Source organism: Somniosus microcephalus, chromosome 19 (genome assembly GCF_052327205.1).
Source record: "Somniosus microcephalus isolate GS21.2 chromosome 19, FLI_Smic_1.0, whole genome shotgun sequence".
Lineage (NCBI taxonomy): Eukaryota > Metazoa > Chordata > Chondrichthyes > Squaliformes > Somniosidae > Somniosus > Somniosus microcephalus.
The window spans coordinates 17944309-18088487 of NC_141005.1; the positions used below are offsets into that span (position 1 = coordinate 17944309).

Consider the following 144179-nt stretch of genomic DNA (forward strand, 5'->3'; position numbering starts at 1 on the left):
ACAGGCAAGCAGAAAAAGATAGCATAAATGCCAGCAAGGTCGAATATCAAGCATCAAAAGACAAATAGAAATGATAAGGGAATGGTAAAATGCAAGGAAACAGGGAGGATAGCACCTGCTAGATAACAAGGAGCCACAAAACCCCAGAGGAAGGTTGGTGGAGTTGGCTATTGGGAGGATCTTGGAGTTCATATCTGACGCATGGACTTATAATTGTTATTATAGTTGTAGTATTATTTTGTGTCATGATGACGGTTTTGAATGCATGTTGTAGGGCAGCTGTGTCCCGAATAGTACCGGTTGCTACAGTTGATATAATCGAGATTGAGCCAGAAACCGAACAGTTAATGCGGGATAATGAACTGATAGAAGTAGGTACATACATGTAAAGCTCTTCAATCATTTGCAGACTACCACGCCCAGCACAACAAGATAGACAGAGGGGAAAGATGAACTTAGGTACTAAGTTTAAGCCATCAGTATAGGAGTAATCCCGGGGATGGTAAAAGTGGAAAAGAAGTTGGTATCCCTAGCCAAAGTCTAAATTTGGTACGGGACCAACAGGAGGGACTGAAGGGGTTAAAATCGACCCTCTCAGAATTCAGACAGCCGAGGTGACCACTACTTAAGTGATGCCAGCAAAATTAAAATCAGAACAAAGGAGTGGGGTCATGTGAAAGTGAACAAGAACTAAAAGAAACCAGGTTGAGATAAGAAATATCACAATAAAAATTGACTTACGTAAAAAGGCAAAACTAAACAAAGAACAGTGTGAGAAGCTTCGCAAAACCAAGATAAGACGCAGTTGTGGGACAAGACAGAATATGTGTGTTTTGCGTAAGCGATAAGGAATATGCTGCTTTAGCTAAAAATTGTAGACACAGCAGAATATAGGGGTCATGGGAATTTGACCTGTGACCAAAGGCATAGTAAGATGTAACTAACCTTTACTAATACTGAAAAGAATAAATAAGCCATATGTGATCAGGTGATTATTGTAATACAATGTGATTGGATGAAAATAGAATAAAAAGCTGTACCAACCAAGAGAGAACGAGAAGGGTGTCACTAGACTGCGGGGTCTATGACCTTCTCCCAGAACGTTCTGTTATTAAACTGTGTACTTTTATTTTAAGACAGACTCGAGTGAATTTATTTTTCACCAACAGTGTGGTGAGCAGAGTTTAGTGGAACTGACTATGAAATAAAGAAATAAAAATGGCAAATACCGTTGCCATATTATTAAAGAGCATTCTAAAAGACCAGCAATTCAATGGAGTTAAGCCTGAAACTTGGCAAAAAGCATACTTTTACATACGTTGACTCATGAAAAAGGCCACATCAAATCAGGCAATCACTTAACTAAGTTCCCTTCTACAATCTTAAGGGTAGATTTTGATTTTGTGCGATGTTGTAAAACAAGGGATCACGAATCGTCAGCCCATTTTACATCTCTCCTGATTTTGATTTTGATTTCCATATTGTATGACTGGTGGTGAAGAATCATTCCAACTGGGTAATGAAGTGTCTTTTCGATTTTCAATCGGAGGGAGAAGGCAGTGTGCCGTGAAGATGGGTGTATTGGGCAGCCAGCGGCGGGGGCGTGGGGGGGGGGGGGGAGGAGTAGCTGGAGGCGGGAGGTCATGGGATGAAATCTCCAGGAATACATCCAACCAGAGTTGACAACCCGAACGCAAGACCTTCTGCCTTACTTGCAAGAAAAATCCAGACATGCAACTCCTACACAGCAAGTTTGTGTCACCCGGTCATGAGGATTTTATAGATTGGACAGTGAATCAAGCTGGACGTGGTGACTTCCAAAACCTTTCGTTCAGGTATCCATTAGTGCATCATCCAAAGGGAGTCAAAGCAGGGAAGGGAAATAACATTTAAACTGGAGAGAACAAGGCAACTGTTTTAATTACATTTTGAATTGAAGTTGACAAACTTTAGATTGAACACATGGTTGTATTGGAAGGAAGGCTTGTTTCTTTTTGTCATTATTCGGTTTGCAAACAGCTAGAAGGTGGCAGCAAACGAGTTATATTAGGAGGCCTCTGGAAGCCAGTATACTGGTATCCTGTGCGCAGGAGATAAAGAGGACAGGAAGAACTTCCATGCATGTAGTGCCTGGTCGCAATGCCCCAAAAGTGCTCACCGCCAATGAATTACATTTGGAAGTGTTCAAAATGATTCTGCTCCTTTCAAAGCAGTTTGTTCAATGGGAAGAAACATTAACCAAGCTTGAAGCTGCACAGCAAATAAAGCCACTCTCTGACTGGCATCGCATAGCATGGGCGGATCAAAATGTTGCCTGGGAGTGCAGCAAACCATTCTTTTTGCTATCGATATAGTATTGTATATGTAGTTAGTGATATCGGAAAATAATAGTTTGAAAATGTATTCCTACAATGATATATTTTAGAGTTCTCCTGCAGTAACAGAACTAACATTTTACGTGGCAGTAATCAGAGTGGCAGGATGAATGTCCTCGTGATTCTGAGTGTGTCTCATGTGTAGGTTTACATTATATTTAAAACTTAAACTGACTGTTATAAATCTCATCATCAAGAAACGACTCATGAAATAACGCTGGACAGCCAGCTGGTGGCGCCGTCCAAGGAGTATAAATACTCGGGCGTGGGCCCCAGCTTGCCAGGGACATTTGTAAGACAAGGAACTAGTGAAGTACAACTAGACCTCCATGTTCTGAAACAAGTTGATTAAAGCCTTGCTTTATACTCAAACCAAGTGCGTAGTGAGTTTTATTACATCACTGACCATAATGTAATTTTATTCATATTTGAAAAAGAACGGATTCCTCACATTTGCCAATTATTGCCTTCCATTTGCAGTGTTTGAAGACCGGGTGATTGGTGCAGATACGATGCAAGGTTTCTTTGTGTAACCGATGTAACGTTTATAATTTTTTGCAGTTCACTATGTTATTGGATTAATTTGTCAAGAGGGTTGTACATACATAGAGTAAATCCTTATCTGTTGTGTGCATTATTGTGGTGATTGATGTGTATTAAGCAGCACTTCTGCCAGACTCAGGTTCTCTCTCACGCTCATCGGTGGACAGCACGATTATTGCGACCAGCTGGATCCATCATTAATCGGAGTCTGGTAAACTTGCACTGTTTCTTACAAGTGAATGTAGTCTTGTTGGAACTGCTGTAAGTGCACATCAGGTCAGCCAGTATCTAAAAGGGGGTTCCTGTTCTGGTTGTAATCCCTCATCAGCATGTGCATGGGCAGACTGGTGAAGCCGCTTGGTTGAACTAGAGATTTATGCAGATAAATGAGGAAAGACGGGAGGAGGCTCGAGTGAAGCATAGACGCCGGCATGGACTGGGTGGGCTGACTGGCCTGTTTCCGTGTCGTGTATCCTATGTGTAGTCACTGTTGTTGTGTAGGCAGACACAGCAAACACATAGCGAACAACAAAAGAAGATGAACAGCCAGCGAATGGTGTTGGTTGAGGGAGGACTGTCAGCCAGGACAGCGAGACCTGGAATTTCTGCAAGGGTTCTCCTCATCTCCCACCGTAACTTGAGTGTAAGAACGGCGGAAACCCCCCCCCCCGCCACCGGAGAAAAGGCATAAATGGCTAAAAACACAGGGGGGCTGACATGAATCAGTCATTCATGAAAGAAAGACTTATGAAATAATACTGAGTGGCCTACGGGTGGTGCTGTCCAGGGAGAGTATAAATACTCGGGCACGGGCCCAGCTTGCGCAGGACATTCTTAACAGGAACTAGTGAAGGACACAACTAGACCTCCATGTTGTAAAACAGTTGATTAAAGCTTTGTTTAAAGCTTAGACCAAGTGCCTAGTAGTTTTCTTACATCAGCGGTCATTTTCAATTTGGTGGCAATCTGGTGGAGCGGATCGCCCGCTCCATGTAGAAACCGCCCAGCTTCTAACTTATCAAAAGCAACCAGACGGGTTCCACAATGGGTGTGCGATCCTCTTCACCAAGTTACCTTTCAGGCGGCCAAGTTGAAAAATGAACCGCTCCCCACCCAACCACCATTTCTCCAGGGCTTCTGACGGGCGATCAGGAGAACCCTGCAGAAATCCAATCTTCCCCACCAGCCCTTTTATGTTCAGATGAATCAGGTGGTCATGGCATTGGTTTAACATCTCATCCAACACCTCCAACGTTGCAGCACCGACTGTAGGAGTACGTCTATGAACAGGACTCAAACACACACCTTCCCGGCCTAGAGGCAACAGTCCTACTAACTGACTGAGCCAGCTCAGGTGTATACCTGAGGCACCTCGCATGACTTCAGCCTGAGCTGTTTGAGAAGGGAGCAGCAAAGCGCCTCGGTTTTGTCTCTTAAAGCAAAATGGTTACCCACAGCTTGGTTGGCATGAATGGGCAAGCGGACCACAGTGCGCCCCCACAACTAGGGATTGGCACAGGATGTGTGAACATTTACAGAAGAATCAACAAAAAGCTTGGAAGGGAAAGAAGTTTTTTTTTTTTTTTTTAAGTGCAGTACATACGCTTGAAGGAGATGTGAATGAAGCAGTACTTTTGAGCAATGTGTAAAGATGACATAGTATTTTTAATTCATTCACAGGATGTGGGCATCGCTGGCAAGGCCAGCATTTATTGCCCATCCCTAATTGCCCTCGAGGAGGTGGTGGTGAGCTTGCTCGGCCATTTCAGAGGGCAGTTAAGAGTCAACCACGTTGCTGTGGGCCTGGAGTCACAAATAGGCCAGACCAGGTAAGGGCGGCAGATTTCCTTCCCTAAAGGACATGGGCTTTTACAACAATCCAGTCGTTTCACAATCACTATTACTGATAGTAGCTTTTTATTCCAGATTTATTTAATTAACTGAATGTAATTGCCAAAAAAAGCCAGGTGGGGGAGGAGATGAGGAGATATTTATTTTACACAGCAAGTAGTTATGATCTGGAATGTATTGCCTGTGGTGGGATTATGAATTCATGTCTCCGGATCAGTAGTCCAGGCCTCTGGATTACTAGTCCTGTATCATAACCACTGTGCTACCGTACCCCTGATAAAAGGGGTTCATGTGAAGCAGCTCAGTGTGGAACACATCCACTTCTGGGAGTGAAGGGCGATTAAAAGGAGGGCCGACGCCCGTCATGTGATTTAGTTCATTCCTCGGGCATTGTTATAATCTGCTCCGAGTACGATTAGTTTATTTTAAAAGGGGTCAGTTGCACTAAGTTGCATGCAGGGAAATATATCCATCTGTTATTGAAAATACGTAAGACAAGAGAGGGTTTTAAGAGTGCACACTCGGGTAAAATATGACTTGCACCTGGTACTGAACGACTCCTGATCGTGTCTGCAGCAGGCTGGATAAAGTGCGTGGCTGATGTAACAGGAGCCAGCCAGCGAGGGCAGGGCAAGCGCTGTTGGCGATGGAGATTGATTCCGTCTCCGATAAGTGTAGCAGCGGTGACTGTAGAGCAGGTATTTTCAGCCCAGCGCAGAATCCAGAGGACCAGCTCAGGGTGACTGAAGCACTCATTAATTTGCTAACCTTCAGGCCTTGTGCAACATTGTGAGATCAGCTGCTTGAGCATGTGACCGGCACGGCTTGGGCCTGGAATAGGTAGCTGGTTTGCTGCGGCCTGGGGGGCGGAATACTCGGCATTCAAATGTCGTTTCAATGGCCAAACCGTGAAACAAGGCAGAAAATGAGGAGTTTTAATAGAGTAGATAGGGGGAAACCGTTTCCCATTGACAGGGGGGTCTGTAACCAGAGGACACAGATTGAAGGTAATAGGCAATAAAACCCGGGGGGGGGGGGGGGGGGGGGGGGGGGGGAAGATGAGGAGACATTTATTTACGCAGCGAGTTGTTGTGATCTGGAACGCGCTGCCTGAAGGGGCGGTGGAAGCAGATTCAACAGTAACTTTCAAAAGGGAATTGGATAAATACTTAAAAAGGAAAAATTTGCTGGGCTATGAGGAAAGAGCAGGGGAGTGGGACTAATTGGAGAGCTCATTCAAAGAGCCGGCACTGGCACGATGGGCGGAATGGCCTCCTTCTGTGCTGTATCATTCTATGTAATAGGACACCACGTTTTGAAGATACACCTCCAGGGACTGCTGGACCAAGTGCAGCAAAGAAGGGTCGTCCTTTTTTGGGTCTGAAGGGCTTATATACGAGTACGACTTAAGAGAATTTTAACTTGAGCAATAAAATCACAAATGTGACTTTTACATGAGATTTCTTGATTCCTTGTAGTGTCAGGATCCTGCCCTTTTCAAAAAAAAATTACCTACTTTCCTTGGTCCTTTCACCATAGAATTATTATTACCTTCTCACACAGTTAATGTGCTACTCGTTCAGATTTAAGGGTAAGTGACGTACAGCCTACCACCCTCCTCCCACCCCCTCTCCACCCCCTGTCCCCCACCCCCTCTCCCCCCGTCCCCCCACCCTCCCCCCACCCCCTCTCCACCCCCTGTCCCCCACCCCCTCTCCCCCCCTCCCCCTCCTCCCACCCCCTCCTCCCCCCCCTCCTCCCACCCCCTCTCCCCCCCCGTCCCCCCACCCTCCCCCCACCCCCTCTCCCCCCCGTCCCCCCACCCCCTCTCCCCCCCCATCCCCCCACCCTCCCCCCCCGTCCCCCCACCCCCTCTCCCCCCACCACCTCTCCCCCCCACCCCCTCTCCCCCCCCGGTCCCCCCACCCTCTCTCCCCCCCCCGTCCCCCCACCCTCCCCCCACCCCCTCTCCCCCCCCGTCCCCCTACCCTCCCCCCACTCCCTCTCCCCCCCCCGTCCCCCTACCCTCCCCCCACCCCCTCTCCCCCCCCCGTCCCCCCACCCCCCCACCCCCTCTCCCCCCCCCGTCTCCCCACCCCCTCTCCAAGAGCAAAGGCAGGCACCTTTCCTCAGTGTGGAGGGGAGAAGGCTGGAAAACTCTTCTGGGGGACGCTGGCAGCAAAAATAATGAAAGGGAACTACATTTAATGCCAACCTTGCAAGTGTGGATGGGTCATTAATGGAAGGTGAGTTTGCCAAGGGCCGTAGTGAAGAGCAGTCACGACAAAAAATGGTTCTTGGGCCATAGTATGAGTGAAGGATTTAAAACCCCTGAACTTACATAGGATCATGTGCCGAGTACTTGATGATTATTATACAATATATACTGACTCATCGAATTGGCGCGTTACTAAATATTTCTCGCAGAAGCCTGGAGTAGTGACATCACAAGCTTTGATATGTGGCTAGTGGGGACAGGGATGTTCCTACCAAGCTTTTTTTTTTGCTTTCTCAATCTTTTCCCCTCATCTACCGGATAACAAGGCAAGGGAAAGAGGGAGAAGTTGGATCAATTGAATCAAACATAGGAAATAATAATTCCGTGCTGCATGGAAGCTTTGGGCCCTGAAATGACTCCTTTGGGATACTGGTATATGAGCGTTTAATGAATTCCATCTGAACCTGAAACCTAAAAGATTCTGAGGGGTTTGACAGGGTAGATGCTGAGAGGTTGTTTCCCCTGGCTGGAGAGTCTAGATCTAGCTGGCATAGTCTCAGGATAAGGGGTTGGCCATTCAGGACTGAGATTGAGGAGGAATTTCTTCACTCAGAGGGTTGTGAATCTTTGGTGCCCTCTACCCCAGAGGGCTGTGAATGCTGAATCATTGTGGGAGAAAGGGCAGCACGGTGGCATAGTGGTTAGCACTGTTGCCTCACAGCGCCAGGGACCCGGGTTCGAATCCGGCCTCGGGTGATTGTCTGTGTGGAGTTTGCACATTCTCCCCGTGTTTGCGTGGGTTTACTCCGGGTGCTCCGGTTTCCTCCCACAGTCCAAAGATGTGCGGGTTAGGTTGATTGGCTATGATAAATTGACCCTTAGTGTTAGGGGGATTAAATACGTGGGGTTACGGGGATAGGTTGGGATATGTGTTGGTGTAGGGGTTACGGGGATCGGGTGGGATATGTGTCGGTGCAGGCTCGATGGGCCGAAATGGCCTCTATCTGCACTGTGGGGTTTCTGTGATTCTGTGATTCTGTGAAAACATATTAAACATTAAGGCATGCTGGGATACTTGACCACTTTACTAATTGAACAAAGGACACTAAACTAGTTAAAACTAAAAGAACTGCTGACTGCCATAATAAAGTCAAGCTGACCTTTTGGCTTAGGACATCTGGTGATAAAATGTGAACATGTTAAATCTGTTTCTTGAGAACAATGGAACCTATGAAACCATATGTTGAAATGTAATGTAAGCTAATCACATGAAGTTGTTTACCTTGCTGTATAACTATGAGCGCTGTACAATAGTGATTTAGAGTGCTGGTGGGCAGTAGGGACTGCTGCAGACTCTCCGTGATATCACGTAATAAATTCCTAAAGCGAACCTCGAAGTCTCCGTCTGATAGTTAATTTTCTCGACAATCATTGAGTATATTCAAGGCTGAGACAGATAGATTTTTGGACTCTAGGGGAATCAAGGGATATGGAGATCGGGCGGGAAAGTGGAGTTGAGGTTGAAGATCAGCCATGATCTCATTGCAAGGAAGAGCAGGCTTGAGGGGCTGTATGGCCGACTCCTGCTCCAATTTCTTATGCTCTTATGTTCTTAAATTGCTCTCTCTGCTATTTTAGTGGAGATGCTAACCCATTTACTTTAAATGGGTTAACGCCTCATTTCCTTTAAATTTGGTAGTGAAACTAACATCAGCAGACATTGTAAAAGCTCATGGGTGAAACAAACAAAGATGGAACACATGTTCGCAACCTGTGTGCCAGCAACCCGGTGAAGATGGTGTGGTGAAGCTCTAACCGACTGCTCCTGGATGAACATCAACGCTTGGAAGAGGGGAGTCCTCCATCGAAGAGTGACTGGCCGAGCTCGCTACTACCTACTCACTTCTTCCCCGGTCCCTTCCGCCATGCCCATGGTGTCTTGCGAGTCTGGCTGTACGGTCTGGACCGTTTCCACCAAGCTGCCACTGGGAAGGACGACATACCGGGCGGTGACATTCCGGGGTTTCGGCTCCTTCAGGTTCTCCTTGCTGTGCCAGATCCCATAGCCGAAATAGACGAGAAAACCTTTTCAACGGACGAGAGGGTATTAGAAGCTTCCACATTCACAGCATTTACCAGCACTGGTGGCTCAGAGCTACAACATCTTGCATTTATATAGCACCTTTAACGTTATAAAACGTCCCACAGGAGCGTTATCGGACAAAATTTGACCCAAGCCACATAAGGAGATATTAGGACAGCACCTAAGATTTGTCCTGTGTTGCCAGATCCTCTTATAGCAGTAACATGTGGTATCGATTGTATAGTAGCAATCTGATCTGTAATTTATTGACTTATGCCTAAATCTCCATAAGCTTACACTTGACAGGCTTGGCTGAATATTTGTGATAGCTTCTCCATAATGTAATGCACCTTTTTCCAACCCCAATTCCTCCCATCCTCTCCAGGAGGTGGTGACTCTGGGTATGATACACAGTCCCACAAATACAAGCAGCCCGAGGGGTGTGAGCCTATCCAGTTGACTGCTGTCAGGCTACTGGACAGGCTGTAAGAGCATCCAGGCCAAGCCTGATCCTGTCCTTTCCCACCTTTTCCAAGTGTGCTAGGGGATAATGATCAAAAGTGAGAGCGCAGAATGGTCGCCCCCCCACCCCCCTTCCCTGGACCAATGGCACTGAGGCAAATTGTGTCTCCCTAGCTGCCATCTTAGCTGAGATCTGCTAACTCAGAATATAGGAACATAGGAACAGGAGGAGGCCATTTAGCCCCTCAAGCCTGTTGCGCCATTCAACGAGATCAGGGCTGATCTGCGACCTAACTCCATATACCCGCCTTTGCCCCATATCCCTTAATACCTTTGGTTAACAAAAGCCTATCAATCTCAGATTTAAAATTAACAATTGATCCAGCATCAATTGCTGTTTGCGGAAGAGAGTTCCAAACTTCCAGCACCCTTTGTGGGTAGAAGTGTTTCCTAATTTCACTCCTGAAAGGTCTGGCTCTAATTTTTAGACTATGCCCCCTAGTCCTAGAATCCCCAACCAGCGGAAATAGTTTCTCTCTATCGACTATCAGTTCCCCTTAATATCTTGAAAACTTTGATCAAATTACCCCTTATCCTTCTAAATTATAGGGAATATACAACCCTGATTTGTGCAATCTCTCCTCGTAATTTAACCCTTGGAGCCTGGGTATCATTCTGGTAAACCTACGCTGCACTAGACTACAGAACAAGACTAGCTAAGCATTCACCAACTGAGCTATCATGGGGAGCTGCTCTCAGGCATTTAGTATTCTTAGTTACTATGGTTCCGCATTTTGGTTTAAAAAAAAAACTTTCCTTCTCTGCTTTTTTTTGCAAAACAGACATGGTGACTACAGAGAAAGTCGAGACTGATCCCTGTTCTCACAGGACGAAGTGAAGAGTAGAAATGAGAGAAAATTGGACTTTTATATCTTAAGAACACAAAATATTCCAGAGCAAGAAAAGTCCATTCGGCCCATCAAACTGTCTCGAAACTGGACTCCATGTATGATTCTTCTATCGTGTTTCCAGTGACAGAAGGGTCGGTAACCAGAGGACACAGATTTAAGGTGATTGGCAAAAGAACCAGAGGCGACATCAGAAAATATTTTTTTTTAACGCAGTGAGTTGTTGTGATCTGGAACGCGCTGCCTGAAAGGGCGGTGGAAGCAGAATCAATAGCAGCTTTCAAAAGGGAGTTGGATAAGTACTTGAAGGGAATAAAATTGCAGGGCTCGGGGGAAAGAGCAGGGGGAGTGGGACTAATTGGATGGATGCGACTGCTGCCAACGAACCGGAAGCGGCCTGCGCATGCCCGCTGCCGGTTCGTCACGGGGGCGGGTCCGTTAAAAACTTTTTAGAAAGCCGGGGAGGGGAGCGGGCTGGTGAAAAAGCCGGGAAGGGAGCGAGCTCGTTAGCGGGATCTGTTTTTTTTAAAAAGCAGAAACATTATGCTTCCGGTTGTTGGGAGTTAAGCAGTACGCTTCTGCGCGGTCTCCGGGTCGTTGGCCGTAGTCACTCTGTAATTGGATAGCACTACCAAACAGCTGGCATAGGCACGATGGGCCGAACGGCCGTGCTGAATCATTCTATGATTCTGTGACTTCCCTCCCACACCACTGGAGCTGCATATCGTGAAATTGGCCTATGATTTCCCATCCATTAATTTTAATTTAATTCTGTCCCCTACTTTCCTTGAAAGGAGGACATTGAGATGGGTTCTCATAGGACTATACAAGATAGTCAATAGTACAGAACAACAACAACTTGCATTTATACAGCATTTTGAACGTAGTAAAATGCCTCAAAGCGCTTCACAGGAGCGATTATCAAGCTAAATTTCACACTGAGCCACATAAGGAGATATTAGGACAGGTTGGTCAAAGAGGTAGGTTTTAGGGAGCGTCTTAAAGGAGAAGGAAGAACCTGCTGGTGCAGTGGGTTTGACACTGACATTTCAGTTCCTCGGTTCAAATATAGCCCAGCCTGAACAGATGAACATCTCCTCGGTCAGCTACTGCTAAGGATCCTCCTATGTGAAATGGGTATTCAGTTCCTAGTGGCTTTGGGCTCACAGCAAAAAAAAAACTGCACTAATTTGGCAAAGTCACCCAGTAAAGTTGAGGCACATGGGATTGGGGCAAGGTACTAACGTGGATAGAGAACTTGTTGGCAGACAGGAAGCAAAGAGTTGGAATAAACGGGTCTTTTTCCGAATGGCAAGTGTAATGATCAATAACATGTCATTCTATAGTGGACACAAGGTGGAGCCGTAGAGCTGTGTAGAGCTGTATATAGCTGTATGTATATTAAGACTACACTACCCAGCTGTATGTATATTAAGACTACATTACCCATGAGGCACTAGGCTACCCACAAGGCAGCAGTCAAGATGGAAACCTCTAGAATGATGCTGTAGAAGTCCTCATGTATTGAAGTCCTCATATACTAAATAAAAGTGTCTAGCAAAAGCTAGCTGTGTTCATAATAAGAATGTCTATTTCTTAATGAACATAAGATGGTACCAGGATACCAAGAGTTGTAAATATCTGCTAAAAAATTGTGAAAAGTGACATGGAGAATTTGAAGCCACCAGAGCGTTTGAATCTCGAGGGAAATGTCGACTACAATTGGCGGATTTTTAAACAACAATTCGAACTCTACATTGCTGCCATCGGATTCGGTATGAAGCCAGACGCAAGAAAAATAGCGTTGCTGCTTACGGTTGCAGGCCCACAGGTGATAGAGGTATTTAATACATTTGTATTTAATCCAGAGGAGAACAGAGAAAAATTAGAAGATGTGCTAAAAAAATTTGATGCACATTGCTCTCCCAAAAAGAATGAGACCTATGAAAGATACATCTTCCGTTCTCAGACACAGCAGCAAAATGAGACTTTTGATAGCTTTATAACTGATCTGAAACTGAAAGCACAGACATGTAATTTCTCTGAGCTCAAAGCATCCATGATTCGTGACCAGATTGTGTTTGGTATTCATGATAAAAAAGTCAGTTGCGAGAAACCGAACTAAATTTGGAAAATGCGGTGAAAATATGCCAAGCCAGCGAGCTAGCTCGAAAGCACGCGAAGACTTTCAGTGAAATCAATAATGATGCGATTGTAATGAGTGATAATGCTGCTGTCGGTGCTGTGTCCTACAAGGGGAAGAAACGTAGGCAGAACAGAAATGAAAAGCAATCGGAGGATGACATTTTTAATTGTAAACGCTGTGGTTACAAACACCAGTTAAGACAATGCCCAGCATTTGGAAAAATGTGCACAAAGTGTAATGGAAAGAATCACTTTGCCAAACAATGCTTTTCAAAAGTAAAAACTAAGAAAGGGCAACGAGTTAATGTAATTGAGGACACTGATTTAAGTGAGACATTTTTTGTAGGAATGGTGTCATGTGACAATATCAAAAAGGATACAGAAAATGTGCAGCCCTCAGAAATGGACAATGCTGAACATAAAGTTAATGCAGTAAAAGAGGACAAATGGATGATCCCACTGCAGGTAAATGGAGCATTAGTTACCTTGAAATTAGACACTGGAGCAAAAGCAAACTTAATCAGTATGAGTGACATTAACAATATGAAAGAAAAGCCCAAAATACAGAAAAAGTCAGTACTACTGAAGGACTATAATGGACAGAAAATAGATAGCTTAGGTGTATGCAGACTTAAAGTGACAGTCAAAGACAAAGTGCATCATCTCATGTTTTCTGTTGTGGCTGAAAGACTTGATTCACTATTAGGTGACAAAGCTTGTGAAGACTTAGAACTGGTCAAGAGAGTCCACCGTATAAACTATGCCATAAGCAGACCAGATGACTCAGTGGATTCTGTAGTGAGTAATTTCCAGGGTGTGTTCAAAGGATTTGGAGTTCTACCATTCACATACAAGATCCAGCTAAAGGAGGATGCTCAGCCAGTGGTACATGCTCCACGAAGAGTTCCAGCACCCCTGCGTGACCGGCTCAAGAATGAACTGGACAGAATGACCACACTAGGAGTCATCAGGAAAGTCGAAGAGCCAACAGACTGGGTTAACTCCATGGTATGTGTAAAGAAAAAGAACAATGATCTAAGAATATGCATGGATCCAAAGGACTTAAATGCAAACATAAAACGTGAACACTACCAGATTCCCAAGCGAGAAGAAATCACCAGTGAAATGTCAGGTGCCAAATACTTTACAAAGCTCGATGCCTCACAAGGATTTTGGCAACTAAAACTGGATGAAGAGAGCACCAAATACTGTACCTTCAACACACCATTTGGCAGGTATTGTTTCCTCAGAATGCCTTTCGGGATAATATCTGCATCTGAAATCTTTCATAGAGCGATGGAACACATAATTGAAGGTCTGGAAGGAGTTTGGGTCTATGTTGATGACATCATCATCTGGGGCTCCACACTGAAAGAACACAATGAGAGACTGACTAAAGTGGTACAGAGCATACGCCGGAATGGACTGAAGCTCAACAAAGCCAAGTGTCAGTTTGGCGTCCAGGAAGTCACTTTCCTAGGAGATAATCTATCTGGTAAAGGAATAGAGCCAGATATGGAAAAAGTAAACGCCATACTGAAAATGCCCCGACCCACTGACAAAAAAGGAGTGCTACGCATCATGGGGATGATAAACTTCATTGGAAAGTTCATTCCTAACTTGTCAGCCAAGACAGCCTGTCTGCGAGACCTGCTACATAAAACAAATGAGTTCGCATGGACAGAAAGACATGAACAAGAGTGGATAAACCTCGATCTATACAAGAGCAGATTGATGACAATGCCGCAACTGCATCTTGTCATTCACCGCCAGAACAATCTCATGAAGACACATCAGACTTACCCGTGTTGAGAAGATCCACACGTGAAGTAAAAAAGCCTGATAGACTTAATCTTTGAGTACAATGTAAAGCTTTGAAAATGTGTTGACTGTTTTGAAAATGTTTATGTTTATAGAGCACTAACAAAAGTGTTACTGATATTATCTTTATTGTTTTCTTGAAAGTTGATTGATATTGATTTTGTTAAACCTCAAAGAAAGGGGGATGTAATGATCAATAACATGTCATTCTATAGTGGACACTAGGTGGAGCCGTAGAGCTGTATATAGCTGTATGTATATTAAGACTACACTACCCAGCTGTATGTATATTAAGACTACATTACCCATGAGGCACTAGGCTACCCACAAGGCAGCAGTCAAGATGGAAACCTCTAGAATGATGCTGTAGAAGTCCTCATGTATTGAAGTCCTCATATACTAAATAAAAGTGTCTAGCAAAAGCTAGCTGTGTTCATAATAAGAATGTCTATTTATTAATGAACATAAGATGCAAGCAGTGACTAGTGGGGTACCGCAGGGATCAGTCCTAGGACCCCAGCTATTCACAATATATATTAATGATCTAGACGAGGGAACTAGATGTAATATCTCCAAGTTTGCAGACGACACAAAGCTGGGTGGGCGTGTGTGCTGTGAGGAGGATGCTGAGAAACTCCACTATGATTTGGACAGGTTGGGTGATTGGGCAGATGCATGGCAGATGCAGTATAATGTGGATAAATGTGAGGTTATCCACTTTGGTGGCAAAAACAGGAAGGCAGATTATCATCTGAGCGGCAATAGATTGGGAGAAGGGGAATTGCAACGAGATCTGGGTGTCCTTGTGCACCAGTCGCTGAAGGTAAGCATGCAGGTGCAGCAGGCGGTTAAGAAGGCAAATGGTATGTTGGCCTTCGTAGCGAGGGGGTTCGAGTACAGGAACAAGGATGTCTTGCTGCAGTTGTACAGGGCCTTCGTGAGGCCGCACCTTGAGTATTGTGTGCAGTTTTGGTCACCTTCCCTGAGGAAGGACGTTCTTGCCATGGAGGGAGTGCAGCGAAGATTCACCAGGCTGATACCTGGGATGGCAGGAATGATGTATGAGGAGAGATTGTGTCGATTGGGCTTATACTCGCTGGAGTTTAGAAGAATGAGAGGGGATCTCATTGAAACTTATAAAATTCTGACAGGACTAGACAGACTAGGTGCAGGAAGGATGTTCCCGATGGCGGGGGAGTCCAGAACCAGGGGTCACAGTCTAAGGATAAGGGGTAAGCCATTTAGGACAGAGATGAGGAGGAATTTCTTCACCCAGAGAGTGGTGAACCTGTGGAATTCTCTACCACAGAAGGCAGTTGAGGCCAATTCATTAAATATATTCAAGAAGGAGTTAGATATATTTCTTAAGGCTAAAGGGATCAAGGGATATGGAGAGAAAGCAGGGACAGGGTACTGAGTTTGGATGATCAGCCATGATTTCATTGAATGGCGGAGCAGGCTCGAGGGGCTGAATGGCCTACTCCTGCTCCTATCTTCTATGTTTCTATGAAATGGACATTGAAAAAACTGCCGTGCTGCTGCTATTAGGGTGTGCTCTTCTGGGGTTGGGGCACATGGCTGGGGCAGAGTAGAGGGGGCTTTACTTTGCATCTAGCTGTGCTTGACTGCTTGATACCGAGAGTGGGGACCTCGAATGGAAAGTGTGCCATTCCCCAGCTTGATGATCACCAGAAGCAGGTCAATCTGGAACACTACTCCAAACTAACGCATGACAGGAGGACAAGATGCACAGGTGCGAACTAGTAAAAGGAAATGTTAGGACCGATGCCAGGAAATTCCTCACACAAATTATGAACAACACCTGAGATGGAATTCTGGGTAGAATAGAGGGAGCATAAACCCTGGAACCATTTAAGAAACAGCCGGACACTCTAATGGATGGAACGGTAGGGCCTTTCTGCACGGATGAGCTAGATTTCTGTACCTATCATGTGAGTAATAAAGTTAAAAATCCAGGTGAGGGGAGGATACCTGGAGGTACATAGAATCATACAGCGCAAGAGACCATTCGGCCCATCGTGGCCTGTGCCGGTTCTCTGAAAGAGCTACCAATTAGTCCCACTCCCTTTCTCTTTCTGCATTGCCCTGCAATTTTTTTCCTTTTTAAGTATTTATCCAATTCCCTTTTGAAAGTTACTATTGAATCTGCTTCCACCGCCCTTTCAGGCAGCGCACTCCAGATCACAACAATTGGCAGCTTAAAAACATTTCATGGCAGCAGCTGGCTGCTCATATATTACAACTAGTTTTGTTTTTAATTTCTCACAATGGATTACCAGTAACTTTGTGACGATCCATTGCTGGCACGCAGAGTTGGGTAGGAGAAAGGGCTATGAAAACTATAGCCCGGATTGCCCGACCCATGATCTCCACTTAACAGGGCAACATGCCATCAGTGGAGCCTCGCAAAGTGATTCCTCAAACGCGAGCTTGACATACAGAAATAAGTTTGAAAATGAAGTTGTCGTACCTATGGCTAGCCAAACGGAAAATCTCACCCAGGTCATTAAACTCAGCTTTAACATCAGGAACACATTCAGTAAAATACTCACAGCGGGAACCAAGGGCACCAGCGGAACCTGCAGAAAGAAAAGCCATAAGGGTCTGATCAGTGATACAACTCATTTTAAGTTTTTATTAAAAAAATTGCAGTATCATTCCCCTGATGAACTGATGGGTAAAAAGCACCAGCCATATAAACCAGTTTGTTGGAGTCCGTAATCCTAGTCTGTGCTGTTATCCGATCTCAGTTTTGGAGGTGGTAGGTTCATTGAGGTGTCAGCCGTGGCTCAGGGGGTAAATGCTCTCACCTCTGAGTCAGAAATTTGTGGGTTCAAGTCCCCACTCCGGAGACTGGAGCACAAAAATCTGAACTGCACTGTCGGAGGTGCCGTCTTTTGGATGAGACGTTAAACCGAGGCCCCCGTCTGCTCTCTCAGGTGGACATAAAAGATCCCATGGCCACTTTTCGAAGAAGAGCAGGGGAGTTCTCCCCGGTGTCCTGGGCCGATATTTATTCCTTAACCAACATCAATAAAACAGGTTATCTGGTCATTATCACATTGCTGTATGTGGGAGCTTGCTGTGCGCAAATTGGCTGCTACATTACAACAGTGACTACACGTCAATAAGTACTTCATTGGCTGCAAAGTGCTTTGGGATGTCCTGAGGTTGTGAAAGGTGCTATATAAATGCAACTTCTTTCTTTTCTTTCTGGGCTAGGAAGGGGGGGGGGGAATGGCCAAGCCCTCCTGCTCGCTATCCAGTGCTGGTGTGTGAACCTCGGGTGAGAGCAGCTTTCTGCTTGGCTGTGTGTATAGATCTCGTATGGTCAAATAACCTGCCAACAATGTTCCCTTTAAGCTGTGTGGCTGCGCAGCGCTCTGAAGGTCCCGCGCAGCCGGTGATGCGGTTTTTAAATAGAAAAAACCGCACACACGCAGAATTTTTTTGGCCCCGCGCAGCCCGTTAAAGGGTTAAAAGAATGAGGGGGAACATTGCCTGCCAACAGTCATTGTGCTGGCTGCAGCACAAAGAATGGCCACTCGGGTGAGGTGGCAGCGTGGGACTGTCACGCATGTAACCTTACCCCAGCATTCAGGGAAGGAAAGGAGATAACTGAAATAACAACAGAAAACGCTGGAAAAGCTCAGCAGCCCAGGGCAAGCGTCCGTGGAGAGAGAAACAGAGTTAACGTTTCAGGTCGATGACCCTTCGTCAGAACTGGAAAAAAGCAGGAAAAGAGATAACTGGTAAGGGAGCAAAGAAGTTCATCTTAATCCTAAATGATCGTTTGAATTTTTGCAAAAGGTGATGAGCCACCTCTTGGCAAAGGATTTAAAAGGGTTTAACACTTGTGAAACAGGTGCATTCAACATGACTGTGAGACTGGGTCATGGCAATTAGGGAGAACGGAGATTAATGTGGACTGCATTAACCCGAAGCAATGTGGCATCGGGTGACAAACAGGTTTGTCTACTGCAAGATCTTTTTTTAGTTCAAGAAGCCAAACTTAATGAACATCACAAATTGAAACAAGAGAAAAGGGAAACATTCAACAATCAACAGCTAAGGTATCAATAACAAAAACATTTTTTTTAAACAATATAAAAATTGTAAACTTTTTGTCACAATGATATATTACTTGGTAGATATTCTCAATACAACATTCCGTGTAGGGCACATTAAAGCATTCTTGAACTGTGGTTTAACATGCTTCAGGATTGGGAGGGAATGATCCCATGTTTTCTCGGGCTATTTGGGGCTAGGTCACACTTCCTGTACAGTTGGGGTCCAATGACGTTGCACTTTCATTGCACACGGCAAGAGCGCCGAACATCTCGAGTCTTTTCGTCGGGAGCAAGCGGAAGCCAAGCGCAGGCAGCGCAAGGAGCGCATGTCAACCCAAGCACCCCACCCACCTGCCCCTTCAACCACCGTCTGCCCCACCTGTGACAGAGACTGTAGGTCCCGCATTGGACTCATCAGTCACCTGCAAACTCATTTTTAATGTGGAAGCAAGTCATCCTCGGTTCCGAGGGACTGCCTAAGAAGAAGAAGACTTTCATTGTTGGTCTGGCGTCCATCAATTCCTCCCTCGTCAGCGGTGTGTTAAGGATCTTGTGAGAGGTGACATCTGTGGGCCTTCAGAAAGAGCCCGAGACTGTGGTACTTTCCCAGTTCTAAGAAGAGACTGTATATCATGAAATGTGACGGGCACCTGTCCCACAGGTGCTTAATCCACATGTATGTAGGGGTGTTATCATAGTGGGGGATGCATCTGCTTGCTGCTAGCAGTGAGAGCTGTGATGGTCTTTGCATCTCAAGCAGACCTCACACATCTGGGGATAGGTATCTTCACAAGATTTTTGATGTAGCAACTTTACTGAGTAAATATGGTTTCTACTTATCTGTAATATTCTAAAAATGTTACATCCATGTGCACTTCTTGTCTGCAAAACTAGACTTCCTGTTTTCACATTTTTGTCGCACTTTTGTGTCAACTTCCCATTATAAATTCCTCTGTCCGTATTTCTAATGGGAACTGCCTATGTAAACTTGTTATGTTGTAGTTACATCCTTCCACCATTGGCGGCACTGTAGCACATCACCTTTGCATCTCCCAGCTCCTCAGTCCTATGCTCCAATCAACTCCTCTGCTTCCCAAATTGCCATAGGTTTTACAATTTAACTACAAATAATATGTATCATCTGCTGCTGAAACCCTCATCTTTGCCTTTTTTATCTCTGTACATGACTATTCCAATGCACTCCTGGCTGGCCACCCACGTTCAATCCTACGTAAACTTGAGGTCACCCAAAACTCCGCTGCCTGTGTCCTAACTCACACCAGTCCCTTTCACCCATTACCCCTATGCTCGCTGACCTACATTGGTTCTCGGTTAAGCAACGCCTCGATTTTAAAATTCTCATTCTTTCAAATCCCTCCCTGGCCCTCACCCCTCCCTATCTCTGTAATCTCCTCCAGCCCCACAACCCCATTGAGATATCTGCGCTCCTCTAATTCTGGCCTCTTGAGCAACTCTGATTATAATCGCTCAACCATTGGTGGCCGTGCCTTCGGCTGCCGAGGCCCTAAGCTCTGGAATTCCCTCCCTTATCCTCTCCGCCTCTCTACCTCTCTTTCCTCCTTTAAGACATTCCTTAAAACCTACCTCTGTGACCAAGCTTTTGGTCACATGCCTTAATTTCTCCTTACGTGGCTCGGTGTCAAATGTTCTTTTATAACACTCCTGTGAATTGCCTTGGGGCGTTTTAGTGCATTAAACGCGGTATATAAATACAAGCTGTTGCTGTTATTAAAAAAATAGCACTGTATAAAAATATGCACAGAACGCATGACTTTAACATGGGGACTGTCCACTTATGCCTGCCCTCTATCACCTCATTAGCTAAGGATGGCAATTGGTCTTGATTCCGTGTGCAGCACCACAGGTCAGACTGCCGTAATATAACATATTACCGGAATACATTCCTTTTGCTAGTCAAAGAATACTGTAGACTAGGAAAAGATTGGAGGCTCCTGGTGCAGTGCCTCATTCGGCCATTTTGGCAAGAAAAAAGAATCAAATGTGATGGTTGAGAAAGTTTTTCTGCGGGTCAGCCGAATTGTTTTGGTGAACCTGTAAATAGCTGCTGAGATCTCAGCCTGCCCACCGCCAGAATAAAGGTGGCAGCCCCACCACTGGCAACTTTGCCAGCTCCCTTATGCCACAGGGGTGCCTCGGGTGGCACTCTTGATGTTGGAATCACTGTGAAGTTACTGAATATATTTAAGGAGACAGATAGATTTCTAGGCGCAAAAGGCATCAAGGGGTATGGGGAGAGAGTGGGAATATGGTATTGAGATAGAGGATCAGCCATGATCATATTGAATGGCGGAGCAGGCTCGAAGGGCCGAATGGCCTACTCCTGCGTCTATTTTTCTATATTTCTATTTTTCTATGGAGGAATTAGATGGCAAGTAGGTGACCAGCTTCTAGCCCTCTTGTCACTGTCTAACCAGGCTTCTAATGTTGTGAAGATATTACAGAGCTGCTCCGAGTAAAAAGAAAGATCTTCTCGGCATCATAGGATGCTGCAGCACAGGAGGAGGAGGCCATTCGGCCCATCGTGCCTGTGCCGGCTCTTTGAAAGAGCTCTCCAGTTAGTCTCACACCCACTGCTCTTTCCCCGTAGCCCTGCAAATGTTTCCTTTTCAAGTATTTATCCAATTCCCTTTTGAAAGTTACTATTGAATCTGCTTCCACCACCCTTTCAGGCAGCGCGTTCCAGATCGTAATAACTCACTGCATTAAAAAAAATTCTCATCTCCCCTCTGCTTCTTTTGTCAATTACCTTAAATCTGTGTCCTCTGGTTACCGACCCGCCTGCCAGTGGAAACAGTTTCTCCCCATGTACTCTCTCAAAACCCCTCATAATTTTGAGCACTTCTATTAAATCTCCCCTTAACCTCCTCTGCTCGAAGGAGATCATCATGCATTCATCATGCCATCGAAGGTTCTATGTTCAAAGTGCAGCGGCTGTTGTTATGCAGGTGCACAGAAACAGTTCTCTCACACCTGGTGTTCTGGATCTGCTGCATTCACATTGGCCCGTATTTTCCGATGCTTACGGGTGTGTACGAGCTGTGTACACACCTGTAGAGACCTCGCAAGTGCCAGTTTCAGGCATGCGAAGCGCACGCGCTGAAAACCGGCACTTCCGATCTGTCAAGAATCCTTTTGACAGATCGGACGCCTGCCCTGGAGAAGGGCCTCTGTTGGGGGGGGGGGGGGGGGGGCGGGGAGGAGTTCCGCTTTCTGCAGAACCTCCGCCCGCTGAAAACCCTTAGAAATCTTACGCCTGGTAAAAACCTGCGTAAGGCCTGCTTTTACCAGCATAAGAATTTAAAAAAGTTAAAAAAAAAAAATTTCCACTCATTTATCATTTTAAAATATTTTTTAAAAAGGTAAGTTTATTTTTAGCCCCATAAAAAAATTTAATTTTTGTTTAAAATTTAATTTAATGTCATTTTAACTAATTTTTAAAAACGTGATTTAAAAAAAAATGTATTTAATGTTTTGACGTGTTTTTGGAGTGATCTCCGTTCGTACTTTTGATGGATCTAAGCTGAGTGACCGGTCCGAAGTATGAAGGGGGTGACATAAGAAAACCACGAGGCACTTGGTCTAAGCGTTAAACAAAGCTTTAATCAACTGTTTTACAACATGGAGGTCTAGTTGTGTCCTTCACTAGTTCCTGTTAAGAATGTCCTGCGCAAGCTGGGCCCATGCCCAAGTATTTATACTCTCCCTGGACAGCGCCACCCGCAGGCTGCTCAGTATTACTTCATAAGTCTTTCTTTCATGAATGACTGATTCATGTCAGGGGGATTCCCTTCTTTCATTGGTTCCCCTACGCCCCTGGGATAGCTGGGTCCTGCGCATTTCGTAGTGGAGCGGCCCAGGAGCGGAAATGTCCAGACCTCCGGAGCCCTCAGGTAAGGGCGTAGATTTTTTCCAAATTGGAGGCCTCTGCACGCAGGAAGCCTCCGGTCGGAAAACACTGGCCAATGTGTGGTGCTTTCAGCGCTAATTGGCAGACAACTGTGCAAGCACAATTCTTGAAAATCATAACTCAGGTCTTTTACTTTATGCCACGCTGTGCTATATCTGACCGGGGCGTGCTCATTGGTGACCCGGCATGCCTGAAATGAGAAATAATTTCATTCCCGAGTGATAACATGCAACCTCCTCAAGGACTCACCTGAAAGGTTTTCAGTTTCTGGTGCTGTTCATGAATCCAGATAAGGATCAAGCTGAGGAGAAAACCAATCCCAAAGAGTACGATGAATAAAATATAAGCCCACAGAGGAAGCTGGAGATGAGTGCTTCCAAATACCAATATGCAGCACAGGCACATGGAACAGGCCATCATAGCGACAACTGCCACAGTGACTAGCTCTCCGGGTGCAAAATCACTAAGGAAATGTAAATAAGGCTCGAAGGAGGACCTCAGTTGGCCTGGCTCCCTTCGTTCTTTGGCTGCTTTTTGCCTCTCCACCAACTGGAGTTTATCGGAAAATGACTCGTATTCTTTCACCCCGCCACTGTCCTGGGCTTGAGGGCTTTGATTGTGCGGTGATGGCTCCGTGGGCTTGGCTTTATCTGTCTGGTAGCGTAGCACGATGATACTGGCAGCCACGAAGGTATAGGCCAAGAGCGTTCCGATGGACAGGAACTGCACCAAGGATTCCAGATCAAACACCAGCGCCAAGGTGGCCGTCAGGATTCCAAACACCACGATGCCAATCACGGGGACCTTAGTGACGGGGTTGACCTGTGCAAATATCTTGAAGAAGAGGCCATCTTCAGACATGGCGTATGCAATCCGAGGGAGGGAAAACAGGTTGCTGAGGAGAACTGTGTTCATTGCTTGAATAGAGGTAGAAAAAAGATAATAATAATCAAGAGACAGATCAAGACTGCTAACATCTGTTGGATGTTACACCATTTAATATTATAATCAACACCTAACCATTTCCTTACTCTTCTCGCCCCATTTCATTCTTATGCTGTCTTGAAGGTGATGACTCACAGACACCATTCAACCCTCTGATACCTCACTCAAGATCTTCACGAGATTAAATATGAGTTTTGACAGGATATACAACTCTAGGCAGCATTACTGCAAGCTGTCTTCACCCTACATCCAATCAAAAGCACTTTCCAGCAGGCAGTCACTGGGTAGTAATCAGGAATGGGAGCCCAGGCTGAGTATTGTGTGCAGTTTTGGTCGCCTTATCTGAGGAAGGATGTTCTTGCCATGGAGGGAGTGCAGCGAAGATTCACCAGACTGATACCTGGGATGGCAGGAATGACGTATGAAGAGAGATTGGGTCGATTATGCTTATATTCGCTAGAGTTTAGAAAAATGAGAGGGGATCTCATTGAAACTTATAAAATTCTAACAGGACTAGACAGACCAGATGCAGGAAGGCTGTTCCCGATGGCGGAGGAGTCCAGAACCAGGGGTCACAGTCTAAGGATAAGGGGTAAGCCATTTAGGACTGAGATGAGGAGGAATTTCTTCACCCAGAGAGTGGTGAACCTGTGGAATTCTCTACCACAGAAGGCAGTTGAGGCCAATTCATTAAATATATTCAAGAAGGAGTTGGATATATTTCTTAAGGCTAAGGGGATCAAGGGATATGGGGAGAAAGCAGGGACAGGGTACTGAATTTGGATGATCAGCCATGATCGCATTGAATGGCGGAGCAGGCTCGAGGGGCTGAATGGCCTACTCCTGCTCCTATCTTCTATGTTTCTGTGTTTCTGTTTCCCCTCTCCCTAACTTGATGCCATTTTTGCCTGCTCCCTAGCTTTGCGGAGCTAGCTGATCTCAGCCCACAGAGCAGTTAGCAGTTACATCTTAGCTGTCACATTGGCTATAATCAGCTAGCTCAGCAAAGACCAGGGTTCAAAGCTGAGGCACTCTGGTCAGTATGGCTCAGTACCACACTGGACAGTGCATAAAAACGTAAGAAATAGGCGCAGGAGTCAGCCATACGGCCCTTCGAGGCTGCTCCGCCATTCAATAAGATCATGGCTGATCTTCAACCTCATCTCCACTTTCCCACCCTATCCCCATATCCCTTGATTCCCCATCAGTCCAAAAATCTATCGATCTCAGCCTTGAATATACTCAACGACTGAGCCTCCACAGCCCTCTGGGGCAGAGAATTCCCAAGATTCACCACCCTCTGAGTGAAGAAATTCCTCCTCATCTCAGTTTTAAATGGCCGACCCCTTATCCTGAGACTATGCCCCCTTGTTCTAGACTCTCCAGCCAGGGGGAAACAACCTCTCAGCATCTACCCTCAGTCAATCACCCCTCAGAATCTTGTATGTTTCAATGAGATGTACCAACTGGGGCCATTGAGGGAGCTCAAATATTTCATTCGCCAAAAAGTCAGCCCCAAATATTAGTAAAACTTCCTTGTTACACAATTTAATTGCTTCACGTCGTAATTACAGTAAAACCCACCGTGTATGGCCTGAAAATTGGGGTCAGTCTATAAGACACTTTTGCCAGCGGGTCAATGCAAAAGTGACAACTAATTCTGCAGGTGTCACAGTACTTTTCATTTGCTGCATTTTTAAAACACTATAGAAAAAAGTTTTAATTGTGCAGTTTGCACAGATGGGGCTATCAACAGGGTAAATAGCAGAAAACTCAGCCACTCATTGAAGGACACTCAGCACTAGCATTATCAATTAAAGAGGAGTGAATTCAATGGTGCAAATAAAAACCACTTCTGGATCTCCAACTTCCATTCACTTAACAGAAATATTCATTTATCTTATCTTTTTTCCGCCCACTTTTCCTCTCCTGAAAGCCTGTAGGTATGAATCTACAGGTACAACTGGTTGCCTTTCTACCCTCTGTAAACTTGAGGTCATGCTAAACTCAGCTGCCAGTGTCCTAACTCGCATCAAGTCCCATTCCCCCATCACCCTGTGCTCGCTGACCTACATTGGCTCCCGGTTAAGCAATGCCACGATTAAAAAATTCTCATGCTTGTTTTCAAATCCCTCCATGGCCTCGCCCCTTCCTATCTCTGTAACCTCCTCCAGCCCTACAAACAGTATCAGCCGTGGCTCAGTGGGTAGCACCCTCACCTCTGAATCAGAGAGGTCGTGGGTTCAAGTCCCACTCCAAAGACTTGAACACAAAAATCTAGGCGACGCTGCACTGTCGGAGATGCTGTCTTTAGGATGAGACATTAATCCGAGGCCCTGTCTGCCCTCTCACATGGATGTAAAAGATCCCATGGCACTATTTTGAAGAAGAGCAGGGGAGTTATCCCCGGTGTCCTGGCCAATATTTATCCCTCAATCAACATCACTAAAAAACAGATTATCTGGTCGTTATCACATTGCTGTTTGTGGGAGCTTGCTGTGCGCAAATTGGCTGCCGTGTTACCTACATTACAACAATGACTGCACTTCAAAAAGTACTTCATTGGCTGTAAAGTGCTTTGGGACGTCCGGTGGACATGAAAGGCGGTATATAAATGCAAATCTTTCTTTCTACAAACCTCCGAGATCTCTGCGCTCCTCCAATTCTGGTCTCTTGAGCATCCCCGATTTTAATCGTTCTACCATTGGCGGCCGTGCCTTCAGCTGCCTGGGCCCTAAGCTCTGGGATTCCCTCCCTAAACCTCTCCGCCTCACTACCTCTCTAACCTCCTTTAAGACGTTTCTTAAAACCTACCTCTTTGACCAAGTTTTTGGTCACCTGCCCTAATATCCCCTTGTGTGGCTCGGTGTCAAATTGTGTTTGATAATCGCTCCTGTGAAGCGCCTTGGGATGTTTTACTACATTAAAGGTGCTATATAAATACAAGTTACTGTTACTGTTATTCATTGTACATAAGTCTGGACTGTTATTGTTGGCAGCCTACTTAATGATTAAGAGTTTCAGAGGCAAACTCTCACTTGTCCTTCCCTGAGGTCCAGACACAGGCAATTTTTTTTATCAGGAGCGATGACAGAGATCCGCTGATTTTCTCTGTCCCTGGCCCAGATACACTGAGGCCTTGGAGAGGATGCAGAGGAGCTCTCCCGGCCAGCCTCCCATATTCCACCTGTCGTGTCCGTGTATAATAAGACACAGACTGCGGAGAACGGTACAACAGGTGTTTACTCAACGTGGCTCACACTGCAACTGATCTGTACAGATTACTACTCAGTGCTATATACAGGTGTGGTCACTGCCGATACTGCAGTATACATGAGCTGTAAAACATAGTTCCCCCCTTAAAGGTATATACATTACACCACACTCCATAAACTTGAGATCATCCAAAACTCTACTGCCCCGTGTCCTAACTCGCAGCAAGTCCCGTTCACCCATCACCCCGTGCTCACTGACCGACATTGGCTCCCGGTCCGGCAACGCCTCAATTTTAAAATTCTCATCTTTGATTTCAAATCCCTCCGTGGCCTCGCCCCTCCCTATCTCTGTAACCTCCTCCAGCCCTAACAAATTAACTATGCAGCAGGAAGGGCTATAATTGGTTCCTCGGATAACATTGGCTCCCGGTTAAGCAATGCCTCGATTTTAAAATTCACATCCTGGTTTTCAAATCCCTCATGGCCTCGCCCCCTCCCTATCTCTGTAACCTCCTCCAGCCCTACAACCCTCCGAGATCTCTGCGCTCCTCCAATTCTGGCCTTTTGCACATCCCCCGATTTTAATCACTCCACCATTGGGGGCTGTGCCTTCCGCTGCCTCGACCATAAACTGTGGAATTCCCTCCCTAAACCTCTCTAATTCTCTCCCCTCCTTTAAGACGCTCCTTAGAAGAAAGAAAATAAACCACCTACCTCTTTAACCAAACTTTTGATCATCTGTCTTAATATCTCCTGGCTCAGTGACAAATTTTCACTCCTGTGAAGCCCTTTGGGATGTTTTACTACATTAAATGTGCTATATAAATGCAAGTTGTTGTTGTCGTCGAGATTTACCAGACTGGTACCAGGGATGAGGGACTTCAGTTAAGATTAACTAGAGGTGTTCAAAATTATGAGGGGTTTCGATAGAGTAGATAGGGAGAAACTGTTTCCAGTGGCAGGAGGGTTGGTAACCAGAGGACACAGATTCAAGATTATTGGTAAAAAGAAACAGCGGGGAGATGAGGAGAAATTCTTTATGCAGCGAGTTTTTATGATCTGGAATGTGCGGTCTCAAAGGGTGGGGGGAACAAATTCAATCATAACTTTCGAACAGGAATTGGATATATACTTGATAAGGAAAAATGTGCAGGGCTATGGGACAAGAGCAGGGGAGTGGAACTAATTGGAGAGCTCTTTGAAAGAGCAGCCACAGGCACGATGGGCTGAATGGCCTCCTTCTGTGCTGGATCGTTCTATGACAAGCCTTGGGCTTTCGTCGTGGTTTTTCCACTAAAAACGAAGCACAGATCTCTAATCTTCCTGAGAGTAAAACTGAGGCACATTACAAGATATTTTACCCATGCAGAGCTCCAGGTGGGCATTCACACTGCAAATCTCCATCACAATAGATGGGGAGGGAGGGAAGGAATGAAAAATCTTGATTATTATTCTATGACTTGGACTACAAGCATATGGATGGAAAATGAGCGAGGAGCACAAGTGGCCGTCAGCCGTGTTTCTATCCCCCCCAGCTGTGAATCAAATGTTTGGACATTGCTCCGCTAAGCAAAGCACCGAGCTTAGGAAAATAATGCTCCATTCAGGCTTCCAAAACCTTACCGCAAAGAGATCCGATAGCCACAATGAAGCCAGCCCAGGCGTAGCCTCTCCTGTAAAAGGCATCCGAGAGGGCCGAGTCTGGGTTCAAGGTGTGCCAGGGAACCATCAGGGTGAGTACGGCAGAAACCAGCGTGTACGCCAAAGTAGCCAGCCCCAAGGAAACTGCTGTTGCTATAGGGATGGCCTTCTGAGGGTTCCGAGCCTCCTCGCTGGATGCGGCAATGACATCGAACCCTACAAAGGCGTAAAAACAGGTTGCCGTGCCAGACATGATGCCCGAAATTCCAAAGGGGGCGAAACCACCCTCTCGGGCACTGAAGTTCTTTGGATCAGCCAGGATGAACCCAAATATCAGAATGAAGATGATCACTCCCATACTGATGGCTGCAAACACGTGATTCAGCCAGGAGGACACCTTGGCCCCACAAGTGATGAATGCCGTGGCAATGAGTAATATCCCTGCGGCTAGCATATCGGGGTTGTGGGCAAGGAAGGGCACGTTCCATGTGCCAACGTGCGTTTCGGTGAAATTTCGAATCCTGTGGTTGAAAATAGAATCCAGATAGCCACTCCAAGCTCTAGCCACAGCCGCTCCACCAATCATGTATTCCAGAATGACGTTCCACCCAATCATAAAGGCCCAGATTTCACCGACTGAGATATAGGTGAACATGTAGGCGGAGCCGGTCTTTGGCACGCGGGAACCAAACTCGGCGTAGCAAAAGGCGGCCAGCAGAGAGGCAAAACCCGCGATGATGAAAGAAACGATGACAGCGGGACCGGCGACATCCTTGGCAACCGTGCCGGTCAGGACGTAAAGGCCGGAGCCAACCATGCCGCCAATGCCAAGCAAGGTCAGGTCCACAGTAGACAGGCACCTATTCAGGGCGGTCGCCATCATATCCGCCTCGAGGGTCTTCACTCTGTTCAGCTTCTGGCAGAATCGAGCCAGGGAGTTACAGCTGGGCAACCTGCTCACCATTTTTGCTGCCTTACTGTGTCCAAAAATGTTCTTTGTTAAAGGTTAGGGCTTGTTAGCAGAGGCGCTGGAGGCTCGGTTTATCTGTATTTCATTCTATTCTCCTATGCAGCAGAGAAGATCTACTTTCTGAAAGAGGGCAGGTTGACGATGATCACAGATCTGTAAATCAAAGAAGAAAACAAAAAAATGTTAACGATTGGTAAATACCTCTGGCAGCCTGGTATAAGCTTTGAAACAGTCTTATTCACTGAGGTTTTGTGAAGGGCGGCCGAGCTTAAGGTCTACTCTCAAGAATGCTGCAGCATACTTGGGTGGCAGCGTGCGGAGATCGGAGTATGTGCCATATGATGCTTTGCACCGTGACCTCCTGATTTGAAATCTACCACCCTGAGCAGTTGCCAAGTGGAGGGGATGCCTCTCCACTCAGGCACAGCTTGTTACTCTCATCAACACCCCTTTAAAAAAAGTGAATGGATACAATAAATTATGATGCACAAACTCTTTGAAAGTGTTATGTTCTGTTGATCTAAAGAAGATAATTAGATGGAATAGTACTTTCAATGCAAAGTACTTGAACATTCGGTATACCACAGTTAATACACTCCTCCTGGATAGTTTCCAACCTACATTTAAATAATTCTTCTAAAGCCATCGTCTTTGGCCCCCTCCGCGGACTCTGTGCTCTTGCCCATCAACTCCAGCCCCCTCCCTGGACGCTATCTCAGATGGCTCGCCACCTTGATGTCCTGTTCGACCCCAGAGCTGAGCTTTCAACCGCATATCCTGTCCAGCACAACAATCGTAAGCTCGAGGAACAGCACCTCATCTTTCGATTTGGCACTTTACAGCCTTCTGGACTCAACATCGAGTTCAACAATTTCAGATCATAACCTCGGCCCCAATCTGTTTTTTTCCATTTTTTTTCTCTCTCTCACATGGCAGCTGTCTTTCATTCTGCCTATGCCATTTACACCTCATCTAGAGCCATCTTTTCTTTCTTAACTTGTCCCATTGCCATCTCCTTTTTCCTTGCACCGTCATCCCTTTTGTCTCTTAATCTCTCCTGCCTTCCATCCTATCACAGACCGTCCCTTTTGTTCTTTCCTCCCCTCCCTCTTTCCTGCCCCTGCACTTGCTTAAAAACCTGTTCCAAGGATCGTCTGCTTCCACTTCCATACATTGCCCACCCCCCTGGCCCACCTCACCCATCATCCACTGAAAGCCTCGCGCACGCCCTCCACACCCGGCACTCTGCGGATGTTGGCGCCTGCAAGATGCACAGTTCCACGGCATCCATTGATGAGAGTAACAAGCTATGCCCGAGGCAACCGCTTCCCAAGTGGCCGTTCTTCATGCTTGAGCGCGTTGAAGGGGGCGAAATTTCACATTGTGCCAGGGTAGCTAAAGTGAATGTTGGTCCCTTAGAGGAAGAGACCGGGAAATTAGTAGTGGGGAACATGGAGATGGCAAATACGCTGAACAAATATTTTGTATCAGTCTTTACAGTAGAGGACACTAAAAATATCCCAACACTGGACAAACATGGGGCTATAGGGGAGGAGGAGCTAAACATGATTAAAATCACTAAGGAGATGGTACTCGGTAAGATAATGGGACTTAAGGCGGATAAATCCCCTGGACCTGATGGCTTACATCCTAGGGTCTTAAGAGAAGTAGCGGTAGGGATTGCGGATGCATTGGTGGTAATTTTCCAAAACTCCCTGGATTCAGGAAAGTTCGCAGCAGATTGGAAAACTGCTAATGTAATGCCCTTAGTTAAAAAGGGAGGTAAACAAAAGGCTGGAAACTATAGACCAGTTAGCCTAACATCTGTGGTTGGTAAAATGTTGGAGTCCATTATTAAGGAAGCAGTAACAGGACATTTGGATAAGCATAATTTAATCGGACAGAGTCAGCATGGTTTTATGAAGGGGAAGTCATGTTTGACAAATTTGCTCGAATTCTTTGAGGATGTAACAAACAGGGTGGATAAAGGGGAACCAGTGGATGTGGTGTATTTGGACTTCAAAAGGCATTTGACAAGGTGCCACACAAAAGATTACTGCACAAGATAAAAAATCACGGGATTGGGGGTAATATACTGGCATGGGTGGAAGATTGGCTATCTAACAGAAAACAGAGAGTGGGGATAAATGGTTCATTCTCGGGTTGGCAATCAGTAACTAGTGGTGTTCCGCAGGGGTCAGTGCTGGGACCTCAACTCTTTACAATCTATATTAATGATTTGGAGGAGGGGACCAAGTGCAACGTATCCAAGTTTGCCGATGATACAAAGATGGGAGGGAAAGCAGTGAGTGAGGAGGACATAAAAAACCTGCAAAAGAACATAGACAGGCTAAGTGAGTGGGCAGAAATTTGGCAGATGGAATATAATGTTGGAAAGTGTGAAGTTATGCACTTTGGCAGAAAAAATCAAGGAGCAAGTTATTATCTAAATGGAAAGAAACTGCAAAGTGCTACAGGACAAAGGGATCTTGGGGTCCTGGTACATGAAACACAGAAGGTTAGTATGCAGGTACAGCAGGTGATCAGGAAGGCCAATGGAATCTTGGCTTTTATTGCAAGGGGGATGGAGTATAAAAGCAGGGAAGTCTTGCTTCAGTTATACAGGGTGCTGGTGAGGCCACACCTGGAATACTGCGTACAGTTTTGGTTTCCATATTTAAGAAAGGATATACTTGCTCTCGAGGTAGTTCAGAGAAGGTTCACTCGATTGATTCCGGAGATGAGGGGGCTGACTTATGAGGAAAGGTTGAGTAGGTTGGGCCTCTACTCATTGGAATTCAGAAGAATGAGAGGCGATCTTATCGAAACATATAAGATTGTGAGGGGGCTTGATCAGGTGGATGCGGGGAGGATGTTTCCACTGATGGGTGAGACTAGAACTAGGGGGCATAATCTTAGAATAAGGGGCTGCCGTTTCAAAACTGAGATGAGGAGAAACTTCTTCACTCAGAGGGTAGTAAATCTATGGAATTTGCTACCTCAAAGAGCTGTGGAAGCTGCGACATTAAATAAATTTAAAACAGAGATAGACAGTTTCCTAGCTGATAAGGGAATTAGGGGTTACGGGGAGAGGGCAGGGAAGTGGTCGTGAGTCTAGGTTCGGATCAGCCATGATCCTATTGAATGGCGGAGCAGGCCCGAGGGGCTGTATGGCCAACACCTGCTCCTACTTCTTATATTCTTATGTTATGTAACACGGGCGGTATCGCACCTGCCGCCCACAATACGTCCCGCCCGCTATTCAATTCCATTGACTTTTGTATTCGTTTGGAGAAGGAGTGGAGCCATGCATTGTTTTCATGGCAATAAGGTGCAAGCAACACTGCTGCCTCTCAGCACAGCTTACATTACCATAAGTTTATAAGTAAAAAGAGATCTGTGATGTTCCCAAGAAGACAATGCCCCTTTAAAAAGGGTATTTTCTCATTGAGGCACCTTTAAAAAACAGCTAAAACAAATTAACTTTAACGCGCTTTTTATTCCATCCTCTGTGCCTGTTTTAACATTATACATAGGGTAGATCATGGGACTAATTTATAAACTGATTCACATTCAAATCTGCTTCAGAAGTGTTGTAGAGATAAATCACCATTTTCACCCTCTAGGGCTCAATACCTCCTCCAAGCTGTGATGATTTCACCCTTATCAAAAAAAACCCACAAAAATCACGGCAACCGTGTCAAACTTAGCTGCTTAAAGTCATCCTATTGGCTCCGAGGTAATGTCTCAGTCTCTGAGCCGTACAGACCCAAAGGACGCCAGGTTTAATCTACAGACTGTTTGGAGTTATCCGATCTCAGATGGGGTCGGGGCATTGGTCGTGGTGCAAGATTTACCAAACTTCATCCATATTTACAGGATTTTCCAATGCACTTCAGATTTCAGTCTGGCTACCTTCCTAATGTAACATAGAAACATATTGATATACCTATCAATTCAGTTCATGAAAAGCGACGAGTTAAGTTAGTAACTATAGGTTTTTATTGGCTAAATAACAGAGCCCACCCTCGTGGGTGATCGGATCCAACAAGGAGGAATGCCAGCCAGTCGACCACCTTTATACCTGGGCAAGCAGGCGGAGCCATGGGCGGAGTCAGCTGTGGTCAGCCCAGGTATAACAGCGTGGCAAGAGGTGACCTTGTGTAGTGATACAACAGTGTAAACAGTGATAACCATAGTGTAACGATATAAACAGTGATAACCATAGTGTAACGATAGTGAACGATAAAAGCGGTTTACCACATTCACCCCTTGTTTAAATTTGAGTCCGGCGGGGTGAAGTGTACTACCAGTTCAGGTATGTCAGTCTGTCCGGAGGCCTCGTAAGCCTTTCTGATCGGCGCAGCAGCGGCGGCGGTGGTGGTGCAGTGTCCGATGTTAATGCTGGTGTCTGCGTGGTCGGCGAAGGCTCGTAGGGTTCCGGCATGCCGTCTACCTAGGCTGGATTTGGGGGGGTGGTGGGGGGTAACGGTGGTGTCTCAGGGGTGCCCGAGGGTGCGAGGTCTCGTAAGGAGACTGTGTCCTCCCGCCCGTCTGGGTATGCCACATAGGCGTACTGGGGGTTGGCGTGCAGGAGGTCCACCCTCTCGACCAGGGGGTCCGTTTTATGGGCCCTCACGTGCTTTCGCAGCAAGACGGGCCCCGGAGAAGTCAGCCATGTTGGTAGCGAGGTTCCCGTAGTCGACTTCCTGGGGAAAACAAACATTCGTTCGTGGGGGGTGGCGTTAATGGCCGTGCAAAGCAGTGACCGGATGGAATGCAGCGCTGCCGGGAGGACTTCCTGCCAGCGAGAGGTTGGGAGGCCCTTAGACTTTAAGGCTAAGAGAACGGCCTTCCAGACAGTCGCATTCTCTCTTTCCACCTGGCCGTTCCCTCGGGGGTTGTAGCTGGTGGTCCTGCTTGCAGCAATACCTCTCGCTAGTAGGAACTGGCGAAGTTCCTCGCTCGTGAAGGATGAGCCCCGGTCGCTATGTATATAGTTCGGGAACCCGAACAAGGCGAAGAGGTCGTTCAGGCATTTGATGACCATGGTACTGGTCATGTCTGGGCAGGGGAAGGCAAAGGGGAAACGGGAGTACTCATCAATAATGTTGAGGAAGTACACATTACGGTCAGAGGACGGGAGGGGCCCCTTAAAATCGATGCTCAAGCGCTCGAAGGGGCGGGTGGCCTTGATCAGGCTTGCTCTGTCCGGCCTAAAGAAATGTGGTTTGCATTCGGCACAGGTTTGGCAGTTCCTGGTCCTGACCTCCTCGATGGAGTAGGGCAGGTTGCGGGCCTTAATGAAGTGGTAAAGTCTGGTGACCCCAGGGTGGCAGAGGTCGTTGTGGAGGGTCTGCAGTCTATCAATTTGCGCGTTGGCGCATGTACTTCGTGATAGAGCATCTGGGGGTTCGTTCAGTTTACCAGGCCGGTACAAGATATCATAATCGTAGGTGGAGAGCTCGATTCTCCACCTCAAGATCTTGTCGTTCTTGATTTTGCCCCTCAGCTTGTTATTAAACATAAAAGCGACCGAGCGCTGGTCGGTGAGGAGGGTAAATCGTTTGCCTGCCAGGTAATGCCTCCAGCGTCGTACTGCCTCCACGATCGCCTGGGCCTCCTTCTCGACCGAAAAGTGTCGGATCTCAGGGCCCTGGAGAGTCCTTGAGAAGAAGGCCACAGGTCTCCCCGCCTGGTTAAGGGTTGCAGCTAGGGCGAAGTCGGATGCATCGCTCTCCACTTGGAAAGGGATAGACTTATCCACCGCGTGCATTGTGGCCTTAGCAATATCTCCCTTTATGAGGGAGAAGGCTGCGCATGCTTCTGCCGTCAGGGGGAAGGAGGTGGACTTCATGAGGGGTCTGGCTTTGTCCGCATAATTGGGCACCCATTGGGCATAGTAGGCGAAGAGCCCCAGGGTTCTCTTCAGCGCCTTTGGACAGTGGGGGAGGGGAAGCTCCATGAGGGGGTGCATTCTTTCGGGGTCAGGGCCAATGACTCCATTCTCTACTACGCAGCCGAGGATGGCAAGGCGCGAGGTGTTAAACACACATTTCTCCTTATTGTAGGTGAGGTTCAGCCGTTGGGCCGTACGGAGGAATCTCTCCAGATTAACATCATGGTCCTGCCGGTCGCGGCCGCAGATGGTGACGTTATCTAGATAAGGGAACGTGGCATGCAGCCCGTTCTGGTCAACCATCCGGTCCATCTCCCTTTGGAAGACCGAAACCCCGTTGGTGACGCCGAAGGGAACCCTAAGGAAGTGGTAGCGGCGGCCATTCGCCTCGAAGGCGGTATACTGGCGGTCCTCAGGGCGGATAGGGAGTTGGTGATAGGCCGATTAAGGTCGATGATAGAGAATACCCGGTACTGTGCAATCTGATTGACCATATCAGATATGCGGGGAAGGGGGTATGCGTCCAGCTGGGTGTACCGGTTTATGGTTTGGCTGTAGTCGATGACCAGGCGGTGTTTATCGCCGGTCTTAACGACTACGACCTGGGCACGCCAGGGGCTGTTGCTTCTCTCGATGATGCCCTCCTTCAGGAGTCGCTGCACCTCGGAGCTAATAAAAGCTCTGTCCCCGGCGCTGTACCGCCTGCTCTTGGTAGCGACGGGTTTACAGTCGCGGGTGAGGTTAGCGAACAGGGAGGGGGGCGGGACCTTGAGGGTGGATAGGCCACAGGTGGTACGCGGTGGGCGGTTTAAAAGCTGCTGGTTGTAGACTGTGAGTGGGGGGAGGGGTCCACCGTATGCCAGAGTGACACTTTGAAGGTGGGATTGGAAATCCAGCCCTAGTAGGACGGCAGCACAGAGCTGGGGCAGGACGAGAAGTTTAAAATTTTTATACTCCGTGCCCCTAACCGACAGGGTCACAACACAGTAGCCGCTGATGTCTGTAGAATGGGACCTCGACGCCATCGAGATCCGGTTGCGCGTTGGCCGGACAGTGAGGGAGTAGTGGCTCACCGTGTCTGGATGGATGAAACTCTCCGTGCTTCCGCTGTCGAACAGGCAGGTCGTGGCGTGGCCGTTTACTTTGATGTCCATCATGGACTTGGACAGGTGATGCGGGCGAGCTTGGTCAAGTGTGACGGAGGCTAGTGTATGGCTGAGCGAGCTGCTGTAGTCTGCGGGTGAGGCGGTGGTCAGGTCTGGAGACAAGGTGGCGGTCAGGTCTGGAGACAAGGTGGCGGTCGAGTGTGGTGAACAAAATGGCGGCGCCCATGACGTTGAATAAAATGGCGGAGAAGATGGCCGCCCCCACAACTCACATGAGGCACTGCCGGCGTCGGTGGCCTTGATCAAAGATGGCCGCCCCCACGACTCACACGAGGGGATACTGGCATCTGTGGCCTTGATGAAAGATGGCCGCCCCCACAACTCGCATGAGGCACTGCTGGCATCTGTGGCTTTCCCCCTGCAGGCCTTCGCGAAGTGGCCTTTCTTGTGGCAGTCGGAGCAGGTCGCGTTTCTTGCAGGGCAGCGCGCCCTCGGGTGTTTCGCTTGGCCACAGAAGAAGCAGCTGGCGGCCCGATCGCGGGGCTCCGATGTCGCAGCCGGTACCGGGGGTGGCGGTCCCGATCGGTTCCGGGACACCGACGCTGTGGTAGGTCCCAGAGGCGGCGGTGCGAGGGGTATTGCGGCCGGGGTCGGGCCCGAGTCCCAGGGTCGCGCAGCACAGTACCTGGAGTACGCCTCGAGGTCCCGATGGGCCACTTCGAAGGAGCGAGCGAGGATAGCAGCTGTTTTCAGGTCGAGGTCCTTTGATTCCAGCAGTCTTTGCGGTGAGTAGTCTGACCGAATGCCTTTCACGAAGGTGTGGTAAACCACTGTTTGTATTCCACTGTGTACATGCCTGGACATGCCTCGGCTGACTCCTCCCACAAGTCCTAGTATAAAGGTGACTGCTCCCCAGCCCCTTTGTATTCTGGACCGGTCGACCACTCGAGGCAGACCTTCATTCTTTTGTTAATAAAAGCCTTTAGTTACTCTCTTAACTCTCAGTCTTTTATGAGTAATTGATAGCGCATCAGAAGGCATCTCGGATGTTTCCATCTGTATGTTCTGCAGCTGTTACGGCTTTAAAGTCACAGGCCTAGAAATTCCCTATCGCCGCGCCTGGTGTTTAGCGCCCGAAAGTTTGCGCTGCGCCCGGATTCCCGTAGCGCCCGCCTGAAATTCAGTTGCAGCGCCCCAAGACGGAGGCGGGCGCTATTGCAGAGTTTGGCTGCCTCCGCTTGGGGCGCTGAAAGTCAATTTCAGGCGTCCAGCTGCCGCAGCGCCACCCGATGCGGTGCGGCAGGCTGGGGTACTGCAGGCCTCCTCCTTCTCTTAAGGAGGAGCTGCCTGCAGCCGTGAGATTGCCGCTGGATTCCCCCGGCAAATGAGCCCGGCACCACGGAGAAGTGCCGGGCTCGCGGGGGTCAGAGACCAATGCCGCGGGGGGGGGTGGTGTGGGAGTCCGGGGAGGAAGGTGCGGCCAGGCGGCCGCCGGGAAAGCGGCCGGCCGCACCTCCACCTTTACGCCCCGGCCTCTCGGAGCTGCAAGGCCCCGTTTTACAAACGCTCTTTGCGGCCGCTACGGGAGAGGTGGCCGCAACTGAATTTGGGCGTCGGGCCGGCATCGCGTTGGAACCGGGGCGCTGCGCACACCGATGACATCATCGGTGCCGACGCAGCGCTACCGGCTAACGCCGAATTTCGCCCAGAACTGAATTTCAGGCGCAACAACACTTCCGGCGCAAAACACCTCCTCAGGCGCTAAGTGGGCGCAAACGCCACTGAATTTCTAGGCCACAGTCCCTGCCGAGTATTTGCAGCGCCCGTAAGAAATCATCAACCGACTCTCCTGGCTGTTGCGAGCGGGATCTTAGAAGATGCCTGGCGTACATTGAGTTTACAGGGCTCCGATACTGTTCTTTTAGCAGGTTGAGGGCGTCCTCGTATGTGGCAATGTCCCGGATGAGTGCAAATACTTTAGGGCTCACCTGAGCGGTCAGAACTCTTAGTTTGGATGCCGGAGGCACGCCGGATTCTCCCAGGTAGGCTTCGAAGCAGCTCAGCCAGTGTTCGAAGTCGAGGGCTGAATTCGCAGCCTGTGGGTTTAGATCCAGGTACGGCGGCCGGAGGGCTCGTAGCCAGGCCGGCTGCTGGGGCTATTGTAAATGGCCGTTTGGCTGAGGCTGTACGTCTGACTGGTCGTTTGGCTGCTCCGTTGTAGACATTTCAAAATTTAGCCAATAAAATTGATATACCTATCAATTCAGTTCATGAAAAGCGACGAGTTAAGTTAGTAACTATAGGTTTTTATTAGCTAAATAACAGAGCCCACCCTCGTGGGTGATCGGATCCAACAAGGAGGAATACCAGCCAGTCGACCACCTTTATACCTGGGCAAGCAGGCGGAGCCATGGGCGGAGTCAGCTGTGGTCAGCCCAGGTATAACAGCGTGGCAAGAGGTGACCTTGTGTAGTGATACAACAGTGTAAACAGTGATAACCATAGTGTAACGATATAAACAGTGATAACCATAGTGTAACGATAGTGAACGATAAAAGTGGTTTACCACACATAGAAGATAGGAGCAGGAGTAGGCCATTTGGCCCCTCGAGCCTGCTCCGCCATTCAATGAGATCATGGCTGATCATTCAAATTCAGTACCCTGTCCCTGCTTTCTCCCCATACCCCTTAATCCCTTTAGCCTTAAGAAATATATCTAACTCCTTCTTGAATATATTTAATGAATTGGCCTCAACTGCTTTCTGTGGTAGAGAACTCCACAGGTTCACCACTCTCTGGGTGAAGTAATTCCTCCTCATCTCTGTCCTAAATAGCTTACCCCTTATCCTTAGACTGTGACCCCTGGTTCTGGACTCCCTGGCCATCGGGAACATCCTTCCTGCATCTAGTCTGTCTAGTCCTGTTAGAATTTTATAAGTTTCAATGAGATCCCCTCTCATTCTTCTAAACTCCAGCGAGTATAAGCCCAATTGACCCAATCTCTCCTCATACGTCATTCCTGCCATCCCAGGTATCAGTCTGGTGAATCTTCGCTGCACTCCCTCCATGGCAAGAACATCCTTCCTCAGATAAGGCGACCAAAACTGCACACAATACTCAAGGTGTGGTCTCACCAAGGCCCTGTACAACTGCAGCAAGACATCCTTGTTCCTGTACTCGATTTTCATCGCTCCACCATTGGCGGCTATGCCTTCAGCTGCCTGGGCCCAAAGCTCTGGAATTCCCTCCCTAAACCTCTCCGCCTCTCTTTCCTCCTTTAAGATGCTCCTTAAAATCTACCTCTTTGACCAAGTTTTTGGTCACCTGTCCTAAGATCTCTTTATGCGGCTTGGTGTCAAATTGTTTGCTGATGCGCCTGTGAAGCGTCCTGGGACCTTTTTCTGTGTTAAAGGCGCTATATAAATACAAGTTGCTGTTGTTGCGGTAGTGATAGGGGTATCACAATTGTTTAGGAAAAGGTAAAATCAGCCAGGGTTCCTGCTCCTTATTATCATACAGCAAACCCTACCGGAAGCATGTTTGAGGGCAGAGTCACTCTCTGCTGTGAAGGCCTCTACAACCAGATTCACTTGTCAATGAGAGGGGATCTCATTGAGAATGAGAGGGGATCTCATTGAAACGTATAAAATTCTGACAGGGCTAGACAGACTGGAGGCAGGGAGGATGTTTCCCCTGGCTGGGGGGGGTCGAGAACGAGGGGTCACAGTCTCAGGATACAGGGTAGAACATTTAGGACTGAGATGAGGAGAAATTTCTTCACTCAGAGGGTGGTGAATCTGTGGAATTCTCTACCACAGAAGGCTGTGGAGGCCAAGTCACTGAATATATATTGAAGGAGATAGATAGATTTCTAGACACAAAAGGCATCAAGGGGTATGGGGAGAGAGTGGGAATATGGTATTGAGTTAGAGGATCAGCCATGATCATATTGAATGGCAGAGCAGGCTCGAAGGGCCGAATGGCCCACTCCTGCTCCTATTTTTCTATGTTTCTTCTACGTTTCTATGTTTCAAGGCTCGCGTGTGAAAAATCAGCAGTTATTTAGGCTACTGTCTGTGAAAATATACCTCGAGAGCAGGGGAGAAGAGAGAGTTAGAGAAAAAATTAACAGGTTAAGTGTGATAAGTAGAATTATATAGACAAACTGAAATTCAGGACTGAATGGAAATGGTGATCTCATGTCTATCATAAATTTAATCGCTGGTCGCGATACAAATCATCTTTAATCTTTCTCGTGCCATAAAGCACTTTACCTGCAGACTTAAATGGAGAATTTGATTTACCCTGATGGTGTGCTTAACGAGTAAATCAATCATCATACAGAGCCGTACAGACCGTGAAAGGTGTGGCTCTGATCCCTGGCCTGTGAGGAACTGGCTGGACTCCACCTGGGTAGAAGTAAGAGCTGTACAATTGGTCTCAGAGCCCCTAGGCTTCAGCGGAAGTTGGGGTGGGGGGGCGGTGCGGATCAATCGAATTTCTCGATCTTGATCGGTCTCCAACTGTTGCAAGATGCCCATTGTCTGGGCATCAGGAGAGGATGGCTAGTTGTGCTTCCTTCTCGCAGCCCAATAGCCCATCAAACATTCACTGCCTAGACTCACCCATGAAGCATGGCCGCTAGGATCTGATACCAGCGGGCTGCTAGCGACGACAGAAGCATACGCTATCACAAATCATCACCTTCAGGGAAAAGATAGGAGATTTGAGTCTCTGGCACAGGAGGAGTTAAGAGATTCTACTGCAAATCAACACCTCGGTGTTCGAACCTGCTGTGCCACAGAGTAATAGATGCTAATTCTTTTATTTGTAACTATTCCTGTTGATAATGTGGCTTTAACACTTGCTAAAAGTAACAGTGACAACACTAGGGATTACAGCTTCTTCTGGGTTGCAGCTGATGGGTGTCGGTAAAAGCCCCACGACTGCCCAACATATAGAAGCAAACTCGGTGATGATGAATAAGGCAGCATGTTTATATTAGAGATGTATATATAATTCCACAATCCTGCACTCACAGGGAGCGCAGCTCAGAGATTTAGGACTACAATGTTCTAACCTGGGCTTTCTTCAAGGTCACTTCACCCCCAAAGGCGAGGGAGCAGAGATTAGCTTTTTATACCTTGTTAGTAATGGCTGGTACAAAAGCAAATTTGGCATTTTATTTGGCGGGTTCTGAACCTCATTTGCACATTGGTTGCGTTACTTTTTCACAAGATTATTTTTTTTAAACTCTTGTTTTTTTTTCCCCTCATAAGAACTTAAGAACATAAAAAATAGGAGCAGGATTAGGCCATACGGCCCCTCGAGTCTGCTCCGTCATTCAATAAGATCATGACTAATCTTCAACCTCAACTCCACTTTCCTGCCCGATCTCCATATCCCTTGATTCCCCTAGAGTCCAAAGATCTATCGATCTCAGCCTTGAATATACTCAATGACTCAGCATCCACAGCCCTTTGGGATAGAGAATTCCAAACATTCACAACCCTCTGACTGAAGAAATTCCTCCTCATCTCAGTCCTAAATGGCCGACCCCTTATCCTGAGGCTATGCCCCCTAGTTCAAGACTCTCCAGCCAGGGGAAACAGTCTTTCAGCATCTACCCTGTCAATCCCCCTCAGAATCTGATATGTTTCAATTAGATCACCACTCATTCTTCTAAACTCCAGAGGGTATAGACCCCTTCTACTCAACCTCTCCCCATAGGGCCACCCTCTCATCTCAGGAATCTACCCTTTCCTAAGGGTACTGACACTTGCTGGGCTATGAGTCCACAGATGCAAACCACCTTCCAGTACATTGCCTGGGCCAACAGTTCTTCACCTGTGAACTTAGACACTTAGTGTCAGCAGGTTATTCTACCATTATGTTCTCACAGCAGAGCCTGCTCCTGTCCTCACCCAATATCCACATACATGCACTTTGCAACAGGGATTACTGGTTACCAATCGTTGGGCTGATTTCCACCCCACCCTTGATCCTCACCTCGTCCATTCAGTGCACTGCTGGCAGAGAGGTTTAGTCTGGCCTGGTACAGGGCCCCTCCACCCCCAGTCACTGGAGCAAAACGTCGGGATGGTGCATCAAAGAGGAATCTGCCACAAGGACACAACAGACAGTGCCAATAATTCTCCAATGGTTCCCTTTGGTTGCGTGAGTTTGGATTGAGTGCAAATGGAGGTCAGAGGATGAGATAAATGGCCATAGGCCTGTTTGTTTTCATCCAATGCAAAGCGTACAGTATTGTCCAGCTGAGAGAAGACTGAGCATAAGAGTGCTCGCTCACAAGCTATGCCTCATTAAGGAGCCAAGAATATTCAAATCTGTTTTAATGGAAAGCACGCACAATTCCCCAGGTTTCTCATCGGAGATATTCTATCTGCTTGCGGCACCATATCAAATAGAAATGGGATTAGAGTAGTAGCATACAGGGTACGGTAGCATAGTGGTTATGTTAGTGGTCTAGTAATCCAGAGTACCAACTGAAAGTGCTGCAAACACTCAGCAGGTCAGGCAGCATCGGGGAGAGAGAAACAGAGTCAATGTTTCGAGTCGGGGACACCTTCGGCAGAACTGGGAAAGGTTAGAGAGGAGCGATTTTTAAGCAGGGGCAGGGAGGAGGGGAGGAAAGAACAAAGGGAAGGACTGTGATGGGATGGAAGGCAGGAGAGATTGAATGACAAAAGGGATGATAGTGTAAGGCAAGAGGAGAGGTAATGGGACAAGTTAAGGAACAAAAGATGGCTGTAGATGATGTGTGGATGATGATGGCAGCAACATTAACAGCTACCATGTGAGGAAACAGGAGAAAAAAAGAAAGAAATACAGGGGCCAATTTATAGTCCGAAATTGTTGAACTCGATGTTGAGTCCAGAAGGCTGTAAAGTGCCCAATCGAAAGATGAGGTGCTGTTCCTCAGGCTTACGTGGAGCTTCGTTGGAACAATGTAAGAGGTCGAGGACAGAGAGGTCAGAGCGGGAGTGGAGCGGAGAATTAAAGTGAAAGGCAACCGGAAGCTCGGGGTCCCCCTTACAGACTGAACGGAGGTGTTCCACAAAGCGGTCGCCCATTCTGCGTTTGGTCTCCCCGATGTAGAGGAGACCGCATCGTGAGCAGCGAATACAGTACACTAAATTGTAAGAAGTACAAGTAAATCGCTGTTTCACCTGGAAGGGGTGTTTGGGGCCCTGGACAGTGGGAAGGGAGGAGGTAAATGGATAGGTGTTGCATCTCCTGCGCTTGCATGGGAAGGTGCTGGGCGAAGGGGAAGGGGTGTTGGGGGTGATAGAGGAGTGGACCAGGGTGTCGCGGAGAGAGCGGTCCCTTCGGAATGCTGAAGTGTGGGGGGGGAGGGGAAGATGTGTTTGGTGGTGGGATCACGCTGGAGGTGACGGAAATGGCGTTGAATGTGGAGGCTGGTGGGGTGAAAGGTGAGGACAAGCGGAACCCTATCGTGGTTCTGGGAGGGAGGGGAAGGGGTGAGAGCAGAAGTGCAGGAAATGGAACGGACACGGTCGAGGGCCATGTCAACCACGGTAGAGGGGAATCCTTGGTTGAGGAAAACGAAAGCCCAGGTATGGAAGGTGGCATCATCAGAACAAATGTGGCGGAGACGGAGAAACTGGGAGAATGGAATAGAGTCCTTACAAGAAGCGGGGTAGGAGGAAGTGTAGTCCAGGTAGCTGTGGGAGTCGGTAGGCTTATAGTGGATGTTGGTCGATAGCCTATCCCCAGAAATGGAGACAAAGAAGTCGAGGAAGGGAAGAGTCGGAGATGGACCATGTGGCGGTGAGGGAAGGGTGGAAATTGGAAGCAAAGTGAATTAAATTATCTAGTTCAGGGCGAGAGCAGGAAACGGCACCGATACAGTCATCAATGTACCGGAAAAAGAGGTGAGGGAGGGGACCCGAGTAGGACTGGAACAAAGAATGTTCCACATATCCCATGAAAAGACAGGCATAGCTGGGGCCCATGTGGGTGCCCATAGCAACACCTTTAATTTGGAGGAAGTGAGTGGAGTCAGAGGAGAAGTTGTTCAATGTGAGAACAAGTTCAGCCAGGCGGAGGAGGGTGGTGGTGGATGGGGACTGGTTGGGCCTTTGTTCAAGGAAGAAGTGGAGCGCCCTCAGGCCGTCTTGGTGAGGGATGGAGGTGTAGAGGGATTGGACGTCCATAGTGAAAAGGAGACGGTTGGGGCCGGGTAACTGGCGGAGAGACCGGGACAAATAAGCCGGAGAGGCAAGTTCAAATCCCACCATGGCAGCTGGCGATTTAAATTCAGTTAATTAAATAAATCTGGAACTTTAAATAAAAAGCTAGTATCAGTAATGCTGACCATGAAACTACTGGATTGTCGTAAAAACCCATCTGGTTCACTAATGTCCTTTAGGGAAGGAAATCTGCCGCCCTTACCTGGTCTGGCCTATATGTGACTCCAGACCCACAGCAATGTGGTTGACTCTTAACTGCCCTCTGAAATGGCCGAGCAAGCCATTCAGTTGTACCAAACCACACGGGCTGCAGCAGTTCAAGAAGGCAGCTCATCACCATCTTCTCGAGGGGCAATTAGGGATGGGCAATAAATGCCGGCCTTGCCAGCGAAGCCCACATCCTGTGAACGAATTTTTTAAAAAGTAAAAAAGGGCAAAATCCACTCCTGGCAGGTCCCTGCTGCTGGTCACTCGCTCAGTATATCCAGTGAGTGAGAGCAGAACCTGGGCAGCAATGGGGTCTGTGAAGCCCAGCCTCAGGTTTCTCTCAGTCCCAACGTGTAGTATCTGGACCAGAGGGTATCCTGCACATTGAAGCCAAAGATCTCGATAGCCACTGTTACATGCAAAATTGACGAGCAGGAAAAGAGCAGTTGATCCGTCAAGACTGCCCCACACCATGATGATCGGAGCACCATGACTAGACACTTCTAAATACAAGTCTTTCTTTCCTTTCTTACCTGGTCATATATTATGGGGATTAAATATTTAGGGGGATTAAATACATGGGGTTACGGGGATAGGGTGGGATATGCGTTGGTGTAGGGGTTACAGGGATCGGGTGGGATATGTGTCGGTGCAGGCTCGATGGGCCGAAATGGCCTCTATCTGCACTATGGGGTTTCTGTGATTCTGTGATTATGTGTCATACTGCTGCATCTGTTGAAGACTTAAGTGAAATAATGGTTGGGGTTTTTTTGGAAACAGCTACAAGGTTTGCCTGCAGCAAAACGAGCATGCAGCCGTGCAAGAGTATAAATTAAATCTACTACAGGTTGAGAGGAAATTCTCTGGCACGCATACAATGGCCACAGGCTACAAATGCAAATTTTGGGTACAATTACCATGGCAATCTTTCTGAGACTGGAGTACTTCTTTCTCATTGTCTCTCCTGACCTGTGGACGTGTAAGAGGGAATGTTGGCCCATTCAGCCAGCTCCTCCTGCCCCAAAGAGGCCAGGTCTTAATTCCTGCACCTGCCGCAGGACCTTTTCAAGGGCAATATCTTTGGAACACGCTGCTCTATTTTCTCTTCTACTTTCTTCTATCCACAAGCCAACAAGATTCAACAATTGGACAAGGGGGGGGGGGGGGGGGAAACCTGTCACTTACCAAATGACAAGCTGCTTCCCTTTCTATAGTAGCAGCTTTTCAACAACTGCTGCCAAGCAGGATATCCCACCCCCAGCTCCAGAGCCAAGCTGAGCACACGCTCACATGTCGTTCAGTAAGGAACAGATCCGGCGTGATTGCGTGAATCATCATTCTCAAAAGTGTGCGAGCACTGCACGCACTGCAATCCAATCCTGCTGGCTCGGCACTGGACTAGAAAACCTATGCTAATATATCATCATTCCTGTTGTGACATTTAGGTTGTGGGGCAGTTCGGGTGAAAACAGTTTGACTTTAATCAAGATCTTCATTCAAACAAAAAATTAGTACACATATTGCAGCTCACTTGCAGTTACAAGCCCCAAACATTACCCTTACATATGTTAATAAGAACATAAGAAATAGGAGGAGTCGTCGGCCATTCGGCCCCTCGAGCCTGCTCCGCCATTCAATAAGATCATGGCTGATCTTCTACCTCAACTCCACTTTCCCGCATTATCCCCATATCCCTTGATGCCCAAGAATTTATCAATCGCAGTCTTGAATATACTCAATGACTCAGCATCCACAGTCCTCTGGGGTAGAGAATTCCCAAGATTCACAACCCTCCGAGTGAAGAAATTTTTCCTCATCTCAGTCCGAAATGGCCGATCCCTTATCCTGAGACTGTGACCCCGAGTTCTAGACTCTCCAGCCAGGGGGAAACAGCCTCTCAGCATCTACCCTCTAAGAATTTTATACGTTTCAATGAGGTCACCTCTCATTCTTCTAAACTCCAGAGTATCGGCCCAGTCTACTCAATCTCTCCTCATAGGACAACCCTCTCATCCCAGGAATCAATCTGGTGAACCTTTGTTGCACTTCCTCTAAGGCAAGTACATTCTTCCTTAGGTAAGGAGACCAAAACTGTACACTGTACAAAGCCCTATATCATCCAGCAAGGTATATTATATTATATCATTATATATTGCATTATTATATTATTATATATTACATTACATTAGTATGAAACATTCAAACTCCAGTTTAAATGCATTAGACCCTGCAATAGTTTTAAAACTACTTGGAAAGAAAACATGGATATAATTTCTGGAATTATATACTTGGTGTTTTTTATTCCCTCTCCCCACCCAGCTCCTGCAGGCACTGGCCTTCTGACCAGGACACAGTTCCACAGGCAGCGGCCACCTTCATTATTCACCTGTGATCCTTGAGCGTGGGTGAGGGCTGGGCACCTCTCTGCAAAGAACATTACAACTGAACCTAATCTCGCTCTCACCTGACACTTTTAGGCTCTAGAGGAATCAAGGGATATGGGGATTGGGCGGGAAAGTGGAGTTGAGGTCGAAGATCAGCCCTGATCTTATTGAATGGCGGAGCAGGCTCGAGGGGCTGAATGGCCGACTCCTGCTCCTATGAAGCCATCATGTACTGTCTCCCGTGAAGTCAGTAGAAACAGGAATCAAACCTGGAATCCTTTTGGTCTGAATAATTCAGTGACTCACTGGATAGAAAGATTTCTTTTTAATTAAAAACTTTTTTTTAACTTTCCAAATATTTTGACATGAGTCCAAATACAACAGAGACACTTCAAAAAGAAAATTCTTAAGCCTGCCTTCCCTCCCCAACCAAAACTCTGGCATCTAGTTAGATTCATAGAATCATAGAATGGTTACCGCACAGTCGGAGGCCATTCAGCCCGTCAGGCCCATGCTAGCTCTCAGCTAGTCCCACTCCCTCGCCCTTTCCCCGGAACCCTGCAAATTTCTTTCCTTCAGGTACTTATCCAACTCCCCTTTGAAAGCTAAAACGTTCACATACAGAATTCCTCCACAGGACCTAGAACTTCATACCAAATACACCCAGGGTAAAAACAGCTCTTTGAATTGATGTGCCTCAATGAATCCGAGACTCAACGTTAACGGAGCAAAGCAAGGCTTTTATTAACTCAGAAAGTAATACACAGTGGAGAAGTGTCTCTCATCCAGAGATCTGCTGTACTGCCTGTGAGACACGCTGGGGCCTGCTTAAGTAGGGGCCAGGTATGGGCGGAGCCCTACACACAATAAAATACAGGTAAGGAAATGAAACTGAAAGTAAACTCCCCTGCTTGTCACAGCCACAGGCACAATCAAACACAGAGAATACAGAGTGCCTGATGAATGGCATATTTCATCACATGAATAATACACCACGCATGTACACACACACACACACACGCGTGTTGCCAATTTCAGCGCCAATGTTGAAATTTTCCAAATTCGGGCTTGCCTTTTGCCTGGAGAAACTTCTTGTAGTTATTTCTGAAGTGAATTAACCCATTGGTAGATGTAGCGATTTCCTTTTTAGAATTAGGTGATTTTTGTTATACATTTTCTAGCAACACACTCACCTGAAAAAACAGTGGATTCAACCCGTGGGAATACATTCAGCGGTTTGATTAGTGAAGCGGGTCAATGGGGGGGCACCGGCAGCGAGTACTGGGGAAAGAGGGAGCTGCTCCGCCGGGACGGTCAGTTCATAGCTTTGCGAGACAAACAAGCAAGCCATATGTGGCTGTGGGTGGCGAGTTCGAACCGGGGTAACTGATAAAGGCGTCAAGTAATTGCACAAGTAGATTAATTTCGCCTATATATAAGTGTAATATATGTAAAGACTGACACGCACGGTAATCTATATTATATATATATTACTGTTAACCGGTTCGATGCATTATAACCGAACACTGGATCCCGTCGCCGCTGGTGTCAATTCCATGTGATATTGAGAAAACCATTTGCAATTCCATCTCAGATTACTGGCTGGCTTTTGTCTCGACTCGGAAACACTCGGAGGTTAAAAAGAAAATAACAGCTGGCCTGAATATTCCCATCTCGGCTAAATAAATAATTTATAAAGGCAGCGAAAGGAAAACGGGAGATTTTGTTTAACAAAAATTGCCCAGCCAAAGCGCTGCAGTCGCCTCCTCTCTGCCAACAAAATAAAATAAGATTTAAAAATGTGCACCTTTTATTTCTAGGTGTGCACTTTAATTTCCAAGACGCGGGTGAATTTGCAATTAAAAAAAAATCGCATCTCCGCGGACGAGCCCTGCGTTTGGCAAAATAAAAAAGGTTCAGCAAAAAAAATAGCCACATCAACCATCCGGCTCCTCAGAAAGAGACGGGAATCTGCAGATTCCCTGGCCAGGGAAAGAGCAGGAGAGGGCTGGGGGTCCGACTGAAACGAAAGCGCACAGGTGGGTAAAAGGAGATGGTGAGACTGGGAGTGATGGAGAAGGGGTGGGAAGAGAGAGAAAAAGCAAAAAGCTGCACCTGTTTTTCCTGGCTCCTCTGTCCTTCCTTCGACTGCTTCTTATAATCTCTCTGCTCGCACTGACGTCAGGGCAACACTGAGTCCCAGGTGGAGAGAAGGAAACAGGGAGTGAGTGGAGAGAGAGAGAGAGAGAGAGAGAGAGAATGGGAAATGGACAGAGGGTGGTAGAGAGAGAGAGAGTGGATTGGAAGTAAAAGAGGTGGAAGAAAGGTCATTTGGTTGGGTTGGGTTGGGTAGGTGAAGGACACACACCTTTTGAAGTCAATACCATTCAGGACCAGAGGAGTCTTGGCGAATTCAGCAGACTTTCCGACTCAGAGGCCAGTGTGTGTAAACTAAGCCAATGCTAAGTACAAAGGACACGTCAGGGATTAACTCTAAGGGTGTTCAGGTCTGCTTGGCTCCCTCGCCCACTGGATGATGCATTCAAGCCACTGAGCTACCCAGAAGGTCGTAAAATAAGTAATGCACACGAGGGAAACCATATAAAATTTTAAACAGATGAAAGACACGGCAGGGAAGGTTAAAAAGGGAGAAATAAGAGGGTGAGAGCCACTTTATAAAATAATATGGGACCTCCTAGAAAAAATGATTCCCGGGAGTGGTTTGGGCTCTAAGAATTAGTATTTCGTAGAACCTACAAAGATTTAAATGTTGATCTCTTGTTTATTACAAATATAGAATTCTAGCTTTATTACCTTTGTTTAATGCGGTATGATTTTCTATTGGACTTGATATCCACTGTTACAAAAAATCTAAACTGTTCATTTGAATCTTTACACGGGTGTATTTTAAAATCAGAACGGGTGAAAGGTCATCGACCTGAAATGTTTGACTCTGTTTCTCTCTCCACAGATGCTGCCTGACCTGCTGAGTGTTTTCAGCATGTTCTGTTTTTATTTCCAGCATCCGCATTATTTTGCTTTTGTATTTTAAGTCGCCATTCACACTGGAACAGAATGGCCCAGAAATTGCTGGAACGAGGGGCATGAATTGGATTTTTTTTAAACCTCATCCTTCAGATCGTATTATTTTTGCGCCTTAAGTTGCTATAAGTGCGAATTGATAACTGCGCGGTGAGGGCAGTGGGGTGTCTGGGACCTCCTGAACGTCAGGTCCAATGGTCTATCTCAACGGAAGCATATGGGAACCCCACCACCTCCAAGTCCCTCTCCAAGTCACACACCATCCTTCATCGTCATTGGGTCAAAATCCTGGAACTCCCTCCCTAACAGCACTGTGGGAGCACCTTCACCACACGGACTGCAGCGGTGGCTCACCACCACCTTCTCAAGGGAAATTAGGGATGGGCAATAAATGCTGTCCTTGCCAGCGACGCCCACATCCCAGGAACGAATAACCAATGAAACGTAAGGATAGAGAAAGAAACAGAGCGAATGACTGGGAAGGAAATAGGGAGAATTTTTGTCAAATTAGATACGGGGAGGGAAATAAAGAGAGTGTGGATCAAGAGAGAGAGGAAAAAAAGGATAGAAAGGAAAAGTAAGATTTTTTTTTAATGTTAAGTTTAAAAAACCTCACGGAACAATTTACTACCTGCAGGAGTGATACTCCACAGTTTCATCCTCCTCCAACACCTCTCTTCCGTCGTCCAGCTGGGTAGAACTGCCCTTCCCTGGTTCCATTTTTATCTATTGAATCGTAGCCAGAGAATCACCTGCAATGACTTCCCTTCTCACTCCCGCACCCTTATCTCTGGAGACCCCAAGGATCTACCCTTGGTCCCCTTCTATTTCTCATCTACCTGCTGCCCCTCAGAGGCATCATCCGAAAACACATCAGGCTTCACATGTACACTGACGACACTCTGCTCTATCTCACCACCAACTCTCTTGACCTCTCCACCGTCTCTGATTTGTCACGCTGCTTGTCCGACATCCAGTATAGGGTGAGCAAAAATTTCCTCCAACTAAATATTGGGAAGACTGAAGCCATTGTCTTTGGTCCCCGGCACAAACTCTGCTCCCTGACCACTGTTTCCATCCCTGGCAACTGTCTGAAGCTGAGCCAGACTGTTTGCAACCTTGGTGTTTTGTTTGATCCCGAGATGAGCTTCTGACCACATATCTGCTCCATCACCAAGACTGCCTACTTCCACCTCCGTAACATCGCTCCACTCCGCCCCTGCCTCAGTTTATCTGCTGCTGAAACCCTCGTGCATGCCTTTGTTACCTCTAGACTCGACTATCCCAACGCACTCCTGGCCGGGCCTCCCATCTTCCACCCTACATAAACTTGTGCTCATCCAAAACTCTGCTGCCCGTATCTTAACTCGCACCAAGTCTCGTTCACCCACCAACCCAGTGCTCGCTGACCTTCACTGGCTCCTGGTCCAACAACACCTCAATTTTAAAATCCTCGTCCTTGTTTTCAAATCCCTCTGTGACCTCACCCCTCCCAATCTCTGTAACCTCCATCAGCCGTACAAGCCTTCAAAATCTCTGCGCTCCTCCAATTCTTGCATCTTGCACATTCATAATTTTAATCGTTTCACCATTGGTGGTCGTGCTTTCACCTGCCAAGGCCCTAAGCTTTGGAACTCGCTCCCTAAATCTCTCCTCCTTTAAGATACCCCTTAAAATGACCTCTTTGACCAAGCTTTTGATCACCTGTCCTGATTTTTCCTTCTGTGGCTCGGTGTCAAAAAGTTTTTTTTATTAATAATGCTCTTATTAAGCGCCTTGGGATGTTTTGCTGTGTTAAAGACACTATACAAATGCACATAGAAACATAGACATAGAAGATAGGAGCAGGAGTAGGCCATTTGGCCCCTCGAGCCTGCTCCGCCATTCAATGAGATCATGGCTGATCATCCAAATTCAGTTCCCTGTCCCTGCCTTCTCCCCATATCCCTTTAGCCTTAAGAAACATATCTAACTCCTTCTTGAATATATTTAATGAATTGGCCTCAACTGCCTTCTGTGGTAGAGAATTCCACAGGTTCACCACTCTCTGGGTGAAGAAATTCCTCCTCATCTCTGTCCTAAATGGCTTACCCCTTATCTTTAGACTGTGACCCCTGGTTCTGGACTCCCCCGCCATCAGGAACATCCTTCCTGCATCTAGTCTGTCTAGTCCTGTTAGAATTTTATAAGTTTCAATGAGATCCCCTCTCATTCTTCTAAACTCCAGCGAGTATAAGCCCAATCGACCCAATCTCTCCTCATAAGTCATTCCTGCCATCCCAGGTATCAGTCTGGTGAATCTTCGCTGCATTCCCTCCGTGGCAAGAACATCCTTCCTCAGATAAGGCAACCAAAACTACACACAATACTCAAGGTGTGCTCTCACCAAGGCCCTGTACAACTGCAGCAAGACATCCTTGTTCCTGTACTCGAATCCTCTCGCTACGAAGGCCAACATACCATTTGCCTTCTTAACCGCCTGTTGCACCTGCATGATTACCTTCAGCGACTGTTGCACAAGGACACCCAGGTCTCGTTGCACTTCCCCTTCTCCCAATCTATTGCCGTTCAGATAATAATCTGCCTTCCTGTTTTTGCCACCAAAGTGGATAACCTCGCATTTATCCACATTATACTGCATCTGCCATGCATCTGCCCAATCACCCAACCTGTCCAAATCATACTGGAGTTTCTCGGCATCCTCCTCACAGCACACACACCCACCCAGCTTTGTGTCGTCTGCAAACTTGGAGATATTACATCTAGTTCCCTTGTCTAGATCATTAATATATATTGTGAATAGCTGGGATCCTAGCACCGATCCCTGCGGTACCCCACTAGTCACTGCCTGCCACTCGGAAAAAGACCCGTTTATTCCAACTCTTTGCTTCCTGTCTGCCAACCAGTTCTCTATCCAAGTCAGTACTTTGCCCTCAATCCCTTGTGCTTTAACTTTACACGCTAATCTCTTATGCGGGACCTTATCGAAAGCCTTCTGAAAGTCCAAATACACTACATCCACTGGTTTTCCCTCATCTATTCTACCAGTTACATCCTCAAAAAATTCCAGTAGATTAGTCAAGCATGATTTATCTTTTGTAAATCCATGTTGACTTTGTCCGATCCTGTCACTGTTTTCCAAGTGCTCTGCTATTACATCTTTTATAATGGACTCTAGCATTTTCCCCACTACCGATGTCAGGCTTACCGGTCTATAATTCCCCATTTTCTCTCTACCACCTTTTTTGAATAGTGGAGTAACATTAGCTACCCTCCAATCCATGGGAACTGTTCCAGAGTCCATAGAATTTTGGAAGATGACCAGCAATGCATCTACTATTTCTAGGGCCACTTCCTTAAGTATCCTAGGATGTAGATTATCAGGCCCTGGGGATTTAGCAGCCTTCAATCCCGTCAATTTCCCGAACACCATTTCCCTACAAATACTGATTTCATTCAGTTCCTCCCTCTCATTAGACCCTATGTTCCCTGATATCTCTGGGAGGTTATTTGTGTCCTCCTTTGTGAAGACAGAACCAAAGTATGTATTTAATTGGTCTGCCATTTCTTGTTCCCACATTGTTGTTGTTGCTTCATTGCACCCTCCAAAGTCGAGTGGCATGTCAGGAATGTAAATCCTAGTCTCTGAGTCAACTACTTCACTCTCCATCTTAATGAAGAATTCTATCATATTATGATCGCTCCGCCCCAAGGAGCCTCACACAAGATTGCTAATTAATCCTCTCTCATTATATAATACCCAGTCTAAGATTTCATTCAGTTCCTCCCTCTCATTGGACCCCATGTTCCCAGACAGTACGTGCTGGGTACTCACACGTAGGCCCAACAAAAGTGCCGGTTTCGTGCACGCACTGCGCATGCGCGGGAAACTGGAACTTCCGTTCCCTTAAAGGAAGGGGTTCACAGGTTGAACACGTGCACCGGAGAGGCAGCGCATACGTCTGGAACTTCCATTTTTTTCCAGGTTTTTCCCGAGAGGGTAAGTCTCCAGGAGTTACACATATAAAAAGCAGGCGCAAGGCCTGCTTTTAACAAGGTAAGTGGTGAATTAATTAAAATTAAAACATTTTTTCCACAGGTTTATTATTTTTAAATACTTTAAAGAAAGGTAAGTTTATTTTTAGCCCTGTTAGAAAATGTAATTAATTTTTTCAAAAATTTAAATTGTTTAAAATAATTATTTTATGTGATTTAGATATTTTTAAAATGTGATTTTTTATTTTTTTATTTATTTATTTGAAGTTTTAGTTATGTTTTGGGGCTGAATTGTATTCATAGATTTGACAGGTCTTCCTGTCAAATTTATGAATACAGATTCCCTGCTACCATTGGCTCTGCACGGCCCACGTGATCCCAGGGGACGCTTCGAACTAACTGCGCCCCTGGGATACGCGAGCACTGCGCGCCGGCAGTTGGAGCAGGCCCAGGATCGGAATCCCACGTGGGCCCACAGCACAACGGCCGGCGCGCTAGGTAAGTGCAGGTCGGAGGCTTGCACCCGCGGGAAGCCTCCGACCCGAATTTCTGGGCCAAAATATTCTGAGGGGGATTGACAGGGTAGATGCTGAGAGATTGTTTCCTCTGGCTGGAGAGTCTAGAACTAGAATCATAGAAAGTTACAGCACGGAAGGAGGCCATTTCAGCCCATCGTGTCCGTGTGGGCCAACAAAGAGCTATCCAGCCTAATCCCACTTCCCAGCTCTTGGTCCGTAGCCCTGCAGGTTACAGCATCCCAAGTGCACATCCAAGTACTTTTTAAAAAGTGGTGAGGGTTTCTGCCTCTACCACCCTTTCAGACAGTGAGTTCCAGACCCCCCACAACCCTCTGGGCGAAGAAATTTCCCCTCAAATCCCCTCTAAACCTTCCACTAATTACTTTAAATCTGTGCCCCCTGATTTTTGACCCCTCTGCTAAGGGAAATAGGTCCTTTCTATCCACTTTATCTAGGCCCATCATTTTATACACCTCAATAAGGTCTCCCCTCAGTCTCCTCTGTTCCAAGGAAAACAGACCCAGCCTATCCAGTCTTTCCTCATAGCTAAGATTCTCTACTCCCGGCAACATCATTGTAAATCTCCTCTGTACCCTCTCTAGTGCAATCACATCTTTCTTGTAATTTGACCACCAGAACTGCACGCAGTACTCTAGCTGAGGCCTAACTAAGTTGAAGCATAACCCCCCCTGCTCTTGTATTCTATGCCACAGCTAATAAAGGCAAGCATTCCGTATGCCTTCTTAACCACCTTATCTACCTGACCTGCTACCTTCAGGGATCTGTGGACATGCACTCCAAGGTCCGTTTGTTCCTCTACACTACTCAGTGTCCTACCACTTAATGTGTATTCCCTTTCCTTGTTCGCCCTCGCCAAATGCATTACCTCACACTTCTCCGGATTGAATTCCATTTGCCACTGTTCTGCCCACCTGACCAATTTATTGATATCTTCCTGCAGTCTACAGCTTCCTTCTTCAGAATTAACCACACAGCTGATTTTAGTATCATCTGCAAACTTCTTAATCATACCCCCTATATTCAAGTCTAGATCATTGATATATACCACAAAAAAACTAGGGGGCATAGTCTCAGGATAAGGGGCCGGCCTTTTAAGACTGAGATGAGGAGGAATTTCTTCACTGAGGGTTGCGAATCTTTGGAATTCTCTGCCCCAGAGGGCTGTGGATGCTGAATCGTTGAGTATATTCAAGGCTGAGATCGACAGATTTTTAGACTCTAGAGGAATCAAGGGATATGGGGATAAGGCGGGAAAGTGGAGTTGGGGTCGAAGATCAGCCATGATCTTATTCAATGGCGGAGCAGGCTCGAGGGGCCGGATGGCCTACTCCTGCTCCTAATTCTTATGACACTATACACAGAAGAGCAGGGGACATATCCTAGTGTCCTAACCAACATGCAACTCTCAACCAACATTACTGAACTAACTGTCACTTATCTCCTTGCTGTGTGCAAATTGGCTGCCACATTTCCCTACACTAGTGACTACACATCAAAAGTACTTTATTGGCTGTGAACATCCTGAGGTTGTGAATGGTACTATATAAATGAAAGTTCTTCTTCTAACCTATCCACTTACTACAAATGCACCAGAGATAAAATACTGAGCTCGTGTGTTAGCCCTTAACTTTAAATAAAGGAGCTTTCAAAATAATTGTACTTTCTGTGTGGTGAAGCTCAATGCGTAAAGAAGTCCATAACTTTAGCCAATGCTAAACAGAGGCCAGATGTCCCTCTAATTTGTTCTCACATACCTCAAAGTGGTTTTGCAAAGACATGATACCTGGACACTCGCCCTTCCTCAACTATAACAGGTTATTACTTGAAGGTGCCAATGGGGGCTAGGGTGAAAAAATGGAGGATTCATACACACCAGAGAATGAAATATCTATCCAAAAAGTCTGAACATAGGACCAGTAGCAAATAGTAAAGTAGCAAAGTTTATTGAGTAGAATGGGCCTGTGAGAGGTGATCTCATTGAAGCGTATGAACTTCTTTGAGGGTTTAACAGGGTAGATGCTGAGAGGCTGTTTCCCCCGGCTGGAGAGTCTAGAACTAGGGGGTCAAGAGGTCGGCCATTTAGGACTGAGATGAGAAATGTCTTCACTCAGGAGTTGTGAATCTTTGGAGTTCTCTATCCCAGAGGGCGGTGGATGTTCAGGTCATTGAGTATATTCAAGACCGAGATTGATAGATGTTTGGACACCAAGGGAACCAAGGGATATAGGGCAGGAAAGTGGAGATGAGGTAGAAGATCAGCCATGATCTTATGAATGGCGAAGCAGGCTCAAGGGGCCAAATGGCCAACTCCTGCTCCTATTTCTTATGTTCTTAAAGGGCTACAGACTACTTCTCCTACCAGAAGAATCTCTGCCGATCAGCACTGTTGCTTGGAACTCTCTCCCTTGTAGGATCAAGTTCAAATACAAAATCAATGGGGATTTAATCTATCGGAAGTTTCTGGCCTTTTCCCATGGTATCTAGGCACAAGTTCTTTGGGGAACTACAGGAAACTTTGGGCTATCCGGCACCGACGGGACCGAGCTGTTGCCATCCCATCAAAACTGCCGGACAAACCAGCGTTAATGTTGAAACATACGGAGATTTAGAGTTCCATATCTGGCAACAAACCCTGGTGCTTAGCAACAGCTTCTAAACAGTCGGCCGTACCTTGCAAGCATCTCTGTAGCTTAGCAACAGCTTCAGCGAGACCTTGCAGAGCCTGACTGGTGGAAAAAAAAGCAACGAAAAGAAAAAAAACCAAACGAAACGGCTCCTGATTTTTGCCGGTGGCTCGAGCAGTTAACCTCCGGATAAACCAAAGTTTCCTATACCAGGATCATTTGAGGACACCTGCCCCCGATTAGTTGTTCCTGGTTACTCCAACGATAATACATTAAAAAAAACACACCCTGTGAATGAAGAGTCACCCAGCAATACATGACTCTGTTGCCACATGAATGGCAACTCCTGAACGCTGATGAGAAACACCCCTCCCCCCTACAGAAGTGAATGCGGAGATTACATTTCAGGTGTTAGAGGAAGTGCTTTGAATATACATAGTTCTCAAAACCAGGCAGTGTGAAATACTGCTTTAAAATTTCACATGTACCAAGTTATATTACTCAAATACTATACAAATCTGTCTACTTTGGTTTACATTTATGGCTTTTCTTTTAACTCCAAAATCAATGATAAACAGCAAATTGGACACAACCGTTTCCAATTGGCTCGCGATTCTACTTGAAGGTTTCACTGCACATTCTAGTTACCCAGTCAAAGAGAGCAGCACCATGAGCACACTTACTGAACAAATTTGATTAAAGACAGCAGAGTACAACAGGAATGAGAGTTTAAATAGAATTTAAAAAATAGAAGCTTTATTCAACGGTGTGAAAAGCAATGTGACTGTTCAATTATTGAATCATAGACAGACGTAAAACGAACCAAATTAAAAATACACAACACTGATATGTCGAGATGCTTTCTGAATTTAAACTGTGAAGAATAAGGAATGTGGTACAGGAAACTCTTCTTTTAACCGGCACCTAAATAACCGGAAACCTCTGTTAACCGGCAAAATTCAGGAGTAGGTTCAGGTAAGTTTTACTTCATTAGTGGCAGTTCCTGGATCTGTGGCTGTGTAACTGGGGTTCGTGCACTTGTTGCTAAGCAACAGGGACGCTTGGTCTGTGGCCGGAGTTCCTGCACATGTTGCTAAGCAACAGGGAAGCCTGGATTTGTTGCTGTGTACGGAGCTCTCGTACCTTTTACTATACCTCTCTGTAATCCGGACTTTTTGATAAACCGGCACCACGCCGGTCCCATCGGTGCCGGATAATAAAGAGTTTCCTGTAGCTCAGAGTGGCCTTGGTAAAGTAGTCACAAGTCTGAAGTGCCTTCTGGTGATTTTACCTTATCTCCCTCCACATTACAAGTCATTTTCCGGATTTACAATGAACTGATAATACTTGTGTAAAATAATGGTGACACTTGGACCCCAGGTTCCGGTGACATCACCGAAGTTACTTCCGACAAAAAGCTAAAGATTCTCATCCACAAAAACCACAGAGTGTAACGTAAAGTCATACACTTGAGACTTTTTTTTAAACAATGATTACACGTAATTTCTCAGTGAACCCACAACAACAAAAATAATACCCTGGCAATGGTGAGAATTACAACTTTCACTCGTCAGTGTTTCATTCTCTTGCATTCCTTACCTTCAGCACGAAAATCCCCTGGTGATATCATCACAAAGTGACGCGGCTTTGTACATTCATTTACAAGGTTCCTCTCAAATACTCTTGGTCAACTTGCGTAACACACAAAAAAAAGACTGCACAAAGGATATCCTTTAGTCAATAAGGCTCTTGATACCAGTGTCAGAGTCTTGCCAATCACATTCAAAGATAAACGATGTAACATTTCAAAAAGTACTGTGCAAGTTGAACTTACCCCTTTTTAAAAATCTACTTTAGACAAGAGGGGAGCAAATTAAAACACTGATGCAATTTGCAGCATTTTATCCAAACTGTAGAACAGAAACAACTGTAATCTGTTTTATGATCCAGCATTCATAGTGCATGTAACGTCCAGCGATTTGACATCTAACACGATCCAAGTTGAAGTATACAAGAATCTCACTGTTTAGCCGACCACATGGAGTGTCAGGACCTCCTGTGCCAATAGCACTTGACAAGCCAGGACTGTGCACACTAAAGGCGTCAGTTTTGCCATTTCAAATCCAGTGGCCTCTGGAAATGTCCTAGTTGAGCTGGTCGGCTTCTTCCGCATGTTCTGTGAATTAGACCCGCCGACACTGCTGCTTCAGCAACTTCCTGATTCAGATACTCTCTGCTGCATTTTTAAGATCAGTTCCAGCAAATTCATCTGTGAAGTCAGCTCCTGTAAGATAAAAGGTACAGGAAACTCTCTTAACCGGCACCTAAATATCCGGAAATCTCTCTTAACCGGCAAAATTCAGGAGTAGGTTCAGGTAAGTTTTACTATATATTAGTGGCCGTGTAACCGGAGTTCCTGGATCTGTGGCTGTGTAACCGGGGTTCCTGCACCTGTGGCCGTGCAACCGGGGTTCCTGCACCTGTGGCTGTGTAACCGGGACTCCTGCACCTGTGGCCGTGTAACCGGGACTCCTGCACCTGTGGCCGTGTAACCGGGACTCCTGCACCTGTGGCCGTGTAACCGGGACTCCTGCACCTGTGGCCGTGTAACCGGGACTCCTGCACAAGTGCCGTGTAACCGGGACTCCTGCACCTGTGGCCGTGTACGGGGCTCTCGTACCTTGGTAAGTATACCGCTCTGTAATCTGGACTTTTTGATCAACCGGCACCACGCCGGTCCCGGATAAAAAAGAGTTTCCTGTAATGAAACCATTTAGAACGCAAGAACATAAGGATTAGGAGGAGTAGGCCATACGGCCCCTCGAGCCTGCTCCGCCATTAAGATTATGGCTGCTCTTCGACCTCAACTCCACTTTCCCCGCCTGATCCCCATATCCCTCGATTCCCCAAAAATCTATCGATCTCAGCCTTGAATAACAAATCTTGATTTTAAATCTCAGACCACAGTTTCCCTAAACACCCATCAAGGAAACAATTTCCTGCCCTTTGAGAATCATGAAACAGTACAGCACAGAAGGACACAATAGCAAAATACTGCGGATGCTGGAAATCTGAAACAACAACAGAAAACGCTGGAAACACTCAGCAGGTCAGACAGCCATCGTGGAGAGAGAAACAGTCAACGTTTCAGGTCGATGACCCTTCGTCAGAATACAGGAGGCCATTCGGCCCATTGAGTCTGCGGCAGCTCTTTCGAAGAGCAATCCAGTTAGGCCCACTCCCTAGCTCTTTCCCCATATCCCTGCAATTTTTTCTCCTTCAGGAATTTATCCAGTTCCCTTTTGAAAGGTTGTATGAACAAAGGCATGACTTGACAGGACTTAACTATATCTTGTATCTAAAAAAAAAACCTCCTTCTTTTACCATCAGTTTAATTTTAGGGTAGAAGTTTATATCTTACAAGACTCCCAACTAAACCACATCACTTGTGCTGATTCCAGGCACCCAATGTTGCAAGCAGCCATTCATCTATTGGCCTGACTGCAGCAGGCGGTTCCCTAGTAACATTAGCCTGAATGTCAGCAGGCTACTTGACCATAGGGAAGCATCCCAGCTAAGCCTAGATCCTCCCCACATATATCTGCACTTCCAAAGGTTGCTCAATAGCAAGAGAGTGCAAACCCGGGCTAATTGTCTCCCAGCCTAACTCAGGGGCAATGGGACCAATTGTAGCATTGCTACTGGCAACAGCTAACTCAGCAGAATAGGACTTTTCAGCTATGTACGGCTCAACCATTTACTGCACAGGATAACCTTGCTGCTACAGGTAGAACGTCCTGAATCCGGCAACCTCGGGACCGAGGCCAAGCCGGTTTTCGGGTTTTTCTAGACTTCGGAACGTTGTTTCTGATGTCCGAAGTCCGGAAACGCCCGAGCCCAGGTTGCGATATTTCCGGACTTCGGACATCAGAAACACGTGCCGAGTCCGGAAATGCCTGGGCCCAGGTTCCGGTTTTTGTTAAGCCTCCCTCAGGGTGTCCGGGTTCCAGAACATTTTACGGATTCCGGACCCCTGCCACCAATCGTCCCGGAGTCCGGGTCATTCCGGAACGCTCAACCTGTATTAGGAAAGTACAGGCAACACTGTCGCATTTCTAAAGCAGAATTACGGGAGAACATGAATATCACACACAAACAACACATTTACACTAGTGGATTTCTTGTGGTGTTGCTCATGGTGAGCCTATGGGTATGCAGTTCTGTAAAATGTAATTGGCAAACAATGAACCAGTCAGAAAGAAAAGTGACTGTAAAGACACAAAAAGGATTATACGATGTATCTTTGTGAATGGATTCACCTGCGGGTTTGTAGTAATGTAAAATCCTGGAACACCAGCCTTCTCCAGGGTGTTCTGTTGGTCGATCACTTTCTGATCCAGCTCCAAGACTATCTTCTCATCCATCATCCTTTGCTCATCCTTAACTCTCTGCTCCAAGGCCTAGAAAACAGTGACAGAGCTTCAGACAGGTGAAGTTAAGGAAAGGAGAAAACAAAAATCGCTGGCTCGACCCGATATTTGCACCGACAGTAAAAGGAAGAAGTTTTTATTTAGATAAAAGACATAGTTAAGTCATGTCTTTGTTCATACAACCTCGGGTGGGGAAAAGTTATATTTTCCCATTTCCCCGGTGTCTTGCAATGGTCAGATTCCCTCACAGCACCGGTATAGGCTTTAAGTCCTTGGCAGCCTGGAGACAGTTCTCTGCTCACGACCACTTGAAATCCACATTTCAGGTTATAAGTGGCTATATTTGAACAATCTGAACATATTCAATACAGTAATACAAACAGAAAGCGCTGGAAATACTCAGGTCAGGCAGCATCTGCGGAAAGAGAAACAGAGTTAATGTTTCAGGTCGATGACCTTTCGTCAGAATCTCTCTCAATCTCACTTTCTCTCTCTGCAGATGCTGCCTGATCTGTTGAGTGTTTCCAGCATTTGTTGTTTTTATTTCAGATTGCCAGCATCTGCAGTATTTTGCTTTTGTATATTCAATACAGTGTATGACTTAGGAATAAGCATTTAAACTATTAAAAACAGTGACACTTTCAAGGTTAAGGGAGCATTGATAAACTGTGATTTATGCTGTCATCTGAACAAATATTGTCACTACCTTGCAACACTCATCCTATTACCCTGGACGTTTTATGTATATTACTTTAAAAGTTACCACTTCACATATACACACACACCATTCCACAAAGGTCATGTACAGAAGCCGAATACAACTCATGAATTAAAAAAACAAATCCCTGGAAACTCCTTGGTACTGCGCTGAAACTGGTGACATTAGAGAATCAGAGCAGCTTGGCAAATGGATTAAAGCCATCGTGAAAGCAGTTTAACGTGACGCTCTTACCTCGAGCTCCCTTTGCTGTGCCGCTCGGAGCATGGAGAGGTTGTGAGCCTTGCAGTCCTGTAGAGCCTCCTTGTGTTTTCTCAGCAGCTCCTGTTTAAGGGCTTAAGGGCCGAAACAGTACAAATTAAATTTTCTAAAAAAAGAACCTATTTCATCAAGAAGATATGGTAACAGAACTTTTTTTTTCCCCCCAGGGGAGGGTAGTTGTTTCAAGATCAACTGGTGAACTGCAAGGCTTTCTTACAAATTAAATAAACGCAATAGTGCACAATAACCCCAGTGCAATACCATAAGGGTGACCCCGAGCTTCTGGTCGCCTGTCACTTTAATTCTCCGCTTCACTCCCACTCTGACCTCTCTGTCCTCAGCCTCTTACACTGTTCCAATGAAGCTCAACGTAAGCTCGAGGAACAGCACCTCATCTTTCGATTGGGCACTTTACCGCCTTCTGGACTCAACATTGAGTTCAACAATTTCAGACAATAATCCCTGGCCCCATTTTTCAGGCTGTATGATTCTGCCATCCCCATTTGCAACATTGAATCTCTCCTGCCTCCCACCCTAGCACAGACCGTTCCTTCAGATCCTCCCCTCCCCACTGCCTCTGCACCTGCTTAACATCTATTACATCTCTAGCCTTTTCCAGTTCTGATGAAGGGTCCCAGACCTGAAACGTTGACTGTTTCTCTCTCCACGGATGCTGCCTGGCCTGCTGAGTGTTTCCTGCATTTTTTGTTGTTATTTCAGATTTCCAGCATCCGCAGTATTTTGCTATAGTATTACAATGTATCCTTGGACCACCTGTCCTAAAATCTCCTTATGTGGCTTGAGGTCAGGTTTTGTCTGCTAACGCTCCTGTGAAGCACCTTGGAATGTTCTACTACGTTAAAGGGGCTATATAAATGCAAGTTGTTGTGGTTGTTGTTTTAAATTTGCACTAAATAGCAGAAAATGATTTGTCTGTTGGGCATCCTCTGCATTCTCTCCCTGTTACGGGCTTGCCAAGTGGGCTGTGCCCAGGACTCTACTTCTACTGTGCTCACATTGCCACAAGGATGGGTGCAGCAATGCACCCAGTGGAGACCTTGATGTTCTCTCGCACGTGATGGAACGCAGACCTGAATCCCTCATTGCCGCAAGGCAGCAGACTGGTGATCCGAAAGACTGTGCCAACATTTCAGTCCCACCATACAAAAAAATACATTTTTAGTAATGTTGGTCGTTCCTGCACCGTTGGCTAGTTCTGCCAATAACGTTCGCTTGCTGCTTATGTGCAGAACCACATTTTAGAAAAAGTTTAAATCCCTCCCGTCCTTTTAATAGAAACATAGAATGGCGGAGCAGGAGTAGGCCATTCGGCCCCTCGAGCCTGCTCCGCCATTCAATGAGATCATGGCTGATCATCCAAATTCAGTATCCGGTCCCTGCCTTCTCTCCATATCCCTTGGTCCCTTTAGCCTTAAGAAATATATCCAACTCCTTCTTGAATATATTTAATGAATTGGCCTCTACTGCCTTCTGTGGTAGAGAATTCCACAGGTTCACCACTCTCTGGGTGAAGAAATTCCTCCTCATCTCAGTCCTAAATGGCTTACCCCTTATCCTTAGACTGTGACCCCTGGTTCTGGACTCCCCGACCATCGGGAACATCCTTCCTGCATCTTTTTCACCTTTTAAAAGCCCAGTTCTCGATCTGGGACACCCACGGCAGTCCTACCTCTGTGCTCACTGTGCAATTTCAGACGCTGGTTGTAGAGATTTTTCTCAGTCAGGTGCTGAATCTCAAGCAAGCCCTGCACAATCTCAAATACAGTGCCATCAATCAAAGCCAAGGCCAGGTTACTTAGTATATCATAGGACAATCGCTGCTGGCAGGAGCTAAAAAAAGAGAAAAAAAATCACAAGAAAGGTAATCGCTGATCGGTCAGGATCTGCGGAAAGAACAGTTAACATTTCAGGAGTAGGCCTTTCATCATAGCTGGCAAAAAGTACAGATGAAAAAGGAATTTAAAAAAAGGGAAAAACATGAGGGGGGTGGGGGAAGTCGAATGAGCTGTAAAGTGCTTAATGAAAACCAGGAGATGGTTAAATGGCTGAACTGATAGTAACATGAGACAATAGGACGCAAAATAAAAAGTATGTGTGTGTGTATTACCCTCTCCCTTCCCATTGCTCTATTCCTTTTAATTACCACTCCTCCAATTCTTTTCCAGCTCTGATGAAGATTCTGCCCTGAAAAGTCAGCTTGTTTGTTCTCTCCACAGATGCCTCTTGATGAAAACAATAAGGAGACACTGGGTTCCCCCTGTGTCATCAAACGACAAAAACCAACAAAAAGTGCCCCCTTTTTAGAGGGGCACAACTAAATAAAAAACTTAAAACAAAAACAAAGGAAACTTATACCTTAAATATCATTTTCCCTATCCACCAAACACTCCAGTCCCTGTGGTTCGCGTGGTCGTGGAAGGCCTCGAGCGTACCGGCGGACACCGCATGCTCCTTCTCCAGGGCCACCCGGGCACGGACAAAGCCGCGGAAGATAGGCAGGCAGCCAGAGCGACCACCCGCCACGAGCCACATCCAACCTGGACCTGTGGGTGGCCACTTTGGCCAGGCTCAGGAGCAGACTCCAGGAGGTCCTCCGACTTGCCCGACCACCGCACCGAGTGGCCAAAGATCAAGGGGGGAAAATTCAGTTGTTTGCGCCTCCCATTAGCGCCTTAAGAGGGCGCTAATGGGGCGCAAAGCAACTAGCGCCCGGGCGCGCCGATGTTTGCGCCACTCGCAAAATTAACTAGACATTCTGCGGCGGCGCTAAACACTACCGCCACAATCTCCTGCACCAGCAGATCGTGACGTCAGTCGAGTGTGCAACAGCCGGGACCAGATATTGAGTGGCGCCCCCTGCCTTACCGCCTGCCGCTAGCAACGACAGGTTGAGGGGAGCGTTTTGCAGTCAGGAAGGGACTGGGGGAGCGCTATTTAAAGGCAACCGCTTCCTGCCTTTTTTTGTCGGTGACATTTTTGCACCACGCATTCTGAGAGAGAGAGAGAGAGAGAGACTTCTGGAGAGATTCAACGCTGTGTGAAGGAGTTTTGGGTACTGAGCAGCACTTTGCAGGTTCATTTTGATTTGCCCTTCCTTGCTTCGCCAGCGTTCTGAGGTAGCGCCTCGTTCCTCGGCCATTGCGCCTTAAGACAGGTGTGAAGCGCCTGATTTAGCGCTCCAATCACCTCCAGGGGCGATAAAAGCCAAGTCTGCCGTCGGAGGCGATAATTAGCGCCAGGCGCTAAACTTTGCGCACGGCCGATAATGGCGCCCCAAACGGGGCGATACTGAGCGTGGGACTGAAGTGCAGCCAGACGCTGAGGAGCAGCCCCTTCAAATAATGGAACGGGGGCTGAAACCTCTCACACTCCATGTAGATGTGGAACACGGACTCACCCAGGTCGCAAAAGTCACAGGCAGCCTCGGAGCCCACAAAGTAACTTAAAAATCTATTTGACGGAACTGCTCCATGCAACACTCTCCACTCCAAATTCACCAATGGTGCAGGGGAGGACGCCTGCGATAATTAACACCCACATCTGAGTATTGGAATCAACATCCAAGAGTGGAGGATAGAATTCAATTCAAGGGCACCGGTTGGAGATGGGCCAGGTAAATACCTCAATCATGCAAATTATTTCCAACCAGGAAAACTACTGAGATCCTCGAGGGTGCAACATGACCGGAATGAAAACAAAAATTAGCTTCCTTCAGTGACAAGCTTGTGAGGGCGGCAGGCTTCAGGGACAGGGAAGTATTTTAGGTTTGATTACTGAACATAATAAATAGGAGCAGGAGTAAGCCATATGGCCCCTCGAGCCTGCTCCGCCATTCAATAAGATCATGGCTGACCTTCGTTACACTGCCGCCAAGGCAAGTATATCCTTCCTTAGATAAGGAGACCAAAACTGTGCACAGTACTCCAGGTGTGGTCTCACCAGGGCCCTGTAGAACTGTAGCCAAGACTCCCATACTCTTATACTCCAACCCCCCTTGCAATAAAGGCCAACATGCCATTTGCCTTCCTTATTGCTTGCTGTACCTGCACACTAACTTTGTGTTTCCTGTATCCAAATCTCTCTGAACAACATTTAAATCTAGCTCACCATTTAAAAAAAATTCTGTTTCTATTCTTCCTACCAAATTGAATAACCTCACATTTCCCCATATTATTATATTATACTCCATCTGTCACCTTACTGCCAGGAGTGGGCCTTTGGCATAGCGGTAGCATCCCCGCCGCTGGGCCAGAAGGCGTAGGGTTTCGAACCCCGCTCCACAGTCCCGGCAAGTGGAGTCGGAGCTCCGGCTCTAAATTCTGGGTTGACATCCAGCGGGATACTTGTGTCCGTGGGTGTGGGTGGCCCCACCCCTCGTATGGGTTGTGGGAGCCCATAAAACCCTCCCGCCATAGGACTAACCACCCTAATGGCTGGTACGAAGATGGTTACGGTCACGGAAGGAGCGTTAATCGCGGCCAGAAATCCTTCCACCACTTCATACAGTTCCCCAAAGGGAACAGTGTGAAGACACATACGACGACGACCTTACCGCCCACTGACTTAACCTGTCTATATCCCTTTGCAGGCTTTTTGTGTCCTCCTCACAGCTTACTGTCCCACCTAGCTTTGTATCACCAGCAAACTTGGATACTCTGTCCCTTCATCCACGTTATTAATACTGAACTGATCTTGTTGCAGATTCCAAAAGGGATTCATTGCATTTGCTCTGAAAACAATGACCAATTATGCCTCGACTTTAAACCAAACCGCACGATGGGACAACAGGCAACATTTATGAACAATACTTCAGCTAAGTGTATAAACAGATTCAAAAATGTAGAGCTGAAAAGTGCAAACATTTAATATATTTGTGTAACACCTTTCTCATAAAATAGATGTTTGGGCAGTTTTTAAAAAAGCAATTACCAATTCCATACTGCGTTGGCCGATTCCGAAAATGAAGTCGCTGAATTGTATATACCATTTTTTTCAAAATACAGAAATTACAGATTTTATCGCACAAGGCATTCAGATACAAAAGTTCATTATTCAGCGGGCTTGTTATTCAGAGTTTAGTTATTTTCAGCAAGATTGCAGGAATAGCTGAACTCAGCATTGTGTTACCTTGATAAGTCTTTGACCAGACTCTGTAGCTGAGACAGAAGGTGGTAATGCTGTTCCTGCTGTTTAGCACTATCTGCTGGCTCTTCATATATCCCAATGTTTTTATTCATCTTTGAACGGAAGTCTTATGATAAGATCACTCTGGTAGCAAGATACTTGTTCCTTTCAACTAGGAGCCTCCTCTCCTAAAACAGAGATTTAATAATCAGTTCTAAAGATACACCAACAATGTAGATAGAGTGCACAATATCAAAGACTTCTTAGCACAAACTGTTAGAAGATAGATCTTTACCTTTTTTCATTTGATACAAGTGAATTTGACCTTTGGTGTAATTACATATTTGCACTCTATTGTCACTGTATCCATCCTACTGTTGGCCACGAATTGTATAATGCACAGAGACCCAAGGGGAAGAATTTTCCTTTCAGTTTCAAAGCATCTGGCTTTCTAGCCACACTATCCAGTACCTTAAACAGCTATTAAGTCAATTGTCAAATCAGCCATTGCATGACCATGAAGTCACGTGCCATCTGTGTACTGGGAATTACATTCGCTCTCCTTGCCTTCCTCTTCTGAAGGTAATAATGCACACTAAAATACAGGATAAAAGGGGAGGGTCGCTGCCCCTAACATCAAGCCAGCATTCAACTGAGTACAGAACCAAGGAGTCCTAGCAAAATTGAAGTAAGTAGAGACCAAAGGGGAAAAACCTACATGTGGCCAGAGTCACACCTGACACAAAGGCAAATGGTTGCGTTTGTCAAAAGCCAGTCACCACAGCAATAGTTCCTCAGGGAATCAGTCTCGGTCCAACCATCTTCAGCCGCTTCCTCAATGACCTCTGTCACAAGGTCAGGAGTGAGGCTGTTCGCTGATGGTTCTACAGTGTTCAGCACCATTCACTGCTCCTTCAATAATGAAGCAGCCACAAGCCTACGCAGACCTGAACAAGACGCAGGCTTGGGCTGACAAGCTGCAGGTAACTTTCACAGCATTTAAGTGCCAAGTAATGACCATCTCGAACAAAAGAAATCCCAGCCATCTCCCCTTGACTTTCAACAGCACCAGCATTGCCGAGTCTCCCACTATCAACATCCTGGGGTGGGGGGGGGGGGCGGGGGCAGCGTTGACCAAAAGCTTAACTGGATCAGCCATATGAACGCCATGACTACAAGAGCAGGGTAATCTGCAACAAGTGGCTCACCTCCTGACCTTTAAAGGCCTCTCACCCGTCCACAAGGCTCAAATCAGTTTGATGGAATACTCGCTGCTCACCTGGGTGGGAGCAGCCTCAACAATGCTCAACAACCTCCTCCCAAGATTTCACTGAAACTTATAAAATTCTAACAGGACTAGACAGACTAGATGCAGGAAGGATGTTCCCGATGGTGGGGGAGTCCAGAACCAGGGGTCACAGTCTAAGGATAAGGGGTAAGCCATTTAGGACAGAAATGAGGAGGAATTTCTTTACCCAGAGAGTGGTGAACCTGTGGAAATCTCTACCACAGAAGGCAGTTGAGGCCAATTCATTAAATATATTCAAGAAGGAGTTAGATATATTTCTTAAGGCTAAAGGGATCAAGGGATATGGGGAGAAAGCAGGGACAGGGTACTGAGTTTGGATGATCAGCCATGATCTCATTAAATGGCGGCGCAGGCTCGAGGGGCCGAATGGCCTACTCCTGCTCCTATCTTCTATGTAACATCCAGGAGAGAGGACTAAGTATCCACCCCTTGCACCACCAGCACACTGAGGCTGCAGTATGTACAATCTACAGGTCAGACTGCTGCAACTCATTAAAGTTACTTTGGCAGCACGTCCCTGCCATATGACTTCTACCACCAAGAGGAACAAAAGCAACAACGCTGTGGGAAAACCATCACCTCCAAGTGACATACCATTCTTGACTTGGACATATATTGTCATTCCTTCATCGTTGATGGGTCAATATCCTGGAATCCCTACATAACATCACCGTAGGAACACTATCACCATAAGTCCGGCAGCAGTTCAAGGAGCAGGCTCACCACCTTCTTCCCTGGGCAACTAGAAATGGGGAATAACTGCAGCCTAGCCAGCGTCACCCATATCCAGAGAACAAATAAAAAAAAACTTCTATGGGCCCTCCAATACCTCACTCAATTTGTCATTTTGCACGCGCAAGGCTGGACAGGAAGGCCCAACAGGAAATTTTTCTAAGGGGGGGGGGGTCTTCAAAACCGAGCCCCAATCTGTCCTTAGCAATGTTCCCTTTAAGCTGCGCGGCGGTCTGGAGGTCCCGCGCAGGCCACACGCTGGCTTTTGAATGGAAAAACCACGCATGCGCGAAAATTTTGAACGGGCCGTGCACGCCAAAAAAATTAGAGGGAACCGCGGTCGTTACCGGATGCCCACACGTGCACTTCCAATAAAAAAAAGACTTGCATTTATATAGCGCCTTTCACGACCTCAGCATATAAAAGGGAGTAGGAACCTTGGCCGATGGGTCAGAGGTCAGCGCCAATGCCACGTCGGCTAAACTGCGCCGACGGAGTACTGGGATCAAAACCTGGGGCCTTTATGGTCTGTCTGGGTCCGTACCTCAACATGCACTGAGCTACCAAAAGGCACTTACATTTACGGTTTTCAGCTAATAACGTAAAGACAGTCCTCCAATGACTCTGGGTAAATGTGGTAACGATCCACATTTTAATGATCACTTCTCCTGAAGGTGGCACTGATGGTGTATTCCTCTGCCCTCTTGGATCACAAGTCGAAAGGAAGAAAAGATTTATATTTAGTGACACCTACAGGAAGCTGCAAGTGTACATTTTTGCAGCTTAGGGTAAAAACAATTACAGTAATAAAGCTGCTCTTTATGGAGTTGCTTTATTTGCCTTAACATTAGGTTTGGTTTCAGTGTACGAACTGAAAGCTTTAAAATTTGGACAGCCAGGGAGACTGAAATTCCTCTGGGCCTGCCAGCAGTCTCCTGGGAAATGTTATCCGATGTGCATTGTATGCAAATATTCTGGCCAGAACTGGTGTAACTAAATCATTTACAGCTTTAAAATCTAATCAAGGGTGTCCAAACAGCAACTCCCCTGCAATGCAAACAGATTATCTGCTCATTATCTCATTGCTGTTTCATAGAATCATACAAATTTACGGCACAGGAGGCCGCCATTCGGCCCATCGAAAAAGAGCTCTCCAGCCTCATCCCACTTTCCAGCTCTTGGTCCGTAGCCTGTAGGTTACGGCACTTCAAGTGCATATCCAAGTACTTTTTAAATGTGATGAGGGCCTCTGTCTCTACCACTCTCTCAGGTAGTGAAATCCAGACCCCCACCAAAAAGGTAAAAAAAGTTCTCAACTCCCCTCTAATCCTTATGTCAATTACTTTAAATCTATGCAAAAAGCAGGACAAATCCAATTCGGCCAATTACCACCCCATCAGTCTACTCTCAAATCATCAACAAAGTGATGGAAGGTGTCATTGACAGTGCTATCAAGCTGCTTCATCAATGACCTTCCCTCCAACATAAGGTCAGAAATGGGGATGTTCACTGAAGACTGCACAGTATTCAGCGCCATTCACAACTCCTCAGATAATGAAGCAGTCCATGCCCGCATGCAACAAGACCTGGATGACGTTCAAGCTTGGGCTAATAAGTATAAGGTAACATTCACGCCACAGAAGTGCCAGGCAATGACTATTTCCAACAAGCGAGAGTCTAACCACCTCCCCTTGACCTTCAACGGCATTAACCATCACCAAATTCCACCACCATCAACATCCTGGGGGTCACTATTGACCAGAAACTTAACTGGACCAGCCACATAAATACTGTGGCAACAAGAGGTCAGAGGCTGGGTATTCTGTGACGAGTGTCTCATCTCCTGACTCCCCAAAGCCTTTCCACCATCTACAAGGCACAAGTAAGGAGTGTGATGGAATACGCTCCACTTGCCTGGATGAGTGCAGCTCCAACACCACTCAAGAAGCTCGACACCATCCAGGACAAAGCAGCCCGTTTGATTGCCACCCCATCGACCACCTTAAACATTCACTTCCTCTACCACCGGCATACTGTGGCTGCAGTGTGTACCAACAAGATGCACTGCAGCAACTCGCCAAGGTTTCTTCGGCAGCACCTCCCAAACCCGCAACCTCTTCCACCTAGAAGGACAAGGGCAGCAGGCGCATGGGAACACCACAACCTCCAAGTTCCCCTCCAAGTCACACACCATCCTGACTTAGAAGTATATAGCCGATCCTTCATCGTCGCTGGTTCAAAATCCTGGAACTCCCTCCCTAACAGCACTGTGGGAGTACCTTCACCACACGGACTGCAGCGGCTCAAGAAGGCGGCTCACCACCACCTTCTCGAGGGCAACTAGGGATGGGCAATAAATGCTGGCCTTGCCAGCGATACCCAGATCCCACAAGCAAATTTTTAAAAAATGCCCCCTGGTTGCTGGCCTCTCTGTTAAGGGAAAAAGAGTGGATTAGAAGCACCTATCTAGGCTCTTCATGATTTTATACACCTAAATTAAGTCGACCCTCAGCCTTCTCCATCTCATTGCTGTTTGTGGGATCTTGCAAATTGGCTGCCCAGTTTCTTACATTACAACAACTCCACTTCAGAAAGTACTTCATTGGCTGTGAAGCGCTTTGGGACTGAGGTCGTGAAAGGCACTACATAAATGCACGTCCTTTCTTTAATACTTATAACTGGCGCATAATGTACATTCTGTAGATTAGCACCACTCCAGCAAGGAGCTTACTGAGGGTGAGATGGAGCATTGCAGCCAGGAAGAACGAGAAGCGCGTTGGTGCGATGACACAGCCTTGCTTGACCCCGGTCCGTACGTGATTTGGGTCTGTGGTGGATCCGTTGGTCAGGATCACGGCTTGCATGTCGTCGTGAAGCAGGCGGAGGATGGTGACAAACTTTTGAGGGCAAACGGGAAACTGTTCAACCTCCGTCGCTTCCAGTCCAGATCCAAGGTCGTCCCATCCTCCGTCATCGAATTACAGTATGCAGACGACGCTTGCGTCTGTGCACACTCTGAGGCCGAACTCCAAACCATCGTCAACACCTTCACCAAAGCGTACGAGAGCATGGGCCTTACATTAAACATCTGTAAGACAAAGGTCCACTACCAACCTGCCCCCGCCACAGTACTGCTCCCCAATTATCAGAGGCCTTGGACAACGTGGACCACTTTCCATACCTCGGGAGCCTACTGTCAACAAGGGCAGACGTCGATGACGAAGTCCAACACCGCCTTCAGTGTGCCAGTGCAGCCTTCGGTCGCCTGAGGAAGAAAGTGTTTGAAGACCAAGATCTCAAACCCAGCACCAAGCTCATGGTCTACAGAGCAGTAGAGATACCCGCTCTTCTGTATGCTTCAGAGACATGGACCATGTACAGCAGGCACCTCAAAGCACTGGAGAGGTACCACCAACGCTGCCTCCGCAAGATCCTGCAAATCCATTGGCAGGATAGGCGCACCAGGATAGGTGTTCTCGCTCAGGCCAACATCCCCAGCATCGAAGCTTTGACTACGCTCAATCAGCTCCGATGGACGGACCACATCGTCCACATGCCCGATACGAGACTCCCAAAAGAAGCGCTCTACTCGGAGCTCCGACACAGCAAGAGAGCCCCAGGTGGGCAGAGGAAACGCTTCAAGGGCACCCTCAATGCCTCTTTGAAAAAGTGCAACATCCCCACTGACACCTGGGAATCCCTGGCCCAAGACCGCACAAAGTGGAGGAGAAGCATCCGGGAAGGAGCTGAACCCTTCGAGTCTCTTCACCGGGAGCAACAGAAGCCAAGCGCAAACAGCAGAAGGAGCGCACGTCAACCCAAGCACCCCACCCACCCGCCCCTTCAACCACCGTCTGCCCCACCTGTGACAGAGACTGTAGGTCCCGCATTGGACTCATCAGTCACCTGAGAACTCATTTTTAATGTGGAAGCAAGTCATCCTCAGTTCCGGGGGACTGCCTAAGAAGATGAGAAGGAGAATGTACATACACCATTACACTCATCACAGTTGGGCCAGGGACAGCTCATTGCCCAGGCTGTTTCGTGAATGGGTTTCACACCATCTGTAGATGGGGAATTCGTGCTCTGGTTTCACATTCTGGGTAGGGTTACCAACTCTAGTTGCATGTAGTCCTGGAGGTATCATCATATGATCTCCTGCCTCCAACCACCCCATCCAGTCAAACAGCCTTTTTTCTCTCATCTCAAATATTTTTTATAATTAATTGTTAACTATAAGCAAAATTATTCAAAGAACGTTTTCCTTAATACCCCTCTGATGTGTTTCTCCCGGGAGACTCCAGGGCAATCCGGGAGAGTTGGCAACCCTGATTGTGGGCGAGTTACTGCCGAGGTGGGGAATCTGCCTGTACACAAATATTCAAAACACACACATGCTGTTAAACTAAAGCAAACATGACAAACCCTCCAGAAATAACTTTTAAAAATACGCGCGTTAATGTTCGGATTTCAATCCTCAAATAAAACAACAACAAAAAGGTTTATATTATACCTAAAGGGAAAGCTAACGCCTTTCACACACAGAAAACAAATGCATAAGTCGCATCGTTGATTTTCTTAAAAGCAGTAATTAAGAAAAAAATCCCGCAGTTAACTTAAATGTGCCAGGCCCACATCGAAGTAGTTGCCGCAACGAGAGACGCTCCCAACGGCTTTAACCGCCCCCCTGCCGCCGCCATCTTGAGTGTGGCGCGCATGACGTCAGGAGAATGAAGCCCGGCGCGCAAGGCGTCAGGAGGGCGGGGATGATAATGACGTCAGGTGGGCGGAGCCCGGCGCGCATGACGTCAGGAGGGCGGGGACGATCATGACGCCAGGTGGGCGGAGCCCGGCGCGCATGACGTCAAGAAGGCGGGGGGGCGAGCAAGACGTCAGGGGGCGGGGCACTGAGGTGAGGTCACCGCGTAACCGACGTCGGCCCAGCCGGTTATGCTGCGGTTGGGGGGCCGTTGAACGGTGAAGATGGACGAAAGTGGGCGGCGGCGGCATTAACCTTAAAATGAAGGCGGTTTTATATTTATTTCACTCCTCCCCTCCTCCCAGCTGCTGTGGGGTGAAGAGAGCCGTTTGGCTCCTCTCAGGGTTGGAGGGGTGGGCAAGTACAAAGCTTGGGGCTGAATGGCCTGCTCCTGTCCCACTGTGTCAGCTAGTAGCTCAGTGGGTAAGCACCCTTACCTCTGAGTCAGAGGGTTGTGGGTTTTCACGTCCCACTCCTGGGACCTGAGCACTAGGCTGACACTCCCAGTGCAGTGCTGAGGGAGTGCTGCACTGTCGGAGGTGCCGTCTTTCGGATGAGATGTTAAACTGAGGCCCCCGCAGGTGGATGTAAAAGATCCCACGGCACTAGATCACTAGGTCCTGGCCAATATTTATCCTGCAACCAACATCACTAAAACAGATTATCTGGTCATTATCACATTGCTGTTTGTGGGAGCTTGCTGTGCGCAAATTGGCTGCCGCGTTTCCCACATTACAACAGTGATTACACTTCAAAAAGTACTACATTGACTGTAAAGCGCTTTGAGACGTCCGGTGGTCATGAAAGGCGCTATATAAATGCAAGCCTTTTTTCTTTCACTGCGGGCTGGTGGGCAGCAAGGGGTACCGGTGGCTGAGGGTGTTGGCTGATGCAAACCCCTTTATTGCACCAGATTTTATGCTTTCTTTTCTAATTGATTTATTTTATTAGGTGTCAGCTATGGCTCAGTGGGTAGCACCCTCGCCTCTTGAGTCAGAAGGTTGTGGGTTCAAGTCCCACTCCAGAGACTTCAGCACAAAAAATCTAGGCTGACACTCCTGGTGCAGTGCTGAGGGAGCACTGCACTGTCGGGCATCAAGGCAGCATTTGACCAAGTGTGGCAAAAAAAGGAGCCCTAGTAACATTGAAGTCAATGGGAATTGGGGGGGGGAACTCTCCACTGGCTGGAATCGTAACTAGCACAAAGGAAGGTGGTTGTGGTGGTTGGAGGTCAATCATCTCAGCCCCAGGACATCACTGCAGGAGTTCCTCAGGGCAGTGTCCTAGGCCCAACCATCTTCAGCTGCTCCATCAATGACCTTCCCTCCATCATAAGGTCAGAAATGGGGATGTTCGCTGATGACTGCACAGTGTTCAGTTCCATTCGCAACTCTTCAGATAATGAAGCAGTCCGTGCCCGCATGCAGCAAGACCTGGACGACATTCAGGCTTGGGCTAAGTGGCAAGTAATATTCGCACCACACAAGTGCCAGGCAATGACTATCTCCAACAAGTGAGAATCTAAGCACTGCCCCTTGACATTCAACGACATTACCGTCGTCGACTCCCCCACCATCAATATCCTGGGGGGTCACCATTGACCAGAAACTTAACTGGACCAGGTACATAAATACCGTGGCTACAAAAACAGGTCAGAGGCTAGGTATTCTGCAGCAAGTGTCTCACCATCTGACTCCACAAAGGCTTTCCACCATCGACAAGGCACAAGTCAGGAGTGTGATGGAATACTGTCCACTTGCCTGGATGAGTGCAGCTCCAACAACACTCAAGAAGCTCGACAACATCCAGGGCAAAGCAGCCCGCTTGATTGGCACCCCATCCACCACCTTAAGCATTAACACCCTCCACCACCGGTGCACTGTGGCTGCAGTGTGTACCATCTACAAGATGCACTGCAGCAACTCGCCAAGGTTTCTTCGAAAGCACCTCCTAAACCCGCAACCTCTACCACCTAGAAGGACAAGGGCAGCAGGTGCGTGGGAACACCACCACCTCTAAGTCCCTCTCCAAGTCACACATCATCCTGACTTGGAAATATATAGCCGATCCTTCATCATCGCTGTGTCAAAATCCTGGCACTCCCTCCCTAACAGCACTGTAATCATAATCATAATCAACTTTATTGCCATTGTTAGTGCACAAGTGCAGTACAACGAAATGTAGGCTTGCGGCTCCCGAGAGTGTACATTTAGATTAAGACATTTAAACATTCAACATTCATTTGGCTTGTAATACATTAACATAAACATAACCATAATAAAGTGCATTGGCAGATGTGCAGGCTTTAGCGTTTATTTGTGGAGTTCAGTAGGATGACAGCCCTGGGAAAGAAGCTGTTCCTAAATCTGGTCGTTCGGGTGCGAATGCATCTGTAGCGTCTCCCAGATGGCAGGAGGGCGAACAGACTGTGGCTGGGGTGGGTAAGGTCTTTGATGATGGTCCGTGACCTCCGTAAAAAGCGTTTCTGGTATATGTGCTCTATGGTCGGTAGCCGGGTGCCGGTAATGCGTTGGGCAGTTTTGACTACCCGCTGCAGGGCTTTCCGGTCATAGTAGCTACAGCTGCCATACCATACTGTGATACAGTTCATCAGGATGCTCTCTATTGTGCAGCGGTAAAAGTTAGAGAGGATCAGGGGTGACAGGTTACATCCCTTCAGCCTCCTTAGGAAATATAGGCGCTGCTGGGCCTTCTTCACCAGAGAGGAGGTATTGAGGGACCAGGAGAGGTCTTCCGTGATGTGGACTCCGAGGAACAAAGCTGTCCACCCTTTCCACCACAGCCCCATTGATGTGGATGGGGGTGTGACTTCCGCCTTTAGACTTCCTGAAGTCCACAATGATTTCTTTGGTTTTCTTGATGTTAAGGGCCAGGTTGTTATCGGCGCACCACTTCACGAGATGCTGGACCTCCTCCCTGTAGGCTGACTCATCGTTGTTGGTGATCTGGCCTACTACCGTGGTATCATCCGCAAACTTGATGATGGTGTTGGAACCATGAACAGCCACACAGTCGTGGGTGAAGAGGGAGTAGAGGAGGGGGCTCAGCACACATCCTTGTGGGGCCCCCGTGTTCAGGGTCAGGGGGGGGGGAGGTGTGGTTACCTCATTTGACAGACTGGGGACTGGGAGTACCTTCACCACACAGACTGCACCGGTTCAAGAAGGCAGCTCAGCACCACCTTCTCAAGGGCAATTAGGGATGGGCAATAAATGCTGGCCTTGCCAGTGACGCCCACATCCCAGGAACAAATAAAAAAAGCCTAAAGATCTGAGAGCACAAAAGTGCTGCTTTACTCAAGTGTTTGACAACAGCAAATAACTTCAAACGTGGCCCCAAACATAGAAACGCCCAGAAAATGAATGCTAATGAGGGATGCCCAAGGGAGCAGGAGAGAAGCTTTGATAATTCAGCATTTAAATGACTGGTTAGCCCCTTGTCAATAGGTATTTAAAACATGACGTGAAAATGACTTGTTCTGTCAGTTGAGAGGTTGGTTTATAAATAAAAAGACTTTGTGACTCCCAAAGCCAATAAAACACTTTTAAAAGTGTAGTCACTGTTGTAATGAAGGAAACGCGGCAGCCAATTCGCGCACAGCAAGCTCCCACAAACAGCAATGTGATAATGACCAGATCATCTGTTTTTTAGTGACGTTGATTGAGGGGTTAATATTGGCCGGGACACCGGGGTGAACTCCCCTACTCTTCTTCGAATAGTGCCCTGGGATCTTTTACATCCACCTGAGAGCAGACAGGGCCTCAGTTTAACGTCTCATCTGAAAGACGGCACCTTCGACAGTGCAGCACTCCCTCAGCACTGCACGGGAGTGTCAGCCTAGATTTTTGTGCTGAAATTTCCGGAGTGGAACTTGAACCCACAACCTTCTGACTCAGGTAAGGGTGCCACCCACTGAGACACAAATCAGAAAATTCATTGGGTAGACTTTAATTCCAGTTTGTTTTTTTTAAATTGCCAGATAATGCTAAGTAAGAAGTGCTGTCTCTTTTGGAAAAGTACAAAATGATTACAAGACAAAGTGCTCCGTGGATGAACTGCACAGTGTCTCGCAGAGATAGAAAACGGCATCCTTGCAACACCTCGCTTGATGTGGTGTCTCAGAGACTAGTTTGAAAATCCTGGTTCCTCCTCCTCCCCTGTTGCTAATAGAGTTAAGTAAACAAACTCGTGATTGCGATAGAGCTGTCAACCAAGCTTCCCACAACCAACAAGGGAGCACCACTTTAGGAGGGGTGGCTGGGCTGTGAAGGGAGGGAACTGAAGGACTGAACCGGTATAAATTAACATTGAAACAACGCGCAAGGGACGGGAACAGGAAGAGGGTTTGACAGGCGTGCGGACTGCCTGCCTGCTTCTTGGGATCGATGAGAAACTAGTTTTATCTTCTCTGAAATGCATTCTGTAAGGAGATGAATGCATGTCAATCATACATATTTGTTTCTTTGTGATATTCGATGCGACTGCATTCCTGATGCTAGCGTTTTTATTTGTGTTTATTTTTGGAGAGAGCCCTTGCTATCGGTAAATGGCCACCGCGGCTGTTGCAGGGCAGAAAGTCACAGCATGGTAAGTGCCCGTACATTGGACTGAATGTATTTGGATTTGCAAAAGTGAGCTGTCTGCTGAGGAATGACTGGTATTCCCCGGGACTCTGTTGATTCTCCTTTCATCTGCTTGCTACCAGCGCAATTTTAAGCCCAAATCTCTCTCCCATTTCTGTCCATGTCTTATGGGTCCTGTACAACGTATTAAATCGTAAAGGGTAAGGCTTGGTTGAATTTTTGGATATCACCAACAACAACTTGCATTTATATAGCGCCTTTAATGTAGTAACTCGTCCCAAGGCGCGTCACACGAGTGTAATCAAACAAAATTTGACACCGACCCACATCAGGAGATATTAGGACAGGTGACCAAAAGCTTGGTCAAAGAGGTAGGTTTTAAGGAGCGTCTTAGAGGAGGAGAGAGGTTCAGGGAGGGAATTCCAGAGCTTAGGGGCTTAGGCAGTTGAAGGCATGGCCACCAAAGGTGGAAAATCGGGGATGCGCAAGAGGTCAGAATTGGAAGAGCGCTGAGATCTTGGAAGAGTTGTAGGGCTGGAGGAGGCTACCGAAATAGGGAGGGGTGAGGCCATGGAGGGATTTGAAAATAAGAATGCGAATTTTAAAATCGAGAACTTGCTGGACCGGAAACCAGTTCTTTGCACTGTACTGTACCATAGAACAGTGTCTCTAAAGGGTCACCATCCTCGGGGAAAATGATTCTCATTTGAAGAGGATCTCTTCCCAAGTTATCATCAATGCAATCACATTGCACAAAAAAGGATTTCATGCCTTTTCATGCAATGGCATGTTCTGCTGCGATTTAGAGTATTGCATCATGTTTGCAAGTGAATGATGTTTTTGGCAAACAATTTTTCATGAAGGCACTGCCCCTTTAATTCACCAGGCTGTGCAAATTTAAAGTTCCACATAGTAGGTCATTTAAGAATGTTTTTCTCAGAATCTTTTTCCAAATGTTTTAGTAGAAGATGCTCACTGCTCTCAGTGACAGGTGATATCGACACAATGAGTTGACAGCGCTTGCTTCGCTCCACCATTGGCGGCCGTGCCTTCATCCATCTAGGCCCTAAGCTCTGGAATTCCTTCCCTAAACTGCTTTACACCTCTCGCCTCCTTTTAATATGCTCCTTTAAAGCCTACCTCTTTGACCAAGCTTTCACCTGTCCTAATATCAACTTCTTTGGTTCGGTGTCTGATGACGCTCCCGTGAAACGCCTGGGGATGTTTTACTATGTTAAAGGCACTATGTAAGTGCAAGTTGTTGTTGTTTTGTCTTTTGACCCCCCATGGCTTGTATGAGCATTGTAACATAGCTGTAACCAGAGAAGGGCTGAGGATGCCAGCATTTTCAGGATCTAAAAATCTTTGTAACTACCCTAAGTTTTAATTCACACTTTAGTGTGCGTACTTGCACAAGGCTGCACAGTATGTGATGTGCTGTTGCCAATGTTGTGATAGTTCCTTGCTAAGATTTGCTTTGATCCCGGGGTTCTACAAACTGGTTATCATATCAGCTTTAATACCATTGAGTAAAAAAAACAGTTTGGTATCCCTTTTTTTTGAAACCAGTCAAGACTTCTGAAATAATAAGAATTACCATATTAAGGCCTGGGGAAGGGATCATTAATGTTTGGTTATTTAGCTGCTATTTTTTCCTTGCCAGTTATCTTCTTCTGAGGGCTTACTCAGGGTTTCACAGGTGCTGATCAATCTGTTAGGAAGGAAGAAAGACTTGCACTTATATAGCGCCTTTCATGACCTTAGGAAGTCCAAAAGTGCTTTACAGCCAATGAAGTGTAGTCACTGTTGTAATGTAGGAAACACGGCAGCCAATTTGCACACGGCAAGCTCCCACAAATAGCAATAATGATAATGGCCAGATAATCTGTTTTATGGATAAATATTGACCAGGACACCGGGGAGAACTCCCCTGCTCTTCGAAATAGTGCCATAGGATCTTTTACATCCACCTGAGAGAGCAGACGGGGCCTCGGTTTAACGTCTCATCCGAAAGATGGAACCTCCGACAGTGCAGCACTCCCTCAGCACTGCACTGGAGTGTCAGCCTAGCTTTATGTGCTCAAGTCTCTGGAGTGGGATTTGAACCCACAACCTTCTGACTCAGAGGTGAGAGAGCTACACCACTGAGCCATAGCTGACGCCTCACATAAGTAGCAATTATACATATGTGAACCTTGACCTGAGTGGGAGGGTATTTAACTGCGGGGAGCATCGTATCCGAGCCTAATGTTCTCATCCAATGTCTGTATACATGCACTTCCAGCAGAAGTCACTGTCATGAATCTTATCGTGACTCATGAAGTAACACTGGGCGGCCAGCTGGTGGCGCCGTCCAAGGAGTAGAAATACTTGGGCGTGGGCCCAGCTTGCTCAGGATGTTTCTGTAACCAGGAACTAGTGATGTAACTAGAATCTCATGGTTGTGAAACAGTTGATTAAAGCCTTGTTTTATACTCAAACCAAGTGCTCAGTAGTCTTTTTACATCAGTGACTACATAAGGATCAGAAGTGGGGGCATGGGTTGTTTCTGTCCCTTCCTTGCCACCCAACCTGAAGCACTGAGGCTGATAGTAACGTCTGTTCTGCTGCCCTGGCTGATATCAGCTATTTTTTTCAGTACCTATTGCAAGCTTCTTTTTCATCTTTTGTGCTCCCTCTTTCCCCCCCCCCCACGCCAGAGGCTGTGAGAACACAGGCAAGAGAAAAAGTCACTCAATCCAACACTAGATGCTGCACAACTTTTATGTGGTACTTCCCTCCAGGCGTGAATGATTGTCAGAGGCAATGCTACAAAATTTTCTTCTGATGTTTGAAACATTATGGCAAGTCAGTGTTATCAGACCTCTTGCACCATGTGGCTCTCAAGGGTCAGTTGTGAAACTTGTAGAACACCAACGTAATATGCATATCGTAAGTGTCTATGTTTATCACGGGCCGGCATCTATAGTGGGCAAATAACGCTGACCAGTTGCCAGTACCGTAGGAGTCAGTAACAAAGGCGCCGCTTAGAACCGTTAAGCGCACCAGCTATTAAGGGCAGTGTCTGTGTCTGTTTAAAAGGGGTGTGCAGACAGTCCCGGTTCATTCTGTGTTCACAAAAAAACTTGGGTTAGAGAAGAGGATGCTGCACTACCATTTCTCCAGTTGGTTAGTCGTTCAAGGAGTAACTGTGGGGACAGAATTGGAAACCAGTCAGCTGCTTGTTCCCTTCTCTTTCTTTTTAAAAAAAAAACTGTATTCATTCTCGGGATGTGGGCATCGCTGGCAGGGTCAGCATTTATTGCCCATCCCTAATTGTCCTTGAGAAGGTGGTGGTGAGCCGCCTTCTTGAACCGCTGCAGTCCGTGTGGTGAAGGTGCTCCCACAGTGCTGTTAGGGAGGGAGTTCCAGGATTTTGACCCAGCGATGATGAAGGAATGAGGATATATTTCCAAGTTCCAAGTTTAACATAGTATAACGTCCCACGGCGCTTCACAGGAGCGTTATCAAACAAAGTTTGACACTGAGGCCACATAAAGAGATATTAGGACAAGTGACCAAAAGCTTGGTCAAATAGGTAGGTTTTACGGAGAGGCAGAGATGTTTAGGGAGGGAATTCCAGGGCTTAGGCAGCTGAAGGCAAGGCCGCAATGGTGGAGCGATGAAAATCGAGGATGCGCAAGAGGCCAGAATTGGAGGAGCGCAGAGATCTCAGAGGGTTGTAGGGCTGGAGGAGATTACAGAGATGGGAAGGGGAGAGGCCATGGAGGGATTTGAGCACAAGGATAAGAATTTCAAAATCGAGGCAGCAAAGGAAAAGGCCACAGCTTGAGATGGTATTCTCTGCTGCGGTGGACACTTGTACACTGCCTTGTTTACACAGTGATGTCAAAGCCAGCATTACTGCTGGAGGGAGCTGTACAACGTGAATGCAACATGTTACACTCTTCACACCCCTTCTCATTCCATGCTCCGAAAATGTAGTTGTCACAATGCTTTGTGTTGTTCCAGAACTCCCCTTCTTCCTCGTAAAACGGTAAAAAAATGGAGATTTTCAGTCGATCCTAGCTCCTTACAGGAAGGTCCCAATCATTGACCTGTGGAATTTCTCCTCCCCTCCTCTTTCTCTTCTCAACATAGTGTCATGTACATTTTGCAATTTGTTTATTAAGTTCAGTGTTTTTGCATGACCGTTCTGAAATGTTGCCACTATCCTCCTAGCTAAATGTTTTCAATACTACAGTGTAGAGGATACTTTAGATGATTCTGCTGGAGAGAAAGACGTCTTTGTTTGCATATTCTGTTGGGAGTATATTACAGTAACGTACTTATTATATTAGTCTGAAGGGCCTCTGTATAGACTCCAAACTGGAGCGTTCAAATCACCAGCTATGAGAAGAGAGACTTTTTTTTTTAAATCTAGTCATTTTTTTTTCTCTCTCTGAAAGGCGATGAGTCATGGTTGAGTAAGATTCTGTGAGCATTGGCTGCCATTTGCTACCTTGCCCAAGTCGCCATCTTTCATGTGAGCCTAGACAGTGAGTGTCAGAAGGCTGTTCGACTGAGGAGGGCGTTACAGCTGAGCCTGATCCTGTTGGTACCCAACACGTACACACAAGCACTTGTAATCTACCAAAATTCCCTGGATTCTGGAGAGGTCCCAGCGGACTGGAAAACCGCAAATGTAACGCCCTTATTTAAGAAGGGAGGGAGACAGAAAGCAGGCAACTATAGACCAGTTAGCCTAACGTCTGTCATTGGGAAAATGCTGGAGTCCATCATTAAGGAAGTGGTAGCAGGACATTTAGAAAATCATAATATAGTCAAGCAGAGTCAGCATGGTTTTACGAAAGGGAAATCATGTTTGACAAATTTGCTGGAGTTCTTTGAGGATGTAACGAGCAGGGTGGATAAAGGGGAACCAGTAAATGTCGTGTATTTGGATTTCCAGAAGGCATTTGATAAGGTGCCACATAAAGGTTACTGCACAAGATAAGCGCTCACGGGGTTGGGGGTAATATATTAACATGGATAGAGGATTGGCTAACTAACAGAAAACAGAGAGTCGGGATAAATGGGTCATTTTCAGGTTGGCAAACTGTAACTAGTGAGGTGCCGCAGGGATCAGTGCTGGGGCCTCAACTATTTACAATCTATATTAATGACTTGGATGAAGGGACTGAGTGTAATGTAGCCAAATTTGCTGATGATACAAAGATAGGTGGGAAAGCAAATTGAAGAGGACGCAAAGAATCTCCAAAGGGATATAGATAGGCTAAGTGAGTGGGCAACAATCTGGCAGATGGAGTATAATGTGGGAAAATGTGAGGTTATCCACTTTGGTAGGAAAAATAAAACAAATTATTATTTAAATAGGGAGAGATTACAAAATGCTGAGGTACAGCGGGATCTGGGGGTCCTTGCACATGAATCACAAAAAGTTAGCATGCAGGTACAGCAAGTAATTAGGAAGGCAAATGGAATGTTGGACTTTATTGCAAAGGGAATGGAGTATAAAAGTAGGGAAGTCCTGTTCCAACTGTACAGGGCGTTGGTGAGACCACACCTGGAGTACTGCGTACAGTTTTGACCTCCTTATTTAAGGAAAGATATACTTGCATTGGAGGCAGTTCAGAGAAGGTTCACGAGGTTGATTCCGGAGATGAAGGGGTTGTCTTATGAAGAAAGGTTGAGCAGGTTGGGCCTATACTCATTGGAGTTTAGAAGAATGAGAGGGGATCTTATTGAAACATATAAGATTCTGATGGGGCTCGACAGGGTAGATGCAGAGAGGATGTTTCCCCTCGTGGGGGAATCTAGAACTAGGGGGCACAGTTTCAGAATAAGGGGGCACCCATTTAAAATGGAAATGAGGAATTTCTTCTCTCAGAGGGTTGTGAATCTTTGGAATTCTCTTCCCCAGAGAGCTGTGGAGGCTGGGTCATTGAATATATTTAAGATGGAGGATCGACAGATTTTTGAACGATAAGGGAGTCAAGGGTTATGGGGAGCGGGCAGGGAAGTGGAGTTGAGGCCAAGATCAGACCAGCCATGATCTTATTGAATGGCGGAGCAGGCTCGAGGGGCCAAATGACCGACTCCTGCTCCTACGTCTTATGTTCAGCAGGACCGCTGAGTAGTGATCAGAACTGGGGGCTCACAACTCATTTTTTTTGCAGCATTATGTCAACAATGCTGAGGCAAATTCTAGCATCCCTTCCACTACTGAGAGCAGCTAATGTGCCAGGGTTGCCAGTTCTTAACACGCAGGTCTTTAATATGTAGCAGCAATTCCAGAGCAAACTTATAAGAGTCAACAAGTGCGTAGAATTACATAAAATTTACAGCACAGAAATAGGCCATTGGGCCCAACTGGCCTATGCTGGTGTTTATGCACCACACGAGCCTCCTCCCACCCTACTTCATCTAACCCTATCAGCATATCCTTCTACTCTTTTCTCCCTCTTGTACTTATCCAACTGCCCCTTAAATGCATCTATACGATTTGCCTCAACTACTCCTTGTGGTAGCGCATTCCACATTCTCTGGATAAAGAAGTTTCTCCTGAATTACTTAACGCATTTATTAGTGACTATCTTATATTTATGACCAACGTTCCCTCTAAGCTGTCTGTTGGTCCCGCACAGCCTGGGACCGGCTTTTCCAATGTGAAATTTCGCGCATAAAAAACCCCCTGACCTTTCCCAGTGGCTGGTCTTGGTGAATCTGGCAAGTTTACTCGGCAGTTGCTGCTGGCTGCACAAGACTCCACATCGGAGCTAGTAGTTCCAGCACCCATTAGGCACAATGTAAAAGCAGCTTAACTCGGCAAAAACTACAGATCAAGTCTGGGATACTCTTGGTTTGTATGACTAACTTCTGCACAAGGCAGTCCACTTTTAAAAAAGAAAAACTTGTATTTCTATAGCGCCTTTCATAACCACCGGATGTCCCAAAACGCTTTACAGGCAATGAAGAACTTTTTTAAGTGTAGTCACTGTTGTAATGTAGGAAACCCAGCAGCCAATTTGTGCACAGCAAGCTCCCACAAACAGCAATGTGATAATGACCAGATCATCTGTTTTTTTATTGATGTTGATCGAAGGAATAATTTTGACTAGGACACCGGGGATAACTCCACTGTTCTTCTTCGAAATAGTGTCATGGGATCTTTTACGTCCACTTAAGAGAGCAGACAGAGCCTCAGTTGGACATCTCATCCGAAGGACAGCACCTCTGACAGTGCAGCACTCCCTCAGAGCGTCAGCCTAGATTTTTGTGCTCAAGTCTCTGGAGTGGGACTTGAACCCACAACCTTCTGACCAGAGGCGAGGGTGCTACCCACAGAGCGATGGCTGTCATTTACCAGCTGAGCAATTTGGGTCTTGGGGAGGGGAGGCTTCCAGAGATGCTATTTTCCAACCTGCACCAACATTCAATATTTGTGTTGAATACAGTGTTGTTTCGAAATAGTCATCAAACTGATCTGGGTGCAAAGTGTGTGCTGTGTGCTCCTTTTGTTCGCTAGGGGGAGTCACAGCACATTCAAAAGCTTCCAGTGACTCACTGGTTACAATCTCACATTTCTAAATAGAGGAGATAAAATGCCCTATATTAAAAAATATCAAATTACACAAGGAGCAATAACCTAAACATTTCACCACAAGGGCTGTATCCTGCACATTTTGTAGTGCTTGGGACACTATGGGATATTCTTAAAGCAGTCTGTGCTGAAACAGAAACATCCCATTGTTTTCTTAAATCTTTACATTAATTGCGATCACAAGATTAGAATGCATAAGGAAGGTCATTCGGCTTTTGAAATTCCAGAAATACTTTGCAGTCATCCCATTGTGCCATCCAGTTATTTCTTAAACCATTGCAGTGTTTTCACCTCCAACAGCAACTTGCATTTGTGTAGCGCCTTTAACATAGTAAAAATGTCCCACGGCGTTATCAGACAGACTACCTTACTATTCCGCTACCTTACTTGGAGGCCATTGCATATGTTGAATACTCTGTGTGAAGAAGCATTTTCTGATATGAGCCCTAAATTTGCTTATTGCTAGTTTCAATCAATGTCCCCTTGCCCTACTCTCTCATTTTTAGAAGTGTTTTCAAAAGGACAAAGTACATGCGTACACTCACTAATGACAATGTCAACCATAGAAGATTTTATTTTGTTTTGTGAGCCAGTCAGCACTTCTTGCAGGAGATGAAAGAGCGGATGAGGAAATTAAACATTCTATCTACCATGGTGAATGAGATGAACAATACCATACTTGTTATGGTAGGTTGCAAAATCATGGGGTTTGTGGCACCCTATAATAACTAGCCTTAAGCTGTAATGGCCCCAAAAGAATGACTTTACTTTTTAAAGCTGTTTTGCTGCTGTCTAGGTTCCTACATGAAGAATAAGAAAGAAAGACTTGCATTTCTATAGTGCCTTCCATGACCTCAGGATGTTCCAAGCACTTTACAGCCAATGAAGTACAATCACTGTTGTAATGCTGGAAACGTGGCAGCCAGATTATGCACAGCAAGCTCCCACAAACAGCAGTGTGGTAATGACCAGATAATCTGTTTTAGTGATGTTGGTTGAGGGACAAATATTGGCCGGGACACCGGGGAGAACTCCCCTGCTCTTGGTGCCATAGGATCAGCTGAGAGAGTAGACCAGGGCCTCAGTTTAATGTCTCATCTGAAAGACCGCACCTCTATTAGTGTAGCACTCCCTCAGTATTGCACTGGAGTGTCAGCATAGATTTTTGTGCTGAAGTTTCTGGAGTGGGATTTGAACCCACAACCTTCTGACTCTACCCACTGAGCCACAGCTAGGCCGTTGAATTAGGTACAGGAGGGTGCTCGCACCCATTGAGCTATCGTCATTGATGAGTCTGCAGAGGTGAGTGGAAGCAAATTCGGAGGGTGAGGGGAAACGGCCGATTTACTGCCAATTGGGGGCCATATGTCTGCAGCTTTCTGCACAGATAAGGACTGTCACATGTATGCTGGGGATGTAGCATCTCCATGGGGAAAGCTGTTTATTTTTCTTGCTATAATATAAGCACTTTCCAGCACCACCCACTAAGCTGTCAGGAGTAGGAAGCCTGCCTGATTTTTTTTTTCCCCCTGATTCTCCCTCGTCCAATTGTAGCACCCCATCTCCTGCTGTGGCTACGATCAGCTAACTTGGATTAGACTAGGGATCTTTCACTACATGTTCACTATCTCATCGGACACTGCTGTTACCCATCAGGCCATTGTGGGAGCTCCAGCAGATTCATTTTTAAATAACAACTTGCATTTATATGGCACTTTTAACATAGTAGGGCATCCCAAGGCACTTCACAGGATCGTAATCTGACACAAATCGACACTTTTTGACACTTGGGATTGTTAATTTAATATGGATGCCAACTTGGGGAGTGCTGCACTGTCGGAGGTGCCATCTTTCGGATGAAACATTAAACCGAGGCCCCGTCTGCTCTCTCAGTTGGATGTAATGGATTCCTTGGCACTATATTGAAGAAGAGCAGCGGAGTTCTCCCTGGTGTTCCTGGCCAATATTTATCCCTCAATCAACATCGCTAAAACAGATTATCTGGTCATTATCACATTGCTGTTTGTGGGCTCTTGCTGTGCACAAAATGGTGTGCGTATTTGGGATGTGAAACAAACGGGCAATGAACAATGGAAAAGCCTTTTCCCATTACGATAAGAACCTGCTCTTCGGAAAAGACACTATTAAACTGTCGAGCACTTTTCATGGCTTATTTTGCATGTTTGGTTTTTTTCCTTTGTCATTGAGGCTTAAGTGGATCAAGTGACATCACCAGATTAAATAAAATCTCCAGATAGTGTTGAAGAATTAGTGGACCAAATAAGGAAAGGGGAAGCACAGAAAAAAAGGAAAATTAAATGAAAGAAAAAGGAATTTGATTTCATGGGCTTTGAATGGCTGAGTTGGAATCATACTTAACAACGCGTGACTACTTTCAGGAAAGGAGAAGAGGTTCGAATGATTAAAGAAATAGAATAGTCATACAAAATACCCTTTCAATACTGTAACTCATGATAGCACTTTTTCTCTCAGTATTAAAGAGCAGGACTACAGTATGCTCTCTCTATTTCATTCTCCCCACCCTTAAAAAAATCTAAATCACAAGGAAACTGGTGCAACCAACAACAAAGCCTGAAATCAATTATAGGAGCAAATCCACAGCGGATGAAGAACGTTTTATCATAGCGTGTCTTAAAGCCATGACCTGGCTTCAGATCCAGCCCAGACATGGTGTGAGAGTCTCCTTCGCTTGTTGGCTGCAAATGTCCTACGTGAGCATCCCCCCATTTGAATTGCTCCACCGTTGGTGGCTGTGCCTTCAACTGCCAAGGCCCTAAGCTTTGGAATTCCCTCCCTAAACCTCTCTACCTCTCCTCCTTTAAGAGGTGCCTTAAAACCTACAACTTTGACCAAGCTTTTGGTCATCTGCCTTAATGGCATCCCCTCTACCACCTTAAACATTCACTCCCTCCACCACTGGCGTATCGTGGCTGCAGCGTGTACCATCTACAAGATGCACTGCAGCAACTCGCCAAGGCTTCTTCGGCAGCACCTCCCAAACCCGCGACCTCTTCCACTTAGGAGGACAAGGGCAGCAGGCGCATGGGAACACCACCACCCCCAAGTTCCCCTCCAAGTCACACATCATCCTGACGTAGAAGTATATCGCCGATCCTTCATCGTCGCTGGGTCAAAATCCTGGAACTCCCTCCCTAACAGCACTGTGGGAGTACCTTCACCTCACAGACTGCAGCGGTCCAAGAAGGCGGCTCACCACCACCTTCTCGAGGGCAATTAGGGATGGGCAATAAATGCTGGCCTTGCCAGCGACACCCACATCCCATAAAAACAAATAAAATTTTTTTTAAACATGGCTGGGTGTCAAATTTTGTTTGATAATTGCACCTGTGAAGCACCTTGGGATGTTTTACTACATTAAAGGCGCTATATAAATACAAGTTGTTGTTGTTGTTGAAGTGAGGTTGGTCAGTCTCAATCGCGTTCTCAGTGGGCATGAACCCACACTACAGCAGTATCCCAATTTACTGCAATAAACTGGCAATTTCACTCCCAACAGGTGGCAAGATCAGTGATGGATGTTTTTCTGAGGTTGTGGCTGAGGAATATTTTTGGATAGAATTTAGGCAGCTCTACTCTGTATCTAGCTGTGCTGTATCTCACCTGGGAGTACCTGATGTTGACACCGGATGCTTGAAATTGGAAGTGTTCCATTCCCTAGCACTAACCTCTCTCCCCTCGAGTACAAAATGAATCAAGGGAAGAAAATGAAATCCCATGCTTGTGTTCCAAATTTGTGGGAGGAGTTTCTGAATTCAGTGCTTTCAAAAGTCATTATAATAATATTGGCCCAGAAATTCGGGTCTCTACGGGTGAGTACGCACGGGGTACTCGCCCGTAGGCCCGATGGAAGTGCCGGTTTCCTGCATGCACTGCGCATGCGTGGGAAACCGGCACTTCCGTTTGTAGTGTATATACCTTGAAGAAGGAACTATATTCTGCAGCCCCTGTATACTGCAGTACCAGTAGTGACCACCCCTGTATATAAGCCTGTGAAGTAACTTTGTATAGTAGTTCCAGTTTTGTCTCCATTCAGTAAACACCTGTTATAACCAACTTCTGCAGTCCGTGTCTCAATTACACACGGACGTTACATTGGCGACGAACAAATCCAAACTTACCTACAGTTCTGCACCACCTCACGCGGATCCATCCCTGAAGCGAAGTTGTTAGAGGTCGAGGCCAGAAGGAAGAAATCCAAAAAGAAAAAAAAACAAACAGAAGAAACGGGCGTCGACCGTGGGCAACCGCCCTCTGATTCATCGAATTCGAAGATTTGCAGGAGAGGCTGTCGAGAGCTGGGCTTGGTTATCCAGTCTATGGTGTTCCAGCTAATCGGGCTGGTGGCAGGTAGTACACTGATCCTTCCTGGGCTGCGGCGGGCTAGAGCTCGATCGGGTGGCTTTTCAACGGGGCCGAGCAGCGTTGTCAGGAAGAGGAGAGAGAGAGAGAGAGAGGGTGGAGCACACAGGGCGCTGCCGGTGCTACGAAGCCGGGCAGCGTACAGACCCGAGAAGAGGGAGGGAAGTGTCCCATAGGGTCTGCTCTGACGACGGGAACAGTAATTAAAATAAAAGAAATTAGAAGCGCAGAAAGCCGCGAGGAGCTGCAGTTTGCCACGGGGACCGCGGAGAGCGGCATTGGCAGCAGCGCAGGGGGAAGCGCGCGAAGACCATAGGGCGTCGCCATCAAGGCATAAAAACGCCAGCAACAGCGCTGGCAGCAGCAGAAAAGACAGCGCGGGAGGCGCCATCTTAATCCAGCGGGGAAGAAGGCAAAGCGCGGGAGGCGCCATTTTGTTCAATCGGGGAAGAAGGCAAAGCGCGGGAGGCGCGATCTTAGATCTCCAAGATGCCGAAGACTGGCAATATCTCTGCCTTCGATAATGCAATAGAAGACTGGACCACATATGTGGAAAGAGTCGAAGTATATTGCAAGGCAAATGAAGTAGCCGATGAGAAAAAGGCATCGGTACTACTAAACTTAATGGGCGCAAGAACGTACGGCCTATTGCGGAACCTGATCACTCCAGTCAAACCGATGGAGAAGAGTTTTAACGAAATTGTTGATATCCGACAGGAACACCTAAATCCTACACCGCTGCTGATAGCAGAAAGATTTAAATTCCACAAGAGAAATCAGCATAAAGATGGGAGCAATGCTGATTACCTTACAGAACTACGCAAGCTATCAAAGCACTGCCAGTTCGGAGCAGGACTGGCAGATACCCTACGGGACAAATTTGTCTGTGGACTCCTGAGTGAAGGAACCCAGAAGAGGTTACTCTCAGAGAAAGAGCTGACGCTAGATAAGGCTTTCAGAGTGGCAGTATCGTACGAAGCAGCAGCAAGGGGAGCTGCGGAAATACAGCAAAAGCCACAGGAATACGGCACCCATGAAATGACACGGGGATTTGCAAAATGTTATCGCTGCGGCAGAACAACCCATGACCAGAAGGACTGCTGGTCCAACGACAAAACATGCAGGCAATGCGGAAAGATGGGACACATTGCACGAGTTTGCAGGTCCGGGAAGAAGACTAACGACAACAAAAAGACTACTAAGGAAAAGTACAAAAGATGACGGACAGTAGTTCCGAAGACCAGAAGAGCGATAGTGAATCTGGGAACAAGAGACTAAGCTGTCTCAAACTACACAACGTAATCACAAAAGAGGATCACCGAACCATTTGGGTCACCCTCACGATAGCAGGGTCCCAAGTCAAAATGGAATTGGATACAGGATCAGCCCTGACCGTCATGAATCGACGAGACTACGAGCGGCTATTCTCACACATACCCTTGAAAGACACATCCATTGTCTTGAAGACATATACGGGGCAGAAAATATACCCCAGAGGGAAAATAAGGGTGCCTGTCGAATACAACGGCAAGGAAATACAGAAATTGTATCTGTACATACTGCAAGATGGAGGACCACCGTTATTGGGACGTGAATGGATCAGAAAGATAAGTTTAGACTGGCACTCCATTCAGGCACTGACTGTGGCTGGTAAAAAGGATGACGATGTCACACCTGGACGATTGTCAAAAATCTTGGCTAACGCTAAAGAGGTGTTTCAACAAGAACTGGGAACTCTAAAGGTGTAACCGCCTCGATAAAAATAGAAGAGAATGCAATTCCCAAGTTTTTCAAAGCAAGACCGGTACCGTATGCAATTCGCCCAGCCGTCGAGGCAGAGCTGGAGAATGCAGGCGTGTTAACTAAGGTAGACTGGAGCGAGTGGGCGACACCCATCGTTCCTGTCATGAAGAAAACGTTAAACAATAACTCTGAGGAGCCAAGGAAGGTTCGCATCTGTGGGGACTTCAAGGTGACTGTGAACCCAGTCCTTCACACAGTACAGTATCCTCTTCCGAGGATAGAAGATATTTTCGCCTCACTATCTGGAGGGAAACGTTTACAAAAATTGACCTAGCGCAAGCATATTTGCAGATGGAGGTTGACGAATCCTCTAGGAAATATCTCACGATAAACACTCACGAAGGTCTTTACCAGTATAATCGACTGGTATTCGGAGTTGCATCAGCTCCGGCTATATGGCAAAGAGCGATGGAACAAGTCCTGCAAGGGATTCCGGGGACTCAGTGTTACTTGGACGACATCCTAGTGACAGGTGAAAATGACAGTGAACACCTTGCCAACCTAGAGCAGGTGCTCACTAGACTAAGAGAACATGGGCTACGAGCCAATCGCCCCAAGTGCGAGTTTTTTAAGAAACAAATATCTTATTGTGGCCACGTGATTGATGAAGAGGGGTTACATAAGTCCCCCGACAAAATTGAAGCGGTAGTTAAGGCTCCAGCGCCTGAAAATGTGTCGCAACTGAGGTCATTCCTCGGATTGGTGAATTACTACCATAAGTTTTTGCCGAATTTGTCCACAATTCTGCACCCACTGAACGCCCTGCTACAAACTGGAGTAGCATGGAAATGGAGCGATGAATGTAAGCGGGCCTTTCAGAAGTGTAAAGGCCTGATCACCTCAAGAGAAGTATTGGCTCACTACAACCCATCACTACCGATAAGACTGGCGTGTGATGCGTCTCCCTACGGCGTTGGAGCGGTATTGTCACATAAATCCCTTGATTGTTCAGAGAGGCCGATAGCTTTTGCGTCACGCTCGTTAACTGCAGCCGAGCGTAACTACGCCCAGATTGACAGAGGCCCTCAGCCTGGTGTGGGGGGTGAAGAAGTTCAATCACTACCTGCACGGACAGAAATTTACTCTACTAACTGATCATCAACCTTTTGTCTCCATTTTCAACCCTAAGAAGGGCGTCCCGATAATGACAGCACAACGGCTACAGAGGTGGTCCCTTTTCCTAGGGGCACACCAATATGACATCGAGTACAAAGGAACTAAACAGCATAGGAATGCTGATGGATTGTCGCGCCTACCATTGCCGACGGTGGAAGAAGCACCTGCAGTGGATCCTGTGGAGATATTCCACTCGACCATAGTCGAATGTCTACCTCTGACGAATGCAAACATAGAAAAGGAAACACGAAATGACCCGACACTCTCCAGGGTCTATGATTTAACGGTGAAGGGATGGCCAGCACATGGCGAACCACTGTTGCCAGCATTCTCGCCGAGAACAGCTGTCAGTGTGCCGAGGAACCTTGATGTGTGGATCCAGAGTAGTAATTCCTCCCAAATTGAAGGATAGAGTGCTCAATGAGCATCATGAGGGTCATCTGGGAGGGGTAAAAATGAAGAACTTAGCCAGAGCGTTTGTGTGGTGGCCGGGAATCGATAGAGAAATCGAAGAGATGACCAAGAGCTGTACAGGATGCCAGAAGGTCCAAAACGCCCCACCACAAGCCCCTCTACATCCATGGGAGTGGCCCTCATCTCCATGGCAAAGGGTACACATTGATTTTGCTGGTCCATTTATGGACTCGATGTTTTTAATTGCGGTGGATGCACATTCAAAGTGGCCAGAGGTAATAAAAATGTCCTCAACCACCACAGAAAAAACTATCACAGTCTTACGAATCATATTCGCCAGAAATGGGCTGCCTGAACAGATTTGCTCCGACAATGGACCACAGTTTGTGTCTGAAGAGTTCCGGAGGTTCTTAAAGAACAATGGTGTTAAGCATTACACATCCGCCCCATATCATCCAGCCACCAATGGATTGGCTGAGAGGTTCGTTCAAACATTCAAGAAGGCTATCAAGGCAATGTGTAATGAAGACATACCCCTACAACACAAGGTGGATAACTTCTTGTTTGCCTACCGGAATGCGACACATGCGGTTACCAACCAAACTCCAGCCATGATGTTCTTCAATCGAAGACTAAGATGCCGCTTGGATTTGGTTAAGCCAAACATCAGAAGAGATGTGGAGAACAGGCAGTTTCAGAATATGAATGAAAGGCCAACCAGGAGTTTCAAGATAGGTCAACCAGTTTTGGCCTGGGACTACCGCACAGAGAAATGGCAGCCAGGAACGATCTGCACACGGCAAGGACCTCTAATGTATACCGTGGACGTTGGAGAGAGCATTGTAAGACGCCATGCTGACCAGATTCTAGAGTCACTGGAAAACGTCAAATCTACACCACGATCCTATACACCTGGTGATGAAACCGAAGTACCAATTGCATCTACCTCAGAATCGGTGATATTGGAAGCAGACGAACCAAACAACGACATTGATCCTGAATCAACTTTGCCAGAAGAACCTGATACCCCAAAGAGGCGTTATCCGGACAGAATCAGGAAGCCTCCTCAAAGACTGAATTTATAATTGATTAACTTCAGCTAATGTATATAGCAACTGTAATTGTAAATATGTTATTTAATTATTAATCGAATGTTATGTACTGTTTAGCTAAAAGGGGAGGAATTGTAGTGTATGTACCTTGAAGAAGGAACTATATTCTGCAGCCCCTGTATACTGCAGTACCAGTAGTGACCACCCCTGTATATAAGCCTGTGAAGTAACTTTGTATAGTAGTTCCAGTTTTGTCTCCATTCAGTAAACACCTGTTATAACCAACTTCTGCAGTCCGTGTCTCAATTACACACGGACGTTACACCGTTCCTCTGAACAAAGGGGTTCAGAGGTCGAACGCATGCGCGGGGGAGGCTGCGCGTGCGCATCAAACTTAGGTTTTTTTTACAGGTTTCTCCAGGAACGTAAGCCTGCAGAATTTGGAAATGTAAAAAGCAGGCGTAAGGCCTGCTTTTTACAAGGTAAGTGGTGAATTAATTAAAATTGAAAAAAAATTTCCACAGGTTTATTATTTTTAAATACTTTAAAGCAAGGTAAGTTTATTTTTAGCCCCGTTAGAATATAAAATTATTTTTTTCAAAAATTTAAATTATTGTTTAAAAGTTATTTCATGTAATTTATAGTTTATTTTAAAAATGTGATTTATAAAAAAATTTATTTGAAGGTTTAGTGCTATTTTGGGGCCGTAGTATTTATAAGTCTTGACAGCACTTCCTGTCAGACTTCTGAATGGAGCATTCCCTGCTCCAATTGGCTGCCCATGGCCCACGTGATCCCAGGGGACGCTTCGAACTAACTGCGCCCCTGGGATACGCAAGCACTGGGCGCCGGCAGCTGGACCAGGCCCCGGATCGGAATTCCACGGGGCCCTACAGCTCAGCGGCCGGCGCGGTAAGGTACGTGCAGGTCGGGGGCTTGCACCCGCAGGAAGCCCCCGACCCGAATTTCTGGGCCATATTTGTAATTTTCATTACTAGAGAGGTGCCATTTAACAGATACCAGCATGTGCTTATTTGTGTATCTAACCTTTCGTCTTTATTTTCTCTCTTTCTCCAGGTGCAACTATTTCTTTCTTTATGACTCTTCAAAAGTTAAAGAGGAAGGTGATCCAACAAGAGCCGGGATCTATTATTTTTTCCCATCACAGGTGAGATCAGAATTTTTTTTGGGTGGGGGGAGGGCTCGAGAGCCCTGATTCTTGCGTCAATTTAGTTACATTAACTTCATTTGTAAGTGAGTTGTGCGTCTGTTTTAACAAAAAGTGTCCCAAACACTTTCTGATTTTACACTGGATGACCAATGTGACTGTCTATAAAAGGGGGCGCTAACGGGGCGCAAAGCAACTAGCTCCGCCCACGCCTCCCGCGAAATTCAGTGGGAGGTTAGCGGCAGTGCTAACCGGTAGCGCCCTGTGGCGCTGCACCGCCGGCAATGACGGCATCGCCGTGCGCAGCACCCCAGCCACGATCTTCAGGAGCACCCCCTGACTTACCGCCGGACGCTATGTCTGACAGGGTCAGGGGGGTCTACCTGCGGCCGGGGAGGCACTATTTTAAAGGCGAGGTGTGGGGCAGCCATTTTTGTTGCCTGGCAGCACTTGCCTGGGCTCCCGTCCCCGGCCTCCTGCACCCCCCCTCCCCCCCCCCCCCCCCCGCGAAATGCTGGCTGCGCTCCCAATTCCCGGGGGACCAGCTGGGCCCCGGGTCGTGCTGCGCAAGGCCCCTCCCCTTTTAAGATGGGGAGGAAGGCCTGCAGTACTGTAGCGCCGCGATATTCCCTCGCAGCGCCCCAAGAGGGATGCGGGGGGCTTCCAGTAGCGCCCCGCTTCCCTCTTGGGGCGCCTCTACTCAATTTCCCTTGCGGGGCACTAATTTTTCCGGGGTGAAGTTAGCCCCCCAAATGGGGCGCTACTGAATTCTTAGCCCTTAGATTTATATAGCGCCTTTCACAACCACAGGACACCCAAAGTGCTTTACAGCCAATGAAGTACTTTTTTTTAAAGAGTGTAGTCCCTGTTGTAGGAAACGCTGCAGCCAATTTGCGCCCAGCAAGCTCAAAGAGCAATGTGATAATGACCAGATAATCTGTTTTTCGGGGATGTTGATTGAGTGATAAATATTGGCCAAGAGACCGGGGAGAACTCCCCTGCTCTTCTTCGAAATGGGATCTTTTATATCCACCTGAGAGGGCAGACGGGGCCTCAGTTTAACGTCTCTTCCGAAAAAACGGATAGATGTTGCTCTTCCCAGAGAGGGTTACTGGATAAAAGTTAGGAGTGAGACCTTTGCTGTAAAGATTTTTTTTTAAGTGTCTCCCCAACACTCCTGATGGTGCTGGATCATGCTGAGGAACTGTTCCACATGTGATGGCACACCCAAGTTATTGTTATGTATCTGTGGGCCTTGACAACGAGTGTTGACAGGGCAGCAGGCCCGTGAGGGACGAGACATCGCAGCTGAAACCAACCTCGTCCTCATCCAGTGTTCACATGAGCAGGAACACTCGCTGATTTATTTATTTTCTTTACCCTTAACCTATACAGTAAATGATGATGTCCCAATTGCCCTGCTAACTGAGATCAGCTAACCCAACATATAAAGTGAAGATTGAGCCAAGGACCTTCTGTGTGTGTGTGTGTGTGTGTGTGTGTGTGTATGTGTGTACGCATGATTCAGCTGCTCGCTGCATAAACTCGGGAGAGCTGAAGGTTCTCTTGTTTACAACATTTTAAAATGATATATTTTTTGTTTCTGCCTCCAATTTTCTTCCCTCTTCTCCACAAGGTGCGCTGTCGCATGATGGAGTCTGGTTCCAAGCAATTTTCCCTGTAGTTTTTTTTTGGGTCTGGTGGCCCATACAAAATTCCCCGCATGCACGTTTTTTTCAATTTAAAAGCTGGCTCACTGTCGCCGGCTACACAGGACCTCCAGAGCGCTGCGCGGCTTAAAGGGAATATTGGTTCCAAGGGTCTCTAGTATTTTGCCCAAGTGACCATTTTTCATGTGTGAGCCTAGATTGTGAACGTTGGCAAACTTCTCGACTGAGAGTCAGTCCTTGCTCAATGTCCGCACATGGATGCTTTTTAAGCCTGATAACAGGATTCAGAATGACGGTTGATTTACCCGGCCCCGCCCTGGGTTATGGGGCCAATCCTAGCACTCCCAACAGCCACCCCAGCTAACATCAACTAAGACAGTACAGACTGGGAATTGACCTGCTGGTCTGTGTGGCTCAGGTTTGCGCTGCCTTTGCCAACTTAAAAAGGCGGTCAGGTAATATCTGACTTTTTTTATTCTCAAGAGTAAAAGAAAAGCCATTTTAGAGGTTTTCTTTCCACTTGCCTGAATTTTACTCTCCGTCTTTTTCGGACCGATTCTCAAAGACCTTCTCACCTTCTCTTGGGCAGACCACCATTGACCAGCAGGAATTGCTGTGCGGGCAGATTGCCGGCGTGGTTTGCTGCATCACTGAGATTTCTGGATCGCCACCCCGTCTAATCCGCTTGCGAAAGCTGAAGTTTGCTGTCCAGGTGGATGGGGAATACCTTTGGGTATGTATAAAATAAGTATCTTAACATCAAAAAGGCGAGTGCCTGGGAATGCGGACAATACAGATTTCTACCCATTATTGACTGTAATTACTTTTTTTTTTAAATACATCTTCTCTGGTCTGTTGTAGGTTCTTGGATGTGCCATTGAAGTCCCAGATATAAGCTGCAAGCGTCTTCTGGATCAACTTATAGGCGTCTTTACATTTTACAATGGATCCAATAAGCATATATACCAGGTAGTGATTTGCATTTGTATTGTGTTATAACTGTGTGTAGCGGAAGCTGTATTTGGGATTGCAATACAAAGCCCCATTCACTCTGTACTTACATTGCTGTACTGCTGCTGATGGCGGCACTGTGTATTACTCGCATGTTATCCCCTGCCAAAGGCTGGCTACCTGCTCTTTTTTGCGGCTTTGGGTGGCCTGAGTGCTTAAACTAACTGTGCAGACCAGCAATGCAATTTTCATATTTCTGTTTGACCCTCCCAAAGATTATCGTCTTTTAGCTTGACTGGACCATATGTTTGTTTCTTATATTAGTGATGCCTTTAAACAACAACAACTTGTATTTATATAGCGCCTTTTACGTAGTAAAACATCCCAAGGCACATCACAGGAGCGTTATAAAGTACAATTTGACACCAAGCCACATAAGGAGATATTAGGGCAGATGCTTGGTCAAAGAGGTAGGCTTTAAGGAGGGTCTTAAAGGAGGAAAGAGAGGGGGAGAGGTTTAGGGAGGGATTTCCAGAGCTCAGGGCCTCGGCAGCTGAAGGCACAGCCACCAATGGTGGAGCGATTAAAATCAGAGATGATCAAGAGGCCAGAATTAGAGGAGTGCAGATATCTCGGACAGTTGTGGGGCAGGAAGAGATTACAGAGATAGGGAGGGGCGTGGCCATGGAGGGATTTGAAAACAAGGATGAGAATTTTAAAATCAAGGTGTAGCTTAACCGGGAGCCAGTGTAGGTCAGCGAGCACAGGGGAGATGGGTGAACGGGACTTGGTGCGAGTTAGGACATGGACAGCAGAGTTTTGAATGACCTCAAGTTTATGGAGGGTAGAACGTGGGAGGCCGGCCAGGAGTGCGTTGGAATAGTCATGTCTAATGGAGCACTTGTGCTGATGACACTGGGGCAACTCAGTGTCACCATTATTGGTCCAATCAAAATAGGCCCAAGCATTGTCAAGGTCACGGCCAGTAAAGGAAAGTTGTGATTGCAACTTGCAGACAGCTATTTTTCAATTGCCATCTGTATATCTACAATCTGTCCAAATTCTATGCTGGCCGGAATCCAGAAAATTATCCAACAAAGACAAACAGAATCATAGTATTACTCAGAACCCATTGGGATATATAATAATCAGTTTAGAATGGAAGTAAACTGCGACCAGGAACTCTAATCAAAATTGTCTTAGACACTGATGAGGCAAGTCTGTAACAACAGGTAGCAAAATCCCCTGACAGAAAATTACCTCTTGTATTTCTGACTTAAAAAAAAAATGTTTGCACGTATCAAAGAAAAGGATGTCCGTGCTGTGGAACCGAACAGTGAACATTTCCAGCTTTGGCATAGCAGTTCCACATGCAGAATGAAGTCCCCTCTACAAGCTCAGAAATGCATCTCTTGCTGCATCACTATGTATTTTTCCATTTGCCATATCAGCCACCCAAATGGTCTTTGCATGAGATTGCCAACTTAAGGGCAGTTTTTGCCCTGTGGACCAGCACCAGTGAGAATTGCGTTGAGACTGCATTACATGTAGGATCATCGAACGAAGGCTTTCATCCTGTTGATCGGGGCTGAATTCAGTTGGAGAAGCATTTGCTTTCCAGAACCTGCCTGAATGCAGCTTGTGGTTTTCCGAACCATTTCTAACCCCATTTACTTTTTCTGGTTTCCATTCCCAGGTGCGGGAACAAGAAGAGCTGGCCCGTCAGTGGGATCTGTACACGGAGCACATTCAGCAAAATAGCTCTGACCTGCACCAGACTTTCAACTCCTTGTGGAACTTGGACAGGACCGAAGTATATGTAATCTAGGGATACTCTCCCCTTTATATTGGGGGATTCTTTGTTACAGTAACATCCCAATGGTTAAAACCGCAATAAACAGCAAAACAATAATTGGTTTATTCATTGGAATAGTTGGTCTTAGAATGGAAGTTAATTTGTAAGGGCTGGAATCATAAATGACACAGCACAGAAGGAGGCTATTCGGCCCATCGTACTTGTGCCGGCCCTTTGAAAGAGCTGCCCAACTAGTCCCACTCCCCCTGCTCTTTCCCCGTAGCCCTGCAACTTTTTCCCCTTCAAGTATTTATCCAATTCCCTTTTGAAAGTTACTATTGAATCTGATTCCACCGCCCTTTCAGGCAGCACATTCCAGATCACAACAACTTGGATGGAAATGTTTTTTTCAAAGCTGGTAAACACTACTGGGAAAATAAGACTTGCATTTTTCATATGTTTCAAAGTGCTTCATGTACAGTAAGTTACTTTAAAAGCAGCGACTGTTACCTGGGCAAATGCAGCAGCCATTTTACGTGTAATGCGACCCTGCAGTCAGCAGTGAGCTGAATGAATGGAGTTGATTCGGTAGTCATGGTTAAGGGACCCTGAGCTGAGCTGCAAACCCCTTCGTTCTAAGGTCTGTGCCGCTTTACTCCACCAGTGCATCAAAAGACTCTTGCCCTGAGATACAGGATGGCATAGTGCAGCTTCTCACCTCTGTACAAAGCTACCCATCATTGTACGAAGCCTGTATGATTGTAGCTTTAAAAAAAAGTCCAAGCACTGCTAAAATATTAGTATTGCAGATAGAAACTGTTAGCCACAGTGATACAGAGTAAATTTGAGATACTACTGATGTCGTGAGTGGTTTATAATGGGAAGCAGTTTGGCTTACTTCAGTCCGTAAGGGTGACCCAGAGCTTCCGGTCACCTGTCATTTCAATTCACCGCTCCATTCCCACTCGGACCTCACCGTCCGCGGCCTCTTGCATTGTTCCACGGGAGCTCAGCGTAAGCTCGAGGAACAGCACCTCATCTTCCGATTAGGCACTTTATAGCCTTCCGGACTCAATATCGAGTTCAACAATTTCAGATCATAACCTCGGCCCCTATTATATTTTTTATCCACACCTTTGGTTTGTGCCTTTTCCTTTTTGTTTCTCTCCCACATGGCAGCTGTCTCTCACTCTGCCAGCGCATTTCACACTTCATCTCGAGCCATCCTTTGTCTCTTTACTAGTCCTATTACCATCTCGTCTCGCCTTGAATATCTCTTAATGTCTCTTCACCTCTCAGACCTTCCCTTTTGTTCTTTCATCCCCTCCCCCATTTCCCAGCCCCCAAACTTGCCTTTTAATCTGTTTCATTTCCTGTGTTTTTTCAGTCCTGACGAAGGGTCTTCGACCTGAAACGTTGACTCTATTTCTCTCTCCACGGATGTTGCCTGGCCTGCTGAGTTTTTCCAGCGTTTTCTGTTGTTATTTTAGCTTACTGATTGTTCGCTGCTACCGCTTTACTCGGCCAAATTCTGCTTGGCTTAGCCGTGCGTTGAACTGGAGTTGACTTGTTGCCTTCTCGGGCATTGAAGGTTTTCTGACCCAATCCTCTGCTCTGTCTGTCTCCTAACAGGTGGATCCCCTGTTGCTGCTGAAAGCTGCGTTCATTTTACAGACTTGTCAGCGCTGCCCAGAGATCCTGGCTGGTTGCATCCTTTACACAAACCTGTGAGTCTGCGTTGCACCTGCACTATTTTCATATGTAGCAAACCAACAAGTATTAATAAATAGTTTTTGTTTTATACTGCTTATTATTTTGAGGTAGATCTCTTTAAATTACAATTTTTGTTTTAATACACATAATTCTGGTTCACCTTCCACCCTCCAGTGCCCATTGTCTGGAAAATAACTCCAGCTCCCCCCAGAGGTTTGGTGGGTAAATGCAGCACTCAGTATGGCTCCCCCCAGAGGTTTGGTGGGTAAATGCAGCACTCAGTGTGGCAAGGGCTTTCCAGGTCTGTGCTGAGCTCACTGATCTCAATAAGGACAGAGGTGGGAATATCACAATTGGCTTCAGCGCCCTCGGGCTAGAGATGGGGAAGAAACAGCCATGCTTTCTTCTTTAACGCTAATCACACGTATGCAAGTCAGCCTTGTCTGTGATGCCCCCACTGCCAAATAGCCTGTTGGCAGGAAGGCCACTTTGGTAATGTACCAGAAGGCTGTTGGTGCTCATGGAACTCCAGCATGAGTCACTGCTTTCAAATGGGAAGGGGAGAATATTGGGAGTTAGGAATTTGACATATTGAAATGGGACTAATTAATCTTTCCGGTACATCATGGGTGCTTTAATTTAGCCTTCGATTTATATACTCTCTGACCTCATACTGTATTTTTGTAGATGCTTTAATTCTGTGTTAAATTTATATACTCTCTGGCCTCATACTGTATTTTTGTAGATGCTTTAATTCTGTGTTAAATTGATACACTCGCCGGCCTAATACTGTGTCTTGACGTACACAGCACTATGTGTAAATTATCTGTTTTACAGAATTGTCAGCACTCAGCTTCCACCTGCAATAACAGCCAAAGTGCTGGCTTATCAACCTGGAGTGAACAGTCAGGTGAGTCACTGGATCATTGCTTACACAGGCGTGCTCAGTGAATACTATAAATCGAGAAACATTTTCTATGCAGTGCTGTAATTTACTTGTTCAAAATTTGCAGATGTTCTGCGAAGAAAACGCAGCTTCCTACTTTGAAAGGTACCAAAGATTCTCCAGTGCTGAAAGGGTTAATTCGTTCCACCGCACTACCTGCTTGCCTGTGCAAGGTTGATTTTTGATTGGGGGCACCTTTTCTGAGCACTATCCTGCACAAACTCAATAACTTCTAGCTTTATTTCTTGCGTTCTCTGTATTACTAATATCCCATTAAAGTGCACTCTTAAGGCTGGTGCTGCACTGTGATTTCCAACAAGCTGGCCTTAGAAAAAGAAAGACTTGCATTTCTAAAGCGCCTTTCACGACCTCAGGACGTCCCAAAGCGCTTTACAGCCAATGAAGTACTTTTTAAAGTGTAGCTGCTGTTGTAATGTAAGAAATGCAGCAGCCAATTTGCGCACAGCAAGCTCTCACAAATAGCAATGTGATAACGACCAGATAATCTGTTTTAAGTGATGTTGATTGAGGGATAAATACTGGCCAGGACACCAGGGATAACTCCCTTGCTCATCTTCGAAATAGTGCCATGGGATCTTTTACGTCCACCTGAGCGGGCAGACGGGGCCTCGGTTCAACGTCTCATTTGAAAGATGGCACCTCCGACAGTGCAGCACTCCCTCAGCACTGCACTGGGAGTGTCAGCCTGGATTTGTGTGCTCAAGTCTCTGGAGTGGGACTTGAACCAGCAACCTTCTGACTCGGAGGCGAGGGTGCTACCCACTGAGCTGCGGCTGACAGAAGTGAGGCGAAGTGTCCTTATCAGTGTCTTGCTTTAGTGACCTAAACAGAACCTGTAATTAGTGGTCTCCTGTATCATTCCCACATTGTTTCTCCTGCACCACGGGGTATTTTCACTCAGTACCACAAAGACGACGTGCTTCAATGTACTAGTGTGGATTAGATGTAGTCCTTAGAAGTATGACAGCAGCACACTTCTTGAGGACATTCTCTGTCTTCCCAGTAGCCCTCAATACCAGCACTGGCTATTCCTCACTTATGTGGATTTTGAAGCGTTGATACTGTGCTAGTATTTGCAATATAACTGAAGTATATTGCATATTTATACATCTTCACTTATTCTTGGCTTCACTATCTCCTCTAGCCTTAAATTGAACTTCACCATCTCTTAGCTTAAGCTGCCTCCAAGAAGCTTTGTTTCCTTTTCTTGTATCAAACACTTCTTTCCACCTCAATAATTCTTAACCCTTAATAAAGCTCGAGTCTGTCCAAGGCTTCAGTACTACTCCCATATTTGGGGAAGTTCCCAGAGCCATGGACAGGACACAGGAAAAACCTTGCAATTTGTACTCAATATCCTCTCTAATCTTCAATCAATTATCTCTCTTCTCTTCTCTAGTCCCTCCTCTTGCTCTCTCCATCCTCTCACTCTACCCCTCCTTGCTCGCTCTCCTCTCTCTCTCTCTCTTTTTCTCTCTCCCTCCTATCTCTTTCCTTGCTCTCTCTCCCTCCTCTCTCTTTCTTCTCTCCCTCTCTCTCGCTCCCTCCTCTCTTTCCTATCTCTCTATTTTAAGGATTATACCATGATGAATGCTCTTCTGAACTTGTGTCTTCTTCTAAGCTCCAAATATGCGGCCCTACACACTATTCGTTTGCCCTGCACTCCCACTGTGTTGAAATGAAGACTAATCGGTATCACATGGTCTCCTACTCTCATTAATTCTTTCCCAAGACCTTAAACCTGTAGAAGCCCATACCTCTGTCGATCTTGCATCCCTCTTAATATCTATTGACTTTTAATACACAAGCTTGGCTTCTGTTAATCGCTTTTTTCCAGATTTCTCTCTTTCTCTCCTTGTTAACTGTGGTGGTGTCCTGCACTTTGGGCCTTGGCCCATTCACTTGGGTTTCTCAATAATGTAAAGTTGGTGTTGATGTCAGCACGGTGACTGCTGTATGTGAAATGCATATCTGGTATATTCAGACTTTTTTTACTGCCGAATATTGCAGTCTAGCGAAATATTATTTAATATTGTTTCATATTTTCCCTTTTTGTTTGTCTGGATACCCTGTATGCATTCACCAGTATATGAGCTGTCTCTGGTAGTGTGATGTAGAATGTTTGTACGCTGATAACGAGGTTTAATTGAGTCACTTCACTGCCTTTTCTTTCAGAATCTGACTGGGAGGACAGGTAAGATTTGTTTTATTTCTTTCCCTGTTCTTTCCCACTCTCCCCAGTTTTCTTTCCTCCTAAATGTGCTATCTTGTGGGACACAGGTTTACAGGAGTTGCCTGCCTTCCAATACCTCAGCCAAGGGTTTATTCTTTACGTGTGAGCTTAGAAAGTGAGTGTCGGAAGGCTAACCAACCAGTGGTGGATCATTTATACCGTGGGTTGCTTAATGTTGCCATAATTTCTACTGGGTTTAAAAATAACCAGTTGCAGAAACAACTCCTTTCCGCATTCACCACACTTGTACGTTACTTCTCAGATCTGCTTTTTGATTCCATCACAAAGCTGCCATTTTATCCTGTATCTCCTTATCACCAATGTACTTGCAGTTCTCTAGAACACTTCCTCAGTCTTCACTCGAGCCAGACCACATGTTCCTTTGAGGCGAGGCGGGCTGGGGTGGGGTGGGGTGGGGAGGAGAACTGGATGACTCCGTGAGTTAATATACTGCCCTTTCATCTCTGGAACCTGAAGTCAGATCCCGCCCAGACTGATGGGTTTAACACCTCCCCTTTCACTAGCTGTAGGAATCCTAGCTGGATAGGGAGCCTCAACCCAATCATAGAGGGTATAGGGCACAGCACAAGCATCCCATAATTCTGCACAAATTGGCACTTTGGCCAGCGGCTGCATAAAACTTTTAAAACATATAGGCCTAGAAATTCAGTGCCCTTAGCACCGATTTTGCGGCGCTAGAGGGCCTAGCGCTGCAATTGGCGCCGGTTCCTAAATTGCCTGGTGCCCTTCCGCGGCGGTAGACCGGTAGCGCTGCGCCGGCACCGATGACGTCATCGGTGTGCGCAGCGTCCCGGTTGCCGTGGTAACCCGGCCCCAAGCCGAAATTCAGTTGCGGCCGCCTCGCCAGTGGCAGCCGCAACTAAGACTCCAGCAAACGAGTGTTGCCGGAGTCTGCGCCGGCGCTTTAAGGAGGCGCGGCGGCCGGCCGCTTTCCCGCCGGCCGCCTGCCCGCAGCTCCCTCCCCGGACTTCTCCCCCCCCCCCCCCCCCCCCGGAACAGATGCAAGCCCGGCACTTGTCCGAGGTGCCGGGCTCATTTTTGATGAGATTTGCACGGGCCGCGGCCGGGTGCAGGCAGTTCCTCCTTAACGGAAGGAGGAGGCCTGCACTTCCCGAGCCTGCCGCACCGCAGCGGGCGCCGCAGCGCCGGAATAGCGCCGCAATGCGGCGCGTTGCGCCAGTTTTCAGGCGCTAAAACCCTTCAGTAGCGCCGGCAGCCGTTTGGGCGCGGCGCTACTGAATTTTTGGCGCGCGCAAAGGGCTTTAGCGCCGGCGCTAACTTCCGGCGCTAAAGCCCTGGCGCAGCGCAAACTCAATTTCTAGGCCATAGTGTAAAGATTTTTTTGCCACCCATGCTCCTGTCCTGAAGCCATTGACTCTGGTATATCGCCCAAGTATCCATTCTTCTTTTGTGAACTTCGATAGTGAATATCGGGTGGAAGTTGATTTTCTCCTTGTCCTGTGCCCACACACTTCCAGCATGGAATATCCTAGCCAATTTTCAATAGCCGATTCTGATTCCACACGTGTGCACTTCCTGTAGCAATTGGGACTGAACCCAGGCTGACTTTTTTTTTCCTCCCTTCCCGAACCCAAAAGTCCATTTAAGTGCCACTGGCTAAAATCAGCGAATTCAGCAAGGACCAGGAATCAAACCTAGGACCTTCCCAGTTGTTGTGGCTCAATTACTCACTGTCGTAGCCTAAGCTATTGAGGGAGCGATAATGAACAGTATATTTTAAATCTATTATCACACTCTCTCTGTGGGATGATTCTAAAGCAGCAAAAATACCAAACAAGGTCATAAATCAATCAAGCTTAGTGTATGTGTACTTCAAATTAAAATAAAGTACTGTCATTAAGTCTGTCTGCTCTGCAATTGTAATGGCATTTGCAGCTGAAGGCTAAGCCAACCACCAGCATCAACAAATTTAGATTTGGTTAGTTCTAAAGTTTGGCCACTGAATGGGGACCAACTTCACCTTTACAAGAGTCAGCCCTGGCCAGCAGAAACGTCCCTCTTGTGGACTGATGTAGAATGGCATTGGCCTCTTCTCCAAAGCCGTCTTTGGTGAAGATTGTCCAATAATCCTGGTGGATGCCTGGAGGGAGCAACGGGTATCGGAAGGGGAAGCATGGGTTGGAAATTATTGGGACCCTGCTGTGCGCACATTGGCTGTTGTGTTTCCCTACATTATAACAGTGACTACATTTCAAAAATACTTCATTAGCTGTGAAGTGCTTTGCGATGTCCTGAGGTTGTGAAAATTGCAATATATAGGCTATACAAGCCTCTTTCCTTTTTTCTACTTCTTTTTCTTTTAGTTAAGTTGTGACAAAGAACAGATTCTTTATTCAAATATTTAAAATGAAAGAATGACTTGCATTTATATAGCCTTTCAGGATGTCCCAAAGCACATTACAGCCAATGAAGTACTTTTTGAAGTGGAGTCACTGTTGTAATGTAGGAAACGCAGCAGCCAATTTGTGCACAGCAAGCTCCCACAAACAGCAATGTGATAATAAGCAGATAATCTGTTTTTGTTATGTTGATTGAGAGATAAATGGCCAGAACACTGGTGATAACTCCCCTGCTCTTCTATGTAATAGTGCCATGGGATCTTTTACTTCTACCTGAGAGTTTGGAACTCTGAATATATTCTTGCAGAATAAATGCATATGAAGGACTAGGAAGTGCAGACTAAATAAATCTGCCCCCATGTTCACAAGACAGTGTGAAGTGAAATAAAAAAAAAACAAGTTCTACAAAGACTGTAGGGAGGCAAGTGAGGAAAGCCACAGAGAAAAATTCAGGAACCTCCAAAAAATGTCAAGGGGGCAGTGAGAGAGCTGAAAAGGGAACTAGAATTGAGCACAGTTGTAGAGGCCAAATGCGATAATAAGAAAGTCTTTTGGTACTATAATAGCAAGAGAATTATCAAAGGATGCAAATGTAGTTGAAAATGAAAATGAACTAAAAATGCTCAGTTGAACTGCAGCCAATTTGCCTGCGTCTAGGTTACATAAACCTTGAATGAATGACCAGTTAATCTGGAACAATGAACTAGTTGAGCCAAAATAACAACAGAAAATGCTGGAAAAACTCAGCAGGCCAGGCAACATCGTGGAGAGAAAATAGTCAACGTTTTGGGTGAAAACCCTTTGTCAAGACTAAAGAAGCACAGGAAATGAAATAGATTAAGAGGCCAGGCTGGGAGAGAACAAAAGAGAAGAGACATTATGGTGATCGGACTAGTGGAGACAAAAGACGGCTCTAGATTAGGTGTGAAATGCGCTGGCAGAATGGGAGACGGCTGCCATGTGGGAGAGAGAAAAAAAAAAGTGGGGGGCGGAAAGGCCAAAACAGGCGTGGATAAAAAATATAAGTAAAAATGTAATAAGGGCCGAGGTTATGATCTGAAATTGTTGAACTCGATATTGAGTCCGGAAGGCTGTAACGTGCCTAATCGGAAGATGAGGTGCTGTTCCTTGAGTTTACGGTGAGCTTCCGTGGAACAATGCACCGAGGACGGTGAGGTCCGAGTGGCAATGGGGCGGTGAATTAAAATGACAGGCAACTGGAAGCTCAGGGTCCCCCTTACAGACTGAACGGAGGTGTTCCGCAAAGCGGTCACCCAATCTGCGTTTGGTCTCCCCAATGTAGAGGAGACCACATCGTGAGCAGCGAATACAGTATACTAGATTGCAAGAAGTACAAGTAAATCACTGTTTCACCTGGAAGGGGTGTTTGGGGCCCTGGACAGTGGGAAGAGGGGAGGTATAAGGGCAGGTGTTACATCTCCTGCGCTTGCATGGGAAGGTGCCAGGCGAAGGGGAAGGGGTGCTGGGGGTGATAGAGGAGTGGACTAGGGTGTCTCGGAGGGAGTGATCCCTACGGAATGCTGAAAGGGGAGGGGAGGGGAAGATGCGTTTGGTGGTGGGATCACTTTGGAGGTGGCAGAAATGGCGGAGGATGATCCGTTGAATGTGGAGGCTGGTGGGGTGAAAGGTGAGAACAAGGGAAACCCTATCGTGGTTCTGGGAGGGAGGGGCAGGGGTGAGGGCAGAAGTGCGGGAGATAGAACGGACACGGTCGAGGGCCATGTCAGCCACGGTAGAGGAGGATCCTCGGTTGCGGAATAAGGAAGACATGTCGGAAGCACTGGTGTGGAAGGTGGCATCGTCAGAGCAGATGCGGCGGAGACGGAGAAACTGGGAGAATGGAATAGAGTCCTTACAGGAGGCAGGGTGGGAGGAAGTGTAGTCCAGGTAGCTGTGGGAGTCAGTGAGCTTGTAGTGAATGTTGGTCAATAACCTATCCCCAGAGATGGAGACGGAGAAGTCGAGGAAGGGAAGGGAAGAGTTAGAGATGGACCATGTGAAGGTGAGGGAAGGGTGGAAATTGGAGGCAAAGTGAATGAAATTGTCTAGTTCGGGGCGAGAGCAGGAAACGGCACCGATACAGTCATCAATGTATCGGAAAAAGAGGTGAGGGAGGGGACCTGAGTAGGACTGGAACAAAGAGTGTTCCACATATCCCACGAAAAGGCAGGCATAGCTAGGACCCATGCGGGTACCCATAGCAACACCTTTGATTTGGAGGAAATGAGTGGAGTCAGAGGAGAAGTTGTTCAATGTGAGAACAAGTTCAGCCAGGCGGAGGAGGGTGGTGATGGTTGACTAGTTGAGCCAGATGGCTTCTCTCATTTGTACTCTGCAAATTTGTCTTCAAGCTGTTCCCTTCTCCCTTCGCTCTGCTTTTGAATTGATTTGTTCCAATGTTTCTTGCGTCGCCTGTTCAACCCATGATGTAGGTTTGTTGTTTCCGTATCTTCACACTCTTCCCTTGGAGAGGAAGGATTCACAGGCTGATTAACAGTCTGACAGGCCGTCACCATCATTATACCAGCCGATACGGTGGCTAGTCGTATACGATGGGACAGCTTTATGGGCTCCCACAGCCCACACTCACCGGATGCGAGTATCCCGCTGGATGTCAACCCAGAATTCCGAGCCGGAGCTCCGGTCTCCACTCGCTGGGATTGTCTGGAGCGGGGTTTGAACCCTGCACCTTCTGACTCGGGCAGGAATGCTATCACTAAACTAAAGGCTCGCTCCATGGTGAAGAGTAAAGCAACACAATATTTCCAGTTTCAGTTGGAGGTATAGCCCCTGGAATTTAAGCTTCAATGTCTGGCTTTAAAGGCACTGAAACATTCCTCCGCAGACTTATTGATAAAAACAGATTTAGTTTAAAGGTGATTTTATATCAATGTAGCACCTCTGACCACTGCTATTCCCCAGTATAACTTGCCTAATCTACCTTGTTCTGGTACCAGTGGGAATCCATTTTACACAGATTTCACATTTCATGACCATCGTAACTACCTCCTCCATGGATCCAGTTACCCTGCAGGGAACTAGTGCCAGACCTCAAATTTAAGAAAAGGGGCAGCAAAGCAGGGCGCTGGTTTCGGTATCAAACTGCACCAAGCTACAACCTTAAAGCGGCTTAAGTCTGATGAGCACATCCTGATTAAAGACCAGACATCAGTATGCTTCCATGTGACTGAGCCTTTCTGGTGCAGTTATTCTTAAAATTAACTGCTTGAGGGTTGTCATATGACACTGAGTAATGTTCCACTGAATATAATACACTGCTGTCTCTACTTTTATTTGCAGATGATGCCCCATTACCTCGGGATGTAACGATTTTGACTATATTTGTAACTGAAGAAGAGTCTGCAGCTCTGCGCCAGTTCCCAGTTGAATGGATGCATGGGTAAGACAGGCTTTTCAGGAGGCGGGAGAGGTGCTGACTCGTGCTAGAGTACCGTTCACTGAAGTACAGTTCACTCTAGTACCCTGCCCAAGGGACCATTCTTCTTGATAAGGGAGCCCAGATGATGAGTGTCACTAGGCTTTTTGACCAGAGAGTGGACATCACAGCCAACTCTGATACTCTCCTTATTGACATCCACACACCCACAGTCACTGGATTATAATCACCAGCTGCTTCCTCTTTTAATGACCCTCCCCGTACAAGGAAACAGATCAACTGTGGAGACCCATGAGGGAAGTGTGTATGGATGTTAGATGAGGACATTATTAATGGACTTGTTAATGACCTCTGTGATAGAATAGCTGTCAATGTTGTCTGTGCCCACACATGAATAATGGCCATTGCTAGAGGGTGAAGGGCACCCAAGGAACCATATTCCAATGAAGGGTTAACAGAGATGGGGAGAAAATTCTTGTGTTGCTTAACTTTTGAAATTGTTGAAAAGCAGTCAACTCACTGTGAAACTAATGCTGAGATTTAAAAGTAAAATAAAATTTGGAACAAAGTTGACTTTGCATCATTTTTTTCATCATTTTGTAGGTTACCCGAATCTCCAAAGCCAGATTTGGTTGAGAAGACGACTCAGAAACCGCCACTCTCCAGAACACTATCAGCCAGTCCAGATCCTGAGAAGATGAATGGTGAGTACAGGCACTCTGAGGCAGAGTGTGAAAACTACACTGAGTTTGGGACCCCATATCCAAATTCCAAAGACAGTAATAGACCAGCAGACTCCATGGATCTTGCCCAGAATTACCAAGAAGAACACTCCACACAATCTCATCTAATGGAGGTTGACTACAAGTCTGCAGGGAGTGCAGACTCTCATCCACAGAACAAAATCCCATTGTCTTCCACTCCTAAAAACTCTTCCCCACCTAGAAACTCTTCCCCTTCACTACAGTTTGACGAGGGGCAGTCTGCCGCAGTTTCCAAGGAGGTTAGTGATCTCTACATGGAATTGACAGAAGATGGAAATGATCAGAACATTGAAAGAGTGGAAGGACATTCTGACAGCCTCAGTGATCCAATTTTAAATTCGACGAGTAGGTACACTACCTCTGATTCTCTGAAAACTCATCTTGTTTCTGAATCTGAAAGTGATGCTGGTTATGACCAGAAAGAAGCCAGTGTCAAGTCTCCTTTAACCCGTTTTTTTGATGACCAAACATTGCCCTCACAACAACATAGGAATTCGCTGCATGGTAATACTCCGGTGTCCCATGGTGCCTCGGGTAGAGACTCGCCTTCCTCTTCACTGCCTGCAGAGTACAGAGAAGAGGGTGCAGACAGCAAGCCGACTGCGGCGCCAGAGTATGGAAGCCTGGATGAACCCAAAGACCATGGGAATCTGGTGAAACTGAATCTATATGTTCATACAGTGAAAGGGTTGGTAATGTCTCTTCTGGCTGAAGATGGATTTAGAGCTAATCGCAGCGCTATTGAAGATGTTGTAAGTGACTTTTAACCTATGTCTGATGTTAAACAATGAGGCAAGTCTGTGAATGAAATAAAAACAGAAAATGCTGGAAATACTCAGCAGGTCAGGCAGCATCATCGACCTGAAACGTTGGGCAGGATTTTCATTGGGCCGTGGAGGCGGGATTGGAGGCGTGTAGGGGGTTAAAATCTCAAAATCGGGGGTCACGAACCCATCCCGCCCCCAACCCGCCTCCATGTCAGTTTCAAAGGAGGCAGGTACCCGCCCCGCACTGGGACCCGCCTCCCCGAGGCAGGAAGGGGATTAGGGCCAATTAACTGCCTGTTAACAGGTAGTTAACGGGCAGTTTTTAGCCTAATCCCTATTTTTAATGTTGAAGTGTGGGATTCCCGACGGCTCCAAACCACGCCAAGTTAGAGGAGGCGGACTGTCGGGATGAAGGGCTTGGAGGGGTCGAGATGTCCGGTGTTCAGGTGAGTGATGGGTGCATGAGTGCAAAGGTAAGTGTGTTTGGTGTGTGTAAAGTGTTTAAATAAGTTTTACTTACCTTTACAGCCTTCCTTCCTTCAGGTCTCGGGAGTCCCTCATTTCACTAGCACAGAAAGCAGAATGGCTGCGAGCTGTCAAAAATTGCAGCATTCAGCTTTCTGTTCCAGGGAGATCTCTAAATCATCCTGAGAGGAAGGAATTAACTTAGAATACAGATTGTCAGTGTTTGACAGCTTCAAACAGCTGTGAAACGCTGATATTTCATCTGTCAAAAGCTCTTGACAGATGAAATATCAATCTGTGACGTCACCTGTTGCTGGGTGGCCCTTAATTGGCCTGCTGAACCCGCTGGGCGGGCTCAACAAGGTCAATCAAGTGAAAATCGCATGGATTGGCCACAACTCGATGGAGGCAGGACTACAACCCCGAAAGTTGTAGTCCCGCCTCCTACCCGACTCCTCAATGAAAATCCAGCCCGTTGACTCTGTTTCTCTCTCCACGGATGCTGCCTGACCTGCTGAGTATTTCCAGCATTCTCTGTTTTTATTTCAGATTTGCAGTATTTTGCTTCTGTATTAGTCTGTGAATGATGTTGCTGCATGTACATTAGATATAGACGAGATAAGGAGGTAACGCCTTCCTGTAAAATCCTGTAACTAATTTTATTCAACAGATTATCCCTGGATAATTCCTTGGAGTGAGTACTGCCAAAAAACAGCCTCGTGCTTTTAACTTCCTTAATGGGGCCAACATTATCACTGCATTTCTTCTCGTTCCGGCTTCCCCCTGCTTTCTCCTGAACGCACTGACTTGTACTCGAGTACGATTCCACAGGCACGATTCCTCTGGTGTTTTGCCCAAGTGTCCATTCTTCATATATGAGCCAAGGCAGTGGTTTTCGTGACCCTAGAGAGCAGCACATAGACCTTGTTATCTCCTCACCAAATGCCCTTTTTTCAGTAGGAATGGTTTGATTGTGATGAGGAAACTTGACTGATTTTACTCCTTTCCCATCTAGCCTAAGAGCATGGAGGTCAATTGTGGTGCCCGTATTGGCATCCTGACTGAGATCCAATAACTCGCCAGAGACGTAAGATTGAACCTGGAACTTGCTGTATGACTTGGTACCACATTCGGCGCTGTCTTGGCTCACTGCGCCATTGGGCTGTATTTTTCACATGGCTGAGGCATTATCCTGGCATTCCAACACAGGAAGCTATTAATTAGTGATCACTGTTCTACCCACCAACATATAACATTAAGAAAAAGGACATTTCACACTACAAACATCAGCTTTGTATAACCTGGCTTGGGTACATTTCAACCTTCTGGTTGATGCCTGCCAGTCAACAACGACAACAACAACTTGTATTTATATAGCGCCTTTAAGTGGAGTGTTATAAGGCAAAAAATTTGACACCAAGCCACATAAGGAGAAATTAGGGCAGGTGACCAAAAGCTTGGTCAAAGAGGTAGGTTTTAAGGAGCGTCTTAAAGGAGGAAAGAGAGGTAGTGAGGCGGAGAGGTTTAGGGAGGGAATTCCAGAGCTTAGGGCCCAGGTAACAGAAGGCACGGCCGCCAAAGGTTGAGCGATTATAATCAGGAATGCTCGAGGGCAGAATTAGAGGAGCGCAGATATCTCTGGGTGGGGGGGAGGGGTTGTGGGGCAGAAGGAGATTACAGAGATAGGGAGGGGCGAGGCCATGGAGGGAATTGAAAACAAGGATGAGAATTTTGAAATCGAGGCGCTGCTTAATCACCCCACTAATGTGTTTACTGCTCTGTAAGATACACACAACATGCTGATTGGTATCTAATGTGTACAAACCTGTAGGAATTTAATTCCCTATCTGCACTATTTTCAGCACAGTGGTTAACACGTTTATATTAAATTCCGATCCGCATTATTTTAATCATAGAATCATAGAAATTTATGGCACAGAAGGAGCCCATTCGGCCCATCGTGTCTGTGCCGGCCGAAAAGAGCTCTCCAGCCTAATCCCACTTCCCAGCTCAAGTGCATGCCCAAGTACTTTTTAAATGCGATGCGGGTTTCTGCCTCAACCCCCACTGGGTGAAAGGAGTTCTCCTCAACTCCCCTCTAATCCTTCGACCAGTTACGTCACATCTGTGCTCTCTGCTAAGGGACTTCTTAACCCATTTAGTATGAAAATGTGCACTAAAAAAATAAACCAATGGTCCAGAAATTCGGGTCGGAGGCTTCCCGCGGGTGCAAGCCCCCGACCTGCACTTACCTAGCGCGCCGGCCGTTGAGCTGTGGGCCCGCGTGGGATTCCGATCCTGGGCCTGCTCCAACTGCCGGCGCGCAGTGCTTGCGTATCCCAGGGGCGCAGTTAGTTCGAAGCGTCCCCTGGGATCACGTGGGCCATGGAGAGCCAATGGTAGCAGGGAATGCTCCATTCATAAGTTTGACCTGTCAAACTTATAAATACTATAAACCCCAAAACATCACTAAATCTTCAAATACATTTTTTTTAAATCACACTTTTTAAATAAACTATAGATTACATGAAATAACTATTTTAAACAATAATTTAAATTTTTGAAAAAAATAATGTTATTTTCTAACAGGGCTAAAAATAAACTTACCTTGCTTTAAAGTATTTAAAAATAATAAACATGTGGAAAAATGTTTTAATTTTAATTAATTCACCACTTGCCTTGTAAAAAGCAGGTCTTGCGACTGCTTTTTAAATGTGTAACTTCTGGAGACTTACCCTCCCGGGAAAACCTGCAAAAAAAACGGAAGTTCGATGCGCACGCGCAGCCTCTCCTGCGCACGCGTTCGACCTCTGAACTCCTTCGTTCAGGGGAACGGAAGTGCCGGTTTCCTGCGCATGCGCAGTGCATGCAGGAAACCAGCACTTCCATTGGGCTTACGGGTGAGTACCCCGTGCATACTCACCCGTGGAGACCCGAATTTCTGGGCCATTATGATACTTCAAAATGTTGAATAAATTTAGCAGAACTTTGGACGTGGGATGCATCTGACCCCGTGTTCACTGCAGTCACACAGCACTTGGCAATTATCCCTCCGCATTACCTAACCATTTCTCTCTCCTCCACAGTACCACAGTTCCCTGGCATCTTTAAACGGCTTAGAAGTCCACCTGAGTGAGACTTTACACAGCAGGAGTTTCTTTAACATACTCGGCTATAACTTTGCACATTATGACAGCATTCAGCACGTACTCACAGGTCAGTATTTGTGTGTGTGTGTGTCTCCTCCCCTCTTCTGAAGGTGCTGACTTATGCTGCAATATAGTTCAACATGTGCCGACTACCCTCAAAGATCTCGCGCAAGCGGCCGTTCCTCTTGTGTCAGCCTCGAGAGTGAGTGTTGGCCCGTGATTTGACTGTTTGGGGTGGGTAGGAAGGTCATCACAAATGAGCCCATTCCTGTTCTCGCCCTGTATTCTACACACATCCACTTTATAGCAGGGGTCACTGGACTGTGATCAGGAATAAGGACCAAGGCGGAATTTTTTTTCTCCTTAGTCCAATAACAACTTGCATTTATATAGCGCCTTTACCGTAGTAAAACGTCCCAAGGTGCTTCACGGGTGCGATTATCAAACAAAATTTGACACCGAGCCACATAAGGAGATATTAGGACAGGTGACCAAAAGCTTGGTCAAAGAGGTAGGTTTTAAAGAGTGTCTTAAAGGAGGAAAGGGAGGCGGGGAGGTTTAGGGAGAGAATTCCAGAGCTTTGGGCCCAGGCAGCTGAAGGCACGGCCGCCAATGGTGGAGCGATTGAAATCGGGGAAGCTCAAGAGGCCAGAACTGGAGGACTGCAGAGATCTCGGAGGGTTGTAGGGCTGGAGGAGATTACAGAGATAGGGAGGGGCGAGGCCATGGAGGGATTTGAAAACCAGGATGAGAATTTTAAAATCGAGGCATTGCTGAACCGGGAGCCAATGTTATCCGAGGCACTGAAACCAATTATAGCCCTTCCTGCTGCATAGTTAATTTGTTACATGTGACTGAGATCTTTTCAATCAGGACATAACCATTCTGCAGTTATCTGAGAGATGGTTGTTCATGTCAGAAACATTCTGTTCTTATGATTAATCAATCAAATGGACTAACATCCCTCAGTATCGGGGACTTTACAGATTGCATATAACAAAAATCACTTTTCATTGAACTTGCAAAAGTCAGTAAAGACTGGTGAAGAAAATGCTGTCTGGAAAGGGACCAGCAGATGTCCTCAGTGGTCTCCGATCCAGGCAGTCTCTTTACTTTAGGCAGAACAGCGCTTCTACACCATCCGAAGGTGCTCCATAAAGGGATAGATCGGACACTGAATGGGAATGAGAAGCTATGGGGAACTGACCAAAGCGTGATCAGAGTGGTAGGTTTTGAGGAAGCTGTTGAAGGTGGGGAGAGATGTTGCAAGGTGCAGGTTGTTTAGGGAGAGGATCCAGATTGCAGGATTATTATACTGAGGGCACTGCCACCACTGGTGGAGAGTGCGTGTATCAACTGCAGGCATCGAACCACGCAAGCCAGTTAGAGTAAATTCAACTGAATTAGGTAAAGTAAAGTTAAAGAAAGAAAAAAGACTTGCATTTATATAGCATCTTTCATGACCACCGGACGTCCCAAAGCGGTTTACAGCCAATGAAGTACCTTTTGAAGTGTAGTCACTGCTGTATTGTCGGAAACACGGCAGCCAATTTGCGCACAGCAAGCTCCCACAAACAGCAATGTGATAATGACCGGATAATCTGTTTTTTTTTTGTGGTGATGTTGAGTGAGGGATAAATATTAGCCAAGACACTGGGGAGAACAGTGCCATGGGATCTTTTACATCCACCTGAGAGGGCAAACGGGGCCTCAGATTAACGTCTCCATCCTGGAGTGGGACTGTGAACCCACGACCTTCTGTCTCGGAGGCGAGAGTGCTACCCACTGAGCCACGGCTGACAAGTGCTAGGATAAAAATCTGCAAATAAATAATCATGTGGAAATAAATAATAGTGCGTCTTAAGGGCCACGAATTTTCAAGAAAGGAAGCAGTAGAGGAAAGGAGCTTGCCGAAGCTTCAGTGAGTAGCTGAGCCACAGTGAATAGGCAGACACCAGGTTCAATCCCCTGTGTGTGATAAGTTAGCTGATTTCAGCAAATGGTAAGGCTGCTCCAATTGGTGTCGGAGCCCCAGGATTAGGGCGGGGTAAATCGGCCAAGATTATGGCTTCTAATTGCTATCCAGTGACCCCTGCTGGCGAGTATGTGAATAGCCTGTTGTTCGCTGTCAAGGTTGGCGTTTGAATCATTGCCGCCTGGGTAACGTGCTGGAGAATGATCGACATCCGTGGGACTGTACCCCAAAAACGTCATTAGCAAAGGAGGGAGAAAGATTGGGGAGCTGGGGGATGAAATCTACAAAACAGACTAAACTGTAATGTTGTATCTAATGTGCTTCAATAGACCAGGATACATAATGGTAAAATATCTGGCAGCAAAACAACTCTTTCTTTGTGACTGAATAACCACAGCTGTACTATTCCTTTTTTATTTTGTAAAGCTGAGCTCTCTCCTGGCGCACAGAGGAGCCACTTCATTAGAGCAACGGCTTTGATGCACACTGACTTGAACCACAACACCACCACGCGTGAGATGACTGTCCGGTATGTTGTATTCTGATGCGGTGAAAGAGTTGGGAGGGTTGGAGAGAATGCACTTTTTATCTAGCGTTTATAATGCCAGTCAGACTGCTGGCTTAAAAGTGGCTGAGTAACTGCAACAAGACCGCGGGGAGCCTCGCGGCGAGATGGTACTTTTATTGGCTTTGTCGAGGCTAATTAGGGCAGTGGCACAAATCGTCCAGCAATGTGCGGAGAATCGGAATTCATGGCATATCTCTTGCGCCGAAATTGATTTTTTTTTTACGAATTAATAAAGGCAAGCGCTATTAATGCATCTTTACAATCCCAGCAATTTCTGGCCCAGTGACTGTTGGCAAGATATTTGACTGCGGGGAGAGTGAGAATCCAGGTTGATCCGCATTTTCCTCCGGCCCGGTTGTGGCACCCGTACAATTGCCCTGGCTGAGGTCCAACTAACTCAGCAGAGACCCAGGTTTGAAACTGGGACCATCCTGGTTCACTTATTCACTGGATAAAGATGCGGGGTGGGGGGCGGTGGCGGGAGAGCTTGTAGTGCACATCTTCTGGATTCGTGCAGTGCAGTAGATCAGAACTCCAAACAGACCGGTAGAACAGGACCTCATACCCCTTCACCCTTCTCTGCATTTTCCTATTGGTGAGCGGTGACCAACAGCGAAGAAATATCAGCAAAAGACTCTCCCTTGGACTTGGGAACCAGTTATAGAATGGCGGTGGTGAAGAGCTGGGATCAGGTCATCCGCCTGTCTCGTTATCCTGGTGCAAAATGCAGATTGAGAAGGTATGAGCAGGGAGATTCTAAATATTATAGTAAGAAAAAGAAAGGACTTGCATTTATATAGCATCCCACACAACCTCAGGAGGTCCCAAAGCGCTTTACAGCCACTGGAGTACTTTTGAAGTGTCGTCACTGTTATACTGTAGGAAACACGGCCGCTAATTTTTGCCCAGCAAGGTCCCACAAACAGATCATCTGTGTTGGTTGAGGGATAAACATTGGCTAGGACACCAATGAGAACCCCCCCCCCCCGCTCTACATCAAAATACTGCCAGGGGATCCTTTACATCCACTGGAGAGGGAAGACGGGGTCTCTGATATTTAATCCGAAAGATGGCACCTCCGACAGTGCAGCACTCTCTCAGTACTGGCACCTAGATTTCTAAGACAAAAAGAGATGAAAATAAAAAATGATTTCCCCTCCCCCCAGTTGAAGATCCTGCACTAATCAATACCATTTTCTCCAACAGAAATGCCTCCACCGCCGTTTACAGCTGCCGTAACTCAGCCCAGGAAACTCACTTCCAATACCTTGCGACTCCTGTCCGCAACTCCGGCGTTCCAAACCCTCATGACAGTGCATTCGCTTTACCGGGAAGAGCCAAGCAGAAGCTGCTAAAATACGGAGTAAACCTGCTCTGAGAGACATCGGTCTCTGAGATTCACCAGTAGTATTAAATGGACAATTGCTAGCACTTTTTTTTTAAAAAGAACAAATAGAGAATAATGTAACTTTTTTTAAAGACACACACTCGATTTACAACCATTAGACGATACACTCAGGTAATGGGTTGCCTCTTACTCCAGTGTATTTGCTTAAATTGAGTAATAATTGGGGCATCCAAGGAATTTTTTGTTTTGCTTTGGGAGGTGAGGGAGAATTAAAGAGTGACATCGCACCGCTTGCCTTACTTGAATCAAGGTTTCTGACATTGATGGGCTAACAGAAATCACAGGCCAGACTATCTGATGAAAAATATATTGTGGACTTTGAGAAGCTTCTAACTAGACTTGGGACTGACTCTAATATCCTGTCCACATACCTTGCTTATCAATGGTTTTGATTAACTGTGGTATAATTGATTAACTGTAGTTTCGGGCATAATGGATAAGTTCATATTGGCGATCAAACTTGTGGAAGGAAATCTGAAATGAAAGCAATGAAGATGATCAAGGTTGAAGAGACAAACTGAACTCCCGTGGGAGAGAAGAGCAGAACTTCTTCAAGGTGGGCATTCCTGGAAGAGAGGTGGCAGTGGAAGGAAATGTTGATTCCTGTAACGTTTCTGATCAACTCCCACCGCAGTCCAACAACAGCAACAACTTGCATTTCTATAGCGCCTTTAACGTAGTAAAACGCCCCACGGCGCTTCACAGGAGCGATTATCGGACAAAATTTGTCACCGAACCACATAAGGTGATATTAGGGCAGGTGACCAAAAGCTTGGTCAAAGAAGTAGGTTTTAAGGAGCGTCTTAAAGGAGGTTAGAGAGGCGGAGAGATTTAGGGAGGGAATTCCAGAGCTTAGGGCCTGCTGTAACAGTGTAACCTGTGGCTGCACATCCCAATTTTCAACACTCCTATTCACGTAAACATTACGACACTAGTAGAATAATTTTAATGTTTTTATTTTCAATGTTCTCTTGCTTCTGTCGTTCTATGGGTGTGTGGTAAACCACTGTCATACCTGTCTGTGTCTGTATGTGTATTCCACTAGGTACAGGTCTGGACATGCCTCGGCTGACTCCTCCCACTATTCCAGGTATATAAGTGACTACCTCCCAGTCCCTTAGTATTCTGGACGGGTCGACCACTCGAGACAAGACCTTCATTCTTTAGTTAATAAAAGCCTGATTGTTACTCGCTCAACCTCAGTCTTTTGAGTAATTGATGGCGCATCAGGGTGCTAATAGACTTCTGATACCTAGGCCAAATGCTCGTTCATCTTGTGTGAGCCCAGACTTTTCAAACCTGAAAGACATCACAACCAACTCTAATCCGACATTCACCAATGTGCGTTTTTCAGGGGTGGGAACCCTGACTGATTTCCACCGCACTGCCCTTCCCTAGCCCAGAGAACCAGGATAATTGCAACAGCACCCTGTTGCCTAGGCTGTGATCACATAACTCAGCACAGCCTGGGAAATATACCAGGAACCCATTTTGTTAAATCATGACCACATCCACCCTTTATTGATGTGCATATCCCTGGGTATCCATTAACCTGTTGATTTGAGAATCCCCTATGTATGTGGCTAGTTATTTCTCGCATGTATTATGATAGTATTTTAAAAGTAGATTAGCAAGTGAAAATCACTTGGATTTTAATGTTTTTCTTTGTTTCAACCTTAACATCCAGTTGCACAGAACGATATTTTTCCTGTTAAGTTTTGCACTTTACACAGCTGCTGTTGCTGAAATGAGAGAAATTAGGAATATTGACAGCTAGTAACGGTAGCTGATTTTCTTAACCTTTATAAATAACTTAATTAAGTTTTACCACAAACTGTATAATGGAATAAAGCAAAAAGAGAGACTGTAGTATGCAGCACTCGTACTAAATTGAAAGCAATGGGGTATATATTTATCAAATGTAAGAGGTTTTACTTTGGGGGGGGGGAATGCAGGAAAACTAAGGACCCATGTCGTGCCGATGAAAGGTCCTATCAGTGCCTTTCACTTTTAGATACTGATCAAGCAGCTGTATATTACCAGCAATTTTTTTACTGTTATTATTTCACCATTCCTTCTTTGGAGGAAATGTACCTCTGAAAGTTTGGGAGACCTGGGAGGTTAAGCTAAAGATTCGTTTTACTCCCATCTGGAAGGTCATGAGTGACGACTTTGCTCAGTATGTACATGTGATGGGGAGGGGGAAGGAGAGGCTCGGGCAGACTTACTGTCTCAAATCCTGGTTCCAGTGACTAATTGATAGCAATAGTGAAAACGTGTATACAGCAGGCTGTCCTAACCTATGAGCGGAGCCGTCCATCCTGCATTGAAATCATTCAAAATGTAAACGGAATGTGTACAGTGATTGAAGTCTTGCACTTATGACAAACTAAAGGAAGGTCTCCTTGACTTCATTATACGCCTGGTATTGTATTCTAGCATTACGCAAAGGGTAATAGATTGGTGAAACGAATTACCAGGGGAGGTCATTGAAGCAGCTATTATAAATGGGTTTGAGATGTTTGTCTGGAAGAGAGCAGTGATTGGCAGACTTGGTGATAAGATGGGTAGCTGAAGTTGAGATCTATTGTAAAGGATTGGGCTTGATGGGCCTTTTCTTATTCCTTAAAAGCTTTTGAGCTAGATGTTCTACCATTGATTACGAATAGGTGGAAAATTAAGCTCGTTATCTTTTATTTTAGCTTTAGCAAAGATAGTATTAAATGATTCATATAAAGCATCTGTATTTGTACATTTTAATGAACCACCTTACCTCTATCTCTGTGGGTATGTAGCAATACTTGGCCATCACTTTAATCTCTTCGCCACTGAAGAGCAGCAGGAACATGGCACAGCTGCCCATTGTCACCATATTACTGTCCTAAAGTATGGTGACAACTACATGGTATCGTCTTTGCCACCACGACTTGCCCTTGTTCATGCTGCCTTCCCCACTCTCGCCTCCTCAGCCTCGCTAACCAAGAGAACAGGACTATTTGGTCTGCATTATATGACCCTCACTGCATCTAATCAGGCGATAGCAGCCGGGCAGTCTTGTTATATTTTGTACAACTTCAGTATTTCTCGATAGCACGACCTTGCACTCAGCTGACCGATCAATTATTGTTATAAACTACTAGTTCTTAACTGCGTTTATTAAGTGTCAAATTGCAACGGTGCAAGATATTTGTTTTAATTGTACTTTGTAGAATTTTATAAGGAAAATCTGCTGTATGTAGGCTTGGGGAAAACGCCTTCTGGGTTTGCTCAGGCTGCTGTGGTCTCACATCTGTGCAATAAATCGAATATACACTGCTCACTGTGCCTTTTTTTGAGTAAAATATTAAATTGAGGGGGAGGGAGTGGGCTCTTCTGCAGATTTAGTTGCTAAATGTTCGGCTCACAGTACATCCTTAAGTGTCATATCAGTCCTAGGCTTCCACCAAACTCGTGATTAACATCAACCTGGCTGCCATGGTCAACAACAACTTGCATTCATACAGCGCCTTTAACGTAATAAAACGTCCCGAGACGCTTCACAGCAGCCACATAAGGAGATATTAGGTCAGATGACCAAAAGCTTGGTCAAAGAGGTAGGTTTTACGTAACGTCTTAAAGGCGGAGGGAGAGGTCCTGGCAGGGAATTCCAGAGCTTGGGGCCCAGGCAGCTGAAGGCATAGCCACCAATGGTGGAGCGATTAAAATAGGGGACGCGCAAGAAGCCAGAATTGGAGGAGCGCAGAGATTTCGGGGAGTTGTACGGCTGGAGGAGGTTACGGAGATAGGGAGGGGGCGAGACCATGGCCACCTGAGAGTGCTCAATCAGAAGTTTGTATTTCTAGCTCCCATGGTTACAACTTGCATAGATGAGCTCCCTGATGGCTTTGTGTGTGATTACATCACCGATTGTCGAACTGAACCACAGGTTATGTAGCTGGTCTGTACTCAGTTAGCTGATCGCCACTGATATAGCAAGAGGCGGGTGCAACAATTGGTCTTGGTAACTCTCTAAGCTATTCAGTGTGTGCTGCTGAGAAATGTGCTTCAGAACATCTGGCCAAGACTGGATTTGGCTTGGCTGTGATGCCCAGTGTATTGTCTGGAGAATCTGGAGTCGGACATAAAGAATGGACAGCTGCTGAAGGTACCCAGAGAGGAGCTGCCACTAATGCAACTGCATCCCTGCTGGGTTCAGCTCTTTCTCGGAAGGAGCAGAGGAAAATCGGGAGGGGGAGGAGAGGATTGGAAAGTAATTTTAATTACAGAAAGTTAAAATGCAGGTTCGGCAAGCAATTAGGAAGACAAATGGTACGTTAGCCTTTATGACAAGGGGGTTGGAGTATAAGAGTAAGGAATATATCTTCCTACAATTTGGTGAGACCACACCTGGAGTATTGTGTACAGTTTTGGTCAACGTACCTAAGGAAGGAAATACTTGCCTTAGAGGGGGTGCAGCGAAGGTTCACAGGATTGATTCCTGGGATGAGAAGGTTGTCCTATGAGAAGAGGTTGAATAGAATGGGCCGATATTTGCTGGAGTTTAGAAGAATGAGAGGTGATGTCATTAAAACGTATACAATTCTTAGAGGGCTTGACAGGGTAGATGTAGGGAGGATGTTACCCCTGGCTGGAGAGTCTAGAACCAGGGGGCACAGTCTCGGGATAATGGGTTGGTCATTTAGGACTGAGATGAGGAGAAATGGCTTCACTCAGAGGGTTGTGAATCTTTGGAATTCTCTACCTCAGAGGCTGTCGTTGAGTATATTCAAGACCAAGATCGATAGATTTTTGGGCACTAGGGGAATCTAGGGATATGGGGATCGGGCGAGAAAGTGGAGTTGAGGTCGAAGATCAGCCATGATCTTATTGAATGGCGGAGCAGGCTCAAGGGGCTGAATGGCCTACTCCTGCTTCTTATGTTCCTAAAATGAGAAATGTCTGTAAAACTTGTATTTTTCCCACTTCCACCCATGCCATTTACATTGTACAACCCAGAAATGAAATGACCTGTTCACAGGCTCTGCTGTCACCACTCTTAAACTATGCCATTCAAAGGTGCACAAGAGTCATCCTAGAGTTCCTTGCCTGGTGTATTTTTTTTAAATCTTCCTCCCACTAACTTAGAACAGGTATTGGCCATCTAGGCAATCATAAATGGCCATAACTCGATAGTCCAGCACTGCCTGGTTCTGTGAGATTTCTTATGATTTTTAACCACTTAAGTTAAAGTGGTCAGTTGTGTTTTGGGTAACTTTTACACTGAAACCAGCAGCTTTGTTCAAGTAGCTATTCTTCAAATGTGAGTCTAGATACTGAATGCTGACTAAAGCCCATCATAACTGAGCTCAGTCTGGCCCTTAACCAACATCGCTGATCACCTCTGTCTCAGAGCAGGGACGTTGAGGCTGACTGTAGTAGGGTTCCCAACTCTGGTTGAATGGCTTTACCCCATGACCTCTCGGCTCCAACCATCCCACCATTGGTCACCTGACACGTTCATACTTGCTGCGCACTGTCGTCTGTTCACCAGTTGGAAAGTGAACAGACTCTATTCGCGGAAACTCCTGGACAATCCGGGAGGGTTGATAACCCTAAACTGTACTGTCCCTACTTACGACCAGAGTGAGATCGTCACATCAACTGAGACCTGCCTGATCTGCATAGCAATGTATCTTGCTATAGGCGTTTTACACCACAGTAGTGCTGTTGACTCTTTGACGCAGGGTTCTTACACAGTTGATGGTGGTATCAACGATAAACATGGCACCCCATCCACCACCTTAAACATTCACTCCCTCAACCACCAGCGCACCGTGGCTGCAATGTGTACCATCTACAAGATGCACTGTAACTCACTAAGGCTTCTTCGGCAGCACCTCCCAAACTGGCAACCTCTAACACCTAGAAGGACAAGGGCAGCAGGCGCATGGGAACACCATCACCTCCACGTTCCCCTCCAAGTCACACACCATCCTGATATACACAATGAATGGTAGGACCCTAGGAAGGACAGAGGATCAGAGAGGCTTTGGTGTGCATGTACATAGGTCCCTGAAGGCAGCAGGACAGATAGATAAGGTGGTTAAAAAGGCATATGGGATACTTGCCTTCATTAACCAAGGCATAGAATATAAGAGCAGGAAAGTTATGATGGAGTTGTACAAAACACTAGTTAGGCCACAGCTGGAATACTGTGTGCAGTTCTGGTCGCCACACTATAGGAAGGATGAGATTGCATTGGAGAGGGTGATTCACCAGGATGTTACCTGGGCTGGAGTGCTTCAGCTATGAAGAGTGACTGGACAGGCTGGGGTTGTTTTCCTTAGAGCAGAGAAGGCTGAGGGGGGACCTGATTGAGGTGTACAAAATTATAAGGGGCATAGATAGGGTATATAGAAAGGAACTTTTCCCCTTAGTAGAGGGGTCAATAACCAGGGGGCATAATTTCAAGGTAAGGGGCAGGAGGTTTAGAGGGGATTTGAGGAAAAACTTTTTCACCCAGAGGGTGGTTGGAATCTGGAACTCACTGCCTGAAAGGGTGGTAGAGGCAGGAACCCTCACAACATTCAAGAAGCATTTAGATGAGCACTTGAAACGCCATAGCATACAAGGCTACGGACCAAGTGCTGGAAAATGGGATTAGAATAGACAGGGTTTGATGGCCGGCGTGGACACGATGGGCTGAAGGGCCTCTTTCAGTGCTGTAAAACTCTATGGGGGAGAAATTCAGTATCGCCTCATTTGGGGCGCAATTATTGGCTGGGCACAAAGATTAGCGCCTGGCGCCAATTATCGCCTCTGACTGCAAACTTGGCTTTTATCACCCCTGGAGGTGATTGGAGCACTAAATCAGGCTCTACACAACTCTCTTAAGGCACAAAGGTCGAGGAGCGAGGCGCTACCTCAGAGTGCTGGCGAAGCTCTTGTGATGTCAGTCAGCAATGGAACACCGACACACTGGCGCCAGCCAGTTCTTAAAGGGGAGTTCTGACGAAAGGTCATCGACCTGAAGCGCTAACTCTGTTTCTCTCTTCTCAGATGCTGCTTGACCTGCTGAGTTTCTCCAGCATTTTTCTGCTTTTATCTTAAAGGGGAGGGTTGATCTTGCTCTCTATCCACATCCTGCTCATTGCAGCCTTGCATCTCGGCCTGAATCTCGGCCTGGAGAGACCTGTACATCAAATCTGCTGGAAAGAACAATGGAGAGAACCAGGGGAAGAGCTCAGAGTGCAGCCCCCATAGTCTCTTCTAAATCGATGCAAGGAAGGGCAAATCAAAACCAACCTGCAAAGTGCTGCTCAGTATCCAAAACTCCTTCACACAGCGTTGAATCTCTCCAGAAGTCTCTCTCTCTCTCTCTCTCTCTCAGAATGCGTGGTGCAAAAATGTCACCGACAAAAAAAGGCAGGAAGCGGTCGCCTTTAAATAGCGCTCCCCCAGTCCCTTTCTGACAGCATAACGCTCCCCTCAACCTGTCGTTGCTAGCGGCAGGCGGTAAGGCAGGGGGCGCCACTCAATTTCCGGTCCGGGGCGCTAACGGGGCATTGCGCACTCGACTGACATCACAATCTGCCGGCGCAGGAGATCGTGGCGGTAGTGTTTAGCGCCACCGCAAAATATCTAGTTAATTTCGCGAGCGGCACAAACATCGCAGCGCCTGGGCGCTAGTTACTTTGCGCCCAATTAGCGCCCTCTTAAGGTGCTAACGGGAGGCGCAAACAACTGAATTTTTCCCCCTATGACTCTATATCGCCATTCCTTCTTCATCGATGGGTCAAAATCCTGGAACTCCCTCCCTAACAGCACTGTGGGAGTACCTTCACCACACGGACTGCAGCAGTTCAAGAAGGCGGCTCACCACCACCTTCTCAAGGGCAACTAGGGATGGGCAATAAATGCCTTGCCAGCGACGCCCACATCCCATGAACGAATAAAAAAAAGCCTATCAGACTGCATTTAGTTGAGTATGGCAGTGGCCCAGGCCTCGACTTTTACTGGGGGGTGCTTTGGGGATGGCTGGGGATGCGGGTACGGGCGGAAGCAACGGTCCTTGGCATAACGCCAGCCCTGGATAAGGGCTTTGGCAGCAGAGGTCAGCGCACAGAGGAAGAGGCCGGGGCTGGGGAAGCCCAAGGGGACCTGGAGAGTATTCCTGCTCTTTCTGGCCCACAAGGATTTTTCATAAAAGTAATTTTTTAAAACTTACTTTGGCCTCCCCTTTCCAAATTGGCCTCCAACAACCCGACAAGAGCAGGGATACATAATAAGACAGTATATAACAACAACAATAATAACTTGTATTTATATAGCATCTTTAACATAGTAAAACGTCCCAAGGCGCTTCACAGGAGTGTTAGCAAACAAAGTCTGACACCGAACCACATAAGGAGATATTAGGGCAAATGACCAAAAGTTTGGTCAAAGAGGTAGGTTTTAAGGAGCGTCTTAAAAAGGAGGAACGAGAAGTAGCGAGGTGGAGAGGTTCAGGGAGGGAATTCCAGAGCTTAGGACCTAGGCAGCTGAAGGCACGGCCGCCAATGGGTGGAGCGATTATAATCAGGGATGCTGAAGAGGCCAGAATTAGAGGAACGCAATCTCAGAGGATTGCGGGGCTGGAGGAGATTACAGAGATAGGGAGGGGGCGAGCCCATGGAGGGATTTGAAAACAAGGATGAGAATTTTAAAATCAAGGTGTTGCTTAACCGGGAGCCAATGTAGGTCAGCGAGCACAGGGGTGATAGGTGAACGGGACTTGATGCGAGTTAGGGCACGGGCAGCAGAGTTTTGGATGACCTCAAGTTTATGAAGGGTAGAATGTGGGAGGCCGGCCAGGAGTGTGTTGGAATAGTCAAGTCTAGAGGTAACAAAGGGATGGATGAGGGTTTCAGCAGCAGGTGAGCTGAGGCTGGGGCAGAGTCGAGCGATGTTACGGAGGTGGAAATAGATGGTTTAGTGATGGCTCAGACTTGTGGTCGGCAATGTTCTCTGGACCTCCCGTGCAGCCGGCTGACCAGCCTTTCAATAAGAGAAACCGCGCAGGCTCGCTATTTTGAACGGGCTACGCACCCAAAAAAAATTAAGAGGAATATTGGTGGTTGGAAGCTCATCTCGGGGTGAAATATGACGCCAAGGTTGCGAATGGTCTGGTTGAGCCTCAGACAGTTGTCAGGGAGAGGGATGGAGTCGGTGGCTAGGAAAGACAATGGCTTCGGCCTTCGCAATATTTAGTTGGAGGAAATTTCTGCTCATCCAATACTGGATGTCGGACAAACAGTGTGACAGTTTAGAGACAGTGGAGGGGTCGAGAGAAGTGGTAGTGAGGTAGAGCTGGGCGTCGTCAGCGTACATGTGGAAACTAACACTGCGCTTTCGGATGATGTCGCCGAGGGGCAACATGTAGATGAGAAATAGGAGGGGGCCAAGAATAGTTCCTTGGGGAACACCAGAGGTAACGATGCGGGAGTGGGAAGAGAAGCCATTGCAGGTGATTCTCTGGCTACGATTAGATAGATAAGAATGGAACCAGGCGAGTGCAGTCCCACCCAGCTGGACGACGGTGGAGAGGCGTTGGAGAAGGATGGTGTGGTCAACCATGTCAAAGACTGCAGACAGGTCGAGAAGGATGAGGAGGGATAGTTTACCTTTGTCACAGTCACATAGGATGTCATTTGTGACTTTGATAAGAGCCGTTTCGGTACTGTGGCAAGGGCGGAAACCTGATTGGAGGGATCCAAACATGGAGTTCTGGGAAAGATGGGCACAGATATAAACACGGGAGAGTAACACACAGTCATAGGTTGGGCAATGCTCACCTAAAACCTGGGCTTAATCTGAATGTATCTGATGTCTAGTTACCCACACTTTTAAGCTTTCAGGTGCTCCTCAAAATGATTTTATCTGAATGTATTATTCGCTCCTCCACAAACTCCTTACCTCTGGTTTACCCTGTGGTACCTCTTTAATTGTCCATTGTTAATATGCGAACCTAGGCAATGACTACTGGCAGACTATTCAACTGGTGGAAGCACCTGAGCCTAATCTAATCTTATTCATTATCCAATTGCTTCTTCTGGACATGCACATGTCGGTGGCTAGAGATGTGCAGTGGAAAAAATGCCCTATTTTAGTTATCCCCCCACACCCCCAGGAACCCCACTGACATCAGCTAACTCAACACAGAGTTGGGATTCAACCCAGGACCCTCCTCAAGTCGTATAGACATTCCAGTTGTCCACAGTTTTTACATAGAAGTGGAATCCCAGCCTCGCAGGTGATGATGTTTTTACATTAAACGCTAATCCTGTACTTTGCATTCAGTTAGATGCTCAATGCAGTTCCTGCATGAGAATGAAGCTTTGCTCAGTTTAATTTAAAGAGCAGCAGGAGAGCCCTGGGATTCAGTGCTACTTATTCTTAAAACTGTTATCGCCTCATTTACACTCCTGCACTATAGTCCAAGGGCTGGGTTAAATTTCTGCATGTGAATGGTGGACTGATCAATGCTGACTTTTCTTATGCAATTTTTGGACTCTGCTCTTACGAGCTACTGTTTAAATCCAGAGTCACCGTGTGTTGTTTTTTTTAAAAAAAACTATAGCTTAGAAATTATTATTGGCGATACTAGTGACCGAAATTTTTAATGTCTTTATGTGACCTTGCTCTGTCCTCTATTTTAGCAGAGATGTTAACCCATTTAAAATGAACTGCACTGCAGATGGCTGTTGAAGGTGTTAAAAGATTCGCCCACTAATATCAGCAATAGCGATTTCTAGGTTTATATTTATATAAGAACATAAGAAATAGGAGCAGGAGTCAGCCATACGGCCCCTCGAGCCTGCTCCGCCATTCACTGAGATCACGGCTGATCTTCGACCTCAACTCCACTTTCCCGCCCGATCTCCATATCCCTTGATTCCCCTAGAGTCCAAAAAAAAGAAAAAGAAATAACTTGCATTTATATAGCGCTTTTCAACACGTTGCAGCCAAAGCTCTTTACAGCCAATGAAGTACTTCTGGAATTCCCTGCCTAAACCTCTCCGCCTTGATACCCCTCTTTCCTCCTTTAAGACGCTCCTTAAAACCTACCTCTTTGACCACGCTTTTGGTCACCTGCCCTAATTTCTCCTCATGTGGCTCGGTGGCAAATTTTTTGTTTGTTGGCGCTCCTGTGAAGCGCCGGGGGACGTTTTACTACGTTAAAGGTGCTATATAAATACAAGTTGTTGTTGTTGTGTAGTCCCCCTTGAAATGTAGGAAATTAGCTAGGCTATGCGGGAATTTAAACACGACGATGAGAATTTTAAATTTGATGCATTAGGGGGATCAGGCGTGATGGGTGAGATGGATTTGGCTGAGGATAGCTTTATGGGCGGCAGAGTTATGGAGGGGAGAGGAGGGAAGGCTGGCCAAGAAATCTTGGAATAGTTAAGTGTGGAGGTGCCAAAGGCATGGATGAGGGTTTCAGCAGCAATGGGAAGGGGCGGAGGTGGCCAATGTTCTGTAGGTGGAAGTAGGTGGTCTTTGTGAGGGATAAGATATAGGGTCAGAAGCTCAGCTAGGGGTCACAAAAAGTCTGATTCAACCTGAGACACTGGCCAAGGAGGGGGATAGAATCGTGGAAATTGCATCTTATCTAGGACTGGATGTCAAACACGCAGTCTGATAACGCAGAGGCAGTGGAGGAGTCAAGAGAGGCGGTGGAGAGGTAGAATCACAGAATCACAGAAACCCCACAGTGCAGATAGAGGCCATTTCGGCCCATCGAGCCTGCACGGTGGCATAGTGGTTAGCACTGTTGTCTCACAGCGCCAGGGACCCGGGTTCGAATCCGGCCTCGGGTGACTGTCGTGTGGAGTTTGCACATTCTCCCCGTGTTTGCGTGGGTTTCCTCCGGGTGCTCCGGTTTCCTCCCACAGTCCAAAGATGTGCAGGTTAGGTTGATTGGCTATGATAAATTGACCCTTAGTGTTAGGGGGATTAAGTACATGGGGTTACGGGGATAGGGTGGGATATGTGTTGGTGCAGGGGTTACAGGGATCGGGTGGGGTATCATCAGCATACACATGGAAGCTGACCCCATATCTTTGGATTATGTTGCCAAGAAGCGGCATGTAGCTGAGAAAGAGGAGGGGGAGGGGGGTTGCCAAGGATAGATCCTTCGGGGGTTCAAGATATAATGGTACGTGGGGCGTAAAGAGAAGTCACTGCTGGAGATGCTCTGGCTACGATTGGATAGGTAAGAATGGAACCAAACAAGGGCAGTCCCACCCAGCTGGACAACAGAGAAGAGTTATTGGAGGAGGATGGTGTGATCGACCGTGTCAAAGGTTGCTGAGAGATGATGAAGGATGCGGAGGAATAGTACACCATAGTCACAGTCACAGAGAAAGTCATTAGGGAATTTGATTAAGGCCGTTTCAGTGCTGTGGCAGGGGCGGAAACCTGATTAGAGAGATTCAAACATGGAGTTGCGGGAAAGTTGGACACAGATTTGAGAGGTAACAACATGTTAAAGAACCTTGGAGATGAAAGGGAGATTGGAGATGAGACGGGAACTTGCAAGGAAAAGGGGGCTGAGTGTGGATCTTTTAAGAAGGGGGGTGGGGTGATGGCAGTTTTGAAAGGGAGGGGACAGCACCTGAAGAGAGGGAACCATTTACAATGTCAACTAGCATGGGGGCCAGGAAGGGAGGTTGGGTTGTTAGCAATTTAGTGGGAATGGGATTGAGGGAGCAGTAGGTCAATCTCGTAGACAAGGCAAGCTCGTTGTGGGCATGAGGGGGACGTGGGACAGCAAATAGAGAAAGACGTGGGTTCAGGGCTAGGGCGGGGTGGGTGCCTTGGAGATGGTTTAGCTTGGTGGGCAAACAAAATGGATGGCCTCAATCTTAGTGACAAAGAAGTCTGTGATCTTTTCACACTTTTTACTGGAGAGCTTTAACGAGACAGATGTTAGTGGAGAAAAAAAGTTGGGTGATATCTTTGCTTTCCAGAATAATCTTGGAGTAGTGAACGGTTCTGGCAGAGGAGAGCCAGGCCTGATAGTGTTTGATGTGGCCTAGCCAGATGTCGTGATGGATGGCTAAACCAGTTGTACATCAGATATGCTCAAGTCTGTGTCTCTTGGGAGTTTAGGGAGCAAAGAGGTGGGCCATACCAGGGGGAATGATCAGGATGGGGAAAGAGTAAGGGTTTTACTGGGGGCAAGAGCATCAAAGGTGGCGGTGAAGGAGTGGTTGACCAGATCAATATCTGCAGAAATACTTTGGCAAACGGAGAACCAAAGGCTAGCCAGTTGTGAGTTTTGAAAGTGCTGCTGTAAGTGACTTGGGGTGAAGATGCAGACAGTAGCAGGTTAGGGGGATGTGGGTGGTGAGGAATACAAGAGGTTGGAGATGGCCTTATCTGTGATCAGGACCATGGGAGTAGAGACCACATGAGGTGGCAAGGTCAAAGGGGTGGCCATGAATAAGGGGGTGGAGAGTTTAAATGGGGGGAGAGGTTGAGAGAGGACAGAAGAGCAGTAAAGTCAGAGAGGGCAAGATGAGTTGAGACGGAGATTGGAATCACGAGTATGCGGCAATGGCTGAGGGAGGAAAGGAAGGAGGTTATCTCGATGACGACCCTCCAATTTTTTTTTTTCGACCCTTAATTAATGGGGGGTTTTCTTTTACGCAGCCCCATAGCTGGGGGTGACCATCACCACCCCATTACTGGGGTGTGACTACGCTTGATCTTAGTCAAAAGGCCAAGAAGCGACCCTCCAATGCTCCCTTTAAACTCTACCGCCGTGCGACACCCTGAAGCTCCCGCGCAGCCGGTGAGCCAGCTTTTAAATAGAAAAACTGCACATGCACGGAATGTTGAATTGTCCGCGCTGCCCGTTAAAAGGAGCGGTGGGGGCCAAGAAAAAAAAATTATAGGGAACGTTGCTACCCTCCCCTTTATATTTGTTGTCAGATGAAGTATTTCTTAGGTGCGCTGCGTTTCACTGTTTCTACAATACAAAAGTGCTACTTTGGCTGTGGTGCTTTGGCATGTCCCGAGGTCATGATAGGCACTATATAAATACAAATTCTTCCAGAGACATGGCACTCAGAAACCATCCTAGGCACTTAGTTTACTGGAACAGGAGGCTTTGATCCAATGGCAGATTCATTGACCCATTTTTTGCGGGTCTTTTTGTGGTTTCCTGCAGGACTGGGTCACTTCTACTTAGGAGTGAAGCCAACAGTGAGAAAACCGCGTGTCAGCACTTGGCCGCATTTCCTGAATGTAAAAGCACTTTAACTGGGAGTTCAATGGAAGTGTTCAGGTCTCTCTGGGATTACTGGTTCCGCACCATCATCACCTACTTAAGCAAAGATTTGTCTCCTGACCTCCCCCACCCTCTTGACAAAGAACTGCATCACAATGAAAGGGGAGGATTGTCCAAGCAGTTAACTAAATTATAAGGATCAGGGGCCTTGCATTAAACTCGAGAGCAAAAATAAATCTTCCATTTACCACAGAACTTCAGTCTCGCTTTAAAGTCTTTCTTAAAAACAATTAGCGATTTAAAATGAACAGGTTAATTCTTCTTATCGTGTCCACGGACAGTCTATACATAGCCCAGCCAGAACTGGACACATTTTTGCGCCTTGTTGTTGGATTCGGCAAGATCTGCAACAGTGCAGGGTTCCTCTAACGATGGGCATTGCAGGAGATGTTGCATAGTCTGTGCCTCATAGAGTCATAGAGTCATAGAGTTTTACAGCACAGAAAGAGGCCCTTCGGCCCATCGTGTCTGCGCCGCCCATCCATCCCTGTCCAGTCTAATCCCATTTTCCAGCATTTGGTCCATAGCCTTGTATGCAATGGCATTTCAAGTGCTCATCCAAATGCTTCTTGAATGTTGTGAGGGTTCCTGCCTCCACCACCCTTTTAGGCATTGAGTTCCACATTCCAACCACCCTCTGGGTGAAAAAGTTCCTCCTCAAATCCCCTCTAAATCTCCTGCCCCTTACCCTGAATCTATGCCCCCTTGTTATTGACCCCCCCACTAAGGGGAAAAGTTCCTCTTTATCTACCCTATCTATGCCCCTCATTATTTTGTACACCTCAATCAGGTCCCCCCTCAGCCTTCTCTGCTCCAAGGAAAACAACTCCAGCCTGTCCAGCCTCTCTTCATAGCTCAGTTCCACATTCACAAGTTGTCGGGCTGGTTGAATATCCCCATTTGCTTAGTGACACCTTTGAGCAACCTACACCGGTCCTAAGTCTGTTGAGGCACTTCCAGATTGCCCAGTTGCAATTAACTCCTGGGGAGTTAATTAATGCCTGTTAAACAGTGGAGAGAGGAATTTGATGCATGGCTGACAGGCCAGTGTGCATTTATAAACTTTTTACTGTTTAAAGAATATTTTAATATATTTTTTGTGCCAATTTCCCCCCTCCTCTCGTGAAGGCAGTGGCTCTATGGTGTGTGCAAAGGGCCTTCCTCCGAATAAGGTTAAAATTCAGCTTAAATGAATAGTGGAGAATGGGCTGTGCTGTATTAGGATGCTGAAGGACTTCTTTGGTCTGAAGCTCAAAGTCTGTTGGTTGACTTCATTCGGTCAGTCTCTCGTTAGTACCGTGCAGCCCTCCTGTACCTTCAGTTTGTTAACTCTTTCAGGCACGGGCTTAATGTTGCTGTTTCACAGCCACGGACAACGGCCGCCCACCAGTAAGAGCGAACCCCGACGCACTGAAAGGGAACGAGCGGCTCACGGCCCATCATAGGTTAGCGAGTCTCACGAGAACATCCACTGCCTGGTCTGACCATCTCTGATCGACTTAGTCAGCGTCAAGTGTTCAACCGATCAGAATCCTACAATTACTGTGCTATCCTCGGAACAAGAGTAGGCCATTTAGCCCCTCGAGCCGATTCCGCCATTCACTGAAGATCATGGATGATCTGTATCTTAACGCCGTCTACCCGCTTTGGTTCCGCAACTCTTACCAAACAAAAATCTATCAACCTCAGGTTTGAAATTTACAATTGACCCCCAAGCCTCAACAGCTTTTTTTTGCGGGGGGAGAGAGTTCCAGATTCATGAGGAAATATTTTTTTCCTCAGCGAGTTGTTGTGATCTGGAATGCGCTGCCGGAAAGGGCGGTGGAAGCAGATTCAATAGTAACTTTCAAAAGGGAATTGGATAAATACTTAAGGGCCGAATGGCCTCCCTCTGTGCTGTATTATTCTACGATTTCCACTACCTTTACAATACGCTCCATGGTCATACAAGGAAAGAATGTATGCCCTTTGTCTCCTCAGGTCATCCCAAATCGCTTCAAATGAATTAACCTAGGACTGAGGTGAGGAGAAATTTCTTCACTCAAGAGGGTGGTGAGTCTTTGGAATTCTCTACCCCAGAGGGGTGTGGAGGCTCAGTCGTTGAGTATATTCAAGACAGAGAGCGATAGATTTTTGGATACTAAGGGAATCAAGGGATATGGGGATTGGGCGGGAAGGTGGAGATGAGATAGAAGATCAGCCATGATCTTATTGAATGGCGGAGCAGGCTCGAGGGGCCGAATGGCCGACTCCTGCTCCTATTTCTATGTTCTCATAATTACTTTTGAAGTGTAGTTACTGTTATGCAGACAAATGCAATGAGGTGAATGAGCAGTTAAATTTTTTTTTGATGCTGTTGCTTGAGGGCCACATGTTGGACCGAATTCCCTTCCCTTCCTTCAAAAAATTGCCGCTGCATCTCTTGCATCCACCTGCCTAATAGAGACAACAAGATTTAGCCCGCCAGCACTCACTGTCTCAGTTCACACACGGAGAGTGCGTGAGATACCAGAAGACAACTGCTGCACGTGAACACTATTCCAGCAAAGAATTTGGAGAGGAGGGTAGAAGAGTAAGGAAAAAGGTGGTCTTGCCAAGATACTGGTTTTTAATACAAAACTTTTCTGACTGTCGACATGTATTTTTACAGCACTTTGTAACACATCACAGTTCTAATTGAACCACTCCTCAGATTTATTTAACAAAAAAAGTCTGAAATATACATAAATAGATTCAATCTGTATTTACAGGTTCTGTATGTCTACAAATTCTGTACATTGTTTTATTCTAAAGTGCATGACTAGAGATAATGTGTGCGACGTTACCTTTGGACTCTAACCTAGAAATTACACTGTGTGATATTAATGTTTAAAGTGTTTATGAAATTACTTTGTCCCCAAAAATTACCAATAAAATAATTTCATATTAGCATTGAAATACTGGTACACCAATATCACAGTGTAATGTCTAGGCTGGTATTGCTGTCAATAGGTGACACTTGGGAGTGATTGGCCTGAATAAATATGTATTCAATTGATTATTCTTGGCTCCCAGAGCCTACCAGTGCCACGAGGGTCAAAGCGTTTTGACTCTCGTGATTTGGTGAGCTTTAACCGTCGGAACTGATCACTCGCCAGCTTGTCTTCCATTTGCACTTCCCCGATCTCAACCATAACACGCTGGGGGGAAAGGTTGACCATTCGCTCCACGCATACTACTGTCTCAACTCGCATACGTCTCTGCGTCAGCTCCAGTAGATTTACACTGTAAACTGGGTAAATCCCATGGTGGCAGAGCAGACAGTGTATCTGTACCTCACACACCTGTTTCTATGGTGCAATTCGCCCGGTCAATGACTGTGTACAGTTGATGATCTGCTCGATTGCCAACTTTTTTACACAGCATGCATTCCGCGCACCTCATTCGAGTCACTGACACCAGATGCTCACACTGAGGAACCGTGGCATATTTGGCCCTCTAAGCGGCCATACTGACTAAACATTTTTGGTTCTAAAGCACTTTACGAGTGAGCCTCACCATCAGGGGCATCGTTCACAGAATGTGCCTCACTATCAGGACCCCCGTTAAAGATTGAGTCTCACCATTAGGACCCCCTGTTAAAGAGCATGTCCCACCATGAAGAGCCCTGTTAACGATTGAGTCCCGCCGTCAAGATCCCCAATTAAACACTGGGTCCCACCATCAGGACTTCCCTGTTAAAGAGTGAGTCCCACCATCAGGGCTATCAAGCTGTTGCAAACTGGTTAAACTATTGAGGTTTACAAGAAGCCCTGATGGTGCACCGTGCACGCCCCTCTTTAAGATGTAACTTGCTTTACGTGTAGCCAATGGCCATGAAAGGTGCGCGCAACACACCGACCCCGTGCTCGTTGCACGACAGCGGACGATTGTCCTGAGAACATTTCAGGATCACGGAGAACTCGGTTGTCCCACCGCCGTCCTTAAGGTGCGCCTCCTTCATCATCTTGAATAGGAACAACGTGTCGAAGGCCAGCTCGGACTCATCGCCCTTGTGCCAGGTGATGTTTCTGCAACACATGAGCGGAGAAGAGATGTAAGCAACGGCTAAATAATGGGACTCAGCTTCCTGGACTCACCCTCCAGTTTCCCGACGCGACGCGGAGATATTTAGTGGAATCTATACTTTCGCACTTAGGACAGAGGCAGAAAAATCAGAGCATCTCCCCCACCCAAATTTGAGGAAGCTTAGTCTCAATGAAACACATGCACAGCCCTAGCCCTAGAACGACATTGATGGAGGACAGGTAGCGGATTGCCCACTTGTCTACTCAGCTGGGTTGACTTTTAGAACAATCAAAGGAAGGAAGTAAATTCCAATCAGTCAGTGTGACCAATTAGTGCCCGTTCATCATTGGGGTCTCTTGGAGTAGAGTGGGTTCCAGCTGAAGGAATTCCAGAACCAAGTCAAAATGTTTGTGGCAGATTCAGGCTCGGGCACTGGCAATGATTTGACCAGCCAGCCTGGAGTATTTTTCAGTCCTGCCCCTGGGGGTTGTGCTTCTTCCCACTAAGCTCCAGATAGGAACATAAGAAATAGGAGCAGGAGTCGGCCATTCGGCCATTCAGTAAGATCATGGCTGATCTGATCTTGGCCTCAACTCCACTTTCCCGCTCTCTCCCCATACCCCTCGACTCCCCTGTAGCTCAAATGTCTGTCAATCTCTGCCTTGAATATATTCAGTGACTCCGCCTCCACAGCTCTCTGGGGTAGAGGATTCCAAAGATTCACGACCCTCTGAGAGAAGAAATTCCTCCGCATCTCTGTTTTAAATGGGCGACCCTTGCCTAATGAGGAGGCCCTTATTGGACAAATGGGAAGCCTACCGGTGTTCTACGCTGGTAAGCTGCCCAGTTTTAATTGTTCAGTGCTCCTGTACATACTTGGGGTGGGGGGGTGGGGGAGAGGGGGGTCACAAAGGCTTGGTTCTGCTAATCAGCTCTCTAGACTTGGGATGTATCACTCCGGGAGAGTGTGCAGTCCACATCAGGCAAACACAAACTCTTGCCTAAGTGAATGTCTCAACAGCTTGGTTGGGAGGCTCTCAAACATGGCAATGGGTATCTGTGTCCTTCAGACAGCCGAGTCACCAAAATAAAATGAACCCCTCAGTCTGCCCCTGAACATGTAAATCAGCACACATTCCTGTCCCCTGCCAGGGACTTTACACTTACAACAGGCAGCCAGAAAAAGCAGAGAAGTTACCATACTCCAGCAATGTGACCCAATCAATTAAAAAATAAAACATTAGTTATTCTTCCTAGAATTTTAACCCCTCCCTCCTTGAGCTACAGCTCCACAGGCACAGGGTCCACTCTAGTACCCTGTCCAAGGACCATTATTCATGTATAACTATTGACAAGGAATGTTGGCAGACTATTTGAGCAGGTAAGGCATCACAGCCTAGCCCAATCGGACTTCACCTGACATACACACACATTTCCACCAGCAGTTTTTCAGGATTGTGAGCGGAAGCTTGTCTGACTGGATTTTCTCTACCCCAGGGGATTGAGACTAATTGCAGTCCCGGTCTTTGTGCTGAATTTGCTGCTGGGAAATCAAAGCCTGGGATCCTCCTTGTCCGCATGGCTCAGCAACCCACTGGATAAATTGCTGGTGACATTGGTGGTTAGTTCAGTTACTGGTCTAAGATTAACATAGTTTGTTATCTCCTTACCGTGTGGTTGTGCTAACAGTGATGCCCTGCATTTTCGCTCTGATCTCTGCCTCCAGCACCACTCTGTCTGGATTGGCAATGTGCAGGTGCAGCTGTGCTCTGAGTAAATTCAGATTCAAATACTCTGGTCTCAGGAAGAACTCCATCTCCCTTCCATCATCTGGGAAACAAGAAATGCGTTTGTGAGACTTTGCTCTCGAGCACGTTGCTTCATTCAAAACAACTCGGATCTAGCTAACTATATATAAGACATTTTAAAACTTTGAAATTAAGCAGAACCCATTGCATCCAACTGCAGTTGACCAGGATGAGTCTAAAAGCGTTTTTAAAAAGAAAGTAAACCTTTGCATTCACATTGTACATAATCAAACCAAAGTGGCCCATCAGTTCCTCTCCCTACAAGAAGGTAATGAGATCAGAAATTTATTGTGTGTGTGGGGGAGGGGGGAAGAGGGAAAAGAAGTGGTTGCTTTTAATAACAGAAAATGCTGGAAAAACTCAGCAGGCCAGGCAACATCCGTAGAGGGATGTTCTACAGAAGGGTTTCGACCCGAAACGTTGACTCTATTTCTCTCTCCGCGGATGTTGCCTGGCCTGCTGAGTTTTTCCAGCATTTTCTGTTGTTATTTCGGATTTCCAGCATCCGCAGTATTTTGCTATCGTGGTTGCTTTTAATGTTTTAATAATTAATATTTAGTGATTGGAGCAGCCATTGGGCACAACCCTACATTCACCACAGTTCTTGAATCTCACATCTGGTAGCAATTCTCAGGGGGCACATGTTACAATAAATACTATAGTAGAGATTAAATTCATCTCCATTAGTTACACCTCGCATCTTGGGTCTATTACTCTGATTACCTATCCCTAAAATACTGAAGACTGGCGATGTTGCAAAAGGTTTCACTCTAGTTAGCTACCAGGCTCTGGGCAAGTTCTTTGTCTAGTTGCTAATCCTTTGTGTTGTGTCGAACCTCTCCTCCTAACACCCACCCCACTAACTAGCTTGACACCAGCACCTACATTTCTTTTTGACTTGTGTAACATGTTTTAAGTGAAATCCCTCCTTCCCACTTCCTTCCACAGTCAGTGGTGGAGATCTGCGGCATCACAGCCTTGTTGGCTGGAACCTAAACCTCTCTTTTCTTGCTTGGTCTCTCCCCATCTTCAAAACAACCCCATGCAGAACCTCTACTTTCAACCTCCCCTTCACTCAGTCACTCACCCAGCTGACTTTCAATTCCTCCTCCAGGTCTGAATCCACCCCAATCCCTCAGAGATACATTGGGATACTTTTCCACATTAAGTTAAGTTCTTTTTTTAAAAAATCTGCTTGCCCCTGGTAACAATTTAGAGCATTAACTCCACCCACCATCACTATCCACTTCTCACACATTGTGAGAGAATGACAATTTTAATCATTCCGCTTGTAATTTATAAATCAACTATTAACCAACAGGGGACATATTGCTGAGAAATGACTGGCAGCGTGAATGGTTTAAGTGTACCCTACTGTTAGGGTCTCTCTGATTCTAACTCTCCTGCGCCTTTTCAATTTTTCCTGTAAAAGGCTGCTGCTTTACCTAGGAAAGTATCTCCCCTCCCTTTTCTCATTTCCCAGAAGTTGAAAATGGCACAATCACTTTACATAAAATTAAAAAATTAAATCAAGAGGAATAACTAACACTAATATTTTATAACAGTTACAAAAATCACTTCCTCTCAGTCTTTTCTTCATAGAATTGTAGAACTTTACGGCACAGGAGGCCATTCAGACCATCGAGTCTGTGCCATCCGAAAGAGCTATCCAGCCTAATCCCACTTTCCAGCTCTTGGTCCGTAGCCCTGTAGAGCTAGGAGGCATAGTCTCAGGATAGGGCATTTAGGACCGAGATGAGGAGGAATTTCTTCACTCAGAGGGTTGTGAATCTTTGGAATTCTCTGCCCCAGAGGGCTGTGAATGCGGAGTCTTTGAGTATATTCAAGGCTGAGATAGATAGATTTTTGGACTCTAGGGGAATCAAGGGATATGGAGATCAGGCGAGAAAGTGGAGTTGAGGTCGATGATAAGCCATGATCTTATTAAATGGCGCAGCAGGCTCGAGGGGCTGCATGGCCGACTCCTGTTCCTATTTCTTATGTTCTTATGTTTCCGGCACTTCAAGTGCATTTTTAAATGCGATGAGGGTTTCTGCCTCTACCACCCTTTCAGGTAATGAGTTCCAGACCCCCACCACCCTCTGGGTGAAAAACAGTTCTCCTCAACTCCCCTCTAATCCTTCTACTTTAAATCTATGCCCCCTGGTTATTGACCTCTTTAAGGGCCTTCCTATCCACTCCTATCTAGGCCCCTCATAATTTTATACCTCAATTATATCTTGCTTCTACATCCTGCAGGTTTTTGAAACGTAAGTTGGAAGTCACTTAACCACAACTTCTTGCTTTATCCCATCTGTTTCCAACTAATGTCCTGAACTAATGGTTTCTTAACAAAAAACAGAACACACTTTCGCTCTACACACGTGTTGGTTGTACTTACGTCCAATTAAACGTCCCTGGTAGCCTTTTATCTTTTTACACGGGTATCCAAGTTTGCAACAGCTGTAGAAACGCTTCATGAACATCATCAGGTGCCAAAGTGGGAACACCTTCCAGGGGGGTTCGGTAGAGGCGGTGGTGATCGTGACCCGGTACATGACAGTCTCGGAGAACAGGATCGAGCCGCTGGACATTGTCGACCAGGCCTCGCTCGCCTTGGAACAGTGGGAGTGCCTCCGCCTCATGATTGTCTCTCTCCTGCCCACCCGCTTGTTGTTGCTGCCACTTTCCAGGGGATCTTCCCTCACCTCCATCTCCAAGCTCCCGCTCAGAAAGTCATAGAACAGATCGTCGTCTTCAGATGGGAAGGACCTGGCGCGCCTTCTGGAGTGGACAGGTAGAGCCCAGGGAACTTGGAGGAGACTCAGCAGAATGCAGCAGGTGATGGTAGCTCGAAACATGATCCTTCTCTTTGCATCGAGCGGCTGCTCTGTGCTGGGTAGATAAAAGCCGCTCAACCCCCCAGTTTATAAGCTTCTTGCATGCAGCAGAAACCTTTGAGAGATCTTTAGGACTCAAGGGAGACGGTGATCACCGACGTCTGTAACCTTCAGACAACG

The 144179-nt window shown here is 46.6% G+C and overlaps 4 protein-coding genes across 6 annotated transcripts in view; 1 reads left to right on the plus strand and 3 right to left on the minus strand.

The window, feature by feature from the left end:
- Positions 1-6901: 6901 nt before the first annotated feature.
- Positions 6902-50449, minus strand: slc7a4 (solute carrier family 7 member 4). Its single transcript, XM_086012026.1, has 5 exons — positions 49163-50449; positions 28230-29370; positions 22696-23363; positions 16898-17006; positions 6902-9072 (listed from the first exon to the last, which is right to left on the minus strand). The coding sequence occupies exons 2-5, from the start codon at positions 29209-29211 to the stop codon at positions 8879-8881; spliced, it is 1953 nt and encodes a 650-aa protein (XP_085868152.1). The 5' UTR covers positions 29212-29370; positions 49163-50449; the 3' UTR covers positions 6902-8878.
- Positions 50450-57982: 7533 nt separating this feature from the next.
- Positions 57983-74585, minus strand: dgcr6 (DiGeorge syndrome critical region gene 6). 3 transcript variants are annotated; one of them, XM_086012027.1, is made up of 8 exons: positions 74357-74584; positions 70422-70546; positions 67806-67990; positions 64348-64508; positions 62631-62731; positions 61568-61708; positions 59929-60006; positions 57983-59532 (listed from the first exon to the last, which is right to left on the minus strand). In XM_086012027.1, exons 3-8 carry the CDS (start codon positions 67913-67915, stop codon positions 59455-59457), a joined length of 669 nt encoding a protein of 222 aa, XP_085868153.1. In that variant the 5' UTR covers positions 67916-67990; positions 70422-70546; positions 74357-74584; the 3' UTR covers positions 57983-59454. The 3 variants fall into 3 exon arrangements, with proteins under 3 accessions (XP_085868153.1, XP_085868154.1, XP_085868156.1); XM_086012028.1 differs by lacking the exon at positions 70422-70546 and having other exon boundaries at positions 74357-74585; XM_086012030.1 differs by lacking the exon at positions 59929-60006 and having other exon boundaries at positions 74357-74579.
- A 4297-nt stretch (positions 74586-78882) lies between these two features.
- hps4 (HPS4 biogenesis of lysosomal organelles complex 3 subunit 2) lies at positions 78883-124304 on the plus strand. Its single transcript, XM_086012031.1, has 13 exons — positions 78883-79210; positions 96673-96763; positions 99023-99166; positions 99295-99402; positions 101081-101197; positions 102812-102906; positions 103730-103802; positions 106035-106053; positions 111795-111894; positions 112495-113407; positions 116974-117103; positions 119438-119540; positions 120786-124304. Exons 1-13 carry the CDS (start codon positions 79170-79172, stop codon positions 120955-120957), a joined length of 2106 nt encoding a protein of 701 aa, XP_085868157.1. The 5' UTR covers positions 78883-79169; the 3' UTR covers positions 120958-124304.
- A 13590-nt stretch (positions 124305-137894) lies between these two features.
- LOC147103583 (uncharacterized) overlaps positions 137895-144179 on the minus strand; it is a 7032-nt gene continuing 747 nt past the window's right edge. The window contains exons 1-3 of the mRNA XM_085962130.1: positions 143561-144179; positions 141022-141181; positions 137895-139353 (exon numbers count right to left, since the gene is read on the minus strand). The exon at positions 143561-144179 is cut by the window's right edge and continues 747 nt beyond it. Coding sequence (XP_085818256.1) covers positions 139140-139353; positions 141022-141181; positions 143561-144020 — 834 coding nt within the window. The 5' untranslated portion in view covers positions 144021-144179 and the 3' untranslated portion in view covers positions 137895-139139. The remainder of the gene's footprint in view (positions 139354-141021; positions 141182-143560) is intronic.

Bases quoted from the DNA above. Each gene is read 5' to 3' on its own strand.
- slc7a4 (XM_086012026.1), bottom strand. From the start codon at position 29,211: ATGGTGAGCAGGTTGCCCAGCTGTAACTCCCTGGCTCGATTCTGCCAG. The intron at 23,364-28,229 runs GTAAGGTTTTGG...CCTCTATTCAAG, and splicing joins GGCTATCGGATCTCTTTGCG to CAATGAACACAGTTCTCCTC. The intron at 9,073-16,897 runs GTACGACAACTT...TCCGTTGAAAAG, and splicing joins TTCCGTTTGGCTAGCCATAG to GTTTTCTCGTCTATTTCGGC.
- dgcr6 (XM_086012028.1), bottom strand. From the start codon at position 67,915: ATGAATAAAAACATTGGGATATATGAAGAGCCAGCAGATAGTGCTAAA. The intron at 62,732-64,347 runs GTAGGACTGCCG...TCGGCCCTTAAG, and splicing joins ATTGCACAGTGAGCACAGAG to CCCTTAAACAGGAGCTGCTG. The intron at 60,007-61,567 runs GTGAATCCATTC...GTTTCATTACAG, and splicing joins ACATTACTACAAACCCGCAG to GAAACTCTTTTTTATCCGGG.
- hps4 (XM_086012031.1), top strand. From the start codon at position 79,170: ATGGCCACCGCGGCTGTTGCAGGGCAGAAAGTCACAGCATG. The intron at 99,167-99,294 runs GTATGTATAAAA...GGTCTGTTGTAG, and splicing joins TGGATGGGGAATACCTTTGG to GTTCTTGGATGTGCCATTGA. The intron at 101,198-102,811 runs GTATATGTAATC...GTCTCCTAACAG, and splicing joins GGAACTTGGACAGGACCGAA to GTGGATCCCCTGTTGCTGCT.